The sequence below is a fragment of the Dermacentor andersoni genome, chromosome 5 (assembly GCF_023375885.2).
Source record: "Dermacentor andersoni chromosome 5, qqDerAnde1_hic_scaffold, whole genome shotgun sequence".
Classification (NCBI taxonomy): domain Eukaryota; kingdom Metazoa; phylum Arthropoda; class Arachnida; order Ixodida; family Ixodidae; genus Dermacentor; species Dermacentor andersoni.
Window position 1 is genome coordinate 12,708,358 of NC_092818.1, and position 144,179 is coordinate 12,852,536.

At 47.2% G+C, this 144,179-nt stretch overlaps 1 protein-coding gene across 1 annotated transcript; it reads right to left on the bottom strand.

Moving 5' to 3' along the window:
• Positions 1–1,101: 1,101 nt before the first annotated feature.
• On the bottom strand, positions 1,102–120,129 carry LOC126530122 (nicotinamide N-methyltransferase-like). Its single transcript, XM_050177560.2, has 4 exons — positions 120,050–120,129; positions 107,442–107,580; positions 42,917–43,124; positions 1,102–3,639 (listed from the first exon to the last, which is right to left on the bottom strand). The coding sequence occupies exons 2-4, from the start codon at positions 107,569–107,571 to the stop codon at positions 3,180–3,182; spliced, it is 798 nt and encodes a 265-aa protein (XP_050033517.2). The 5' UTR covers positions 107,572–107,580; positions 120,050–120,129; the 3' UTR covers positions 1,102–3,179.
• Positions 120,130–144,179: the final 24,050 nt, after the last annotated feature.

The following is a 144,179-nucleotide window of genomic DNA, read 5'->3' on the forward strand; positions in this document are numbered from 1 at the left end:
GATGAGCAAAACGAGAGCAAGGTGAAAGCAGGAGCCAACGTTTCGACAAGGGGACTTGTCTTCTTCAAGGCCTTGTTCTCGTTTTGCTCAACTCCATAAACTGACACTTAGCTCTCAATGGGCGCAAGACTTACAGGCGACTCGGAGATAGAGCTCGAAAGTGCATGAGGAGAAGTTGGCCTGTAATTAACAAACGTTCACGCTGGAACCGATGAGCGCATGACACAAGCACCACGTTCCGAGAAACCGTGTGAACTGAGCGTGTGTGAGCGCGGAGAACACCAACCTTCAGGCATTCGAAGCCTGCAAAGAAGGGCGAAGAGATCTAATAATCATACCTTGGTGGTTATCCAATGAAACGCGGCATTAAATCATGTGAACGACTACGCGCAAACCAGCCCTAAGCGTGCAAGTAACAGGCATTGGCGATTCGACTGGGTAAAGGCAGTCACTGCTCTACTCTACGGTAGGGTTTGCAGCCGATGCAGTACTCTGCTTTCTCGACATGTTCGGAGAGCGTAGGACACGATTGATTCGGATACGCGTTGCGGTAGTTGGTAAGCGCAGTTGTTCCGGTGCTGCCTACCGCTTTGTGACGTTTCCTCCCATATGCTTGTGCAGTTTGGATTGTTATTTACAACTTAATTTATCATGTTCATTGGAAGTTTGATCTGAGTGTGCCAGCTTCATTTGCTGTCTGAGATGTCTTTTCGGAAGAGCGTGCGTTAAGGCCAGCCGTGGAAGAGAGTCAACATTCCGTTGTATGGTCACGTAGTAACGTAGTACGTTTTGGATTGTGTGTGTTGGTCTCACAATTGTCCGGCATGGGACATACAATCAAATACATCCTTTGGAAATCTATGGGATTAAAGTTTCGGGATTACTTTGGATGCCGTAACTTCAACCCTGTGGATGTCAGAAAAATATTTTAAATATGTAGTCTCAAAATTAATGTCCTCACGCTATTCACTGGACGTCCTGAGTGGGACTTGGACGTTGGGATCTCATAGGGATGTTGAGACGTTGGTTGGGAACACGCCGCCATCACTACAACCTTGTCCATTCCTGTTTATCTATTCGTTGACACACAACACACATGAATGGCTCAAAAACAAGGTTTTATTACATCTGCATTCATGACGTTTATTTATATTGATAACACCATCCAAGGTAATCAACAGGTGTGATTAGCGAGGACTAGTAAGAACGCGACAAGTAAGAAAAACAGTAGCAAATTAAGGTAAGAAATAAAAGAGACAAACTATAGGAAAAGTACGAACTAGTGTGCGCCGATCGAAAATACGACTTGGAATGAAATATGCGCCGTTGGAATTTCCAGTAAAGATGTTGCTAGTGAAAAAAAAACTTCGGATACTTAGTGTGCCTAATACGAACAACCTGAGAGGGGCACCTTCAGCAACATTCGTGATCGCTGCGCTACAGGTTTATTGGATCTCGACGAGTAATGCAACTGTTCCGCCTCACGTTGGTCTCCAGGAAATATTGCCACTATTGAACGCGATAAAACCAAGCCTGTCGAGTGATAGCTCGGTTTCGCTTGCTTTGGGAAAGGGCGAGACCATTCGTTTGCAGAGATTCAACTTTTTGTAGCAGCAACTACTGCATATACAATCACACCACAAGACAACAAACAGACGTTGCTCGGCACTCTTGGCGCGAACGCGCAGTGAACTTGGACGCAGCCAGCGCTTCTGGCGATGGCGGCACGAAAGACTGACCTTGAGCCACTGTTCGTTTTCATTCCATACGCATTAGGCAGTCGAAGTCCCAGTTTGACCTTGGCTGAGCTTGAAGGTCGTATTTACGGAACAAAGCGTTTTCAGGGTATGTACCTGGAGTAGTAGAGCTATCGCTCTTAAAAACAATGACATTTCGCAGGGTCTTTTCCGCGCGTGGTTAAGAAAGGTCCGCCACTCGTGAAACTCGCGGCATACAGATAAGACTGGAGCTGGGCGTACTTATTGACTAGTTGCAGGAAAAGTCACAGCACTACGCATAGACCATCGCGCACCTTGGTTTTACACCTGGAAAGGTCAGTGCGTCGAAATTTTTATGAGCATCAGTCACAGAATGGCGTTCTGGGAAAAAAGTCAGTTCTAGTCACATACGAACAGCACCAGAGGGGAGTGAACCCGGTCGCCTGGTGGTACCACGAGAAAGGCGAGCGAGCGTAGCGTCGGACGGGAGCAATGACACGAAATGATCACTAGTGCGTCATGAAAGCACCAATTGTGTGATAGTGTCCGTGAAGCTTAGCAAACGTGAAATAGCCGCCGAGGCTATGTAATAACACGCATGTAAGATAGCGCAATGAGTAGAGAACAAATGCTCCTTTCAGATATCTGGTAACCAATTCCTGGATGATTACGTAGCTCTACGTTTTAACAGGCAATTACTCGCAGAGTTTTCTGGGTTTTCTTTCAAAGTGTCTTGTCTATGCTTGACCACCACATGGGACAAACTCCGAGTAGAGCGGCGTGCCATCGATGAGGCGGCTAGGATGTGGTCCCTCAGGTCTTACGTACTCCGAGGAACTTCCGTCCCAAACAGCAATGCATATTGCGTTATAATAATATATGTGACGAAGTGGCCTGCATCATTATCACTGGGTACGAGGCGTATTCTTCCCATTGCTCTTTCTGTAGGTATCGCAGTATAAGCGAAGCGCAATTAAGAATTTCACATTTGCTTTTCATAACGTAAACACTGTGGCCGCCTAGCATGTGCGCTTCGTCGCGAAAATTTATGAAATTTACTCATGACATTAATCACAATGTTTTTTGTCCGTTATAACAGCAAAGCTACATATGTCGGACACGTTCCCACGTACCATTCATCCTCTATACACCTAGGTCAACCAGATCGGTGCCTAGTGATTGATACCTGCGGCTACCTCGCGATCATGTACACAGGCATAAGTCAAGTTTTTGTGTTCTCGGAGCAACTTTTCACAGGCAACATCGCGATGCGTGAAATAAATTTTACTCAATATTTTTGCGCTGTATGCGCGCACACATTCTCTAATGCTAAACGTGCAAAGCGTTCTTGTACACGCGAACGAAGTCATCCGGTATGGTATCTCAACGCCATTATTCTAGAGTCCAACTAACCCAAGCAATGCAAAAATGTTCAAGTACCCGGTCGCCATTTTCAATGCCTCACGCCGATTCACAAGTTTCACGGCGCTGCTTGCGCCCGACGATCACGTAAGTCCCTTCGTAGCTGATGTAGGATTCCATGCACGGTAGGCTTTCTTGGCTGCTCCAGTGTTCCACTGTAAGTCCCGCCTTGGTGAAAGAGCTCTTTATTGAGCCTTCGCTGGAGTTTAGAGAAGAGAACGGCTTTCTGCAGATGGTGAAGGTGGAGTTTCCTGTTACTCCGCAGCCTATGAGGATGCCACGAGGCTTTATCAGTTCCGTCAGGTTAGCTACGGCACGCTCGTGGGCGGCCTGGTCGACAGAACCGCTGTCCAAGCAGAGGCAAGCGATAACAGCATCGAACTGTGCTTTCTCGCCGCGACCAAGCAATACGCCAGGCTTAGCGATGTTGCACAGCCTCACCTCGCAGATTGCATTGCGCGTCCTTGCAATAATGGCAGCGGCGGCACACTCTGCGTCCCTGTAATAAGAAACATAGCTGCCATGTAGGAACAGTAAAATGGTGTCGGGCTGACTAATGTTTTCTTGGCGCATTTAAACAACAAGAAATTGGCGAATCCCACGCTTGTATGCGAATCAGTGTTAACCGAAGCCTTGGGTGATGTATGCGCAATTGGTAAAGTGGGTGGTATGCAAACGGCAGCTAATGACCGAAATGCTTGCAGAGAGTGAGGTAATCTTATGTTATTTGAGGCAATTAACATGTGCGTCACGCTAGGCCAATAATTATAATAACTCCTTTTTAAAAACAATTAGGGAATGGAACCAAAGTCCCTAAAGACGTGGTAAAGATACCTGATAACAATGTCTTTATTCATCGTTGTAACTTGTGCTATGTGTATTGTAACTTTTTATCGCCTTACCATTTTCATATTGCATTAAATGCATAGTAATATCCTATTGTTATATTTTGCTTTCTGTTTTCACATTCCTTTCAAGCAATATGTTTAAACTATGGGCGCTATACCGTAAAACTATTCCAAACTTTTCTGTTCCAATTCTGCAATCAGCCCTCCGCCATTGGTCAAAAACTTTAGTGGACCACCCCCACTTCCCCTGTCTGTCACGCGACGTCACGAAAACCGCCCCATCTGATATGACGTGTACAGACTGATTATGCATTATATGACCGAACAGAAGAAAAATAGTTACTTCTGATTCGACGCATTTTCGCCATTAGCCCTCGGCTATTGGTCAAGAGTTTTCGGGCTGCACCCACTTCACCTGCCTGTCACGCGACGCCACAAAATCGCAAAAGCTCACGGCGTCGAAGTGAGGTGTACGCGTTAAAGATGCAGTAATATGCCGAACAAAACTGAATTTTCTTCTGAATAGCCGCAGGCTGCCCCGTTCGGAATGGGATAAAAGATGACTGCCGCCGATCGCTCAGGCACTGGCTACTCGCACCTGCCGGAGAGCATGGGTTTATTTGTGTGTAATAAAACTTTTTGCGTGGCCGTGTAACGTTTTCGAGCACTTTCGGCACGTTTACGACCTCGTTCTGCCAACTCTTCTTTGCTAAGGATCCGCTTTAGCGTGATTAAGCTTCCGTTGCATGCCGCCGCGATTGTCGACGAGCCACCGTAAGCTAAGTAAGAAAAAGCGGACCAGTCACAGACGCCGGTACCACCCTCTTCATCCGATTATCGATTTTCAGTGCAGTGGCTCGGCCCCATCGAATCCCTCTCCAATTGAGCGTGCTCCTCGCCTCTTGTGAGTCAATTAGATAAGATAAGCCGTTCAGTGTAGGCAATGTTATTCGTTTTTCAAGCAAACAAAAGTGACCTCCCAGGAACGAGGAGAGCGTTTGATTGGTCTGTTGAGACAACCCTGCTGGTGACAGCCCGATGATTGCGTCGGCGGTTACACAAATTAGACGTCAGGAGATTGAAATAAAAACATTGGAATGATTTTACGTTACAGGGCCCTATGTCGACTTCGTATAATCACTCCCCTTCCACCTCCCCGTGCAGTAATGCCATTACGGCGTTGCAGGAAGTTTGTAATAAATAAAAATCTAATGTTTTGTGAAACGTAACGTGGTAAGGAAAAGGAAAGGTGATGGCGCAAATGTTTAGATGCAGTCGCAGGTCCTTATTGAAAGGCGACAGAAAAAAATAGTCGCAGTTTCATCCGAAAGGCGAAGCATCAATTGCGATAGCAAAGTAGCAGACAGCCATACAAAGTAAGGATAGTAATTCTATCTGCCGTATCAACTCGTGAACATTCACTTGCTAACTAAATTAACAAGTACGGTGTCAGCGCGCACAGCAAGCGTGAACGCATCGCACCCGACGACCGCGGACACTCGCTGTCAAAACGCTGGTGTGAGGAAACGCGGCAGCAGCAGCGAGCGAAGTGATCTCCGCGCTGTGCATGGCTTCAGCACAAAGGGAGCGCCGAGAACACAGTGCATACAAAGCTACAAGCCGCCGACGCACCAAGATTCTGCCTCCAACGCAGACCGCTCTCGCGATACGGCCGCGCGCAGCCGCCACAAGCGCAGTTGCAGCCGGAGTAGTGACGAATGCATAATTGTGAAGGTGTCACGACAGCACACGAACGAATAGCGAGGAAGGAGTGACGAAACAATGTAATGACATTTGAATGACAATGACAGACTGATGACGGCGGCGGAACGAAGACGATCGAACCAAGACTACGGAAGGGCCACATCTGCGGACCACATAGTGATGGCACGCCACCGACGGCCCGCCGTCCACTGCATCATTAGGAAGGCTTCACGACTGCACGACGACGGCTCCATGATTACGAAGGCTTAACGATGGCATGTGAAGAAGGAATAACGACGAAAGAGAATCAGCAACGTTATGACAAAAATTTAATTGCTGCGATGTAATGACGATGATGGAATGACAATGGTGAAATGATGTTAAGGGACCACGACGGGACTGACTAGGACAGTGTGAAGACGAAGTCGCCACGGAGGCCTGAGGACCACGGCGTGGCCGCAACGGAATTATGGCGACTGACTGGCGAAGATAGAGTGCATAATGACATAACTGTCGACAACGGCGTGATGACGATTCTACCACGAATGCTTGAGCACCACGGTATGGCCACAAGGAAATGGCAACAGCAGCATGACGGTGACGGCATGCTTACTAATGCGTTACGTTGGGTTGACGACTGCACCGCAACGTTAAGGCAACGGAATAATAAACGTACGACAAGGACGAATGTGACATGTTATCAACTAAAGGCAACAAATCAATTACGACACAGTTGTGACGACAGACTGTATCAGCTCTCTGGTCTGCACTAAACACAGACCGCGAAGGAATCACATTGACGACAAAAATGGTGTTTTGTTGGCGATCATGCTTGCGTATATAATTTGCCGCCCCTGGTGTCTTCCACCATGTCCAACGTTAGCCTGCACTATACCCGAGAGGGCAATCGTGCAAGACAGCAACCAGCAGGCTCAGTGATGGCATCAGTGCTCGACGCAAAGCCAGTGCCACATAACCAATGTCCCAATTTGCTGTATAATTTGCAAGATACCAGCAGCCAGCCCCCAAAAAGCGTGAAAAAGAGCTAAAGAAAGCATCACGTTTGTATTTTTTCTTGATATAAATTTTATTGCATGTTTGCATCATGTAGTTGTCAAGCTCATCTTTATTCGCGCTGATGATAGAAAAGATTAAGAAAATGTGTCATACTTTTTTTCGCTGCTGTGAAGGTTATCACCAAGTGTTAGCCGGCCGCGTCTTGAACGCTGAGAACCTTCGAGAACAAGTTAACTTACCATCATAAAATTTCTAGCAGTGATCTCTAAACCATTGAGGTTGTCTAAAAAATCTGTCTAGTTTACTTCTGCATAGACCAGGCCTCGCCCCTGTATTCTAAACGAACAATCCGACCAAAACAAAAACAAATCTCAGCCTTCGCTGGATATATTCCACGATAGGCGTACTAGAAATCGTTCAGAAAGCCCATAATACGTTTATTTTTTTCTGTTCTCATGCGACATTTAATACTATTAAATCAAAGAGGTATCGTGTTGTGATCAATAAAAGATATAAATCTTGATAATCGCAGGATAAAATCGCCACCCGCGCACTCGGCATGGTGAAACTAAGTCATGCGGTTCGACTTTCGACGCAAGAACGACTGCAGCGCCGGCGCATCCAGTGGTGAGCCTCACGCCCAATATGTCCAGCATATGAAAGCGGTTCACAGCAAGACAGACTTCAAGTAATTATGAGTGGACGAACAAGGAAACCTTGGTTTCACGGCGATTCCTTGTTCTGTCCAAAAGAAGTCTCCTTGTCGAAACGTTAGCTTTAGAAATATTAATTGCTCTGCAACTGTTCATGTCTTTGTATATGGAAGGCCTAGCAAGTTCCTGTGCTTTTTGAAATCTTTGCGCTGCACGACAGTTTAACTCGGTTGAATTTTGTTGCTCTTAATAATGTCTCTAGAGGAATGACGAAAGAAGCTGACCTGCCTAGGTTGCGCAGTACCTCTTCGCGATAATAGGTTGTGACCATATTGCAAGCAGATCCCAATAAAAGCGGAAGACGTTTGCAATGGGACGAATATGGGCCGACGAAGGGCCTACGAAGGCGCTTCTATGCACACGTATGCGAAACGGGGTCCGCTATCTTCTGTTGTTTCGCCAGGTTCCCTTGGTCCTAGGAAGGAACCGATTGCATCCTCACGTTCAACAAGTCAAGCGGCATCGACGGACACCGCTCCCACCTCGGTACGTCGAATTTTGACCGCTTTCTCGCCTGAAAACCGCCGTTAGGCATAGCTCCTGTCTGAAGTGGTCGGGGCCGGACCGGCCCACGACGCCACGCCAACATGGAAGTCGTCGTGGAGGGGACGCCCATCACCCCCGAAGACCTCACAGATAAAGGATGGCGCACGCTGCAGCGCGACAAACGTACCCAATGCCAGTCAGCGATAAGTTCGCCCCGCGAGAAGGCGAGCACGGCCGGAGTCGTTGTTAGGCCTAACCCGGCGTGACGTCCCAAGCATCCGAGTGAGCCCCCTATCCCTCCGCACTACTTCGAAGTGGTGTTGCGAATCAGCGGTGGTTTTAATGTGTCCGGACAACGCCCATCAGCCGTCATGGAGGCATTGTGTGTTTCCACGGGACTGTGAAAGCAAGCTTGCGGCAAGGACATGGTACGTTTGGACGCCGTCGGCAACTTCGTTGTCGTGGGTACCGAGGATGGGGACCGAGCCGACAGTTACGCGACGCTATCGACGCTAAAGGTGGGAAGTCAAACCTATCCGATTAATGCTTACTTCCCAACTGAAGATCAAGGGAAAGGCATTATTCGCCAAATTCCTCCGCACCACACCCAACAGCAAATTCAGGAGAATTTGTCCGAGAGCGGCATGAATACCGACATAGTGGGGTTCCGCCGTCTAGGCGAGTCCGAAACCGTCCCGCTGGTCTTCAGGAGACAGGAAGTTCCTCATTACGTCATGTACGGCGGGGCATGGCACCGATGCAATTTATTCCGGCGCAGACTACAAGCCTGCTTGGTTTGCTACCAGACCGGCCATCGAGAAGACGTCTCTCCGAATCGAGACACGACCAATAAGTGTACAGAATGCGGAGCACCCGACACGACCGACGGGCACGAGTGCACGCCACATTGCCTATTGTGCGGCAAGAGCAACATCACGGGAAGCCGGGAGTGCCGGAAGAACTTTGAGACCCCTTTCAACATCCGCCAGCGCCGACGCCAGCGCCGCGATCGGCAGGCTCGAGAGCGGGAAGAGCAGCTTCAATCACCGCAGCCACGGGGCGACGACCACCGCAGCCGGTCTAGGGAGAGGCGCTCGTCGTCAGTCTCCTTCGCGGACGGGGAGTCGACCGGTGACGGCGGCGCCACGGCCGGAAGACGTCGGTCAACCAGCCGGGGTCAGAGCCGGAGCCGGGGTCAGAGCCGGAGCCGAGGTCGGAGCAGGAGCCGAGGTCGGAGCAGGAGCCGAGGTCGGAGCAGGAGCCGAGGTCGGAGCAGGAGCCGAAGTCGGAGCAGGAGCCGCTGCGGCCGGTCGAGATCGCGGAGCGCCCCGAGGCAGCAGCCGGGGGGCCAAGCCAACCGTGGAGGCTGGGGCCAACAGCAGCATCAGCAACGAAACCAACAAGGAGCCCAATCACAGGTGACGTCCCAAAGAAACTGGGCCAGCATAGTGGCAGGGAGGGGGAGCGAGGTGCATACCGAAATAGTTACACTTGACACAGTTAAGACTCTACAGCAAACCACCCAAAACATGCAGACAAAGATCGCACAACAGAATACAAAGATCCGCGCCTACGAGAGGGGTTGCTTCCCACAACCAATGGACAGGGACCTACACCCTAGCACGGCAACCAGCGCCCTATCAGTTCCCTCACCGACTTCGGTGCCTATTGGCATACCAACAACTACCGAAAGCAAAGAGTCCGATATGGACTCCCAGGGTCCGCCGAACAAACGAAAAGCCAGCCTCATTCACAGGACGCCCACTACAGCCCCAATTGAGGACGCAGACCTAATGAAACGCGTAGAGCAACACGTTGAACGCGCGGTCAAGGCGGCCATGGACGCCATCCTCCCTGCGATTTTTGAACGCTTCCAGCAGTTAGAGAACCGCATGACGGCACTCGAACAGAACCACAACACGCTAGCCGCACTGGTCGCACAAATCGCGCAATACATCCCAAAATTAGCGCCCGTCCAGCCGGAGCAGACTCTCCCTCACCCCACGGTCGTTCCTCAGGTGGCACCCGTCAGCGCAGCGGCGGTCCTCCGCCCTTCCCGCCTGGACCTGGCCGTCCACACACTCCCCAACAATCAACATGGCTGTAACAACCAATAGCACCTATCACGTTTGGCAGTGGAACTGCCGCGGATTCAAAAAGAAGGCCAACCTTCATCAGCATGTTAATAACACGGCACAGCAAGAATCCTACAAACCTGATATCATAGCGCTACAAGTCAACATGGAAGCCGGCATCTCCTTTTACCGGGCTTTCCGTTGCCGTAACAACTCCAAGAAAGTCACTACGTTGGTTCGCCGAGAACAGGTGACGGCGATCCACGACATTGAAACTTCTCCCCCCTCGAGCATCACCCACGTTTTCGTGGAGATCATCCCGACGCGCACGTCAGATCCCAGCTTATTCATCCTCAACGTATACGTCGCCCCGCATGCAGACCCGAAGCTCGATGCGCTTTTTCGCTCGGCCCTCAGTCAGCCGCGACTGCCCCCTGCTCATCGTTGGGGACTTCAACGCCGGTCATACTCTGTGGGGATACCTGGGCGACACCCGCAAGGGTAGACATCTAGCAGAAGATGCGCAAGAGTTGGGCCTCACGCTAATCAACGATACTACCACCCGCACCAGAATCGGCAGCCGAGGTCAGGTAGACACTAACCCGGACCTGACGTTCGTCGTCCACTCGCAAGACTACGCCTGGACGAACACCGGCGAAACTCTGGGAAGCGACCACTGCAACCTTCACACGGAAATCTATGCACGCGGCAAGCGTCGGCGGAAGCATCGATTCTCGGTTACTAACTGGGACAAATTCCGCGAGTCCAGAAGAATGCGAGCCAGTGAGGGATCCATCGCCAATATCTCATCCTGGACGAGCCAACTCCTGGCCGACGTGGAAGAGCATACGGAACATCTTGACCCGGAAGACGCCCCGGAAACCTCCAACGTCGACAGCAGGCTGCTCCACATGTGGCAGGCAAGATCGAGCATGCTCCGGCGTTGGCAACAGCAGAGGAAAGATAACCAAGCCCTAAAAGAAAGAATCACTAGACTCGACGCAGAGATCTCCGATCACGCGAGCGAGGTCACTCGGCAGCAATGGTACCAAATATGTGATCGCATGAGGGGACGCCTCAGCTCAGCCCGGACGTGGCACCTCCTACGCCACCTCCTGGACCCGGACACCACCAGGGCCGAAGGCAGAAGAAACATGGCCAAGTTAATCCACAGGCATGCTCAGGACCCGGGGGCGTTCCTGGCCGAGATGCGAGACAAGTACATCGGCCCGCAACTCAAGACACCGTTACCTGCAGCCTACCAGGGCCGGCCGAACGCGCACATAGACGAAGACATTACGTTCGCTGAGGTGTCGGAAGCCGCCTACAAGCTGCGGACGAACTCCGCGCCGGGTTCGGACCGCGTTACCAACAAGATCCTACGCAACCTGGACGAGGCCGCAATGGAGCAGCTCACCGAGTTCATTACCGAATGCTGGAAGACGGGTGCCATCCCGGAAGAGTGGAAGACGTCAACGATCGTCTTTATACCAAAACCAGGCAAACCACTCAATGCGGACAACCTCAGGCCGATTTCACTCACATCATGCGTCGGCAAACTGATGGGGCACGTGGTCCTAGACAGTCTCAATGAACACGTAGAAGATTGGGACGAGTTCCTCCACTCTGTTTGGTTTCAGGCCACACCTGTCCTCCCAAGATGTGCTCCTTCAGTTAAAAAGGCAGGTGATGCAACCCGAAAGTCCGGCGGACGCTCGCCGATTCCTGTGCCTCCTGGGCCTCGACCTGAAGAAGGCCTTCGACAATGTCGCCCACGCAGCGGTGCTCGAGGGCCTGACCCAACTGGGTGTCGGAAACCGAGCATACCAATACGTCCGAAACTTTCTCACCGACCGGAAGTGCCGGATCAAAGTCGGCGAACATGAAACTCAACACATAGAGCTGGGGAGCCGAGGCACGCCGCAGGGATCAGTCATCTCCCCTTTTCTCTTTAACGCGGCGATGCGCGGGCTCCCGGAACTGCTGTGCTCTATCCCTGGGCTTCACCACAGCCTCTACGCTGACGACGTGATGTTATGGGCAGCGGGGGATGATCCACAAACTCTTCAAGAGATCATGCAACGTGGTATCGACGTCGTACAAGCTTATGCGGAGTCGAGGGGCCTGACGTGCTCACCGGAAAAATCCGAATACCTCCTGATCAAGCCCGGCAGAAGTAGATGTCTCAGGGGATTACCACGGAGAAGGTGCTTCCTTGAACTTAAGGTCGGCGAACGTACCATCCCGGAGCGCCCCAGTATCAAAATATTGGGGCTAGACTTTCAGAACACGCTGCGCTGCGGGCTCATGTTAAAGAAACTCCAGAGGGCGACCAACTACACACTACAGCTCATTCGCCGGGTGGCTAATCGGCACCACGGCGTGGGCGAGGGCGATCTGCTTCGGCTTGTGCAGGCATACATAACCAGCAGAACCGTGTACTCGACACCATATGTCAAACTCGCAGCCACGGACTTAGCCAAATTAAACACCATGATCCGACGAAGCACAAAGGCAGCCTTGGGCCTTCCGGACCACGCGGCCACCGCAAGGCTAGAGGCCTTAGGCATGCATAACACGATCGAGGAGCTCTTAGACGCTCACCACACAGCCCAAGTCCGTCGTCTCTCGCTAACCCCGGCTGGCCGCACAGTCCTCCGGAAGCTTAGTCTCGCGGCTATCCCCGAGGGGACAGAGTACATTACGATTCCGCGGAAGGTCAGGGGGCATATTTATGCCCCACCTCTACCCCGCAACATGGACCCCGAGTTCCATCAGGGCCGCCGGCAGGCCCGTAGTGAAGCCATTTGGCGACGCTACGGCTCGCAAGATGGAGTGCTCTACACAGACGCAGCCAGACACCCTCGGGGCGACCTCATGACCGCGGTGGTAGCGGATCACAACGGAGGACTGATAGAACATACAACAATCACGGTTGGCCGAGTGGTGGAAGCGGAGGAAACCGCGATTGACATGGCCATGCATGCGGAAGCGAATACCGTCATCAGCGACAGCAAGCAGGCCATCGGCAATTTCGTCCGTGGTAGAATTTGCAAACAGGCGTACCATGTCCTCACACGACGCCCCCTAAGCGGCTTGAAAACCCTCGTGTGGACCCCCGCTCACGCGGCTGTGCCCGGCAACGCGTCGGCTCACAGTTTGGCTCGAGATCGCGCGCGCCGAGCCTCGTCCGCGGATGCGGACGGCGTGAATGAGGAGGAGAGACACGAGGAACCCTGCGAGACTTATTATGAAATAGCTCATCGGTATCGTTTGAGGCGTCGCGCGCTGCCACCAGCGGCCAAGCAACTCGACAAAACGCAAGCGGTCGCGTTTCGGCGACTTCAGACAAATACATACCCACACCCAAAATACATTTAAAAAATCTCAGGGGGCAGGGAAAGTGACAAATGTAGGCTCTGTTCAGAAACAGGAACACTCACACACATAATGTGGGAATGCACCTCGCTCCCGTTCTCTCATCCCCCCGTCAGCAGCGAGACTGACTGGACAGCCTGGCTCAGTTCCGGGGACGTCGACCGACAACTTGAACTGATGGACTGGGCGGAAAAGGCCAAGCAGGCCCAGGGCCTTACTTGAGCCCTAACCCTCAGCCACGTCCCTCTTTACCCTTCCCCCTTTCAATAAAGTTTATCACCACCACCGCCTTTGTCCATACCGAACCACCCAAAGGAAACCTTTAGAAGACTTAAAGACAAAAAATTCAGCTGTTTGCATATTTGAAATGTTGCGGCGTTGACAGTCGCGGCACGTTGTCACACAGTGGAACACACACTGAACGATGGAACGTGAGATACAAATTCCCGAAGAGGGTGTCAGATTCATACTACAAGGTAGTCAATCAGTGAACGCAGCTGTAAGGTTGGAATTCGGCTGTTAGGCTAGACCATCGACTGCCAGAGCAACAGGAAAATAGCGTTTTTTGAAGTTTGGTGCTGCCAGTGCCGACCGGAGTGCGAGAAAAGACAGACCGCGCAGTTATGTTTTTCCCATCTTATGCACGATTGAAACATCGAATCATTTGAATTGAAGGCTCCATCGAGTCCATCCAGAGGACCCTTTGCATTCTTCAGCTAAGAGGAATAGTGGTCATTCACCGCACAGAAGGTTTGGCCGTCTAGGTAATGTCAAAACTTCCTGATCGCCCACACGGTGGCCAAACACACTCACAGTAATTTCTCTACGCAAATAATAGATTACGAGTGGCATACGCAAAAATCCGTCCGACACCTAATTGCAGCTGAACAAAAACAGCACCATTTGCAATGTTACCCGCATCAATGTCTAGATGTCTATCGGTATACGAGTCAAAGTGTGCCAGAATTGGTCTAGCCTGGAGACGAGCTTGGAGTTCGCGTAAGGCGTCTTGCTGTTCTTGTCCCTCAAGCAAAGAAAACGCCGTCCTTCGTGAGCCGATTGAGGAATTCAGCGAGATGTGGATAATGCTCAATGAAGTAGCGACAGTCGGCACAAAGTCCCAGAAAGCGGTGGACCCCACGTTTATTCGTAGCGTCGGGAAATAGCAAGAAGCAGTAGTTTTCACAGGGTCAGGTAGCATTCTAGCTTACTGACTGCGTGTCCGATAAATTTGGGCTGACCGAAGACAGTTTTATTGGACAAACCTGTGCCCACCAAAACACGCTATATTCGAAGCACAATGACAGCGGCGAACACAGTCGGCGAACGTCGAAATCTGATTGTGCGGGTGAAGCGCATTTGCTTCTATGCATGTGTGACCGAAGGATCCCGAGTAATTGCTGGTGCCCGCGTGTCTCCCAGAAACCACTACAGAATTCGCATCGCGCATACAATAAGATTACACAAGGTGAGGTGACAACAAGCAACGGATAGAACCATCGAACAGATTTAAAATAGTAAATTGCTGCATGCCGAAACCGCGATCTGATTATGAAGGAGGCCGTAGTGGTGGACTCCAAAATTCGGACCACTGGGGGCTCTTGAACGTGCATCTGAATCTAGGTACATGGGCGTATTCGCATTTCACCCCCATCGAAATACGGCAACCGTGGATATCATTCGAGAAACTTCCGATACATGCAGGCGTGTTCTGCGCTGAGCGATACCGTTTACCATTTGTTATCCGGTGAAAGGCTGTCTTCGGAAAAAGATAAACAACTACGCATGTGAAATTCCCTCTCTTTAAAAACATCCCGATGCTACAAAGATAACAGGGCAGGAAAAGAAAAAAGTTAGTAAAGGAAAAGTAACGAAGCAACAAAGGAACAAAGTTCCAATGTTCGTTATCGCTGGTAGAAGGGCTTAGCACACAGTATGGGTTATTCAGGTCACGAGCGGGGCTGTTGTGATTGCGAAATGCCGTCTAGCACGACCTCATAGTCCAGTGGGCCATTGGGTCGGATGATCTTGTTGAGTCCGAAATAGCGGCGTAAAAGCTTTTCACTAAGCCACCACCGGCGCACTGGGGTCGAAACACAAACACGATCGCCGGGCTGGCGTTCCACGTATCGTCGTCGGCGATCGCAGTGCCGGCTGTTGGTCCGCTGCTGATTCTTGGTGCTCAGGCGGGCGAGCTATAGGGCTTCTTCGGCGCTGGAGGTACTCTTCGTTGGTGACGTGCGGCAGCATGGCGTTGAGAGTCGTTGTCTGGTTCCTTCTGTAATCCAGCTTGAATGGTGTGATCTGCGTTGTTTCTTGCACGGCCGTGTCATAAGCGAAGCTTGCGTGTGAAGGATGGCGTCCCACGCCTTGTGTTGGACGTTGACGTACATTGCGAACATGTCGGTGAAGTCTTGTTTGCGCTCCCCGTAAGACCATGTTTAAGCGGATCGTAGGCAGTTGTCCTTCTGTGGCTTGCCTGGCTGTGCTGCAGAATCGCTTGCCTGAGCTCCGCTGTAAAAGCAGTTCCTCGGTCGGCGGAAAAGAATTTCCGGGTCAGCACGTCGTAGCAGTATATTCTCGATGAAGAATTTGGCCACTTCTGTGGCACTACCGTTATCCAGGGCTTTAGTTTCTGCGCAGCGGGTGAAGTAGTCGGTAACCACGACGATCCACTTATTTCCGGATGTAGACGTCGCAAATGGTCCGAATAAGTCCATCCCAATTTGTTGGAACGGTCGTCAAGGAGATTCGATTGGCTGGAGCAGTCCTGCTGGCCTTGATGGTGGTGTCTTGCGTCGGCATGTGTTGACGTAATGGGCGACGTGGCTGGTTAAGCGCGGCCAATAGTACTTCTCTTGTATCCTTGCAAGCGTACGGGAAAATCCGAGGTTCTCGGCTGCCTGATCATCATGCATTTCCATGCATGATGATGCAGTGGATCTTTTGCCGCAGTGCCACCGGCACAACGAGAAGGTAGTTTGCGCGGACTGGGGAGAAGTTTTTTTACGAGAATGTCGTTTTGCGGGGAAAACGAAGACAACCCTCGGCAATTTTTTTAAATAAATTAAAGGAGCAATTGTATTTCACTTATGTTTTCAGTTTACTTGATTACGGTTGTAGCTGTTGAGATCCGTACACGGCTGACCTCACGGAACAACTTAATAGAGTGCAGAATAGAGCATCTAGGTTTGTTCTTAATAACTATAGTAGAAAATTATATAGTATGATGGAAAGTAAAATTAAATTATCATGGCAAGCATTACGAGAGCGGCAAAAATATCTCAGGTGGGAATTTTTTCACTCTGTTGGTTTAAAAACAGGGATTGAGAGAGATATATAATAAGTCGCCTACTTGTACGTCGTTGAGACGCGACCATGCACTCAAAGTCCGCGAGTTTCCTTTGAGGGGTGACGTCTTTAGGCATTCTTTTTTTCTTCGATCAATAAAAGAATGAAATGCTATTTCGCCTGACATTGTTAATATCGAAAACAATGATTCGTTTCATCGCGCTTTATGTATGTGATCACTCGTTTCTTCCTTTAAAGTGTAATCCCCCTGCTGCATTGCACGCACGGGCGATGTAGGTATGTAATAAATAAATAAATAAATAAATAAATAAATAAATAAATAAATAAATAATAAAATAAATAAATAAATAAGTGCCCTAGAGAAAACGTCCCTGTTTCTTTCCAAATATTGAACGAGAATTTTTACTTCCGGGCCTGCTCGTCGTCGCTCAGCGAAGTCTCTCGCACCTGTAGTACCTAGGAAGGCGTCATCTTCGTCGTCTTACGGTTACGGGTCAGTGAGGGCGCGTGATACGCAGTCAACACCACAGTGCTTGCGTCCGGATTTCTAGACGACGATGATGTCAAATTCCTGGAGTCTGATACTCCAACGTGTGAGGTGTCCTGAATGTTCCTTTAAGTTTCCCAGCCAACACAAGGTATGGCGGTCGCTTAGGACTTTGAAGGGCCTGCCGTAAAGGTAAGGACGAAATTTGATGGTAGCCCAAATGATGACAAGGCTTTCTTTTTCCGTCGTTGAATAATGGGCTTCTGGTTTCGACAGCGACCAACTAGCGTAAGCAATGACTCTTTGAAATCCGTATTTCCTCTGGACTAGGTAACTTGCGTCTGTGTGCATTTCGCTGTCGGCGTCTTCATCGAAATGGACGAGTACTGACGGTGACTGCAGGTGTCGTTTAAAGTCTTCGAATGCTTCGATTTCCGGCATTTCCCACTTAAAGTCGACGTCTAACTTCGCGAGAAAGATTATTGGCTCGGCGAAGCGCGAGAACTTTTTGACTGAGCGCCTGTAATAGGCACACAAGCAAAGAAATATGCGGACTCCTTTGTTGTCGGTGGGCTGTGGAAATTTAGCGATGGCAGATATCTTCTGTGGATCCGGTGGCCTCCGTATTTGCTGATGACGTGGCCTTAGAACAGAAGCTCATCGTAAGCCAAGCGGCATTTTTCCGTCCTCATGGTGAGTCGTCTTCATGGTGGCTTGATAGCCTCTAGTATTGTTCCAAGCCGCCTAAGGTTATTGTCGAAATTTTCGATGAAGACGTCATCCAACTAAATGAAACTTATCTGCCGCTTCGACGCTGCTACCACCGTGTGCATCACGCCCTGGAACCTTGCAGGCGCCGAACGCATTACGAATGGCATGACTTTGAACTCAGAGGCCGACTGGCTTGATGAAGGTGGTGTTCTGGTGCCCTCTCTCGTCGACTTCTATTTGCCAGTAACCAGACTTGAGATCCACTGACGAGAAATACTTAGCGTTGAAGAGCCGATCCAATGCATCGTCGATCCGTGGGAGAGGGTATACGTCCTTCGTGATCTTGATCAGTCGACGATCATCGACGCAGAAACACAGGGTTCCGTCCTTCTCCTTTACCAAGACTACAGGAGATGCCCACGGGCTTTTCGATGGCTGCATGACGTCGTCGCGTAGCATTTCGTCGACTTGTTGCCTTATAGCGTTACGTTCTGTAGTCGAAACTCGATAAGGGCTGTGGCGGAGTGGTCGACTGCACTCTTCGGTCAATATGCGATGCTTTGCAATTGGTGATCGTCGAATCCTTGATGACGCCGTAAAGCACTCGTATCATCGGAGGAAACTTCTGAGCTGTTGCTGATTATTTAGGAAGAGGCTCGAATTTATGTCGAAGTCTGGCTCGGAAGTCTGGTTTGCGCGAGCGGCTTTAACTTAAGTACTGTCCATACATGTATCTACATCTCTCTCCCTTCTTTCTCTTTCCCTTCACCCTTCCCCCAGCGTAGGGTAGCCAACCAGACTCTTGACTGGTTAACATTCCTGCCTTCCTATATTCCTCTCTTTCGGCTCGGAAGCTGTGGTCGTCGGGGTGGATGCGGCAGAATCCGAGATGATAAATGCATTGCTGGTTTACACAATTTCTTCGAGGTGTGCGATCGTTGTGCCCTTGTTGACGTGCTTGAACTCCTTGCTGAAGTTGGTCAGCATTAATTTGGCTTTTCCTCCGTGCAGTAGATCGATCCCTCTTGCGACGCAAATTTCACGGACGCGACAGTAGCCGTTGGTAGCGATCGATGATGCCTTCTAGGCCTGCGGGTATTTCGGTGCCCACGGAAATGAAAATGCTGGAACGAAACCGGGTGCTCACTTGATCTTCGAGCGCACGCAACGCGTGGTGACTGGAAGTCCTCTCCGGCGGTATCGCTTGGTCTGTGGACAGCGTTATTGATTTCGACTTCAGGTCGATGATTTGGCCGTGTTGGTTCAGGAAGTCCCTGCAGAGAATGACGCCTCGTGAACACCATTGGAGGATAACGGAGTTGGCAAGGTAGGTCCCGTTTTGAAACGTAATTTTCGTCGTGCAGATTCAAGTCGGCGTTATCAGGTGTCCTCCAGCTGTCAGGATTTGAGTGCATACCCATGCAGTCTTTACTTTCTTCAACGGCAAGGGGCCCACTCATCACAGACTAGTCGGCTTCTGTGTGTACTAGTGTGGTGACTGCGTGGCCATCGAGAAGCACGCCGAGGTGGTTTTGTGTTGTGTTGCAGCTAGGTCTCGGCGTCGGATCACGGCTGCATCGCATTGTTCTGTAGCTGATAAGTCTCGTCGTCAGGTCTTCTTTAGTCGGCGGATTCTTGGCATAGAGGCTTCGTCGGGAGGGCAGCTTGTCCTTCCTACGTCGTCGAGATATATTTTGTAGTGTCATCTTTGTCGGCGGAGGATCTTCAGTATTTCGACGTACAGCAACCGCACCTCCATCGGTTGCTTCCTTTAGTTTTCTAGTTATGCGCTTTTCGACCGGCCAAAGGCTTGTCCTGTGTATGGTCGGCGCTGGGGCGACAGGTAGCGTCCTGGTGACGGCGAGCGCTAACAACGTCGGGGTTGGCCCTGTGTCGCGGCAATGTAGTCGGTGATATCACGAGGCTGTCTGCCAAGCTGTGGAGGCGGCGCGTTAAAAGCGAATCCTCGCAGACCCAGGTCGTGGTATGGGCACCAGCGGTAGATGTGGCCTCACCCGCAGTGGTAGGAGAGCGGGCGATGGTCTGGAGCACGCCATATAGCTGTCTTAAGTAGCTGCACTGGACCACAGAGCTGCTCCGTTACCGGGCCCTGACGCGGGCGCGTAGGTGGAGCGTGACGGTGGGCTACGCAGCATAACTCATCGCTTTAGGCTGAGGCAGCTGCGATTCGGAGACTCCAAGTGATTGCTGAATCTCCCCTCGGACGACGTCAGCAATGGATGCTACTTGAGGCTGAGTGGAAGGGAACATCTTGTGCAGCTCTTCGCGTACGACAATTCTAGTGGTGTTTTGGAGCTTGACGGAGCCTAGTGCTTGAATCTTGCCCTTCGGCGAAAGCATTTGATGGTTGCATTGGTGGGTGCGCATTTACAGCGTCTTCTTAATCATCGTCGCTCTGTCAAAAACTCAGCTACGCTCTCCGGAGAGTTACCGATAAGTCCGATGAAAAGTTCTTGTTTAACGCCCCGCATGAGGAAGCAAACTTTTTCTCTTCGGAGATTCGCGGGCCGGCGTATCGGAAAAGACGGGTCATCTCTTCCTTGAAGATGGCGATGTCATTGAGCATTGGCGTCGCGTTTTCCGCACAGCTCGCGCTCACTCTTTGCGCATGACGCTCGAGAAAGTTTGCAGGGAGTCGCAGCAAAATAGCTCTCACGCTGTTAACGTGGTTTCACGATTCTCGAACCACATCCTGGCGGCGTCTTCCAATGAAAAGAAGACATGGGGTAGCTTGTCGTCGCTATTCCAGTTGTTAAACGTAACGACCCTTTCATACTTTTACCTCCTGTTTTCCGACTCTTGAAACGTTGATCCGCGGAAGGTCGGTGGCTCCCTGGGCTGTTGCAGCACGATGGACAAAGCTGGGGTGCCATTCTGGTTGTTGACTTGGTGTCAAATATTGGAGTATGTTACTTGCACTCTCCGAAACGAACGGGATGGGGCGACAACTAAAAAACCACGCGTGTATTTATGGATGATTCGACTTCTGACAGGGGATAAGGTCCACACCTGATCGACCGTGGACCAGGGGCATGAGACAAGATTCGGCGAAAAAACAAACACAAAATTTAATAAAATAAAATCACGCCAGCGACATGATTAAAAAAGAGAATAAGCAAACTGCGAGCAGATGGTGCCAAGCTTCGCGGAAGGCGTGCGGGTCATGCAGAACACACTGACACGACAGAAAGCCCACCACGTGTGAATTTCTAACACACGCGAATTAATAAAAAAATTCGTGGCGCAAATAAAAAATACACGCGACAATAAACGCGGTAAGCACTACTAACAGAGCATACAAAAATGAACACACGATGAATAATTAAATAAAAGATGAAACGCGATTAAAAAGAAGAGTCAGGCGGAAAGTTCTGAGAGCAGGTTGGAACACGAGGCTCATCTGTGGCGTGTTCGCCGAGACCCCGATCTCAAGAAGTATGGGGCTGCTGCTACCTCACTACCGAAGATCTTGACATACTTGCACCGTCTGTCGATCTACCCGCAATGACTACGGCCTGGGTGTTTCAGCCTGCCGACCAAATCTTCAGCTGTATCTCGGTGCACGACCACGCCGCTTCGTCTCCCAAACCACTCTCCCCGCTTGCCGCGGCTAGCTCGTCCCTCGTCATGCTGTGGTGACCCACGTGATCAACCGGTCCGGCGAGGTCATGAACAATGCGGAGCTTTCCTTCCTATGGCCGTGTAAGCGGCGCTGTGGATTCGGAGGCAATGGTGGCTATGTCGATATGGGCGCGGGCACGTACTTCGTGACACTTGGTTACAATCTTTCCAGTTGTCAGAGAAACGCGGTCTACGAGAGGGGTGGGGTGTTTTGGATGGGAGACCTTCGTAGTTGACAGGACTTCGGCGATGCAAAACTATGCAGCGTCCAAAAAATCAGCCCAATAATTTTTCTGAGCGGCCTCGTTGACGTATAGGGGTCTAGATATGCGAGATCTCCCGGTTTTTATGTTACGTCTCGGTAGCGTATGTTGTATCGATAAGCATCTTGACTTTGCAGAAATAGAATTCGTTGCCGTGCAACGTGCCGTGCTTCTTCGGCACGCTGATCAAAAGTGCCTTTATCTGGCGGGGTCATTTCAGACGAAGTTGGTAGGAGCGCCACGTCAACAATAGTGGTGACGTCGCGTCCGTAGACCAGACGAAAAGGAGGAAACCCGGTGGTTTCTTGTAGCGCAGTGTTATATGCAAATGTCACATACGGGAGCAGTTCGTCCAAATTTTTATGATCCGTGGTGACACAGATGGAAAGCATATCTGCAACTGTTTTGTTAAAACGCTCAGTTAACTCGTTGGTCTGCGGGTGATACGCAGTTGCTGTACGGTGAGTTGTTCCACTCAGCTGCAGAATATCTCGGACCAACTGCGTGGTGAAGGTCGTACAAGGGTCTGTGATGACAGTGGGAGCACCATGTCGAAGGACGACACTTTTGACAAAGAAATTGGCTACATCTGAATCAGAAGTTCGCTGAACGACTTGGGTTTCGCAGTATCGAGTGAGGTAATCGGTCGCGCAACAACTCAGCAGTTATGCGCCGAAGACTTGGGAAACGGGTGAAGTAAATCCGTCCACACTTGCTCAAAAGGTAAACAAGGAGGTTGTGCAGGCCGAAGAAGGCCGACTGGTTTCATTGGTGGGACTTTGGGACGTTGGTAATCTTGACAACTTCTGACGTACTGCTTCACGGGTTTGGCGAGTAAACGCACAAGCAGGCGCTAGCCTTTGTAACGCAGTTACGAAGTCCTGAAATGTTTCCCCGGGTTGTTGCTTTCTGTCCCTGAAGATAATACGATGCACCAGTGGATTGGTGCTTTCTTCATAATGTCGGTCGAAGAGGCGAAGAATGTCTTCGAAAGTTGCAGTTGTCAGGTCTGTTTGCGACGCCAGGTCGTAGTAGAGACGCTGTCCCTCGAAGCATAAGTTATTGAGTACAGTGGCTTTCATCCTCTCGTCTTGTAGTGCCTAGCGTGCGGTCGCCTGGAGAGACATGCAGAAAGAACGCTTCCTCGTTAGCCACGGTACCCAAGGAATACCGGGTGATGCAAGAAAGGCGGCACGGGGTGCGAGCGCCATGCTGGGCACCGAAAACAAAAGCGGGGGAGTTGAGGTTGACGGAGAAGCAGACGTAGTTGCGGCGTTTTGCCGCAATGCAGGGAGCAGGAATAGGACGGTAAAGGCAAGTAGTAAGCAGTAGAACGGTTTACCTCGTCGCCAGTTTGTAGCAGTTTCGATGGGGCGGCCGGCTGCGGGGCCTACAGCATGAGGCTGAACGGCTTGGGCGCGAAGCGCCGCAATGAAGAGCCGGACTGCTCGACTCGGGGACCAGACAAAGAATAACTTTATTATAGCGATGAGAAACGCAGCAGGTATACTAACAGCGCCTGGCGCTGACTGGCGCCCTGACGTAACGATTCCAAACCGAAACTAGAAGCCGACACTGGATATCCCATCAAGCTGGAAAGCGGTTTCGGTAGGGTGAAAGTTCCGTTTGTATAGGGCGTCGCTGCGCAGGCAGAAAGAGGACAAGTAACGCGCGAATTGCCGCGGAGGTTGCTGGGGTCTTCCTTCAAGATATTCAACCGAGAGGTTGCAGCTTGGAATCTTGGCGTGGATGTTGAGCTAGATTTATTAAAGACGGAAGGGTACAAAGAAAACCACAGCCGTCGCGAGTTTTAGTGGTGCGCGTTCGACAGGGGCGCGGGAGAGACAATCGACATTTGTGCGTTTCTGACCAGACTTGTAGACGATTGCTATATCAAATTCTTGCCACCGAAGGCTCCAGCTTGCGAGAGGGCCTGAAGGATCCTTGAGATTCGCCAGCCAGTAGAGGGAGTCGTGGTCGCTGACGGCGCGGAAGGGGCGCACGTAGAAATATGGCCGGAACTTCTGGATAGCGCCCGCGAACGCCAGACATTCTTTTTGAGCTGCTCCGTAGTTTTTCTCAGCAGCAGACAACGTGCGGCTGGCATAGGCAATAATGCGTTCAAGATCAGCTTGAAACTGTACGAGTCGCGCTCCGGGACCAACGTCACTAGCATCAATATGCACTTTTGTGTTGCCCTCTGTGTCAAATTGACCAAGGATCAGTGGTATCTGTAGACGTCGCTGAAGGTTGTGGAAAGCGTCGGATTGTGCCTGGCCTCCAACAAATGTGACGGCGTTCTTGATGAGTCGTTGCAAAAGTTCGGCAATCGCAGAAAAATTGGGCACAAAACGGCCGTAAGCCCTAAAAGTCGGCGCACATCGTGCTTTGTCTTCGGTGTCGGGAACAGAGCAACTGCTGTGGCTTTGTCATAGTCAGGGCGAACACCGGTGCTACTGACAATATGACCCAGAAATTTACGCTGCTCGTATGCAAAGTGACATTGTTCGGGCTTCAGCGACAGGCCGGTGGTAAGGATGGCCTGAAGAACCACCTCAAACGTGGTGGAAAGAACAACTAGACAACAAGTCCAAGTAGACTAGACACGAGTGCCACTTAAGGGCAGATAAAGCTATGTCCATCATGCGTTAAAATGTGGCCGGAGCGGAACACAATCCAAAAGGGAGGACCTTAAATTCAGAGAGACCGTCGGGTGTCATAAACGCAGTTTTTTCCTGGTCCCGCTAGTCAACTTCAACCTGCCTGTACCCACTACGCAGATCCATTGAAGAGAAGTACGGGTATGTCGCAAGCGACCCAAACGGTCGTCATTCCGAGGAAGGAGATACACATCTTTTTTTCGCGATTGTGCTCAGTTTGCGATAATCGACACAGAATCGCAGCGAACCGTCTTTCTTCTTAACTAGTACAACAGGTGAAGCCCAAGGACTTGTCAATGGTTGAATTACGTCATCTTCTCGCATTTAACTTTATGGCGAATAGCTTCCTGTTCTCTCTGCGACACGCGGTAAGCGTGTTGGAGAACAGGTTGGGCGGTCAGGTCAGTAATGATTCTGTGTTTGGTTAAAGGAATCTGCTTGACCTTCGACGTGGTGGCGAAACAGTCGCTAAGTCATGATAGTAGACTGAGGAGCCTCTCCTTTTCGGGTTATTTCAGCTGTGGATCGACGTCGATGTGGCTGGTCAAGTCCACAGCGCTATGTTCCTGAATCGAGATTGTCGTTACCGATGCACAGGTGTTGGACTCGTCCACTGTTTCAAAGTAGGGCATGGTGGTATCCCTCACAAAGTAATTGTTTTCGCCACTGAAGTTAGTAACTACGATCGTGGTTTGCGTGTTTTGGAGCTGTACGAGACATCGTTCTACGCTGACTCTTCGATCCAGCAAAATGGTGAGGTTACCTTCCGCGATGCCTATTCCTAGTTGGTCGTGTGGGCACTCAACGAGGACGAACATGCTACTTCGAGGCGGTAACGTCACGCAGTCATCGACCACGCGTAAAGCCGCGCGATGATGTTCACCCTCCACACTCGAATCCGACGAAACATAGTCACGAACAAGTCACGCAGAAAAATGACGGCCCCACATTCATGCCCAATATAACAAGTCGAGAACACTGTGGCAGCACAAGGAAAGATGCTATGAAGGTCGAAGTACAAATTGCAAGTCTGGTGGTGCATCGTCCAATGGGTGGCACGAGGTGCTCCTCCAGCCGTGATCAGACGTGGGCCGTCCGTCAGCACCTTGCGTCGACGAGTGGCCAGTGTGGCACTCATAACTGATTCCTGAACTCCCGTATCGACAAGTGCAGTCACCGGATAACAGTCGACGGAAACAGTAATACCAGCGGAAGTTCTTTTGGCGGTTTCGAACGAAAGCGTCAGCGGCATGTTGCGAGGAGGTGGTGTCGACGGAGGAAATTTGACGGTTCGCGTGAATTTGGCCTCACCCCCGGAGGTCGCAGCTTTCATTTTTTCCGGCGCGAATCAATGGCGGGTCGAGCGCAGTTCGGTGACTTGTGCCGACCAGGTGATGGCGACCGTGACTGTCTTCGATGCGAGACAGGAGGAAGACGGTTGCTTTTCATGTATTCCTCGATCTCGTGCGGGCGTTCGCCATAGCGCGGGCTACGGATCACCGGCTGGTATCCCCGCTGGCCAATCCGTCGGTACTGGCAGTCGCGGTACAAGTGTCCGGCCTCCCCACAGTGGTAGCACACCGGACTTGTCGGGAACGCGCCATACCGTTGACTTGTGCGTACCAGGATGTGTGCACAACTCTGCTGCTTGTAGACTCGTGCGCTGGATTGGACTTGGGAAGCGTCGAGGAATCCCAGCAGGCAGCTGCTCGACGGCGTAGAAACCCGAAGAGCATCCGCGTACGCAGTGGCGTACCATCTATTTCTCCAGAGGGGGGGGGGGCAAACCGCAAACGATCTGACCTCTCTCTCGCTCTCTCTCTACACACACACACACACACATTATATATATATATATATATATATATATATATATATATATATATATATATATATATATATATATATATATATATATATATATAGCGCATGCTCGAAATGCTTCGGTCCGGACTCGGCAGTGGCGACGACCCCGGTGTGCATCGCCTTACGCCTGCTATTTCCTTTGGTGCAGGTTAGTTAGGCTTTCTCTTTTTTTTACTTTCTTTTTCGTCGCTGCTGCCACGTGTGTGCCTTGCCTTGCTTGTGTGACGATGTTAAAAGAGTTTGCGAAAGTGAAAGACGAAATCCCTCAGAAACTAAAAGATGAATTAAGATGGAATTGCAATCTTCATGCGAAGCGTACGAGAGAGACCTGCGCAATGAAATTCGTGATCTGAAAAATGACCAGCGAAACATCACACAGAGAATAGAATTCGCGCGTAGAAAAATAGACGACTTAAAGAAGAAATTTCAACCTGAAGTAGCAAAAGACACTCAGCTTTTGAAAGAGGACCAGGCAATCAGTGCAAAGTACGTTTCCTTGGAAAGAAAGAATGGCGAACTTGAGAATCAGATAATTCATCTTGAACAGTATTCTAGGAATGCCAATCTTGGAATCCAGGGAGTCGTTAAGACAGAAAATGAAAGTGTTGTTGCCATACTGTCCACTATCGGAGATGCTATTGAAGAACCAATCAGTGCGTGCGATATCGAGACTTGCCATCGCGTCCCCACGCGTAATCCGGATAAAACTAACATTATCGTGCAATTCAAGTCCAGGTCAAAGCGCGACATGACATTAAAGAAAGCGAAAAAAGCCCGACTTACTAAAGACAGCCTATGACTTGGCAGCTCAAGTCCTATCTATGTAAATGAGCATCTTTGTCCTACACTAAAGAGACTTCTCAGTATGGCTATCAGGCGTAAGAAGGACTGCCAGTGGAAATCCGTGTGGACCTATAATGGGAGGATTTTTGCGAGGCAGTCAGACACTTCTGGCCCCATATTCATAACTTGTGAAGATGACTTCAATAAGATAACATCAATGTAATTAACCCCACTCTCTCTGCGTACAGTTTAAGCTTTCAAAATGCGCTACCACGATGTTGCGTTGCCCCATGAAATTCTTCCAGGTTCTATGTACGGTTCTGTTTTGTATATCAACACATGCTCTGCTCTCGCTAAACATGACCAGATTGCCCATTTCCTAGACGAATTCTCTTTTCAGTATAATATTTTAATGCTTACTGAAACATGGTATTACGACTGGTGTGCAATGCTCCATCTTAATGGATACAAAAACTTTTTTATCAATCGTAGTAGTCGTAGGGGCGGTGGTGTCGCTATTTATGCTGAAGCTTCTGAAGAATATGAAGTAATATCAGATTATACATGCATTACAAACGATTACGAGGTACTAACACTGAAACGATACACTGGCGTCATTACAGTCATTTATCGCCCATCAAATGGGGAATCTTGGGCACTTTATTAGGTTTTTTGAAAACTTCTTGCAATTTGTTCTTACAAATAGTCTAAAACTCGTTTGTGGTGGAGACTTTAATATAAATACCGTTGAAGCAAGCACCTGCGCTAAAGATTTCCACAACACCATTTCTTCCACAGGCTCTGTGAATATAATCACTACACCGACATGCATCACTGTACTAACTTCATCGACCCTTGATTTGTTTATTACCAACGCGGAATCTATAGTCCTTGATGCAGGAACCATAGCCTCTGACATAAGTGACCACTGCCCAATCTTCATGATTTTCTTCACCCCCAAAGTTCATAAGAATAGTCGAAGGGGCGCAATTACAGTGTAGCATGTATCAGACGATGCTTTACTTTTATTGAAGCGTGACATCAGTGCTCAGAATCGGTCTTTTATATTCGGAATAAAAGACGTGAATGATGCATATTCTAAGTTCATTGAAATGTTTCAGCGACTATACGCTATACATTTTCCTTTTACAGGGTTCAAACCACCAAAAGAATAAGAAAACCTTGGGTCACTCCTGCCCACAGGAAAGCTATCAATAAGAAAAATTAATTATTCCACACATTTTTACGTACAAGAGCACCATCTGACTTAAAAGATTGTAAAACTTTAAGAACTAAACTGAACGCTAGCTTAGATCGGCAAAGTTACGATATTATCAGCGGTTGTTTTCTGATATAAAGAAACAGCAACCTGACGCCGCATGGGAAGTGCTAAATAGGGTTCTCACTGGCGAAAGCAAAACAGAAACGCCCTCAAAGTTAACGCACAATAACCGTGACATAGTGGGTCAGGCGCTTGTTGATCATTTTAACCAAGCGTTTCTAGAACATGCTCTTCCGGACAGTAAACTACAGGTTATCAGACCGTCAAGCAATTGCCCTGCTGAGAGTTTTGCTCTGCATGATATAAGTGAAGCTGAAGTATATCAAACATTTCTAGCTCTAAAGAACAGTAAGGCTTTAGATATAGACAACCTACAAATAAAGCCTATAAAATATGTTATCGAATGCATTACGCCTGCGCTCGCTCACATATTCAATCTCGCTATCCAATCAGGTCAAATTCCTGACGCACTGAAACCATCCAAGGTGACAATCATTTATTTACAAGGGGTCAATAAAAATGAGAAAAAGGTATAGGCCAATATCTGTGATACCAATTTTTTCTAAAGGCTTAGAAAAAATATTGTTTTCTCGACTGACTAACTTCTTTAACAAAATAAATCTTTCCGACGCGCAGCTTGGTTTTAGAAAAGGACGCTCTACTGAAACAGCTTTATTAACTCTTAAAGAAAGTGTCCTACAAAGCATTGAAAATAAACATATAACTCTCGGTCTTTTCGTAGATTACAGTAGGGCATTCGATTCACTTAACCATAACATACTTATACTAAAACTCTCGGACTACGGGGTTCGTGGTAAGCAGCTTGAACTAGTCCGTTCGTACTTAGCCAACAGGACTCGGTGTGTGTACATTGACAATTACCATTAATCTTCCCTCCATATAAAATGTGGTGTACCTCAAGGCAGTATTTTAGGTCCTCTTTTGTTTAACGCATACATAAACGATATTGTCCGTATTGACAAAAGCTCAAAATTTATCATATATGCCGATGATAGCACTATACTACTCTGTAGAACTGATGAAGCCGATCTAGCGTTCAGATTTAATCACGTCCTTGAGAAGCTCGTATTCTGGTCAAATTCTAACTGCCAGAAAATTAACCCAGCTAAAACTAAGGTACTTTTCTTCCGTGCAAAAATAAAGTAATTAATTTAGAACAAGATATATACTGCGACGGCCACAGGATCGAAATCGTTAATGAATATAAAATTCTCGGAGGAACATTTAGCTCAAATCTCACATGAGATTCCCATGTTGACAACTTATGTAAAAACTATCAATGACCACAGGTGCTCTATCGCTTTGCCGTGCAATTCTCCCAGAAGAAGCAAAAAAAAAACACTTATTCTGCATTGTTCGCTTCCCATATTAATTACTGTAGTCTCGTATGGTTGACCACTACACAAAGGAATATTACGAGGATTTGTTTATTACAAAAGAAAGTTGTTCGCAATATCGCAAATATTGATTATATAGCTTCCACAGAATATTATTTTAGGTTGTACGACATTATGAAAATATAACATATGTATGAATATTGTGTTTTGCGTTCATTCTATGTGTCTTCACCCACTTTTAGAACCTTTGTTAGGACAATAGCACTGTTCAGCAAAATACCACTGTTCGTACACGTTGTCTTGACTTTTGGATTATACCATGTTTCCACACTTTTTACAAACTGCAGTCTTTGAAATATAATCTTCCGTTAATCCTCAATAAATACAAACATATAGTGAAGCCCACACTAGCATTACTTCATCAGCTCTTATCTTAAAAAAAAAAAAATCTACCTACCACTATTGTCGTAAAGCTACGTACAATAATAATTCTTTTTTTTAAAGAAGCTAAATCCTCCTCTGTCTGCTTGTATTTCACATTGTAGTGTTTTTAGAATGTTATATGTTGTCCTGATGTATTATATGTGTTTGTGTGTATGCATATGTAAATTCATATGTGTGTGTGTGTTTGTGTGTATGCATATGTAAATTCATGTGTGTGTGTGTGTGTGTGTTTGTGTGTATGCATATGTAAATTCATATGCGTGTGCGCGTGCGCGTGTGTGTGTGTTGTTTAACGGTTCAACGGGCACGTCGAGGTCATGCCCTGCCTTGAATATGGCGTCCGGACCTCTGTCAAGCTGCAGACCGCAGCTTTTAGCCCTGTCAACCACGAAAACTTGTTTTTGCAAATAAAGAATTTGAATTTGAGTTATATTCAACAAACATAGGCCTCTTTTCAATGAGACATTGTGAACCACGGGGGCCCGAAAAATTATTTCAATTTGAGTTTATTTCTTACAATGACATTAAACCTAAAAATAATGCAGGGTGTTAAGTAAATGAGTGCCTCACACAGGTCCCGGATACCGCCCAGTAGCAGCAGTATTATTCGTTCTGCTTGCTGCACTATACTGTTTATACAAAGGGTTATAATAATAATAATAATAATAATAATAATAATAATAATAATAATAATAATAATAATAATAATAATATTAATAATAATAATAATATTATTAATGTTTATTGCCACACAATATACAAAACAACACAAGCAGGCCGGTCTAAGCCTTAGTTGGCTTGTAGGACCATGCCAATGAATATGATAGACAAGGCAAAAAATACACATAAATTGATGAGACCTGGAAAAATAAAACGAAAGGCAAAAATTGAAAACAACAAGATAACATTTGGTTATCTACATATAACAAAAGTTGAAGAGGTAAATATTGCGATGCAAAAAAAAAGAAAATGTACAAGAGGTTAATTTTACTGTAGCTGCATTAAGAAGTGTTTGAGCGTGCTTTTTGATGTGGCGTTAAAAATTTCTTCTGGCAATTTGTTAAATATGTCAGGCACATAAGCACAGCGTCTGGCCGCGCCATACCTTGTGGATGAACGCGGAACTACATAACGGACATGTTTTCTAAGCTCCCTTGCGGCGGCACTTTTTTGTTTGAAAGCGGAATTCCAGAAATGTTTAACGACAACTGTTTCTATAAGTAAAGAATGGAAGTTCGGTAGACCAAGCTCACGGAAGATATTTGCAGATGTTACTATTGGAGAATTGTATGCAACATTTTTAAGAATGTTTTTTATAATCCGGTCTACCCTGCATCTCCAACGATCAGAACAAAAGCCAAAGACTGTAATGCCATACCTCAACACACTAACCTAGTGCCTGTGCTATAATCTTTTTTACAGACAAGGGTGCAATACTTTTGATATCAAATAACAGCCAGGCTACTGACCTCAGTTTAGAACAAATAAGTGATAAATGATGTTGCCAAGATAAATTACTATCGAAAAAGATTCCAAAATATTTCACACAATCCACGTATAGAATAGGCGCACATTTACAATGAACACAATCTGACTCCTGCAAGTAGAGAGGCATGTTAATAACAGTAGTCCTAAGTGGGGAGCGAAAACAAAGAAGTTTTGTTTTTTGGCCATTTACAAGAATTCCGTTATTAGAGAACCAAAGCATTGCCTTGTAAACGTCATTTTGCAACATTTCAGTGGACGTTTTATAAGAAAGGTGTTTCGCTAATAATACAATGTCGTCAGCATACTGGAATACTGAACATTTCGAAATTGCCAAAGGGAAGTCGTTAACGAAGATATTAAACAACAATGACGACAAAATGGACCCCTGAAGAACTCCAGCTTTTACCGACAGCTTAGAACTAAATACGCCCTTATCATCGGTAGAGACCACCTGAAATCTCTTGCTCAAGTAATTTTCGAGAACTTTGTAAGAAGGCCCACGAAATCCCCCAAAATACAGTTTAATTAACAAGATTTGATGATTCAGGGTGTCAAACGCTTTCGCTACATCTAAGAATAGCGCACATGTGAAAAGATTCTGACCGAATGCCGAGAACAGTTCATCTGAAAATTCCTCAAGCAGTGCCACAGTACCACGCCCTGAAACAAAGCCAAACTGTCTATTGGTCAGGATAGAAAATTTGTTAAGAAAAGAAGACATAGTGTGGAAAAGAAATTTTTCTATGACCTGAGCAATGATCCGCAATATTGAAATTGGCCGATAGTTTTCAATACAATCTTTCTTCCCTGACTTGTGTAGTGGTACAACAACTGCAGTTTTTAAGCATTCTGGAATTTCGTCGCCTTCCAAAAAACCATTCAGTATAAGCAGGATAATATCTGACAGCGCATTGAAATTCCTTCTGATGGTGTGTAAAGAAATTCCATCATATCCAGTGGGCTTATTAGGACGGAAACTGAAAATAATTTCTTCCAGATCACCCTTCAAAATTCTCGGAAGAAAAGCCGACGCAGATACGGAATGCCTTAACGGCGGAGTGCTTGTACATGGAGAGACGGCCCTTTGGGACGCTTTAACAAAGTGCCTGTTGAAAGCATCAGCCACTGCTGTGGGAGGTTGTTGAAAAGCACCAAAACTAGACCGGTTATTGGAACTCACTCCTCTGAGATTATTTACCAAAGACCAAGTTTTGCTTACATTATTTGAAGATTGTTGGAATTTATAAAACAAGTAACGGCGTTTGGCGGCACGCAGAAGAGCAACAACTCTATTTCTTGCCGACTTGTATTCTAATCGCAGTCTTTGGTTTCTGGGATTTCTTTTGCAGCGTTTCCGCAAGTTGTCTCGATACGAAATGGAAGCAAGAATAGGAAGCAATAATAATTATAATAATAATAATAATAATAATAATAATAATAATAATAATAATAATAATAATAATAATAACGATAACGATAACGATAACGATGATAATAATAATAATAATAATAATAATATTATTATTATTAATATTATTATTTATGGAAACATGCAAGTACACAAAGGAAACAGGGTGGGAACAAGCTGACAACTGCCATCGAGAGGGGCACAACGCACAGCGGACATAAAAAAATGCACATTTGCTACAAACAATTTTAATAGGTAAATAGGTAAAAGAATTGTAAATAGTGTTTAAGTGTACAGCATAAATGTATAGAAAGTTTAGGTAATATTATTCACCAAGAACGATAAACATATCTTACTTGCAATATTCACAAGAATAAAAGACAGGAGATGTTCGCGAGCTTGAAGAATTACAACCCGATTTCTAGCGAAGCTGTTTCTTTCGAACAGTTGCAATAAAAGTCCGAGTTCCTTGTAATTATATCGCACGCTTTAAATTGTAGCCCGTATATGTATATGACTATTTCATTGAAAAACTTGCCCGTATGTAATATGATTTGGAGCAGTTCTTGTTGGAAATATTTAAAACGCCAGTAATTCATCAAACACACATGTTACTTTGCCTCAACATTTGCCATGGTGTCGTCCCTCCCTGCCCACCCCCTTCTCGTTCCACTAGTTCTGATATCGGTCGAGTTCGCTGTTCTCGCAGGAGAACGTATAAATATTTTGTTCCAAAACACATTCATAAAGCTCCGGATCAGTTGCACGCGTAATTTACTGCAAATATTATGATTATTCCCCTTTATTTGAACTTTATTAAATAATTCCCATTAGGGGCGGGCCTTGATTTTCGGCAAATATAAAGGAAATGTCGTGTTCAGTTCACCGAAGACATCGCTAAAACCAAGTGGGAACGTGTTGTGACTCTTGAAAAAAGGGAAAGAATGAGGAGGGCTCAGTAATTATTTGCAACGCTTCTAACTGGACATGGAACGTAAAAATGTCGCACATTGCAGTTACCATATTCCTCCTCCCCTTTCCGAAAAATTGAAACCTGTTGTAACCTATGACTATGTCGAGACATTGGAAAGCATAGCTCGTAGTGGCCATATCACACGCTCGAACACGTGAATAAGAAATTTTTTAGAACAGCTATGTTTGGTCGAACAGCATTTAACTTCGCACGAAGAGTTTCCACAGTGTAACACTAATCTTCGCTAAATTTGGTCTTGGCGGCTTTTATAGTTGTGCCAGGGCAGCGGGCTCAATTCTTCCTCGCTCGTTAGACACGCCCATAACACTACAGAGTGCTTGCATACGTAATTAATAGAAAAAGCCCCAATTGCCCATCTATTTTTAACTTCACCTCCACATCACCCATTAACTTGCCCTTGCTGTCACCAGACATAACGAAACTGCCTCGTTTAGTTCTGTAAGAAAACCAGGCGAAACTAATTTATTGCTACGGAACAGCCGCCACGGTGTGGCTGCACTGAGCAGGAAGAAGAAGACGACGTGGGCCGGCTTGATATAGCGTCGCCATTTTGGCCTTCCGTTAGCTTCCCTGTAAATAAACTGTATATATCATTGGGCTTGAGCTACACGTAACATTAATTTGGTGGAGGTGGACGTTCCCCGTACTCGTCATGGAGCTTCGCAGCGGACGCAACGGCGACAGTGCAACTTCGGGTCCTGCTGGCGGCACTGCATCTACATAACCGTCTCCGCCTGCAGCCCCAACCTACGTCGCCGTTTCTCCCCCTCGGGATCCTGGTGTTTTCAACGGAGTCGGCAGTCCTGATGTTGACGACTGGCTCCGCTTATACGATCGTGTCAGCACCAGTCACGGGTGGGATCCGACTATTATGCTTGCGAACGTACTTTTCTACCTCGACGGAGCTCCACTTGCATGGTTCCAGACTCACGAAGAGGAGATCTCGAGCTGGGATCTCTTCAAAGAGAAGCTCCGCAGCATTTTTGGCAATCCGTTCGGTGGCCAAGTCAATGCCAAGAAAGCCCTTGCCACACGTGTACAGACGTCGACCAAGTCCTACGCGTCGTACATTCTCGACGTCTTGGCCCTTTGTGCCAAGGCTGACCCGACCATGTCTGAGGACGATAAGGTTAATCACGTCGTCAAAGGCATTGCTGACGACGCCTTCAATTTACTGGTGTTTACGAACGTCACCAGCATCGATACGATACTCAAGAAGTGCCACCGTATCGAGCATGCTAAAAGCCGCCGGGTATCCCAGCACATCACGCGACTTCCCAACACAGCTGCTACGTCATCCTGTGAAGACCTCTTCCGCCAGCCGTCGCGATGTGACAACTTGACCCGCATCATTCGTCGTGAGGTCGAAGCGGCACAACCGGTGGCCCCTTCATTCCCGTTACCTGATCATTCTCCGGTGACAATCTGTTTGATCCAGGCCATCGTCCGTCAAGAGTTCTCCAACGTCAGCCTGCAATCCATTCGTCTCGTAAGCTCGGAACCTCTTTCTGCACGCACGTCCCCACCGCGCTCTTCTTACTCTTATGGACATCGCCACCCCTCCGAATGGCGAACCGTGGACGACAAGCCGATCTGTTTTAACTGCCGACGCATTGGACATGTCGCTCGCCACTGCCGCAGCCGCTTGACTTCTCCGACGCGCTATTCTCCCGATTATCACTCTCGCCCCTCTAGCGCATCCTTTTCCTTCGCCCCTTGTATGCCCGCTCCATCATCTGACCCTGCGACATCTTTGACACGGCGCCGCTACTCCCGCTCGCCTTCTCCCTGCCGTCGTCAATCTCGTTTGCTCGCGTCCCGCCGTGCTCCTTCTCCGAACTATTTGCCGCACCCCAGACCGGAAAACTAGACAGCGCAGCTTCTTGAGGTGAAGCTGCAATGACGACATTGACACGAAATCCTCGCTTCACCTTACCCATGAACAAGAATCTTTTGGACGTTCTCGTCGACAATGTTCCTGAGTGCGCGTTGATCGACAACGGGGTGCATGTGTCCATTATGAGTGCTGCTCTTCGCCGTCGGCTCAAGAAAGTTCTGACGCCCGCCCCGAACCGAGTTGTACAAGTCGCCGACAGAGGGACTGTCGCTATTGTTGGCATGTGCTCTGCTCGACTCACCATTGCTGAGAGACACACCGTCGTTCTCTTCACCGTCATCGAGTATTGCCCTCACGAACTCATTCTCGGCCTGGATTTCCTTGCCAATCATTCTGCTCTCATTGACTGTTCGGGCGGCTCACTTCGCCTTGACTTGCCTCTTCTTGCCGACCTGTCGACCCGCCTCCAAGCCGTTTCAACTGCATTAATTTTATTCGCCTACCGCCTCAATCTGTGACACACGTCGACTTGTTGTCCTCACCAGCTGTACCTGACGGTAAATACGTGGTCGCACCAATTCCGGCAGTTATACTTACACGTGGTGTTACCGTGCCGCACGCTGTGCTGAAAATTACTGGAAACCGCACCTGCCTTCCCCTTGTCGATTTCGCGCTAACCGCGCAAGTTCTTGCTCAGGGGATTTCATTGGCTATAATTAGCGCTTTGCAGGATGATGAGGTCGAGGCATTCACAGGGGAAGATCGTCACAGCTCAGCCCATACCGTGGCGTCATCGCACGGTACTGCCGTCGACATTGAGAAGATGGTTTCCTCTGACCTTACACCTGCTCAAGCTGAAGCTCTTTGCTGCGTTCTTCAAGGCTATCGCGACATTTTTGACTTTGACTATCGACCCTTAGGTCAAACGTCCGTCGTGAGCCATCGCATAAACACTGGCGATGCGAACCCTGTTCACCGACGTCCATATCGTGTTTCTGCGTCCGAACGAGCCGTTTGCCAACAGGAAGTCAAAAAGATGCTTGCAAAGGACATTATCGAGCCTTCGTGTAGTCCCTGGGCCTTTCCCGTCGTACTTGTCAAAAAGAAGGATGGAACGTGGCGTTTTTCTGTAGATTATCGCCACGTGAACAAAACCACTAAAAAGGACGTGTACCCTTTTCCACGTATTGATTACGCCCTGGACTGCCTGCACGGTGCCACCTATCTTTCTTCTATTGACTTACGGTCCGGCTACTGGCAGATATCCGTCGACGACGTGGACCGAGAGAAGACTGCATTTGTTACCCTTGACGGCCTTTATCAGTTCAAGGTGACGCCTTTTGGTCTCTGTAACGCGCCCGCCACCTTCGAACGAATGATGGACTCTTTACTTCAGGGGTTCAAGTGGTCCACCTGTTTGTGCTATCTGGACGACGTCATCGTTTATTCGCCCACATTTGACACGCATCTAGACCGTCTTTCAGCGACTCTTGACGTGTTCTGCCGCGCCGGTCTCCAGTTGAATTCATCAAAACGTCACTACGCTCGCCCCCAAATCACGGTCCTTGGACACCTCGTGGACGCCAGAGGCGTGAGACCTGATCCGGACAAAATTCGCGCCGTTACGAACTTTCCTGTTCAGAAGTCTACCAAGGACGTTCGTAGTTTCGTAGGGCTGTGCGCTTATTTCCGACGCTTTGTGAAGGATTTTGCGACCATCGCACGTCCCCTTACCGACCTGTTGAAGAAAGACGCCCCATTTTCTTGGGGACCTGACCATGCCGCATCTTTTTCGCAGCTCACTACTCTCCTTACCACGCCTCCAATTCTGGCCCACTTTGACCCGTCTGCCTCAACAGAAGTTCGAACTGATGCGAGTGGTCACGGCATAGGAGCAGTGTTAGCATAACGCCAGCGCGGACATGATCGCGTTATAGCCTATGCCAGCCGGCTTCTATCACCCACCGAGCGCAATTATTCAATCACAGAGCGCGAGTGCCTCGCTCTTGAGTGGGCTGTTGCGAAGTTTCGTCCATACTTGTACGGGCGCCTCTTCTGTGTCATCACTGATCACCACGCGCTCTGCTGGCTGTCCTCGCTTAAGGACTCCAGGGGACGACTCGCTCGCTGGGCGTTACGCCTGCAAGAATATACCTTCTCCGTGGTATATAAGACGGGACGCTTGCACCAGGATGCCGGTGCACAAAAAAGTAAGCACGAAAAAGTAAGCAAAAAAAAAAGATGAGGGCTCAATAATTATTTGTAACGCTTCGAAATAAGCCAGAAAGGTTAAAACTAGGCGATACATTGCACTTAAAATGCTGCCTTTTTCTTCAAAGTATAAAATATCTGAAACGTAGAGTTCTTTTGGCACATTGCGAAACCTAGCTAATAGCAGCAGCGTGTTACTTTCGAAGACTTGCTTTCAATTTCTTTTAACGCTGTACTTGATGAACACGTATTTATCATCGCACATAAACTTGGCGTATTGTTCCACTTATGTGCGCAACATTTTACCTCGGTTGTAGTTGTAACTATGCCAGTGCAGCCGTCTATGTTTTTCACCGCTCGCAAAACAGATTAATAACGCTATGAACCACTTGCATACCTATTCATCTGGAAAATACGCATTTAAACCACCCATTTAGAACAATGCCTGCACATTGGCCGCACCATTCCCCTAATTTACCCCTGATATAAAGAAGGTGCCTTGTTTAGCTCACCGATAACACAGGCGAAATAAACTACGAAATTCGTATGATACACGAGAACACATGGAGAAAAGAGGGTTTAGTAGTTATCATCAACACTTGAATTTAAAGCAGGAAAGTCAAAGTTTCGCAACGCATTGCGTGTTAAGATTATCTCTATTTTAATGGAGTTTCAATCGTCGATCTCTTGTGCGGTTGTTTTAGGACTCTGGGAAACATTTCGATTACCGGCAGTATAAAACTTTGAAGGGAGTAACTTTCTACAACGGCTGTAATGAACCTACACAGAATAAACATACAGGGTCTATGCTGAAAGTAGTAGGACTGGTTTTTTTCCTGAGTGAACGGGCGGACGAGAGGCAGTGTGTGTGCGCAGAATCGGTGGAGGGGGGTATTAGGAATGCTGGGAAAAATCGGCAGTCGGCTCTCGGCCGTTGAAAAGAGCAGGTCGCCTGTACTGGGAACCCCTGTCGAAACGCCTCGTCACGGAGAATCATGGAGCGCTTACTGGATCAGCGATACGCGATCAAAGTTTGTGTAAGGCTTAGTAAAATGGGCAAAGACACTCTAAACATGATTAAGGAGGCCTACGGTGATGCTGCCATGGGTAGATCAGGTGTTTTTGAGTGGCACAAGCTGTTCCGAGAAGGTAAGGAAAGAGTGGAAGACGACGACCGCTCCGGACGCCCTTCGACCAGGAAGGCCAACGAAAATGTGTCGCGAGTGAAAAATTTACTGAACAATGGTCACAGGATGAGTATGCGAATTATTGCTGAAGACTTGGGCGTTCTTCAAATCCATGTTCTTGAGATCGTGATAGAAAACTTAGCCACGAGGAAAGCGTGCGTGAAGCTCATGCCACGAGTCGTTGTCAGAGGAGCAAAAGGCCAACCGGAAAGCAAGCTGCCAGGATTTTCTTCATCATGTGAACGAGGAGCCCGACTTTTTCGACAATGTAGTGACAAGACGTGGGTGTTTGATTAGGAACCGGAGAGCAAGCGGCAGCGCTCAGAATGACCCACCCCTTCTTCCCCAAGCCCCAAAGAAAGCACGAATGAGCAAATGCAAGCAAAAGTCCCTGCTCATTTGCTTTTTTGATCGACATGAAGTTATTCACAAAGAGTTTGTACCACCCTGACAAACACTTAATGCAGTTTTTTACGTGAAAGTCCTCAAAAGACTGCTAAAATGCATTGGTCGTGTCCGCCCAGCAATTGCCAATTGGCGGCTGCACCGTGACAACGCGCCGAGCCACACAGCGTTCCGCGTAGGGCAGTGTCTTGCCCAGCACAAAGTGGCAACGCTGCCTCAGCCCCCCTACAGCCTCGACTTGGCCCCACCAGGCTTTTTTCTATTCCCGGGAATAAAATTGACGTTCAAGGGGAAGCATCGCGGATCGGTAGAGGCGCTTCAACAGGCCACGACGAGGGAGCTGAACAGCATTCCAGTCCAGGCGTTTCTGGAGGCGTACGAAAACTGGAAAACTCGTTGGCAGCAGTGTGTAGATGCGGAAGGGTGCTAGTTTGAAAAATTCTAATCGTTTGTACTATTATCATGAATGATTTCTTTTTTAAGGTCAGTCCTACTGCTTTCACAACAGACCCTGTATATCGCTCGTCACTCAGAACATTGATTCGTACTTCAAAGAAATATAAACACCGTACACCACATATTTTACCGAGGACACCAGGATAAAGCAACTAAATGCCGGGTATGACGCATAAAAATTGCGAGAAAGCGACCATTTATTAAATGTTGTCAGAGCATATAAGCAACCAGCACAGTGCAAATTTTCGGAACACGTCGCGAAAAAGTGGTCCTCTTCAAGATAGAAACTATCTGCTATTCTTTCTCCTTTCGGCAAAAAAGTAATAGCGCAGCTCTTATTTTTAAACAGCCTGAAAATGAAATTGTCCGGCAGAAGTGACACATGCCTTTAGAAGAAATTCAATTCAGTGTTCTATTGGTATTGAAATGGCTCTGCGCGTTCTGCCGAGGTCATCTTCAAGAGCATACCTACGATATCTCATGATTACACAATGACATTCAACAGTTAAACCTGTAACAAATTTAATATTTTGATGGTAACAAGACACTCAGACTCTAGCGCTCAGTAGGCAATCTCTGGACAGAAATTAAATAGATCCAACGTTTGATAATTGAACGATTTCATGACATGAAGCACACCAGTCGTTGGGCTCGGCTGATTATAATAATTTTTCGGAACTTCCTCCCCACCCGAAGGTTAAAGATAGCAAGCTGATTGTGTTTCCGAATACGGAAATGGTCCCCGAAAAACTGGGCATGATGCAAGTTGCGCAAGCCGATGTTAGAGCGAGAATTGCCCAGCGCCAGGCGTCCCACGCAACGATAGCGTGTATGGCGAATACCACGCGTCCTCCACTACCGGGCGTCGCGAGAAAACACGAAAGACAATCCTCGCTATCAAAGCAGGGGATGTGTTGTAAAGAAAAGCCCTACTTACGTTGTCACTCTATTAAGAAAGAATTTAACTTCAGGTGTAGTTGTTTTTTACTTTCCAGCGTGCAGTCGAAAGCGCCCGCTATCAAAAGTGGGAGACGGGGGGGGGGGGGGGCAAATGACATACTTTGCCCCCCTCCCCGCTTCTGGCAGTGGGGGGCAAGTGCCCCCTTGCCCCCCCCCCCCCTCTAGATACGCCTATGCGGGTACGAGAACGAGGGGAGTTCGGCACGTGTTGGTGGCGGGAGATGAACCGTCTTCCTGATTTCCTCCCGAATGACGTCCGTAAGAGCCGCGGCACTCGGAGGTGCCGGAGGGGATGCATAACACTTCTGGAGTTCTTCTCGAACAATCTGCCGTATTAGTTTGGTAAGGGATTCCCTGTCATCATTTGCAGGTACAAGAGAGCATGCAGCAGTCATGGTGGTCTGGCGTTCATACTGCGATAGCCCCTGCCGAAACAGGCGTTCCATGACTGTTGCCTCATGGACGAACTGAGGCACTGTTGAAGGGGGACTGCGCACGAGGCCAGCGAATAGCTGTTTTTTTACGCCTCGCAGTAACACATGCGCCTCCTTATCTTCGGGCCATAGTGGGTCGACCCGACAAAACAATCGCGTCATGTCGATGGTTTCGGCGCTGGTTTCGTTCGGCTTTTGAAACCTCGAAGACAGTGCCTGTTCGGCTCTTTTTTTCGTTGCGCGGGTGCTGAAGGCGCCGCGAAGCAGTCGGTAAAACTGCTGCCAGCTGGTAAATGAAGCTTCGTGGTTCTCGCACCACCCTCTGGCCGCGTCTAAAAGGGAAAAGTAGACGTTCTTCAACTTACGGCGATCGTCCTAGTCATTAAAGGCGGCGACCCGGTCGACATGGTCTAACCCGTCTTCAACGCCCTCAAAGGCGTCGCCGTGGAAAAGCTTAAGCGTGCCAGGCGCGTTGACAATGCATGACAACAGCATGTGGGATCCCCTCGGTTCGGCTTGCGGTTCTTGTTGAGATCTTCCTTGCAGAGCTTGCCAGGGGACTGTATTGCGGTGGAAGACGTTGGAGGCGACGGCTGCTTCGATGGATCTCCGCCGTCCACGAGGTACTGGCGTCGGTAGCTTCTGGTTCAGGACCACTAGGTATAGGGCGTATGCGTACCCAGCACTTCCACTAGCTTGTCGCGAGAGGAAAAGGCAAGCAGTCAGTTCCAAGCGAACGCTCGTTTACTGTTCGTTTCTGCAGCAGCTACTAGTCACACGTCTTCATCCTCGGCTTCCAGCGTTACTAGCGCGTGCCATTATATATATATATATATATATATATATATATATATATATATTGTTACGTGTAGAAAGACACAGACAAAAGAGGCTATTTACAGACTATTTACACTAGAATGGAGCCAGAGCGCCAGGCCGACATTCACTCGCGCCAAGGGCACAGACCCACTTCGTCGTCGTTCTCACGGCGGCTCGTCTCTCGGGTATTTACCGATCATATCGTAATAATATATATATATATGTATGTGACACACGCCATCTGCGCACTAGAGAAAACGCTATGTATGCAAATGTTTCTACGCATGTCAAGTAGGAAATAATTGTCACATAAGAGATACAGCGAACTGTGTCTTACCAAACTAGGGCGAACTACCTTTTTAAACCTTGCTGTCAGGTGGAATATACCTGAGAAGATTGCAACCATTTACTTCTTTGCTCTGCACCTGCCCCGTGGGTTCTGTTATGCGAGCAAGCACGCTGGCTGTTTCCGCGGAATGTTTTTCAGTGGTACGGTTGCTCAATAGAAATGTGCGTGGGAGTTAGGGAGACTGGGTACAATTACTTACGCGTGCCCTTCTATAACGGCCAAACGCTGGGCGAACAGCGTCCAGTCCTTGGCGTCCGGCGCAGCGTCCACCCATTTGCGGACTTCGAGGATGTTGGCAGGCACCAGGTCAGCCATGACGATGTGCTCGAACGCCACCGAGGCTGCCATTGCCGTGTACATACAGGGGCCGCAGCCGACTTCCAGCAGTATGCCTCCTTTGACGAGCTCTATAAACAACCGAACGAAACATAGTAAGCAATACTGGTGAGAACTGCAAAAGATTGCCAGCCCTAGACTACTGCACAATGTTTTCCTTCCGGCCAGCCAATAGATCGAGCCCTACCATGTCATTCGCTGTCCCGCCCAAGCTCATCACGGTGTTTTCAAACCCAGCCCACACCCACTCTCGGCCCAAATCTTTAGGACCCGTTCCCGGCCCGCATGTGTTCGGGTCGTTAATCTCTCAGCAGAAAGAAAGCACGGTCCAGTTCCCGATTATGGTGACGATACTAGCCTTACAAAAATTATTTCCCAGAGACAGATTTAACTGCAACGTTTTCAACTGGAAGGAAGGAAGGAAAATGTGGAGAAGGAAAGGGAGGTTAACCAGTTTAGCTTAACTGGTTTGCTATCCTACACATGGGAGCGGGATCGGAGGTAAAAGATGGGGAAGGGAGAGAGAGAGCACATAGCCCAGCACACACATCGTCAGTTAGAGTCCATCACTCTTGCGTGGTACGTGATATCATTGTCACAGCCGCTTGTCCAATCCCGTCTCTTTCAAAAACCCAAGTAGTCCCTACGTCGCCTTCAGCTGCGATGTCGTCTGTCGGCGGCATGGGAAAATCGTTTCGAGGGACAATGGTCTAGTGTCAAGGTGCGTTAGAACGGATGCCAGGGACTGTCGCTGAACATTATATTCAGGACAGTCGCACAGAATGTCTTCCAGCGTCTCCTCGCAAAGACAGGCATTGCAGAGAGCGTTGTCGGCCATTCCAATGCGAAATGAGTTAGATTTCGTGAAATCCACCCCTAGCCATAAGCGATAAAGCAGAGTGGCCTCTCTTCGGCGGAGTCCAGTTGGCATACAAATATGCATTAAAGAGGGCTGGTGGTATTGATGGTCGCTCCGGTTGGTCTGGCTGTTTGGTGCGCACCATAGAGAGCGTGATCTCCTGTGCAAGCACTCAAAGTCTGCTAGCTGTGTCGGACCGTGAAAGTGGTATGGCCTCTTCTTCTGTGTCTTGAAGAGCTGCCCGAGCGGCATTATCGGCGTCTTCGTTTCCTATGACGCCGCAGTGACTTGGCAGCCACTGAAATGTCACGTGGTGTCCTTTCTCCTGTGATGTATGGAGTAGGCATCTAATATTGAATACGAGCTGTTCGAATGGCCCGCGACGCGGAGCTGATAGCACAGATTGTAGGGCTGCCTTTCAGTCGCTGAAGAGGTGGCTCCCGATTGGCAAAACAAAGTGCAGCGCGAAGAGCAGCTAGTTCCGCAGATGTCGATGTTGTTGGAGGGTAAGTCCTAAAGCTGGTGGTAATAGCTCTTGCTGGAGCAACCACAGCACCGGACGAACACTGGATGTTTGTGAAGCCATCAGTATAAATATGTACACTGTCCGCGTACCTCTCGTGCAGAAGTAGAGACAGTTGTTTGAGCACAGGCGACGACAGCTCAGACTTTTTCCCGATTCCTGGTAAACTGAGATGGACGCTGGGGCTGAGTCGATGTTGTTGGAGGGTAAGTCCTAAAGCTGGTGGTAATAGCTCTTGCTGGAGCAACCACAGCACCGGACGAACACTGGATGTTTGTGGAGCCATCAGTATAAATATGTACACTGTCCGTGTACCTCTCGTGCAGAAGAAGTAGAGACAGTTGTTTGAGCACAGGCGACGACAGCTCAGACTTTTTGCCGATTCCTGGTAAACTGAGATGGACGCTGGGGCTGAGAAAACACCAAGTGGGTATCGATGGTTTAGATGCAGCGCTGAAGCCCGAGGGAAGTTTGTCGTTGTACTTAACGATAGTTTTAGAGAACGACGCTTGGTGACTGCTTGAAGGTAGTGTTGCAAGGTGGTGATAGGGGGCACGTGCAAAATGTCTTATGTGCGTTCTCAGGGCTTTCACCGTAATGTGAGTTCGCATTGGATGGTCCCGAGCAATCGCAATAGTAGCCTCTGTTGACGTGCATCTGGGCAAACCAAGGCAAACTCTGAGTGCTTGAGCTTGTGCTGCCTGCAGAACACGAATATTTGTCTTGCAGGTGTTCTTTAGTAAAGGTAGACTATATCTTAAAAACCGAGAAAGAGAGCTGTCTGGACTTTCAGCATTTAGTCTACTCACATCCCCCACGTCTTTCCTGTCAAGTATTTAACTGGGAAGTTGCTGTCAGGCGCCGTTTCATGTACGCCACGTGCGGGCTCAAACAGAGGTCTTGGTCAATAATTACGCCAAGAAATCTGTGGGTTCTGACATAGGAAATGATCCGCCCATTGATTGAGATAACATAAAGCTTCATCGGTTTGCGAGTAAATGCCACTAGTGCGCATTTTTCTGGTGATATGCTGAGATTTTGTTTACACAAGTAGCTCGCTGTCAAAGTTACCGCTCTTTGAAGCCGTGCACGTATCTGAGGACGTGTGACTGCAGAAGTCCAGACACAGATGTCGTCAGCGTATATTGAAATTTTGATGGTATTTGGCAAGTATTCACCAAGTCCAACAAGAGCGAGGTTGAATGGCGTCAGGCTGAGAGCACCGCCTTGAGGAACGCCCCTGCTGGTATAGCGTCGCGTAGTTGGGCCATCGTCAGTTAACACATAGAATGATCTTGCAGACAGGTAACTTGCAATCCACAAAAAGACTCGACCACCTAGGCCAACCGTCGCAAGAGCGTCGAGAATGGCCTCATGTAATACGTTATCGTATGCCCCTTTCACATCTAAGAATGAAGCTGCAGATAACCGCTTACGGGACCTTTCGTGCTGGACATATGAAACAAGATGAAGTACATTGTCGATGGAAGAGCGATCACGCCGGAAACCAGCTATGGAATTCGGATAAATCTTGTGGTGTTCACGGTACCATTCCAGGCGGCCAAGGATCATCCGTTCCGTTATCTTTCCTACACAGCTGGCCAGCGCTATTGGGCGGTAAGAGGTGAGCTCTAGTGGGGATTTGACCTGCTTCAAGAGTGGCACCAGGCGGCTTACTTTCCATTCATCAGGAACATTTCCTTCCTGCCATGAGGAGTTGTAAAGACTCAACAATTCTATGCGTGCGGATTCTCCGAGATAGCACAAGGCTCAGCATGATATACCATCTGGACCCGGAGATGTTGAGCGCCTGCAGAGAGCTACTGCCACCTCGAGTTCCTCCATTGTAAAACGAAGGTCCATGCGGCAATCACAGGAATGGGGGACGCCAACTCGGTCTGGAGGATCTGGACGAGTCGCTTGGTCTGCGATCCGCGCACAAAAGTCTGCGACATTGATGCGTTGCCGCCCTGGGAAAAGCGCGAACGTCTTAAATGGAAAACGCCGTTCCGGAAGGCAACGCAGACCTTGCACCGTTTTCCAAATGTGAGACAGTGGCTTGCGGGCGTCGAGTGTCTGGCAAAACGTTGCCCAACGTTCCGACGCTAATCTATCCATACGACGCTGAATCTTCTTTTGCATCCTGCTGGCTGCCCTAAGGTCATGGATTGATTGTGTACGCCGATATTGACGTTCCGCCCGGCGACGAAGTGCTCGAAGTCGCTCTAATTCTATCTCGTAGTCATTTCGCGTGGAAGAGATCGTCATCATGCGAGTGGCGTTTTTCATCGTATATTTAGTTGTTTGCTCTAACCCATAGGGTAGGCCCTCGCGGCAGGCATCTTCCATATCAGATTTGAAGTTGGCCCTTTGAATACCATTCGGACGATTTTCAACTGAAGTTGTTAAAAAGTGAACAGTGTAATAGAACAGAAACGACACTCGTTCACTGGGTCGGCTGTTCCTTTCGTCTTTCTCGCATTCCCAGCGCCAGAGCTCCGTTGCCACTCTTCATCACGACACTCGGCCACGGTGCGACTGATGTACCCGTGAAAGATGAACACATGGCGCCACTTTAGATTTATCGACGAACGCAGTACTTAATACACCACACATGCACGGTAAAATTATTCCGCTTCCTTTGCTTTTGTGCGAGTCAGAAGCCGAAGGCCGTCCACGCCAAGTGTTCTAGAAAGCCCAAGCGTGTGGCAATAAAAAGTCCCTCGTATTTTTGCGCACAATTTGTTCGAAGACGACCATGTACTTCGTTGCACCCACACGTCATTGCGGATATTTTGTTGTGGTGCCAGACAGCGGCGGAGGTCGTAGTGCCGTTCTTTGCGACTGTTGGGCATGCATCCTCTGGCGCGCCTCTGTTCAAACGTCGTGGAGAAGGGTCTGTTGTGTAATGGGGCGTCCACTCTTACAGGCGTGTCCAAGCCGAATGTAGCACCCAGTTTTGGTAATTGGCCGCACACAATCTCGTACGAAGATGCTCCTGCAGCGCTCTGCAACGCCGTGTTAACTGTGTATGCAGCCGCTTGAAGATGCTCATCCCAATTGGCTTCACCTGACGTATTGCTTTTACAATACGGTGGGAATCGACCTTCGATGATCTGGTCGACCTCTCCGTCAGACCTTTCGGTTGTCGGTGTTAGGCTGACGCCAAGCGATGCTCAACTGCCGCTTATTGTAGATAAGAACGGATCTCGCGGCTGTGGAAAGTGGTCGACCTGTCGGAGATGAGATTCTTAGGGAGGCCGTGTCTCGACTCGAAGCGGCGGCAAGCGAAGGCACGGCATCGAGTCATATGAGCTTGTACAAGTAGTCCACAACGACTATAATTTAGGTTACGCGCTACCGTTGTTGGTAGAGGCACGATGTGATCTATCCCAACAGTGCGAAATATTGCCTCATGGGGCGTGATGGGCGTATGGAATCCAGGTGGACACCTGAGACGCCATTTGTGCTGTGGGCACACCTCACATCTGGCGACATACGAACGCACATTGCTGTCCATTGTTGGCGACTAAAAGCTTTCTTGTGCACTACGCAATGTAGCAAACAGGACGTGCTTCTGGTCAACCTCCCTGCCTTTCTTGTCTTGGAATGCATCATGTAACCGCGCAAACAACAAATGACAAAGAAGGAAACACGCAGGACAGGCGCGGATCCTTCTTTGTCCTTTGTTGTTTGCGCGGTTACATGATGCATTCCAATATCGACCACCAACTATCCCGCCGATCCCTGTTAAATATGTTACTTTCTTGTCTTCTATTTCTGTCTCTCTCTCTCTCTGTCTCTCTCTCTCTCTCTCTCTACGCAATATAGCTCGATAGCTCTCATGGCCTCCTTCCTGTGTGTCGTGGATGGCACGCAAAATACTTGAGCGCAAGGAGCTAGGAATGAATTATTTAATTAGTTTATGCATTCATTTATTGAAAATACTTCTAGGACCCCGTACATAGAGTTTTAAATGAGGGATGGGCAGACTTGATATTTACAAAGAGAGACTCAACGGCGGCTTTGAACTGAACAGGGTTGACATGAAGTTACACTAGAATTATAGCGCGGGAAGGACGAATGACAAAGACTTGACAGGACAAGCGCTAACTTTGAACACAGCATTTATAGCGGAAGAGGAACACATATACGAACTGATTCTGCTAAAGGAAAGGACATATAAGCTTAACAAAAACGCCACATGCCGTCATGCCATGAATTCAAGCTCTGTAGTTGATAATACCACAGACGCCTTCCTGACGCATAGATTGCCTGCCCGTGCAATCTCAGATGCGTCCTTGATTTCCCTTGTCAGGTCTTTGCGGTGCCGGTACAAAATGACCATCTTATCGAGCAAGGGATAGCAAGGTGGTTGTGCGACACACTTTTTGCAGTGGGCCGCCAGATGACCGTCTGTTGAAATATTGCCCACTTTGTTACTGTGCTCTTGGAGGCGCACATTCGAACATCTGCCCGTTTGGCCAATGTAGTACCTTCCACACGAAAGTGGAATTTTGTACACAACCCCCTTCCTGCAAGGCACGTAAGCAACTGTATTTAATTGTGCATTCAGGCTTCCGCGTTCGACTAGGGCAGCTCTCTTTGCAGGCACTCAACAGCTTTCCTTGCCCCGTGAAAACCACTTTTATGCCAGATCGTTACCTTCTTTAGATTGTGAGACACCTTATGCAAGTACGGTATCATGGCTACTTTTCCTCCCTTCCTTTTTCTTCCATTTTTCCTTTTCTCTTCTGCTCTCTGCTCGTCATTCATGCGTGATGTAATTTTCTTTCTGCGATGCAAACTTTCAGCGACGGAGAAAATTATATGTTTGGGGTAACCCGCCACCTCCAAATTCTCTACCTGCTTTTGTACACTTTCTTAGACGGCATGTTCACATGACTTTCAGAGCGCGTTTGTCAAGAAGGAAAGAACAATTGTTCCCTTTACCAGCTTTGAGTTAGCAGAGCTGAACGGCACAGGAGGCCTGTTAGCTCTGGGCTCATACACCCAGCAAGTTGGGTGTATGAGCAACACACATACACCCAGCAAGGTGGGTGTATGAGCCCAGAGCTAACAGCCTCCTGACTGGGACATACTTCGGATACACAGAAACAAAACTAATGCCTTATTAGGGAATACAAAGCGAAACTATCCCTACAATTTCTTCGATATCGGGAGAAAACAGAAATCGGAACTAATGTGGGGGAAAATTAATGAGCTACTGTATTCGAGTACCAAAAAATGCAGAGGTTGGTGAAATAAAGCTGAATTAGCGGAATAATTTAATCACTACTTCATAAATTTACTCGCTAGATCTCATTCTCCGGCGGCAGTAAATGGGATCTCAATAACTCCTACGAGCATATTTATGAATCCCACAACTGACAGTGAAATAAATAACGTGTACAAATCTTAAGAACAGCGTAACATGTGATATAGACAACATTAAAATCAGGCCAGTAAAGTACGTTTTTGACATCATACCGACACAGCTCACGCATATTTATAATCTAGCTCTCTCGACAGGTGTTTTTAAAGAAAATGCAAATAGCGAAAGTTCAAGGGCGGAGAAAAATACAACTTATCAAATCACAGGCCGATATTCATACTGCCCGTGTTCTCCAAAGGCTTAGAAAAAAATAATGTACGCTAGGATAATTGGGTTTGGTTTGGTGATAATTGGGATAATTGGTTGAAGGAATATCGAAGAAAACATGAGGCCCTTGGCCCACAGAGAACCATATGCATAGTGGCAGGTATCCTACACCGGCGAGACAAGACTTTTCGGAGAGGTTGTGCTCAAGCGAACGCGTTGCAATCCGTCGAGTCCCCACACTGATGCCGGCGAGCGACCATTGTTTCTTTTGATCGTCTGCTAGCCAGAGAGAGTCCAGAATGCTGCCAGGCAAAAATCCACTCGAGCAGACGAAAATCTACTTGGTCGGGGCAACACGAGAAAAACGCATGCGCTCTGGCTGCCTCTGGCAGTCCGCAGGTAGCAAGAACAAGAAAATTGAAGAGGGTCAATGTGTCCTCGCGAATAAAAGCCAAAGTAGAAGAATAAATAAGAACGTTGTTACGTTTACTTGCTTTAGCGTCTTGACATGAATGCTTTGGCGCAGGTGAAAAAAAAATGTTGATATTCTTTTCTGTGACATGACGGTGCAAATGAACCACCAGAACGCTTCGTCTCATCGCACCTCGCTGCATGCTTTGTCAACATTTTCTGATAGTGTGTTGATTTGGGTTGTCTAGTTGTATGGTCCGATGTACGACTTGAGAAATGTTAATGCACCTTTGGCGTCAAATGTTCATAACATTATACCCACAAAGATCCGGAACTGAAAATCTAAATCACGACCTTGGAAATGTCAACGCATCTTTCCCATCAAAAGTTTCAGAATTTTATGCCCATAAAGTTTCGGAATTGAAATCCATGCGCTCTGTAGATTAGGCGCCTCAGCGTGATGTCGCCGGGAGCCCGCTCCCCATCAAAACGCCCTTGAAACATTGTGCTCGGATGGAGCTTCTTGCGTTGTGTGACTCCCTGTGCATGGGCGTTGCCGCGATATCTAGCCCGAGCTTGCACTGAAAAGTATTTTCGAGCGTGAAAAAGATATTCTAGACAAATTCAGAATGATTTCCGGCGCCTGGGGTTGTTTTGGTCGGCGGTGCATGACGGCACGACAAAATTGCTGGGGAGTCGGCTGAAGCCCCATAAGCACCCCCCCCCCCCCTGGCTACGCCCTTGTAACCCAGTGATAAACACCTGGGCCACGCATTTCAACTTCGCTGCTAAACCATCTGTATGGAGTGCTTGGGAGGTGATTTTTGATTTCTATGAGGCGTTTGCGGCCAGCCGTCTGTTAGGTGCGAAATCCTGGCTAACATTACTGCCAGGAACTTTGTGTTTTCTGCTAGCGAGAAGAATTCTTTCGTTGCATTTAAAATGAGCCATTTTAACTAGGATTGGTCTGTTTTTGTTCAGACCAGAATGTGGCGTTCGTCTTTCTTATGGGCCAGTGGCGATGTTACAACGTACCTCCGCGTAAAACAAATTTGGCATTACGCCTCGTATCTGTAAAGGAATTCATAAGGGACATGAAATTCTTGTCGACGCCTTGCGCATTTCAAACATCTTGCTGGTAGAACATGATCCTGCCTTCTTGGTTCCGTGGTAAGCCTTCCTTAGGTTTGGCGATAGAGCGTCCACAACCTCATTTGTGCTCCATTACGGTGACGGATGTCGTAAGCGTAGTATTTTAGCCGGAGGATCCATCGTTGCGGCTTGTTTGGGTTATTGTTTTTGCCACATCCACGTAATAGCACAATAATCGGTTGCAATTAGGAATTGTCGGCCAAGAAACTAGTGACGACATTTCTCGTCTACACTCCAAATGACAGCATGACACTAGTTCCTTCCAGTGGTAATTCTTCGCGTGCGAGAGTATACGGCTGGCATAAGCGACGACATGCTCATGCCCGCCTGGGTCACACTGAGTCAAGACTGCCCCCTACGTCAATCTGACTCGCATCGGTGGGCACTTATTTCGCCCAATCTTCATTAAAGTGGCACAATAAAGGACTATGTGTCAACTGGTATTTGAGGGTTCGAAAGGCAGTGGCCTGCAATGGTTCCCATTGGAATTTAGCTCTGTTTTTTAGCAAGTCTCTAAGTGGAGCAGCAGTTGGCGTAAAGGTGGGGACAGACCTGCGCAAATACGACGCTATTCCGCGAAATACCCTCAGCTGTTTAATACAGGTTGGCACGGGAGAATTAATTGTGGCCTCTATTCGTTCAGGAATAGACTGTACGTCATCCTGAGATACCTTGTAACCGAGATAAGATATTGTAGTCATCCCAAAGTCGCATTATTCGCGGTTTAGTCGGTATACGGCGTCCTGTAACCTCTTGAGTATTTTGTCCAGATTTTGCAGATGTTATTCCGTTGCACCGACAATCTCCCTGTTGTCAAGGTACACAGCAGTGGCCTGGTCTAACAGCGAACCCAGTACTGCGATCATGGCGCGCTAGAGCGTGCTTGTGGCTGTTCGCAGTCTGAAAGGCATTCAATTAAACTTGTACAAGCCAGAAGGTATACTGACACGTGTACTTGCTTATCTTTACCGGGTGACCACGTTTTACCACTTAACAAATTTTATCGCAGAGCGCAGGACGCGCCTGCACGTATCGGGATATTCTAGAAAGTTCCCGATGGTTCTCTCCGCGGTCTATTGTCACCGAACCTTGAATGATCTGATTTCATCGCGCGACGCGAACGGTGTAGAACTTTCTTAAAGACACGCCGATCCCTGTGATTACTCTGGAACCTTCGGTGACTGATGTTTACAAGTCGACACGCTTGACTCGCTGGTCTGATTTCGACGATCGCCGACTGTGTTCGCCGCTAGCCTTGTGCTTTAAGTGTAGCCTGTTTTTGTGGCCACATTTTTACCCCCAATAAAAGTTAGTTTCGTCTTTCACAGTATTGGTACTGTGTTCTTTACTATCACTACCACTTGACATCTGGTGGAAGTGCAAGTGCGTCCATGTACCGAACGCCCCCGCAAAGCCGCGATCCAAGCCCGAAACCCGAAGAGCGCACCAGTGTGGCCCCGGGCCATCGAGCAAGCCGCAGATTACAAAACTTGCCCCCGGAGCATGGTCTTCTACCCAAGCCGACCAGAAAGAACATCCCCAAGTCAACAACAATGGCAGCTTCAGCGTACCCCATCGTGATTCAGCAAGCTAGGGAGCCCCCTACCTTCCGTGGAGCTTCGGCGTACGATCCAGAAACCTGGCTCGAGAGCTTTGAAAGGATTTCAGCCCTCAACAACCGGACCTCTAAGGATAAGTTGCGCCATGTATACTTCTCCTTGGAAGATGCCATGAGGACATGGTTCGAGAATTCGAGAAATGGTGGGGGTTCTTGAGCTTAGTGCACTCTGCAAGGATGTGTGCTAGAGTGCCTTCTGATCGTCTACAAAACGGGCATGAAGTGTGATGCTCTGTTGGGAACATCTTGTGCAAGAGCACGGGATGCGCTAGCGACCCCGCTTGCGTGAATCGCACGATCGTTTGCTGCATTCGGCAGAGTTGCGGATGCGGGCGGGGAAGCCTACATCTGCCGCTTCTGTACATTTGGGTGATGTCTTTGTAACTTGTCACGTGGTGCGGTAGCTCTGGCTCATCCTCAGCCCAAATTGACAGTTCTCGGGCATAGTGGTCGGCGAGTGCGTTGCCTTCCACTTGCGAGTGAGCCGGGACCCACACGAGCTCAACGGCCGATCGCGGTGATTTGCGTTTGGGGAGGATCGCTAGTGCCGCGGGAGAGATGGTATCCTTGCGGTAGCTTGCGTAGGCGGTCTTGGAGTGTGACCAGGGTCCTCACCCACGGTTGTACGAGTGCGAGGGCCACGGCCACTTCTGCTTCGGCTGTATTCGTCGTTCGTATCGACGCGCCTGTGACCAGTTTATCGATGGTGGTGACGACCGCCGTTGCTCTGAGGCCGTGCTTAGGAAGCGAGGCGTCCGCGTAGAGAACCTTGGGGTCCCCTTCCAGCTGTCTAGCCAGTGCCGTGGCCCGCGCAGGGCGTCTCTCGTCGATCCTCCTCGGCTACATGTTCCGGGGGAGGGGCTTGATCTTAATAATGTCTCTCCACGTTGTGGGGAGCGGCTCCGTTGTCGAATGCTGCTCAATTTGCCATCTTATCTTGCGTAGGACGGCCCGGCCGTGCTCTGTCCGGCTCAACCTTACTCTCTGGTGGGACAGGTGTGCTTCCACCAGCTCTTCCACCGTGTTGTGGGCACCCATGTCTAGCAGCTTCTGTGTTGACGAGTAGACTGGGATGCCAAGGGCGAGCTTGACTGCTTTCCTTATCGTCGTGTTCAGCGTCTCGCGGTTCACCTTCGTAAGCTGGAGGTACGGGGCGGAGTACGTTACGCGTGACATGACGAATGCCTGCACCAGGCGTAGTGCGTCTTCTTTGATCCCGCTGTTCCGGTTGGTGATGTTTGCGTCGCGAACAGACGCAAAGAAGTGTGCGTCTTTCACCATCGACAAGCAACAACCAAAGAACCTTTATTATCAGAAAGCAGCGGCTTTTATAGACCGCATCACGAGTGCCCCAGCGGCGCTGTAACTGCTGACGCTGCCCAAGCTGTCGAGCTATCTTATCGCACATCTTCCTCTCTTTTTTTCATGAAGCCACTTTTGTTACGAAGCTTGAAATCGTTCTGGAGGAATCACACACCTTCCACTTCGTGTGTGATTGGGACAGGGATCGTTACACTGTCGCGCGCTACTTCTTTCTTCATCGCCTATTTCTGGTGATTCCGCTGTCAGTTGCGTTGTTCCTCGGCTGTCTTCTGAACTAGTCGGAGGCAGCGGGACGAGATGAGTGCGATTTCTGCGTAGAGAAGTTTCCCCGGAGTCGACCCAGTACGACCTGGGCTCGTCGGTGCTTCCTCGAACAACTCCTTCTCTTTGGAGGTCGACGATCCATACGTCTGTTCCTTCGGACAGTTCGGGCAGATCGCGCACTCCATGGCGTCGGTCGTAGTCCCTCTTCTGGCGCTGACGCTGCGACCTCTCGAAAGCTGCCAGTTCTTCGAAGTCTGGTGTCCGGGGCTGGAGGCTTTCGCTGGACGTCGGCAGGGCTGTGCGCAGTCGTCTCCCCATGAGCAGCTCGGCTGGGCTGTATCCGTTCTTCAGTGGGCTTGCTCTGTAGGCCAGAAGAGTTTTATAAGCGTCAGCAGTTTTCTTTAAGGAGCCCTTGATAATTTTCACGGCAGACTCTGCCATTCCGTTGCTCTGATGATAATGAGGGCTAGATGTCACGTGCTGAAAGTTGTAGTCTGATGCAAACTTTGAAAATTCAGCGCCAAAGGCTCTTGAGAATTGTGGCCCATTATCAGAAACAACTACTTCCGGAATCCAGTGTCTGGCGAAAATGGATTTGCAGTGGTTTATTACTGCTGCGGAAGTCAGGTTATTCAGCGCTACGAGCTCCGGGTATCGTGAAAAATAATCCGTGATGATCAGCCACCATTTTCCCTCAAGAAAGAATAAATCCATTGCAATGCGCTGCCATGGCCTATCTGGAAACTTAGTCTGTTGCAGAGGCATCTTTCGGTTGGTGCTCTGCTTGAGGCAGCTGTGGCAGTTCTTAACAAGTCGTTCAATGTCCGCGTCGATACTTGGCCACCAAACTGAGCTCTTAGAACGTGCCCGGCACTTCTCAATGCCGAAGTGTCCGAAGTCCTTTTTCAATTTGGGCGTATCGCCGCTCGGTGGTTGTAAGAGTTCTGGAAGCATAAGAGATCACTTTGAATTGACCGTCTTTCTGCCTTTGGCGCAGGACAGCTCCAAGACCGTATGATGAGGCGTCTGCTGTGACCACTGTTTCCATGTTTGAATCATAGATTCCCAGAACAGGGTCCGATGAAAGAAAAATCTTCCACTTCTTGAAGGCGGCTTCCTGCGCGGGACCCCACACAAAATCCTGTCTTGAGCTCATCATGGACGAAAGAGGCTGAAGGACTTCCGCCATGCGGGGCACAAAGCGGGCCAGATAATTTGCCATGCCCATCACGCGCCGTAACTCTGTCTTGGACGTCGGGTGTGGCATTTCTGTCACCGCGTCAAGCTTTTGCTTATCGGGACGCACTGCGTTGTTCCCGATTGTATGTCCCAAAAATGAAATCTGCGTGACACTGAATTCGCACTTATCTCTGTTCAAGGTAATGCCCGCTGTGCGGAGGCGGTCCATCACTGCCCGAAGCCGCTCGTCATGCTGCGCCTGCGTAGCACCCCAAATAAGCACATCGTCCATGTGGCAGACGACTCCCTCCTGTCCTGAAAGAACCTGTCCCATTCGTCTTTGAAAATGTTCGGGGGCCGACGAAATTCCGAACAGAAGTCGGTTGAAATAAAATCGTCCGAACGGCGTGATAAAAGTTGTGTATTCTTTGCTCCCTTCACTCAGCGGTATCTGCCAGAAACCCGAGTTCGCGTCGAGTTTCGAAAACGTGCTGGCTCCCCGTAGCATTCCGATGGTGTACTCGACGGCCGGGATGGGATGCCATTCTCGTTGAACGTATCTGTTAAGTTCCGTGAAGTCAACACAGATTCGAACAGCACCCGAGGGTTTAAGAACGACAACCATAGGTGCGCACCATGTAGTAGGCTCGGTGACAGGAGAAATGACGCCTAGTGCTTGCATCCGCTCGAGCTCTTGTCTTGTTTTTTCGAACAAAGGCCTCTTTCGACTCTACGTGGGGACGACAGCGCGAAAGGCTTTGCTTCCGGATTCAACTTGAGGTCGTACTCTTCTTTGAAGGTCCCCAGTCCCTGGAACACTTGTGGAAAATCAGATACGGGGTCCAGTTTCTTCACTACGTTGATTTGTGGTATTACGCAGAGCCTTTCTATCGCTGGTTTCCCGAGAAGAGGGGTTCGGAGGCCTTGAAGTACGTACACGTCCTCGCGGCTGCTCGTTCCTGCAAATGTCATATTCATGGCAGCCATACCAGATATGGCAAGGGATTTACCATCAGGCCCCTGAAGCCGACGCTTTGCTGGTTGAAGTTTTATGGCGGGAAAGATGCGAGTGAAGAGCTCCGCCGGAATGACCGTTTCGTCCGCTCCAGTATCTATTTTAAATACCACATTCGAGGATTCAACAAGAATGGGAACCTCCCACCTGTAAGCGGATGAATGGGACGCGACTCCGAGGAAGCCTGGTTCCTCGGTCCGGTTTTCGACGTTCCTGACAGCTCTGGTTGATCGGCAAACCGCTTCGAAGTGTCCTTTTTTGTCGCACTTTCTGCAGACTGCATCTTTCGCTGGACAGGACGCTCGACTGTGCCTGCTTCTTCCGCACCAGCCGCATGGTTTGGGAACGTTGTTTCCACTTTCAGGCGGAAGCGCGTTTTTCCCAACTTGTCGCGTACCGCTCTGGGATTGTATTCGGTGAACTTCTTGTTCTCGCACGCGGTGAATATCTGCCTGCTGTTGGTTGACGGTCTCGTGCTGTCGTGCCACCAACAACGCTTTCTGTAGTTTTAGGTCCGGATCGAGTTGCAAAGCTCTCGAGATCTTACGGTCTTGGAGACCCACCACGAGACGATCTCGAATTAAATCCTCCCGCAGCTCCCCGTAGTCACACGTGGAAGCCAGCGCGTGCAGTGCAGTGGCAAAATCCTCGACGGATTCGCCGTCTTGTTGCGTTCGGGTGTTAAACTTCACCCTTTCATAAATGATGTTCCGTCGAGGAACAAAGTAGGCCTCGTACTCTTGCAGTACGACCTCAAACTTCTGGTCGCCGGGCTCAAGCTTGAACGTTTTGAAGATATCCTCGGCTTGAGGTCCCATTAGATACACCAATGCATCTACTTGACTCTTTTCTGGCTTCCCGTCTAGTCCAGATGCAGTTCGGAAGCGAAGAAATCGCTGTTTCCAGGGAGGCCAGTCGTTGGGCGTTGCGAAGCTGAAGGGCTCGGGTGGAGCAATTTGAAACAAAGCCATCTTACTTGGTCTTTCCTTGTAAGGCACTCGTTGGCGTGTCCGGCGTCTGGCACTGTTTAGTGGGCCCGCGGCGTCGTCGTTTCAGGGCTAGTCTGACGTCCGAGAGCCGTGGTGCCTCAGATCGGCGGGCGCCACTTCTGACACCATGTTTGCGTCGCGAACAGACGCAAAGAAGTGTGCGTCTTTCACCATCGACAAGCAACAACCAAAGAACCTTTATTATCAGAAAGCAGCGGCTTTTATAGACCGCATCACGAGTGCCCCAGCGGCGCTGTAACTGCTGACGCTGCCCAAGCTGTCGAGCTATCTTATCGCACAGGTGACTCTCCGGGTCATGCTCAGGACCTGCTCTGATGTGGTCTTGTTTTGTTAACGGCTGCGTGCGCCTTGCCGTCGCTGCGCAACAGCAGGCCCAGCATCCGGATCTGCTGCGTTGGCTTGATCTCTGTGTCGTCGATCGTGATAATTATGTTCAGCGGTGGCTCCTTCTTTAGTCTTCCGGGCTGTACCATGAGCAGGTCCGATTTCTGGGGAGCGCAGCTGAGGCCGCAGGTCGTGGGATACTCGTGGATGGTGGTTGCCGTTCTGTGCAGAGCTTCCTCCGCCCAGGCATCGGACCCCGCGCGGTTCGTCCACACCGTCATATCGTCGGCATAGAACGCGTGGTCCACGCCTTCGATCTGATGGAGTAGTTCGGGCAGGGGCAGGAGGGCCAGTTTGAAAAGAAGAGGCGACAGGATTGACACCTGTGGGGTACCCCTGTCTCCGAGCTCCACAGGCTCAGACCGTTCCTTTCCTATCCGGATAGTCGCCATTCTATTGGTTAGGAAATCTTTAATACAGCCGTAGGTCTTGCGGCCCCACCGCGTCTTGCGCAGGTTCTCGAGCACGCTGGCGTGGGACACGGTGTCGAAGGCCCCCTTGAGGTCCAAAGCCAGTACACCCCGGGGCGCGTGTCTCGTTGCTCTCTTAATCACTAGTTCGTGCAACTGGATCAGGATGTCTTGGGTGGTCAGGTGCTGGCGCAATTCATACATGTTTGCCGGCATCTGACTCGTCTCGTCCAGGTGCTCTTGAAGTCTTCTGAGAACCACGCGTTCCATGACCTTGCCCACACAGTACGTGAGCGAGATCGGGCGCATGTTCTCGATCGTCAGAGGTTTGTCGGTTTCGGCCTCTTTCCATTCTGCGGGCAACTTCGAGCTTTCCCACGTTCTATTGATGTGACCCAGGAGCCCGTGTGCCACCGCATCGCTCATGTTGTTGAGCAGCTTGTATGTAATGGCGTCCGTTCCGGGTGCGCTCATCTCATTAACAGCCATATACGAAAGTAATAACTCGGTGATGGTGAACGGTTCATGCAATGCCGGATTTTCCGGTCCCCCGTACTCCTCCGGTATCGGAAATCGCCCTCTCTCCGTCTTGAGGTATATCGCCTTGAGGTCTTCAATGAGCCAAATAACAACGGATGGCAACGGCCTTTGGCCGTTGCCATCGTAAGTGTTTAGAATATTGGTGAGGTTGCGGTTGGTTGCGGTCTTGCTGCTCAACGGGTCGATCCGGTGTCTCAGCAGGCACCAGGTCTTGCGCGCCGACAGCTTTCCCTGCAGCCCGTCGCACGTACTCATCCAGTTGTCTCAGCACAGCTTGGTTGCGTATTCAGCGATGCGTTTGACAAGCTTCCTGTTTCGACGTTGACGCTTCCACCTTCGCGTGAGCGAGTGCCGCGCCGCCTTCATTTGTGCTAGCTTGGCGTCGACGAAGGGCATCTGCATCGTTGTCACTACTTGAGTAAATCTGTCAAGCGCGATCTTTTGTTCTCGCACCCATTCTGCGTACGTCTGATGTTTGCCCTCCTCCGCGTTTTCTCCGGAGGTCTCGTTTTCTTCGTCCGTGTGCTTGTGCATTCGGTCCCAGTCGGCAATCCGGGCTTTGCCAAGGGCAGCCCGGAACCTTGGTCCCTTGATGATTATACTTATGATGCTGTAGTCGGAGCCCAGGTCTACGTCTTCGTTCCACCAGGCCACTTCTAGGGAGCCCGCCATCCACGACAGGTCCGCTGGGGTGTCCCTGTTAACGCTGTTTCCCTTTCGGGTGACGACGCCTGGTTCATTAAGGAGCGCCATTTCTTGGTTCCCCATTGCCTTTTCTAGAGCAGCGCCTCGTTTAGAGTGGTATTTGTAACCCCATGTAGTATGAGGAGCGTTGAAGTCGCCTAGGACAAGGAGTGGCCTGTTCCCCGCCATCCTCTTCGCCTGGCTCACTGTTGTTTCAAAGTCGTACTGCCTTTGTGACGGCCTGCAGTATGCGCTCATCACAAACAGGCTTCTGGCACAGCCAATCGTACCTGTGTGAACCTCGACCAGCGTGTGTTCGCAGCCCTTTTGCGCCGTGAGGTGCTGGGTGGCTGCTATGTTGGTGCGCACAAGTAACGCCGTCCCGCCTTCCGTCGGATCCGTGTAGGTCCCGTATCCCGGGAGTCTGGGTCTGCCGTATGTCTCTTGCAACACCATCATATCCGGTTTCTAGTCGAGCCCATCCATGTGAAGTTGTAACTCGGCTTCCTTGGTGCGGATGCCCCTGCAGTTCCACTGATGAATGATCATTGTTTCCCACCCGCGGATTTGCTTTTTACTGTTCGGCGTCTGCGTCATCTTCCTTTGACGCGACCGCGCCTGTACGCGATCGATTCCTTGACTTTATTGGCGCGTTTTTTCTTTGGTGCTCCGAACTTATTTTTACGGTTATCGGCGCTGTCTTCACCACCAGTCGTTCGTTCTCGGCTGCCATTATCTTTATTTCACCCTCGAAGGCCTCTAGACTGGCATTCATATTGCCGAGCTTCTCGGTGATTTGATTGAAGGCTGTGAGTATCGCTGCCAGTTTGCCCCCTTGCGGCGGTTGCTGTTGTTGATGTGATGTCTGCGGTGCCGCTGCTGCCGTCTCGCAGTCAATGGTGGCTTCAGCGTCCATCGCTTCTTGAACATTCAATGATTGTTGCATTGGCTGCGCCTCTCCTCTTCGCTCGTGGCCGGCCGAGGGGGGGGGGGGGGGGAGGGTTCATCCGCGGCACCTTGCGTTTCTCGTTGGCGTCCTCGGGAGCCGTGCTCGTTTCTAGCTAGCGCATCTATTTTACTCAGGAGTGCTCTGATCTGCACGTTCTGTTCCTGAATCTGGGCGTTTGCCTTTCGATTAGTCTTTTGTTCTGTACATTCGCCGCACTCTTGACATGTTGCGACGTTTTGGTTAGAGGAGGGAGGTGTGGTAGGGTCGAGGGGTGGGAACTCTGTCGTTCTCTAGAGCGACGGAAGGCCTGTCGGTCCAGCCCACCTTTTTCTCGGCGAGTATCCCTCGTTGGTTGGACTCTGCCCGGGTTCTCAATCTGGTCTTGGACGCCGAACGGGATCCTCGGCGTCTTCCGCTCGAGCTTCGACTGCCTCCTTTCCCCATCGTCTCCCAGCAGCGGCCGTTCTTGGAGCCAGCCGATGGAGTCTGGTCGGCCCCGTTCGGGCCGCCCCGGGAACGGGATCTGGATGGTCGGCGGCTTTGGTGGCGGCCCTTGCGCTGACTTTATCGCTGACTACCTCGCCGCTACTCAGTGGAGCTCTCGACGACCGTCCCGTTCGCCATCACCAGGCCGCTACCTGTCACCGCAGCGCCGTCCATACACCTGCCCAGCCGGGGGCTGGTCTGCGAGCCCTTATCCGGAAAACTAAAAGCACCAACCGATGGAGGTGCGGTTGCTATTTGTCGCAGTGACGAAGATCCTCCGCTGCCGGCGAACACGACGAAGAGACTATCTCGACGACACAACGACACGCCGCCGTCCCGACGAAATCTAGAAGCAAAGAATACGCCAACGAAAGACGCCCTGATGACGCCACGTACCAGCCACATGTCAGCGCGACGCAGCCGTGATCCGACACCAAGACAGAACTGTAACGCAAGACAAAGAACCACCGACCTCAACGTGGTTCTCGACGGCCACGCAGTCACCGCTTTAGTGGACACAGGAGACGATTACCCCGTCATGAGTGGACCCATTGCCGCCTAGTTAAAGAAAGAAAACTGCATGGGAAGGCCCTCAAAATCGGACCACTGGAAGACACCTCATTACGCCGACTGGAATCTGCACAGCAAGAATTACCGTTCATGACCGGACTTACCGTGCCACCTCCTTCATTATCCTCGAACAGTGTTCACGAGATGTCATTCTTGGCTTGGACATCCTGAACCAGCATGCCGCAGTCATCGACCTGAAGTCGAAGCCAATAACGTTATCCGAAGATCAAGCGATACCGTTGGACAGCGCTCGTAGTCACCATGCCTTGAGTGTGCTAGACGATCACGTGAGCATTCCGCCTCGTTCCAGCATTGTTATTTCCTTAGGCACCGAAACATTCGCATGCGTAAAAGGCGTCAGTGATGGTGATCACCGCCTACTGCTCGACCGTGAAATTTGCGTCGAAAGAGGGATCGGATCGCTCGACTCCACGGAGAGAAATCGGAAGTGATGCTAACCAACATCAGCCAGGAGTTCAAGCACATCAACAAAGGCACGACAATCGCGTATATCGAGGAAATTGCGGAAACGAACAATGCGTTTGCCCTCTTGGATTCTGCCGCATCTACCTTGACGACCATAGTTCCCTAACCAGACTTTGACATAAATCCAAGTCTCCCCGTGATTAAGCAACAGCAGCTCAGAAGTCTGCTCCGACGACACAAAGGCTGCTTTTCGACGTCATCGAGGATTCGACAAACACCAGTCGCCAAGCATCGCATAATCACCGAGGAGTGCGCTCGACCACTCCGCCAGAGCCTTTACCGAGTTTCGCCGGGAGAACGTGAAGCTATAAGGGAACAAGTCGACGAAATGCTGCGCGACCACATCATCCAGCCGTCGAAAAGCCCGTGGCCATCCCCTGTTGTCCTGGTGAAGAAAAAGGACGGAACCCTACGTTTCTGCGTCGATTACCGTCGTCTGAACAAGATCATGAAGAAGGACGTATACACCCTCCCACGGATAGACGACTCATTGGATCGGCTCTGCAACATTAAATACTCCTCGTCAATGGACCTCAAGTCTGGCTAGAGGCAAATAGAAGTCGACGAAAGAGATCGCGAAAAGACCGCCTTCATCACCCCAGACGGCCTCTACGAGTTCAAGGTTATGCCATTTGGACTGCGCTCGGCGCCTGCAACGTTCCAACGCGTGATGGACACGGTTTTAGCAGGATTGAAGTGGCAGACCTGTCTCGTTTACTTGGATGACGTCGTTGTCTTCGCCGGAAATTTCTACGATCACCTTAGGTGGGTTGCAACAGTACTAGTGGCCATCAAGTCATCAGGGCTCACTCTGAAGCCAGAAAGTGCCGCTTCGCTTACGATGAGCTTCTGTTCCTAGCCCACGTCATCAGCAAGTCTGGAGTCCGCCCCAACCCGCAGAAGACAGCTGTCATTGCAAACTTCCCCAGCCCATCGACAAGAAGGCAGTGCGTAGATTTCTTGACATGTGTGCCGACTACAGGCGATTTGTCAAGGACTTTTCACGCATCACTGAGCCGCTGACAAAGCTAACTAAATGTGACGTCGAGTTCAAGTGGGAAACGCCGCAGGCCAACACATTTCAAGAACTCAAACGACGCATGCAGTCGCCGCCCGTACTTGCGCACTTCGACAAGCACGCCGATACCAAAATACACAATGACGCCCGAAGCCTAGGCCTCGGTGCCGTCCTATTCCAGAGAAAAGATGGACATGAACACGTGATAGCTTACGGTAGCCGGTCGTTGTTAAAAGCGGAAGGCAATTATTCTACAACCGAAAAGGAATGCCTCGCCATCGTTTGGGCTAAAGCGAAATTTCGCTCTTACCTCTATGGCAGGCCATTCAAAGCGGTCGGCGACCATCACGCGTTGTTTTGGCTAGCTAACTTGAAGGACCCTTCAGGACAGCTGGCACGGTGGAGCCTCAGACAACAAGAACACGACATCACTGTAACATACAAGTCCGGACGAAAACACTCAGATGCCGATTGCCTATCACGCGCCCCTATTGACCCGCCGCCGCGAGATGGCGAGGATGACGACGCCTTCCTTGGAATAATAAGCGCGGAAAACTTCGCCGATCAACAACGAGGGGACCCGGAGCTAAAAGCCCTAGTCGAGTATTTGGAAGGGCACACCGACGTTGTCCCGAGGGCATTTAAGCGTGGATTATCTTCGTTCACGCTTCAAAAGAAACTACTCGTGAAGAACAACTTCTCACCAGTCCGCGCCAACTGCCTTCTTGTTGTTCCGTCGGCGCTGCGTCCAGAAGTACTGCACGCCTTACACGACGCTCCAACCGTTGGGCACCTCGGATTCTCCTGGACGCTGTCGAGGATACAGGAAAGGTATTACTGGCCGCGTCTGACCACCGACGTCGCCCGTTACGTCAAGATATGCCGAGACTGTCCACGACGCAAGACACCACCGACAAGTCCAGCAGGGTTACTACAGCCGATCGAACCTCCTCGTCGACCATTCGAGCAGATTGGGATGGATGTGTTGGGGCCGTTTCCGACGTCAACATCCGGGATTAAGTGGATCGTTGTGGCGACGGACTACCTCACCCGCTTCGCTGAAACTAAAGCTCTACCAAAAGGCAGCGCAATCGAAGTGGCGAAATTTTTCGTCGAGAACATCCTGCTGCGACATGGCGCCCCAGAAGTCCTCATCACCGATACAGGAACGGCTTTTACAGCAGAGCTCACCCAAGCCATTCTGCAATATAGCCAGACAAGCCACAGGAGGACAACTGCCTACCATCCGCAAACGAATGGTCTCACGGAGCGCCTGAACAAGACCCTCGCCGACATGCTAGCAATGTACGTCGGCGTTGAGCACAAGACGTGGGACGTGGTCCTGCCGTATGTAACCTTCGCTTACAACACGGCGGTGCAAAAAACAACACACATTACCCCATTTAAGCTGGTTTACGGCAGGAACCCGATGACGACGCTCGACGCCATGCTGCCGCACGTCACTGACGAGGAAAATCTTGACGTCGCTAGCTATCTCCAGCGCGCCGAAGAAGCCCGACAGCTCGCCCACCTGCGGATCAAGAACCAGCAGACGACCGACAGCCGACACTACAACCTCCGACGACGCTTCGTCGAGTACCAGCCCGGCGAACGTATTTGGGTATGGACCCCGATACGCCGACAAGGACTCAGTGAGAAACTACTCCGACGCTATTTCGGACCCTACAAGGTCATCCGCCGTATTGGCGCTCTGGACTATGAGGTCGTGCCAGACGGCATTTCGCATGCAAAGCGGCGCCGCGCACGATCTGAAGTGGTCCACGTGGTCCGCCTCAAACCCTTTTACGGACGCTGACGAATTTCCTAATTTTTGTTGTTTTCTTTCCTATGAGTGCTTTTGTTTTTTACTTTCGTTTGTTTGCAGCATCGGGTAGATGGTCTTTAAGAGGGGGGTAACGACACGTGTACTTAGCTTTATCGGGCGACCACGTTTCGCCACCTAACAAATGTTATCGCACAGCGCAGGACGCGCCTGCATGTAAAAGAAGTTTCTGGAATGTTATCGATGGTTCCGTCCACTGTCTTTCACCGCAACTTGTGTAATCTGATTGCATATATGCGCGACGCGAATAGTGTAGAACTTTGTGGAAGACACGCGGGTCCCAGTGCTTAATCTGGAACATTCGACGACTGATCTATAAAGCCGACGCGCTTGACCCGCTGATCAGATTTTCGACGATCGCTGACCGTGTTCGCCGCTATCCTTGTGCTATTAGTGTAGCCTCTTTTTGTGGGCACAGGTTCGCCCAATAAAAGTTAGTTTTGTCTTTCACAGTATTGCTACTGTGTTCTTCAACGTCACCACCACGTGACAATATTTTGCATACTGTATCACTCTAGAATAAAAGCTTTATAATAGGGTCATCATCATCATCATCAGCCTAGTTACGCCCACTGCAGTGCAAAGGCCTCTCCCATACTTCTCCAACTACCCCGGTCATGTACTAATTGTGGCCATGTTGTCCCTGCAAACGTCTTAATGTCATCCGCCCACCTAACTTTCTGCCGCCCCCTACTACGCTTCCTTTCCCTTGGAATCCAGTCCGTAACCCTTAATGACCATCGGTTATCTTCCCCCCTCATTACATGTGCGGCCCATGCCCATTTCTTTTTCTTGATTTCAACTAAGATGTCATTTACCCGCGTTTGTTCCCTCACCCTATCTGCTCTTTTCTTATCCCTTAACGTTACATCTATCATTCTTCTTTCCATGGCTCGTTGCGTCGTCCTCAATTTCAGCAGAACCCTTTTCGTAAGCCTCCAGGTTTCTGCCCCGTAGGTGAGTACTGATAAGACACAGCTGTTATACACTTTCCTCTTGAGGGATAGTGGCAACCTGCTGTTCATGATTTGAGAATGCCTGCCAAACGCACCCCAGCCCATCTTATTCTTCTGGTTATTTCAGTCTCATGATCCGGATCCGTGGTCACTACCTGCCCTAAGTAGATGTATTCCCTTACCACTTCCAGTGCCTCGCTGCCTATCGTAAACTGCTGTTCTCTTCCGAGACTGTTAAACATTACTTTAGTTTTCTGTAGATTAATTTTCGGACCCACCCTTCTGCTTTGCCTCTCCAGGTCAGTGAGCATGCATTGCAATTGGTCTCCTGAGTTACTAAGCAAGGCAATATCATCAGCGAATCGCAAGTTGCTAAGGTATTCTCCATCAACTTTTATCCCCAATTCTTCCCACTCCAGGTCTCTGAATACCTCCTGTAAACATGCTGTGAATAGCATTGGAGATATCGTATCTCCCTGTCTGACGCCTTTCTTTATTGGGATTTTGTTGCTTTCTTTGTGGAGGATTACGGTGGCTGTGGAACCGCTATAGATAGCTTCCAGTATCTTTACATATGGCTCATCTAGACCCTGATTCCCTAGTGCCTTCATGACTGCTGAGGTTTCGACTGAATCAAATGCTTTTTCGTAATCAATGAAGGCTATATATAAGGGTTGGTTATATTCAGCACATTTCTCTATCACCTGATTGATAGTGTGAATATGGTCTATTGTTGAGTAGCCTTTACGGAATCCTGCCTGGTCCTTTGGTTGACAGAAGTCTAAGGTATTCCTGATTCTATTTGCGATTACCTTAGTAAATACTTTGTAGGCAATGGACAGTAAGCTGATCGGTCTATAATTTTCTTTCTTATGGATTAGGATTATGTTAGCGTTCTTCCAAGATTCCGGTACGTTCGAGGTCATGAGGCATTGTGTATATAGGGCGGCCAACCTTTCTAGGACAGTGTTCCCACCATCCTTCAACAAATCTGCTGTTACCTGATCCTCCCCAGCTGCCTTCCCCCGTTGCATAGCTCCCAAGGCGTTCTTTACCTCTTCCGGTGTTACTTGTGGGATTTCAAGTTCCTCTAGACTATTCTCTCTCACCTTATCGTCGTGGGTGTTACTGGTACTGTATAAATCTCTATAAAACTCTTCAGCCACTTGGACTATCTCATCCATATTAGTAACGATATTGCCGGCTTTGTCTCTTAACGCACACATCTGATTCTTGCCTATTCCTAGTTTCTTCTTTACTGCTTTTAGGCTTCCTCCGTTCCTGAGAGCCTGTTCAATTCTATCCATATTATAGTTCCTTATGTCCGCTGTCTTACGCTTGTTGATTAACTTAGAAAGTTCTGTCAGTTCTATTCTAGCTGTAGGGTTAGAGGCTTTCATACATTGGCGTTTCTTGATCAGATCTTTCGTCTCCTGCGATAGCTTACTGGTTTCCTGTTTAACGGCGTTACCACCGACTTCTATTGCGCACTCCTTAATGATGCCTATAAGATTGTCGTTCATTGCTTCAACACAGGGGCGTAGCCAGGGGGGGGGGGGGGCTTATGGGGCTTCAGCCCCCCCCGAAATTTTTTCGTGCTGTCCATGCATCGCCGACAAAAGTAACTGCCGGTGCCGGAAATCATTCTGAATTTTGTCTAGAGCGTCTTTTTCACGCCCGAAAAGCCATTTCACCGGGGAAATTGCGAACTTGGGCTGAATTTCGCGGTAACACCCATGCACCGGGAGTCACATAACGCAAGCAGCCCCATCCGAGCGCAAAGTTTCAAGGATGTTTTCATGGCGAACGGGCTCGCCGCGGCATCTCGCGGAATCTACACTCTGTCATGGAATTTACGGAGCGCGTGGATATCAATTCCGAAACTTTATGTGTATAAAGTTCTCATAAACTTTTGATGTGAAAGGTGCATTGACATTTCCAAACGTGTGCTTTAGATTTTCAATCGCGGAACTTTGTAAGTTTAATGCTCCCATAAATATTTGACGCCAAAGGTGCATTGACTTTTCCAAAGTCGCACATCGGGCCATGCAACGAGACAAGCCAAATCAACACGCTATCAGACAAGTTGACAGAGCCCGCAGCGAGGCCAGATGAGACGAAGCGTTCTGGTGGTTCATTCGTGCCGTCATGTCGCATAAAAAAATATCAACATTTTTTTTCATCTGCGCCAAAGCATCCAGTGATGACACTAAAGCCAGCCAAGGTAACTACGTTCTTATTTATTTTTTCTACTTTGACTTTTAATCACGAGGACACATTCAGCCTCTTGAATTTTTTTGTTCTCGCTCCCCTACCCGCACGCTGCCAGAGCCAGCCAGAGCGCATGCGTTTTTCTCGCGTTGACCCGACCACCGCGCGGCGCACTTCGGTGGGCGTTCGGTTTTCTCTGGCCGAGTGCATTTTCGCCCGGCAGAGCTTTGGACGCTATCTAGCTAGCCGACGAGAAAAAGAAACAATGGTCGCTAGCCACCATCACTGTGGGGACTCGACGGATTGCAGCGCGTTCGCTTGAGCGCAACCTCTCCAGAAAGTCTTGTCTCGCCGGTATTGGCGGCGAGGAGTTACGGAGTCGCCACCTATCGGAAGCGCCTCGCTGGCGTAGTATGAGGGATCACGTGGTGCGCTCCTCATAGGTTTTGCTGTCAGCGCTTACTGAAAACACCACGCGCGAGCTCTCCCGGACATTTCTGTAAGTACTTTCGAAACGAGAGAAGTTTCCTACTGTCTAAATAATAATCTTGGGCAAACTGAAAGCACACAATCGTTTACAGACGCCATCTCTTTACCGAATACGTACAGTGAACGCCACTGTGCGCGGTCGCTGCGATGGAGTCTCCCGAACCGGCTTCTTGCGTGAAAGGTAGGTAAACGCTGAGATCAAACTATGTGAAATATGTTCTTATAGTATTTGTATAACTAAATGGAGTGTAATAGGACGAAGCCTCAATGCAGCGATCGCGTAGATTCGCAGCGACCAACTGCGCGTCTGCATGCTTGTCCGCGCCCTGTTTCGCTTTCTCCGCGCGCGCGTTCTCGCACCGTGCCATGAGCTTCAGGCCGCAGAATATGAGCATTTGACAGTATACAAGCAACCATCGTTGCGTGGGCGCTATCAGAGCTGTTCAAAAATAATTTCATTGTAGAGACTTCGATGCCTACGGGGACTGTGATGTGCCGTCGCGACGAATCAATCTTTTTTTTTTTCTTCTAAATTCTTTGACCTTTCAATATTATTTCTCGAGTTGCGTCGCACTGTATGTTTATCGGTGTTCTCAGCGTGCAATTTCCCGCTGCTCTTTTCTTGTAATCCAGTGAATTAATTCATAACACAAACATGACCATATGCCATGGTTTTTTAAAATGTGCTTCTTACCGCTGCCTTTCCATTCCACTGAACTTGCCAGTATCTATAGCATCGACAACTTCATAGACCAAACCTTCATGACATTAGTCGGGCAGCGGACTCGGGCGAGCGTCTCAGTGCGCGTTTTCAGAACATCGCAGACCGGGCGCCGTAGCAGAAATCCTCGCGTCTGTGCTTGCTACATACCCGAGTTGTAGCCGATGATTGTTTGCCGGTTTTATGTTTCGCGAGCCAAGCTTCACGCAGCTTCTTGTCCTGCGGCTAAGTGTGAATAAGGCTGACACCGGCCTCCGTTACGTGCGTCCGGCCCTGCGGCACCGAGCAGTAGCCTACCATGTTGCGCGCCTTCAAGGGCAGCCACTACCTATTGCAGTGCTTTCAAGCGTTGTGAAGGAGACACTCGAAGCGGGAAAATTTCGCCACTAAAGGAGGACCGCAGCGTACGAGAGAATTTAAACTCGTTTTCAGCTCGCTTCGGCGCGCCCGAAGCAGCCGACGCGGCCGCTATGTCCACGTGATCCCTCCTAGCACGTCACGCCGACGGTGGCGCCAGCATTTCCAGTGGTGGAGCTCGAGGCCAATAGGATACCGAGCAGTATGCGCATGGTTCTTGGAGGACCAAGCGTCTCGTGTTTTCTTCAATATTCCTTTAATACCCATATTAGTTGCCCAAAGTAGGCATTCGATTGTGACCAACATACCTTGCGTTTTTTTTTGTTCATTGCGGTGCCCCCGCTCCACAAAAGGAAAAAAAAGCGTTGTGGTAGTGCAGCGAATTGTCGCATGGTGAAAGTGGTATTTTGTTACTTCTTTTGTGGAAAGTAGTGGGCCATGGGACGCTTCAGCTGCCGGATACTCTTATTATATTATTGCGACAGCAATTATATGGACGCTCTATGCGCATTCCTGCCGTCGCCGTCGTCCTCATATTCCGCATGAAGTCCAAGTGCGATAACATCGTGACCCCGCGCCGCATGCTGTATGTGCGAGTGAAAGCGTGGGGGGGGTGGGGGGGCCGACGATAGTGGCTCAGTCTTGTGTGCGCAAGGGAGAAAAGTGAGGAGCAAGCACGCCGCCTTCCGTCGCGCGCGATACATCGGGGGGAGTGGATGGAATGGGGGCCGGATCTAGGATTCTGTGAATCTGTGATTGCGCAACATGTTTATTTGCCTTGTTTGACGCATTATATACCGTTACTTTTTCTTAGATACGTAGATTTATTGGAGACTTACTTATACGTATGTTTAAGTGTCTTGTTGCGAGATTTTGTGTATACGTGCAGTGAACTTCGTTTCCAGTGGCACTTTTTTGCCCTTTATCAAGCTGTATCTTCGCATTTGTATATCCCGTTGTATATTCGCAATTCTAATGTACGAAGGCGAGTCAAATTAAAGTGAGCCTACCCACCCCGCGCAATTATGGTTCTGTTCATTATCTGCAAGGCCTGCGCGTAGCACACAGGCATCTCTCATTAACAACAGTGACCCGCAGGTGTGAGGATAAATGTTCTTTAGTGCTCTCATACACTAGGTTGAACATGGTTGCGTGCCATAATGGACTCTCCAGAAGTTGAGCAGCGTGGTGCCGTCAGGTTTTTGACAGCTGAAGGTGTTTACCAAAAAGAAATTAGTCGCCGTATGGCTGCCGTGTACATGGAACATTGCATTTCATTGGCCACTGTGAAGCGTTGGAACAAACGGTTCAAAGAAGACGTGAAAGTTGCAAAAGCGATCCCAGACCGGACCAAAGCCATCGTGCACCCCCTAATAATATTGCAAAGGTTGATGAGCTGATGAGACAAGAACGGAGGATAAGCATCGATAAACTGGCAGAGTGTGTGAACATCAGTCACGGTTTGGTTCACGCCATAATTCATGAACATCTCGGTTATCGGCTCTTGTGTGCGCAATGGAGGCGCAAGATTTTGAACCACGGCCAGAATAAGGAGAAGATCGGCGCTGCCTTTACTCATCTGCTCCGGTATCACAATAAAGGTGACGATTTCTTGTCTGCAATTGTGATCGGAGACGAACCATCATGTCACTACTACGAGCCTGAAACACGACGGCAAAGCTTACAATGGAAACATTCAAATTCACCTCCCCCAACGAAAGCAAAGGCAGTCATTTCCGCCAGAAAGGTGCTGTTGACTTTTATTTTTCGATCGTCAGGGGCCATTACTGATAGAATTAGCTAAATCTTGAGAGACTATCAATTGATTCCGATATTGTGAAACGCCGGATCGGCTGCGTGTCGCAATCAAGAACAAACTACGTGGAAAATTGACGAATGGGGTCATCTTGTTCCACGACAATGCCCGTTCCCACGTCGCTGATGAGGTTAATACAAAACTGGCAAAGTTCAAGCGGGAAACGCTGCAACATCCGCCACACAGCTCAGACCTGTCGCCTTTACATTTTTCATATCAGCGGCATGCACTGCTTTGCTGGCTTCGAACTGATGTAGTTCTAAAGTTCGTGTTATATATGCTTTACTTATTAAATAGACAAAATACATGGAAGCATTGACATCAGTTATGTTGGGCACAATGTTTGGCACATACGAGCTTATTCTTTTAGGAAAAAATACATAGTTTACTTGTATTGACAGTGCTTAGCGTTCAACAATTCGTTTGCAGTATCTTTGGCAATGGCAATGCAGTTATTATTCGTGTATTTGATCCCTAGGCAAATTGTTTAAGAGGAAGGTTTAGGTCGGGCCCAACTCCGACGCGGGCTATACGGATACATGTAAAACGCAGAAACGATTTTCTGAGATAACTCCTGAATAGCTTTTAATGAAATTTGTTGCATTAGGGAGAGTAAGTTAAATTCTAGTGTCTGTTGGAAGTGGAATTTCGATTTAGGGCCTGAACTCTGTTTAAAATATTTTTAAAAATTCCAAAGTTCAAAAAAAAAAAAAATAGGAGCACGAAGTTTACAAATTAATAACTCTGCAACAAGAACAGATATCGCGGTTCTGTAAACGGCATCCATTACACCATTCAAAGAGGACAAATTCTATATGTCAATTTCTATCTTATGTGGATTGGTTATGTTATGTACAAGGATTCTGCAAAAGCCGTATTTCCATAACACTTAATTTTTTGAGTCTCATGTGTAACATATCAATTTTGTCCGCTGTAGATGTACTATTATGTGCAATTCACAGCATTGTGATATCAATTGTCATTGCTGATTTATAGAGTTGTAAACTTAATTGCTTCGTTTTCTGAAAATTTTCGAATTTTGCCACTTTTCAATAAAATATTGACGACCTAAATAGAAAATTCGAAACACAGTCACTAGAATTTAGGTTTTTTTTTTTAAATGCAACAAACCTCGTCAAATTAGGTGCAGTGGTTGCTGAGAAAAACGAATTCTCCTGCTACATGTATTTGGATAGGAGCATCCGACCTAATGTTTCCTCTTAAGGAGGAAGCCCACCTGCAACGTGAGGCCCCCCCCCGAACGAAATTTCTGGCTACGCCACTGCTTCAACACTATGGTCCTCTTCCTGGGTTAAAGCCGAATACCTGTTCTGTAGCTTGATCCGGAATTCCTCTAGTTTCCCTCTTACCGCTAACTCATTGATTGGTTTCTTATGTACCAGTTTCTTCCGTTCCCTAATCAAGTCAAGGCTAATTCGAGTTCTTACCATCCTATGGTCCCTGCAGCGCACCTTGCTGTGCACGTCTACATGTTGTATGATGCCAGGGTTCGCGCAGAGTATAAAGTCGATTTCATTTCTGGTCTCACCATTCGGGCTCCTCCACGTCCACTTTCGGCTAACCCGCTTGCGGAAGAAGGTATTCATTATCCGCATATTACTCTGTTCTGCAAACTCTACTAATAACTCTCCTCTGCTATTCCTAGAGCCTATGCCATATTCCCCCACTGACTTGTCTCTGGCCTGCTTCTTGCCTACCCTGGCATTGAAATCGCCCATCAGTATACTGTATTTTGTTTTGACTTTACCCATCGCCGATTCCACGTCTTCATAGAAGCTTTCGACTTCCTGGTCATCATGACTAGATGTAGGGGCGTAGACCTGTACATCCTTCATTTTGTACCTCTTATTAAGTTTCACAACAAGACATGCCACCCTCTCGTTAATTCTATAGAATTCCTGTATGTTACCAGCTATGTTCTTATTAATGAGGAATCCGACTCCTAGTTCTCGTCTCTCCGCTAAGCCCCGGTAGCACAGGACGTGCCCGCTTCTTAACACTGTACATGCTTCTTTTGCCCTCCTAACTTCACTGAGCCCTATTATATCCCATTTACTGCCCTCTAATTCCTCCAATAGCACTGCTAGACTCGCCTCACTAGATAACGTTCTAGCGTTAAACGTTGCCAGGTTCATATTCCAATGGCGGCCTGTCCGGAGCCAGGGTATATAAACATTAAGTTAGTCCATTAAGCGTAACTCATCTGTATTAACTGTACTAGTTTGTTCCATAGCTACATTTATGTTTAATTCACGTTCCCACACGCAAAGTCTCAATCGCACAGGCACACGTATTGATTGTGCTTTTTCTAACCTGCTTCATTCACGAGAGGCGGAAGTTTTGGACATAGACATCAGACACCATTACCATCATTACTCCCTGCCCTTACGTTTCAGTTCCAGTGTACTATCAGCGTGAAATGAAACGTTAACAGCAGAGCGCGTGGCCCAAGCATAAGTGAAGGTATAGTGCGCGCCGTCCAGTCATCGCTATTGACAGGCACGCACATCCGGTTTAGCCTCACCGCGTGATCCCTACAAAGCAAGATATTTTCGCTTCCGTTCTGTTTTTTACATTTAAAAGGGAGAAAATACCGATAAATCTGAACAGAACCTAGAATATTGCAGTTTACGGCGAATAGTTTACGGCACAGGGGCGGAATCTTATAATGGTTCGAAAAACGAAGCGTTCACTTCGCGGCTTACGTCAATAAATGTGCCACTCCGAAGCCGGAGGTGGAAGAAGGGGAGGACGCAACCAACAGAAGAGAGGGTGGTGCTATACCTGTGAAGTGTACGCCACCATATGACGAGCAAATCGAGGAACTGCAGAATGTTTCTGTTTGTTAAATAAATATAAAATATAAATAAATATTATATGGCAAGCTCTAAAGTATAAACGAGTGGTGCCGGGCGTTTACGCAATGCAGAAGTAAGTTATTAATGTCATTCTTTTTCATTCTTAGCCGACAGGTGGTATCGCAAGCGTAAATGAGTTGGCAGAGCGCAGCAGGCTAGGTCGTCTGCTACCAAGAGCTTGCACGATACACACAACAGGAATGCACTGCCAGCACTTTCTAAGTAGCGAGCGCAACAAAACCGTGAACTGGTTCTTAGGGCCACATTTACTAGCCGACTATATCAATTTTCCTTCTTTCGCCCTTCGTTATTGGCTCGCACATGACCTGCTCTTCGCCGCGCTGCCGCTATCCCGGCGATCTGCCCCACAGCGCGTCGAGTGCTGGAAACAATGGAACTTGAAATAGAATAATGCAATATACGGGTCCTGCATTGCCTGAACAAAGTAAAATCGAAGAGCATGGTGCTTACGGTGCGCGCTGTACCGTGAAATTGAGGAACTAAGACCGGCACTCCCGAACTAGAGAAAAAAGGGCAGCCTAATACATCTCCACAATATCTTCCCGTCCTTACTGTATAGTTTTATCAGCCAAACGAAGGGAGCGCTGGACCAGCCTAAGTTGAACCCTTCTGATTGCCGAATGGCGGCCTGCGAGCTATTCACAGTGGTGATAGCACTGGGAATTCGATCTCACCATGCAAACGTGACCTTGGCATTGAAGTGGAGGTCATTGGAAAGCTGACCCAGCCCTTCTACCGGCCAACACAGTAATTTCGAGAGCAACTTCGTGGACAGTGTTGGCAGCAGAGATCCAGGCCATTCCGATGAATGCTTCGCTTCCGACCGAACTGTGAGAGCTGCAGGCCGGTGGTGACCAACCGCAGCGCGCAATTGCTTCCTCTGGGTGAGATGACCATTGGTACACTTGCACCCGCGTCTCCTCCAGTTGATAGCGTAGCCTGCAAAAGGTCTACTTAGAAAGCCGGCAGGGGCGGTGCAAATCATTATCTGTCATTTCTTCGAAGGTGTATCGCACTTCCAGCCGTATTCAGCACCGAAAGAGTAACGCCAAGCAGACAACAAAGGCAAGTAATAGCCTCCGAAGCAACCAACGCAGGCGCGCGCTACGCCCGCGTGTCTCCGGGGCCGCGCTACCGGCGCGCGCGGCCAGGTTCTTCGCTAGTCAACAGCCAAGCCACAGCAACGGAACCCAAAGTGGACTACCCTTTCGCCTGTTCCGCTATTAGCCAAAGACCGGTTCGCTTTGAAAATGATCGAGAGATGCGTGACGTGATCATAATTTGCGGTGCCGACCCGCTTTCTCTCACGGCCTCTGACGGAAGCAAAATTTCGGCCAATCAGATGTCGCCACGTGAACCGTTCCCCTTCCGAAGCGTTGTAAGATTCGGCCCCAACTCACCGAAACCATAAGTGCTACTGGCGCAATCAGTGATGCGCATGGTGCAGTTCGCACCGTCATCATTAGACAGATTCGCTCATGTGGTTTGCCGCTTGGGCACCACATTCCTTCTTTCAATCGGCAAACTTTTGCAGCGCGGTATCGCTGGCACCGGCGAGGGTGGCCGACGTGGGCGTGCCGAGCACGTTTGGCCATTTGACTCCCAAACGAGCGCAGTACAGACAAATCATATATGCGCGTCTGTAAATGGTTGATGACTGGAAGGCATGCACTACACCTGTAAACGTTTCATTTGATGCTGATAGTACGACCTTGCCCACCTTCACATACTAAAGATATTTTGGACAAAGACTGCTTCGTACCTGCTGTTGCTAATACAATTTGATCTAAAATTAAACCCTCAAACGCCCCACAGAAAGCCTTTTCAACATTATTGCACTAATTATATCACACTTACAAAAGTTCACCTCCAGAAAGAAATGTAAAAGAACTGTGGCATTTCTTCGCAATCCATGGATCTCACAGCGGTTATCAGTATTGCGCAAAGGGATAAATTATATAGGAAAACTAAATGGCAACCGTTTAGCATAAACATAAGCACCCGATTTAATAGCTTCTGTAACAGTCAACTGTAAACTAAAATCATTTAAACGATTGCATTTCGAGGAAAGAATTCCACAGGTAACTAATAAAACTAAAAAATCTGAAGGACGAAAAATGCTTCGCCTTTAAGTGTGGAACGCGATAGATCTCAACGATCCCTGACTGCTTGTCAAGATTCTCGGCAATGGCAGCTTTCTTGAGGTTGCGCGAAGGCGAGCGCGATGGTGTTGCAAGGAACCGAGCTGGCTGCGCCGCCCGGAAAAGGGGCTTGTGTTTGAAATTCCGCCTAACAGAATGATGTTTCCTGGTATATTCAAATTAAACTCTTACGCTATCATGTCTTTGGGTTGTATTTAGGTTTTACTTTACTATTTTTATGACGTACTTTCACGAGTTCAATTAGTGCAGTAACGGATCTGCGCCAAGCGGAGTGCCTGCGCGGTTGTGGTTCGGAATGATTTTTCCGCAAGTTCAAAACCGGCAGCAGTGGGCGACCCTGCTGCTCAGCTCAGACCAGCGAGACCAGATCTGAGCCGTCCAGCTAGCCGAAGCAGAGGCTGAAACCCAGGGGATCTCGGCCGTCTGCAAGGCGGAGGGAGGCAGCACCCGCCCTCGTGATTGCTGGCAATAATAAAAGTCGACTCTCTCGGCAATTCAAGTCCGACATCGGACTTCATGCTACACGGGGCCTTTAACGCTTTAGCGTTAAAAGAGGCATATTGTAAACTCCTTTTACAGCGAAGCTGTCTATGGCTAGGATCTCGCGGATAGCGTGCACGCGTAGAACAACAATTTTTCATCATCGTCATCATCATCAGTTTGGATAAGCCCACTGCAGGGCAAAGGCCTCTCCATACTTCTCCAACTACCCCAGTCATGTACTAATTGTGGCCATGTCATCCCTGCAAACTTCTTAATCTCATCCACCCACCTAAAATTCTGCCGCCCCCTGCTACGCTTCCCATCCCTTGGAATCCAGTCCGTCACCGTTAATGACCATCGGTTATCTTCCCTCGTCATTACATGTCCTGCCCATTTCTTTTTCTTGATTTCAACTAAGATGTCATTAACTCGCGTTTGTTCCCTCACCCAATCTGCTCTTTTCTTATCCCTTAACGTTACACCCATCATTCTTCTTTCCATAGCTCGTTGCGTCGTCCTCAATTTAAGTAGAACCCTCTTCGTAAGCCTCCAGGTTTCTGCACCGTAGGTGAGTACTCGTAAGATACAGCTGTTATACACTTTTCTCTTGAGGGATAATGGTAACTTGCTGTTCATGCAGTACTTGGCCACAACCTCCTTCATGAACAATTTTTCCTAAGGGCGCAAATCCCGAAGATAGTGAAATACCGGGCCGACAGGCCTTAAGCACTCTCCATACGTGGGCCAATCCCAAAAGTAGTGCAATGCCAGGCCTACCTGTTCAATAACGGGCCGACTACCGTTAAAGGCGAAGCACGCGTTAAGCACTCCCCATACGTGGGCCAATCCCGAAGATAGTGCGACACCAGGCCCACCCGCGGCGGACGTGAAGCAGGCGTTAAGCACTCCGCATACGTGGGGCGATCCCGAAGATAGTTCAATACCGGGGCCTACTCGCGGCAAAGCTGAAGCAGGCGTTAAGCACTGCCCATACGTGCGCCGATCCCGAAGATAGCGCAATTCCGGGTCGACCCACGGCGGAGGTGCAGTTCGCCATTAAGAAGCCCATACACTCTTAGTCATCTCCTGCATAGCGTCCGTCCTCCGTATAAGCGGTACGTTCTCGGGACATCCCAGACCACCGCATATACATTCTTTCAAGCGAGATCATGTGTGACAAAACGCGGCCAACCGGATGCGCAAGTCTGTAAGCGGCCAATGAGCAAACGCGGCGCTTATATGAAGCCCTGCAAAATTTGTTGCCCAAAAAGCGCCCAAAATCATCGAGAAAGCGTTACAAAACGAAATATGCAAGGTGTGATGAGGGAGAAGCTGCGAGGGAGAAAGAAAAGCGAAAGGCAAAGGAAGAGAGCGAATGGACTAAGAAAGAACGCCAAAAAATAAGCGCGCAGGAAGAGACACACGAAGAGCCGAGAAAGACACAGGATAGCGCCTGTCCTGTGTCTTTTTCGGCTGTTCGATAGTGCCTTCCGGTGCGCATATTTTTCGTCAATCTGCAATGCACCATCCAGCGCGGCTGCAGGTGTTAAACTAAGAAAGAAGTCGTCACCTTTGTGCGTAGCTTTGATTTATGACGACGAGGAAAGACTGCGCCGGCCGGGTAGAAACAAGAACATCGCGTGAGCCGGCGGGTGAGGTGATTGTTTTTGGTGGCAATTGTCGTCATTTCGTTGTACCAGCGACGTTATGCGACTGTTTGCGTTGTGAAGGCGTCCGGCGGCGTCAATGAACGCTCTAGGCGATCTTCAATTCCGCCGATATTGCCGGAAATTGTAAGAAGCCAGTGCAACTTCGACAACTCGTTCGAGTTCAACCGCAGGCCGACAATCAGCAGCGGTCAGCCTCCATGTGCGCTGGATCGTCGGGGCCTGGAGTGTGTGCTGTACAGCTGGGAACCAGTGCTGATAACGATAGGTTGATTTTTGCTTACTATACTACTAAATGCTTAATTTCTGCCATTGCATTATTATGAGCCAGCCGATAGCTGATCTGAGGGATTAAACTTCTGTTCGTGTAGTGCTAATGCGGCCAGGCGAATTGAAGTTTTGGCGTGTGAACTACCTAGAACTGCAGGCGTAGTTCCGTTTCGGTCTATTCAAATTGCATTATTGCTAGCGATATTTTTTGCTTGCGTAGGCAGGTGTCCTTTCGTTGAAATTTCATGCGCGGATTTTCCCAAGTGCTTGCTTTTCATGGCGCCGCTAGTAATCGCGTATAGCCTTGCAACCATGAAACCTTGTTCTTGTTTTTTATCGCCTTCGTGGACTTTGCGAAATGGATTTATTGCATTTCGTAGCTTAAGTTTGTCTAACGATGGCTTTATTTTCTGGTGTGTTACGCACTTTCATCGGTGTAATGTGTGGATTTGCGTGGGTTTCTGACTTTCCTGTTCAATGCGTCGAGTTCACTGGAATTCAAAGCCCAATGCAGCTCGAAGCTTGTTTGACGCGAAAATAATAATTTAATTCCTACGACGCAGCAGCAGAGAAAAAGTATCGGTTTGCGCTAGAACCAGAATTTGCCACAAAATCTCTTGGAGAGGAGCCGTACACTCGTTACGTTAGAAGGGGCAAAGTTCTATGCCACTGGCAAAATTTCAAATGGCGCAATATCTCACGTCGAGCTAGCAGTTTGAAGTTTCACTGCAAACCGAAAAATCTGAATTTCTGTACTTTCGTCATTTCAGCATGTCAGAAACCAGCGTTGCATTGCTAAAAGCTATGAAAGAACAAAAAAATATCACGAAGTTGATTATATCTAGTGATTGCCATATAGCGTTGATTTTCGACTATGGATACCCACCAGCCCCAAAATAGGCCTTAAGACTTTTCTTATGTGCTTTTGTTTCTCGGATTATCAAATTTCTGCAATTTCTTGTTATTCTCACCTAACTGAATTTTTTTCTCTACAGGATGAAAGCGGGAGAAGTTGAAGATAATAACAACTCCACCAAAGAAAGCAGAACCCCCGTTTCTCAAGTGCAACTATACAGTGGACTACAGCAACGGTAAGCGAGAAACTGGCCCACAACGGTAGTTCATTTCACTGCTAAAATATCATGTGCTTATGATGAAGCACACAAAGAGATACCTAATACAGCAGAATACAGCAGAAAAGTGTGGTTAGGTGCAGAAAGAGACAAGTGTTCGCAATATTGCTCACATGTGGATGGCATAGGAAGCACTTGCATGCGCTGTATTATCACTAAGCATATTTACGAGCCCTCTTCCTCATTTCTGCTGATTTCACAAGAGTGGGAAGTCACTGAGTAAGTTTAGGCGAGTATAAACGAACGCAAGCGCAGCTGAATGTTAGTAAGTGTAAGGGACACAAATGAGTACGTCTGAGTGCCAGCTGGCAATGTGGGCTAAATTGTTATTACCTGCATGTGCGAAGAAATATGAGTGTGAAATAAACCATAAGCCCAAGCACGTTGAGTTGATATTGAAGACGACAAGTATATGTGAAATGTATTCGTGCAGAACGTGGAGAACACAACTGAGCGTATTTTGCTTGCTTTAGTTTCTTATTCAGAGCATTAGGTGTGTTCGTCTAGTGCCAGAGCTTGAATACTTTGTTTACACTATGCATGCACTTACTGTAATCAGACTGAGTAGGAATAGACTTTGGTGCTAATAATGCCAGTGAAATTTCAAATACAGCGCTGTAACTTGAAAGGTTGGACACATTCGCATGTTCGCAATTTCTTATGAGTTATGCACATGTGAGGTATGTGATACAGAATGCTCTGCTTTCTGTGGTAAATCATCCACACTTAGTTTTATAATGTTAGGATGGAAAACTGGGTACTTTGGTTAGGCATGATCTGATGTAAAAGGTGCAAAGATGACGAACATAAGGATAAATACACACCGGGCACATTATTTACTTCCAACAATGTTCACTCAGGAAGAAACGCCGCTATCTTATACAAGGAGCACTATCACACTTTATCTGTGCACATTTGCGTTCAGGTAAATCAGTATATATATTTTTTTAAGTGAATATAAAAGAAAGAGACGTAGTCACCTTATAATGGTGACAGCTACTCTTTTCGCATAGCAGAAACAGCAATATAGCAGTTCTTTTTTTGAAATAGTGAGATTGATACAATACTCATGCACCTATCACCTGCCTCAATGATCATTTTGGCCTCAATTACTAATTCATACCCTTTGTCACGGCTCCTGGCAGGTGTGAAAGGTTGGCTTACATTTGCAATCTCTAGGATGAATTGCCAAGTGGCCCTCTCTCCCATTTCTAACATTCTTTTGATGTTGCCTCGGCCTATCATTCGCGCACTGCTCGGTTTGTCCCACGTACGTTCTACCACATGACACAGTAATTTCATAAATGACTCCTGCCTGGCATGGTGAGCAAAACGAGAACAAGGTGAAAGCAGGAGCCAACGTTTCGATAAGTGGACTAGTCTTCTTCAAGGCGATATATGCTTTCCTCGCCACAGTATATATAGGTGAGGTTCTTCTAAAGGGGAGATAGCGTAAGGCGGGTGGGTGCGGCAACGAGCGAAGGTGTGTTAGCGTGTCGAATCGAGAATAAAGGAGCGCTGTGCACAAGGCTAGGGACCAGGCCGTCTGTTAATTACGTGCCAACGTCCGTGTGTCAGCGGACGTGTCAACGGCGTGCACAAAGTAATAAAAGCATGTTGTCGCCGCTGTGCAAGACCAGCAGGCACCTTCAAAGTTTTAAAAGAATGTTGTTACCCTAGGTGCAAAACCTGCACGCCCCTTCAAAGTAATAAAATCATGTCGCCCCAGGTGCAAAACCTGCGGGCACCTTCAAAGTGACATTAAAATTAAAAGCACCGCAAATAGATATACACATGAAGTCAAATCTAGCTTCACTTGTGCAAGTTCGGATGTGATATATGTGCTTGAATGTTCCTTCTGTAAGAAACAATATATCGATGAAACAGGACAATCAATGAACCTCAGATTAAACGGACATCGCGCAGACGCAGCTAAAAAGCATTCCAAAACCGTCGCCAAGCATCTCAACCAACGAGGTCTTAATTTTGATGTACTTAAACTCTACATCTTACAGTACAATTTTCGTTCTGAATGAGAAAGAAAATACAGAGAATCGTACCTTGTCCATAAGTTCAAGACATAGCAACCAATAGGCATAACCGTTTCAAAGGGACATTTAGAACCTACTTCCAATTCTAAATTTCAAGCTATAGGGAACAACTCTTCGTTTGGTTTCTTAGCGATTTTTTTTTCTTGTTTTCGATCTTCTTCTTGCTTCTTTCTTTTCTTTTATGTCCTTTCCGCTTTCCCGCCTTTATTTATTTATTTATACCATTTGAACATTCTCTTTTTCTTTCTTTTTTTCTTATGATCACCAGTTTCTGCCGCTCTTTCTATTTATTATATCTTTCAGGGACACGATAGTCTACGTACACCAGTGAAACAGGTAATAGAGGGCTGCTGTACAAGCCGTTGACACGCCGGCTGACACACGGGCGTTGACACGTGATTGACAGACGGCCGGGTCCCTAGCCTTGTGCACAGCGCTACTTTATTCTCAATTCGACACGCTAACACACCTTCGCTCGTTGCCGCATCCACCCGCCTTACCCTATCTCCCCTTTAGAAGAACCTCACCTATATATACTGTGGCGAGGAAAGCATATATCGCCTTGAAGAAGACTAGTCCACTTGTCTAAACGTTGGCTCCTGCTTTCTTCTTGTTCTCGTTTTGATCATCGTCTTGAATTTCCATCTTCCCCGTGCTTTTCCTGCCTGACCTGTATGACACGATGTTTTCATTTTAATGATTTGTGACATAGGTCAGTGCCTTAGGAAAAAAGGGTTGGTCATTCTGCAGTTCCTGGAAAGCTTGCACAGGGCAGAGAACACCACCTTTACATTAGCTCGCTCGGCAATTTTCTTCAAATTATGCGACATGCGGTGTATGTAATGTATGAGGGGTACCTTATTTTTCACGAGGTGGCTCCTGGGCCACTTGGTGAGTTCAGAACTTGAGGATTTTTTCTTCTACGGAAGATGGCACATGCTGTGGGTAGCCGGCATCCATTAATCGTTCAATCTGCTGAAGAAAACTCTCCGCAGCTTGATGTGGGCAGGACTTGAAAACATTCAGCTGGCACATGTTAGCCATTTTGCGTTTTACTAGATTGATTAGACTCGCTTGGTGAGATTGTCCTTCATCATCTTCGCGCCTTTCGCATCTGATCAGTATATATAATGCTGACACATGCTGTTGGAGGAAGGAGAAAGAAAGTTAGGAAGATGGGCAGGTTAGCCAGTGTATACTACTCAGTGCTGGGGAAATGGTATAAAGGAAATGAAAGGAAACAGGACAACCGAGATTTAAAATAAAAAAGTGAAAGAATGTGTGCACATCGATGCGATACAGCGAACTCTAGCAACAGCCCCTTTTCAAGTAGCAGGACAACGCAAGAGTGTTGAGCACAGTCTCGACGCTGGTTTTCTCCCCCAACAAGGTGCAAATAAGTACAGTCGAGTTTGGATTTCTATTCACACAAGAAGGAGGGCAGTCAATAAGAGCTCTAGGATCGTTGTCTCACAGCCTCATAAGTTTACAGCTAACAGAGACCCGTTTAGTACAAGATCGCTACTATAATGGCTTTGAAGAACTATTAAACAAAGTATAGCCATAATAGGGCCAAGGTGAAACAGTTTCTGGAATTGTCTAACATTGAGTGGAATTTCTTTTTCCTTCCTGGTACAACGATTGACTAGAGGCCCAGGAGTCATCAGGACAAATAATTTTGAACATGTACGAAGGATATCTGAGGATATCTGACGTGGTTGTGATGACGAAGCAATTATGTTAACATAAAATACTTATTTGAAAAGGTTTCGTTTTTCTCTTATTGGCAATGTATATACAAAGAACTTCACTTGCATCTCCCTGCATTCATCCAAACACTGCGACATGTATAGGGAGTATGCTCCACTGGACAAAAAAAATGTGTTGCTTGACTCCCACAAGCGTTCTTCAATTCAATAACGTACATTTTCTTGCAGCACTTTCATTCTTTCTTTTTTTCATGCTAGTCATGGATAGCTACCTTTTCGTTACCTGCGAGCACTTCACTGTCGAAGTTCCTCATTAGATAACTTATCTATAAAATATGTGACCTTACACTAAGTTTGGAGCGTATGTGTGTTCTGTTCCTGATAGTGTACGTGGCTGCTATTTTACATAATTTTCGTTCTAAACACACCTTCTTTAAGGAACGAGAAAGGAATCAACTGAGAGGCCTAACTTTCGTCGGTAACAACCGCAGGAAGTTCATGCAAGTTCGTGCATTACGCTTGTTTCACATTTTAAAACGAGCAGGCGCAAATGCGGCCTATGTGCTCTCGTATTTCCTGTCGCAGTTTGTCTTTTTACTTTGGCTGCAAGAGCTTGGTATTGTTAAGAATGGCCAGCTGCAGTGCAAGTTTTGCCAACCAGTTGCGACTGTGGAAGCAACATCTCGGGAGCATCGCCGCCAACCTCTAGCTACGGCGTGGCGAAGTCGACTTTGTGTCGATATCAATACGCGCATCCTCCGCTCTCCGTCAGTTCAGCTAGGAGCCGTTGTGACGGAATGAGTTCGGCGGGCCAACTATTGTTACCGAACTCCCCAACGCGGACCTGATCTGCTACGGGTGCGCGAGTTGCCGCGGGAACGCCGTTTTGCGCTCCTTCCCACGCCCCGACCGAGACGCAAGACAACGCGCTACCCGGAACGGCTCCGAGTTCTATGAAATTCGTGTGGTGTCGGTTTCGGACCGTAAACACGTGTGTGTGTAAACTGTCCTGCGGAGAGGCGGATAGTTTGCGATGACTAAACGAACGTTCGCATCACCTTGTATCGCGGGAGGACCGAGTGTTTAAAAACTGCTGTTGTGCGGATGCGCGAGACACTTCTCTTAAGCAGTCATGTTGGACTGACACTCTCTCTCCAGCAGTCATGTTAGACTGATGTACTTTCTCAAACAGTCATGTTAGACTGATATAAATGCTGTAAATAAACCCATATTCCTCGTTCTCGATGAGAGGCAGTGCTTCCCTTCATCAACGTCCTCAGCGTGGATAAGTTGGACGACGGCATGCGCCAGCTACCTTCGAATTCATGCCGGACTCCAATCTTGACAACGGATCACGAGCCATGTGATTGAGCCCCCAATCCTGACAGTATACAATTCCTCATTCTGTGTTAAAGGGCCCTGAACCACCCCTCGGGTTTGGTGACAATATATTCCGCGGGTAGCATACGCTGTTGTGAACGTCTCAGCGAAGTTCTGCTGTCGTACGCGGTCCGTGGAACTCGCAAGCGGAACGCGAATCACCCTTTTCTCAAACGCTCCCGTTTAAAAAACCCCATGATCCTCGCTCTTTTCTGTGTGATTTTTTTATGGCATAAAGCACCCTCCAATACGCGGCTGCTATTGGTCGCGGCGCTCGGCTACACCGCGGCCGCCGCGAAGTGCCGCCACTAGTCCAGTGGCTAAGCGCACTGCGACTCTCTGAGGACAGCCGCGTTTGGCTTACGTTTAGCGCGGCATAGGCACCAAATGGGAAATTTGAACTGCGCGCCACAGTGACGTTCCTGCCGTGCCTTCTCAGTGCAAGGCATTGGAGGAGGAAGGGGACCACAGCTGAGGCCGTATTTGATTACCGATAGCTCTGCTTCTGCTGAAGGCATTGAAGTACTTTTTGCGGCAAAGTGGTTCTGAAATAGCCTATCTTCACTTCAAATGTCTTTCTCCACTTCGATAAAAAGTGGTTCAGGGCCCCTTTAAGCTACAGTGAAACTATGCTGCGCACGTTGTTTACTGTAAATAAGTAAGTATCCTTTGAAAAATATGTTCGGTGTCAAATTCTGCATGAATGTACACCATGCTTTCAGGTTGCGTACACAGATGAAGTGGACATCCCGCTAAAACATACTTCAGGTGGTAAGAGAAAAGCAGACTTTTAATAACTGTGTATATGGGTGCCGTTGACATAACAAATATAACGAAGGCAGAGGCACTCAACTATTGTACACAATACCTAAATCCTGATTCAATCGTACCTTCGACATCATTGCGTATGCAAACGTGCAGTCCATCTCGCTTGCAAGCACTGCCTGGCACACCTTACTTTGCATGACGCACAGCACAATAGCGTCATGCCCGCTTAATAAAGCGCGCCCACTTCTTAATAAAGTTGGCATTTAAAAAAAAATTATATATACATACATATACATACATATATACATACATATACATACATATATACATACATATACATATATACATACATATACATATATACATACATATATACATACATACATACATACATACATACATACATATACATACATACATACATACATACATACATATATATATATATATATATATATATATATATATATATGCATATATGTATATATAGAAACTAAAGGTAGTTTCTGCACGAAGACGGCTCTTGCGCACGGAGAATTGCTTGCATTCCAGACAGAGAGCAGAAAATGCTCGTTGCGGTGCTGCGAATCATACAAATGTAGCACAAGACAATTGGCAAATCGCGATTATTCTAGGTTCATTCTGCGTCGGAGCCATCGAATTGGAAGGCTAGGAATGGAGGCGTTATCAGCTTCGATACGCAGGCAAAATCGCGCCGCGTTATTTCCAAACAGCGGAATCGTTATTTTGATGACAGTTGCCGCGGTAACCTGGTGGCTCTAGCGCTTCGGCCGCGCCTGTCGCATTCCGACGGAAATGCAGAAACGCTTGTGTCCTCTTTGGTTGCGCGTTAATTAACCCCGGTGGTCACAATTAAACCGGAGCTCTCCATTAGTGTGCCCCTCGTAATCTGCAGCAGCCTCGGTATGCTAAGTCCCACGATGTATATTCTTTAACCATACCCTGCTTTATTTTCTCCCTTCCTTCTTTTAACATCGACGGCACTGAAGGTATGGCCACGGTAGCTGCATTGACATGCACCTGGTTGGTAAATTGGTGAAAACAAGCTAGCGTGTGCAAAGCGGTGAAGCTTCCGATATTTGCAATACAGTTACGTTAGGCTCACGAACGGACATGGTGACGCGCCTTGCTGCTTCAAAATAAACACTGAATCGATAAGTACAACGGAGCGCCATAAAAGGCACGGTTCGGGAACATCTTTTTCTCGTACTCACAAAAGCTATATCTGTCAGTCATAGGACGGGGCGTCCTTGTTGCGGCCAGCGGAAGTGAACAGAAATATTCGTCGGTTCAACAAACTCACAGACGTGCCGGCAAAATCGCCGCCCGCTTGTTCGACGTCTCAGAATAATGTAAGCGTATTGCCGGTATAACGTCGAGGCAGCGCAACATTGAAGCAAGTGCAGTTACCTATATTTGCATGTGTGCATGTTGGCGGCGGATCATATTTGGCTGAACCTTGTGAATGAGGTGGAAAGTTTCTCAAACAAAGCCAAGTTCCCGGTTAAACAGCGAGTGCATGCAGCCAACAATCCGCAGCCTAGCGAATAAAGACAAAACATTGAAGAACAAACATTCTCGTGGCGAAGCAGTTTATTTTCGCGCAGCTCCCGTGCTCGAGCATCTTACCACATTTAGCCTTTCCGCCGCACATGACAGCTGTTGAAAGCGTATACTGCTACTTATTTAAGTACATCTTTACCGCAGTGGTTGCTCAGTGGCTATGGTGTTGGGCTGCTGAGCACGAGGTCGCGAGATCGAATCCCGGCCACGGCGGCCGCATTTCGATGGGGGCGAAATGCGAAAACACCCGTTTACTTAGATTTAAGTGCACGTTAAAGAACCCCAGGTGGTCGAAATTTCCGGAGTCCTCCACTACGGCGTGCCTCATAATCAGAAAGTAGTTTTGGCACGTAAAACCCCAGAATTTTTTTTAACTATCACCAACCACATAAGCATCTGTAAGAGTTACGCGAAATATGTGTACCACATACTATCACCGACGGTGACCAATGGACATAAAACATCAGCTTCGGAAGCGCAAACGTATGTACAAATAGCTATGCGAATCCTCTGTGTCAGCGCAGCGATGTTGTCTGGGGAAAGAAGAAGAAGACGGCGTTCCGAACGGTCGCTTTTTTCATGTTCTCCGCTTCAAAGGATTTATCGGCCCTGCTGCTCAGGCTTTAGCCAGCAGCAATGACTACCCTGTTGTGCTACCTCGTCTTCCTACCGGTAAGCTAGTTGTGGACGCAGTTTTCCTGCATGCTGACTTAAGTGGTCCACCGTACAGAGCCCAAGACTTCAGAGACGCCCTTCGGAACGTTATTGACCTGAGGGAAATAAGTTCCATCGGTCAATTTCAGATGTCGCACGTGTGGATGGGGACGTGCAAATCAGGGATGACAAAATCAAAGCTAGTCACATGCGGGGAATTATCAGTAAAAGGTAGACGCTGCGGCGTTATTCATCCTGAGCCCACGGAAGTTAAAATGAAACTTTTGTGGCTGCCTGAGCGTTTGGAAGACGACTACATTCGACATGCGCTACAGGCTTAGGGGAAAATCAAGCCTATATCACAGAAAGCTGGAGAGTATCGGAGACTGAACAAATGCGTACGCGAAATCGCGACGTGGTGTTGACTCTTGCCGATGGAGTCAGCGTTGGGGACGTTCCACATCTACTACCTGTTTGTGGAGTGCAGAGCCTTGTATTAATTCCAGGCCGGCCCCCGCTTTGTCTGCGCTGCAGCAAGGTGGGGCACATTCGTCGCAACTGCAGAACCCCACGTTGTGAAGCCTGCGGGCGCTTTGGCCACACAGCTGAATAATGTGTCGTAACATACGCCGATAAGTTACGAAACAGAACAAGGCCTCCGGATGAAAGCTTGCAAGAACACATAATGGATGTTACGGAGGTTCTCGACGCGATTGGAGACGTTCCCTCTTCCGCGGAGACCAGCTGTGCCAGTAAAGCAGCTCTACCTGTTTAAGAGAATGGCATCGCAGAACTGCCCGTGAAAAAGTAAAGTAGCGAAGAGAAAGATGACCAACCGAAGCAACAACCCAAAGAAGCACCCGCTACCACAGAGCCAGTTGCTGCCCAGCAAGCGAATGAGGGAGCCGGAGATGACTCATCTGATACACCCACGCATCTCGATACGTGGGCTATGCTGGCAGAGGATAGACGAAGTAACGCGGATACTTCAATTCCGAAGCGACGTGCGACTAACAGATCGCAATCAAGGACGGACAGCGAGAAGACCAGTACCACAAGCAATGCACGTCGCTGCAAAACATCGAAACACTCAGGAAAGTGCCGACGATCACGGTCCAGAAGGCCTGGTGGGGGTTCGGAGGGAGCCTCACCGTTGCCCTCTAGCACCGATCACATAGATCATTAGGTCCAAATAGTTGGTGGTCACCATGACCCTGTCCCAGCAACTTCTGTTCGCAACTTTGAACGTACGAGGCCTTAGGTCGTTGTAGAAACAGGCGTAGCTTCGCCGGCTTTTGTCTAGGAAGCGCCTCGACTTCGTCGCCGTGCAGGAGACGAAGATTGAGAGTGATGACGAGACAGAAAGGGGTTTGCGACCTTTTCTGTCTGAGTATAATGTTTGCGTTTCACACGCTCTTGGTTTATCCGCGAGCTGTTTCCTGTTTCTGAAAAAGAGCCTACTTTGTTCAGCATTTAATTACCATGTCGACACTGAAGGTCGATATATATGTTGTGATTTTGTGTTGCAGGGTGTGCCATGGCGAATAGTCAACGTCTATGCATATAATGACGCTGCAAAACGAATTCTTTTATTTGATACTGTGTCTAGTTTATTGGACTGTGATCGTTGCATTGTTTTAATGGGAGATTTCAATTGTGTATGTGATCCGAGTGATCGAAGCGGCATTAACACTCAGCGGGACAGGAGTGGTGAAGTTTTGTCTTATGCAGATGATCTAGCGTTCTTCTGCACGGATAAGCCCAGTGTTGAAAAGGTAGTATCGACAATAGAAGAATTTGGCAGCGTATCAGGAGCACGAATGAACTTCTCAAAAAGTATAGGCTTATGATTTGGCTCATGGTGCTATACACCAGAACAGTTTGCAGGCGTTAAGTGGACTGATCTCCCACCAAAATATCTTGGCGTGCCGCTAGACGCATATAAATTAAGCGCGCACTATTGGAAAGAACGGGTTTCGGCCCTACAAAGTTACGCCCAGACATTCGTCCCACAACGACATTTTTGGGAAAGCCGAAGCCTGCAATAAGTTCTTGGCAACAAAAATTTACTATGTATTGCAAGTTATTAATTGTGCTAGACTATACATCCAACGCTTTCACCGTATATTTGCAACCTTCGTATCGTCTTCAACTTTTGAGCCCATGAGGCGAGACAATATTTTTAGGCCTGTTAGCGAAGGTGGGCTGGGCTTAGTACATCTTTATGTGCGGCAAATAGTGTCTCGTTTCTTCTTCTTTCGTGATACTTCGCATGCTATAATTCGGTCATACATGCAAGTCGCTTTTGTTAATGCGTTACCCGATTTAGTTGTTTCTTCAAATTTTTCTTCGCGTTTATGCTTGTGGGGAGTTCATGCAAGAAGTTTACTTGGCGGTTCGTTTCCTGACAGTTCGGTTTTCCACTGAATACTTGTACTCTATCGCGCAAAACGTTGTACAAAGATTTACTGTCCATGCTATTTCCGCCTCCATCTTACCGATCACTATACATTAAATGGCCAGGCCACGATATACTAAAGCGAGTTCGAAAAATCTATTTATCCCCTTGCTGCAAAACATTTTTTTATAAACTTCATAGTGAAACCATACCGGTAAAAACATGGCTACAAAAAAGGGTATCTGTCTCTTCTGTTAACTGTCGCCTTTGTAATGTACCAGAGACAACTGAACATTGTTTTGTTAGCTGCACCGACGCCATCCTATTCTGGGATGTCCTCCAACGGACTTTAAAGAAAGAGTTTGAGATTAACGCTGATACTGTGCGATACCTGCTGCCAACCTCTGATAATAGTGCACCTTTCGATACGTTTTTTCTCATGGGAATGCACAGTTTGTGGAAATGCGAATGATGGACCGAAACGCTGAAACGGGGGTACCTACAAGGGTACATTTTATCCATATGACCCTACACCTAAAACATGTTTATGATGGACTTGGTATACAACCGGACTGGTACCCTATTTTGGTGAGGTGCTTATCCTTACCACCCTTCTAAAGTGAAACCAACGTTTCTACTCACAGTATGAACGCTGCCTTTTCTGTGTGTGACTTTTATTGTGCTCTATTCTCTGGCTATGCAGAACTCGTGAATGTCGGGTTGCCTGCTACTATAATAAATACCATGAGAGAAAAAAAAAAGCGATGTGGTCTGGTGGTTACAGTGTTCGGTTGTCATGTGGTGTACCCGGGTTCGATTCCTAGTGTATCCATGTTTGTGTAATGCGTGTTATGATGTTTGTGTGATGCTTGTTAACCATTTCCTATAATGTGGTTCTAAGCAATATGTACGAAATCTCCGGCAAAACGCCTCTGGCTGGTGCCTGTCCATAAAAATTTTCATGGAAAATTTGCGGACAGCGAGCAACGCTGCGACATATGCTGTGGGAATGTGCCGGCAACCACGGTAATGGGACCACATCCGTTCGCGACGCGTCCGTAATCGCGGCCGTTACCACAGTACGGGAAGCCTCGAGCTCGCTTCTCCCCGACGCCGCCCCAGCTGCGGGGCCCGCCGGGGACCTTCTCCATCGGCGTCGCCACCGCTGGGAGGCGGCTCTGAAAAGTTCAGAGTTGGCAGACCAGCTCTGGGCCGTCCGGCAAGCCAAAGATGCCGCCCGAGTCCAAGGACTTGGAGCCGCCACCTGAGGCCACCACAACGAAACTGCCGGCCATTCATTAATAAAGTTTCTTCTCTCTCTCTCTCTGGAAAATGCCCGTTGGGCCACATAACATTTCAGCCGCTTAGTTAGCCGGACAGATTTGACCTGAAATACGGCATAAACTTTTGGCATTATGCGAAACATTTTCCAAGGGCCGCCTTCTCTGCAACGAATAGGGCCGTTTAAATACGGGCCGCATTTGCAGTAGGCTGCTTGTAGTGAGCATTTATAAGTGCCAAAATTTTGATCTACTTTCCGCGTTATATGCTTTGTTTTAAGTCGGTGTTGACTAAGAGTGACATACGCAGCTTCACTGGTCATCCTTCTTACAGATTGAAAGGGCACTATTTTTTATTTTCGATATTGTAATCGAGACTTGAGCCTCAGCTAAAGCCTGTTACGACAGTCCCTGCCACACGGATGTGCTTTTTATAATTTCGTTAAAATTTGCGTAACTAAGAATACGCTGCGCTGTCCTTTATTACGGTCCCATGCAGCTGATACGCGCTATGACAGCATTGCAGTATTCCCGTTTAGCACACAGAAAGGTCGTGTTGTAATAAATACATGCGCTTTTTGAATGCAGTACTAGGCACTGAAAAATTTTAATTTAACGAGCCCAGTGGTGCATACTTTTTTTTTCTTTCCGTGAGGCAGTAATACCTCCGGGTCCAGTAATAGCTCCGGGTCTCGCGGAAAGCGCAGCACCTGGCGTCCATCGGGTGTACAAAGAAACGTAAGAGCCGGTCATTTCCGTTTGTCTAAACTCACAGGTGCAACGCTGTTTGAGGCATTCGTGCAATTGTTGCCACAATATCCCCATCCGCCCCCGAAGAAAGCGCCGCGAATTTCCGTTGCCGTCGCCGTGTGCAAAATGCGACCGGGCCGCACGGGGCTGTTCTAGGGTGTACTAGAATGGGCGATTGGGTCCAGCAGACACATTGGCAAGCGCCGAGGGCAAGCGCCGAGGTATGGTCAAAGAGCGCCATGCAAGTGTTAGTGATTTCGCAGTGGAGTGATCGGTTCTATGAAGTTGATGTGATATGGCTGTAAAGGGGCCTAAAATATAGTCACTGTAAAGTGCGTAAAATGTACGTGTAATAAAATTATGGCGATGACAAATGACGTGTACTATGAGCATTAGGATGCATTTCAAAATAATAATAATAATAATAATAATCATCAGCCTGGTTACGCCCACTGCAGGGCAAAGGCCTCTCCCATACTTCTCCAACTGCCCCGGTCATGTACTAATTGTGGCCATGTTGACCCGCCAAACTTCCTAATCTCATCTGCCCACCTAACATTCTGTCGCCCCCTGCTACGCTTCCCTTCCCTCGGAATCCAGTCCGTAACCCTTAATGAACATCGGTTATCTTGCCTCCTCATTACGTGTCCTGCCCATGCCCATTTCTTTTTCTTGATTTCAACTAAGATGTCATTAACGCGCGTTTGTTCCCTCACCCAATCTGCTCTTTTCTTATCCCTTAATGTTACACCTATCACCAAAATAATAATACGATATAAAAAATGCATAAGTTTCTAAAATTTACTAGAGCACTATTGCCTCATTAGAGCCTGGAGGCATGTGCTATATAAAACAACTATCACAGCGGCATCCTCTGGAAAGAGGAAGCGCTACGAATTTATTGGACTCATAACATGTAGGACAATTTCATTAAAAAAATGAGGACTACTTTGGTGTTGAAAAATGGTTCTTTACCAAGAAACATAGCTGGGTGAAGGGGTACGCAATAACGATATGCAAGAGGAAAATGTTTCTTTCGGACTCTGCTTTGCGACACTCCAAGAGGACGTGGAGGACGGTCAGCCTCTCACAACATCGACCACAGGTTGGCGGTTCAGTTCCAGTAAGCAGAAAATTGTGAGTACCAAATGTGTGCCCTATTCTGAGGCGGCAGAATAGGACATCTGTTCGCCGTGATTTTGTTGGGAAGGGCCAAAAACCTAACTGTGGCTTTATAACCTGCAGTTTATTGTTTATTTCTGCGTTCCACATGCGTTGCCAGTGTTCTCTCAGTTTCTTGCGCAAGGGAGGCTTCAGATCGGTGACAGGTACAGCAGCTGTAGGAAAAGTGCTTAGTGATGTCAGTGATGTGGCCATTTTATCAGCCAGTACATTACCCTCGATACCTCTATGGCCAGGTACCCAGCATATTACTACATGTTTATGTGATAGGTAAGTATTGCATAAGAGGGAGTAAAGTTCAATGAAAACAGGATTTTTAAGCTTTTGTAATGAAATTAACGCTTTTACGAGACTTAGCGAGTCTGTGTATACAATCGCTCTGTCGAGTTTTAATTTCTCTATATGTTTTACTGCAGCCAGCACTGCATAGGCTTCTGCAGTGAAGATACTTATTTGCGGGTTCAATAAGTCAGATTTAGAAAGAGGGACCAACAGCAGCATAAGATACACCAGCATGTGATTTTGACGCGTCTGTGTAGAATTCAGAGCAGCTGTACTTCGATTTAAGTTCACGGAAATGCATAGCGATTGCGAGGTCAGCTGCATGCTTTGTGACCTCTACAAAAGATACGTTACTGTCTATCACCTGCCACTCCCAAGGCGTTAATAGCTTAGCTGGAGGCATTAGGCGAATTTCGAGAACAGGGACATCCATTTCCCTGCTAAGTTCTCTTGAACGCAGTGAGAAAGGAAGTCTCATAGAGGTTTATTATGAAAAAGTTTCACACGTCAAGTCGTTAACAGTTTGGAAACACGGATGTTTGTTATTGGAGCGCACATTGTGAAAATAGGTAAAGCTGATGTACGTTCTCTGAAAATGTAATGACCACTCGTCTGACTCTGCATATGGACTTTCCACCGTGCTTGTTCTAAATGCGCCAGTGGCCAGGCGGATACCCAGATGATGAACAGGGTCTAACATCTTTAGCGCACTCGGTGCAGCAGAGTGATATACTACGGCACCGTAATATAATCGTGATCTAACTACGCTCCTGTAAAGATTCAACAGGCACCTCCGGTCGCTACCCCATGCAGTGTGGGATAGAACTTTAAGTAAGTTCTTGGTTTTTAGACATTTTTCTTTAAGACATTTTATGTGTGAAATGAAAGTGAACCTGGAGTCGAGAATAACACCTAGAAATTTGTGCTATTTGTTGAAGGGAATTTGTTGTCCACCCAGTTCTACACAGGGATCAGGTACCAGGCCTATCTTTCTTGTGAAGAGAACACAAGAACTTTTGTGCGGGTTGATTTTAAATCCATTTTGGTCTGCCCACTTGGACACCTTGTTTAGGCCCTGCTGTACCAGTCTTTCACATACTGTAGGGTTGCAGGATTTAAAACCTATTTGTATATCGTCTACGTAGACTGAACAAAAAATGGCTGGTGGCAGTGAAAAACGAAGTGTGTTCATCTTGACGATAAAGAGAGTGCCACTGAGCAGTCCTCCCTGGGGTACACCAGTTTCTTGTATAAAAGGTCGCGATAATACGTTGCTGATTTTCACGCGGAAGATACGATTTGACAAATAGCTTTCAATTGTGTTCAGCATGTTTCCACGGATGCCCATTCTCGACAAGTCTCGCAAGATCCCGTAACGCCATGCTTTGTCATACGCCTTCTCCATGTCGAAAACTATTGATAGGAAAAACTGTTTATGAACAAATGTATCACGGATATTTCCTTCAATGCGCAAAAGATGATCGGTTGTCGATCGTCCTTCTCTGAAGCCACACTGATTGGGATCGAGCATATTGGTGAGTTCAAGGAAATGTATGAGTCTGCGATTAACCATTTTTTTCGAAAAGCTTACAGAGACAATTTGTAAGAGCTATCGGACGGTAACTTGCCGCCAAGGAAGGGTATTTACCCTGCTTAAGAACAGGAACCACAATCGCTTTTTTCCATGTGGATGGGAGGTATCCCGCAGCCCAAATAGTGTTGAAAAGTGTGAGTAGTGTAACTTGTGTCAATATGTAGGTTTCTGATCATGTCATACATGACTGTCAGGTCCAGGTGCAGTGCTTTTGCATGAGTTCAATGCAGCTCTCAACTCGGCAATACTGAAATGCCGGTTATAGAGTTCATTCTGTCTCAATTTTCTTATTATTGGCTTACATTCTTCTGTTTGTTTATATTTGAGAAACGATTGTGAATAATTCGTTGAACTTGACACGTTCTCAAAATGCTCTCCAACTGAATCTGCCTGGTCTTGCATCGTATCGAGTAGTGTAACTTGTGTCAGTATGTAGGTTTCTGATCATGTCATACATGACTGTCAGGTCCTGGTGCAGTGCTTTTGCATGTGTTCAATGCAGCTCTCAATTCGGCAATACTGAAATGCCGGTTATAGGGTTCATTCTGTCTCAATTTTCTTATTATTGGCTTACATTCTTCTGTTTGTTTATATTTGAGAAACGATTGTGAATAATTCGTTGAACTTGACACGTTCTCAAAATGCTCCCCAACTGAATCTGCCTGGTCTTGCATCGTATCGCCTTGTGTGTTTACCAAAGGGAAGGAATATGTTTGTCGCCCTCTAATCCTCTTAACACTGTTCCAGACTTTGGCCTCATCTGTACACGAGTTTATACTCTCTAAAAACTTCTGCCAACTTTCTCTTCTGGCCTGTCGGCGGGTTCTCCTGCCTTGGAACTTTACTTTGTTAAAGTTAACAAGATTCTCCACAGTGGGAGAGGCCCCCACGCTTTGCTCTGCTTTTATACGAGCGATCCTACAATCGTCGTTCCACCACGGGACACGCCGTTTGCACGCCAAGCCATTTACTTCTGATATGCATTTAGATGCGGCATCTATTATGAAAGCTGTAAAAAATTACACTGCAGCATCAATTCCTAACGAAGACATGTCAGCCCATGAGATACTAGTAAGAGTTCGAAATTTCTCCCAATCAGCTGTCTTAATCTTTCCCCTAGGAGCTTGTGGTGCATATTCGTTTTCTTTAGGTGATCTTAGCAGTATGGGGAAGTGGTCGCTCCCGTAAGGATTGTTGATAACTTCCCATTCGAGTTCAGGCAGTATACACGGGGAAACTAGGCTAAGATCAATTGAAGAACAGGTTCTGTTTGCAAGGCAGTAATATATGGGTTCCTTCTTATTCAGCAGACACGCACCGGAAGAAAAAAGGAACTGTTCAACGAGACGACCTCGCGCATCGATACGAGAGTCTCCCCACAAGCTCCTGTGTGCATTGAAATCGCCAAAAACAACATAAGGTTCTGGCAACTGATCTATAAAGGACTGAAATTCATATTTATTTAATTGGTAATGCGGGGGTATGTAAAGCGAGCAAATGGTGATGAGTTTGAACAACTCGAACCGCTACTGCTTCGATGGACGTTTGTAGCTGCAAAAGTTGACACGCTATGCTTTTATGAATAACAATGGCAACGCCGCCCGATGATGCGACAGCATCATCACGATCTTTGCGAAACATAACATACTGTAGGAGAAAGTTTGTGTGTTTCGTTTTTAAGTGTGTTTCCTGTAAACACAGCACTTTTGGATTGTGTTTGTGGATAAGTTCTTGCACATCGTCAAGGTTTCTTAGAAGACCTCTGACATTCCATTGAACAATTTGTGTATCCATATTTAAAGTAAATTAGTGCTGCGTGTACGGAAACGGAAGTGATGCCTTAGATTACAGAGCTCTTTCGAGGCCCTGTAATGGGTTTCGCCCTTCCTGAAGCGTGCGAGGGAGCCTCGCCGCTCCTTAGGCACTTGGCGCGCCTTGAGGATAGGTGTAGTGTCCATTGCCTCTTGTGAGGCGCCGGCCACATGCTCTTGCGAGCGAGAAGTTTTCCGAGTGAGTCCTGCCTCGCAAGGCAAGACCCTTGCGCCCACCAGCCCGGAGGTCGATGGGGCTCCCTGAGGGATTTGGCTGCGCCGGCTGTTGCCAGCGCTGGAAGGGGCCGGGGAGGTTGGGGCAGCTTCGGCGGCGCCCACCTTCGGGGTCGATGGCCCGTCTGCTGGGTTGGCGTAGCAGCGCTAGCTGCAGCCACCGGGAGGGCGGATAGCGTCACTGCCGCCTCACTGGGTGTGGGTCGGACAGCCGCCGGAGGCCGTTGTGGGGCTGCCCCCTGACGCGCCACTTCGGCAAAGCTTTTCTTTCGCAGGTATGCTACCCGCCTGCGTGCGTCTTTGAACGATAAAGTCTCTTTTACTTTGATCGTTACAATTTCTTTTTCTTCCTTCCAGGAGGGGCACGGCCACGAGTACGCGGCGTGATCCCCGTCACAGCTTACACAGTGGAGAGCGTTCTCACAAACTTCAGAGGTGTGTTCGTGGGCACTGCATTTTGCACAAGTTTGGCGGCCTCGGCAGCTCTGCCAACTGTGGCCGAAGCGATGGCATTTGAAACATCGGAGTGGATTGGGCACGTACGGCCTAACACGGAGCTTGATGTACCCGGCCTCGATTGACTCGGGCTGGACACTTGAACCAAAGGTGATTATTAGGTGCTTGCTTTGGATCTCTTTACCATCTCGCCTCATCTTGGTTCTTCTGACATTGATAACATTTTGCTTACTGAAGCTCTCCAGGAGTTCCGCTTCAGTAAGCTCAAGCAAATCATCATCCGACACAACACCACGGGTGGTGTTCATCGTACGGTGCGGGGTTACTGTTATGTGGGTCTCCCCAAATGACACTAGTTTCGGTAGTTTCTCATATTGTTTCAGATCGCGGAGCTACAAGAGGAGGTCACCGCTTGCCATCCTCGACACCTTGCAACCTGGACCAAAAACATCAGTCAAGGACTTTGAGACAAGCAATGGTGAAATGGTTCGCACTGCTTTGTTCGGCTTTTCTGAATGAATAACGTGGAAGCGGGGAAAATTCTGGATTTGGTGTCCCAAAAACTTGAAGACATCTTCGGTGCGCCCTCGTTTCTGAGGGCGATCAACAACGGAAGGGAAAGAAGTTTCCATGAAACAATGTATACATTCGGCAACAGCGCCGACCGCCCACCAAAGAGCCCAACGAGGGGACGCAGCAGAGCTTGCATACAAGTGTGCACGACGCCAGTCGTACGCCGTCACTTTAACCGAATATGGTGTACCCAAGGTTGGATAGCCACACAGGGTTAACCCTTGCCGCCAGGAGAAAGGAAGTAAATAGAAGAGAAAATGAGACAGGAAAGGTCAAAAAGTGAGAGATAAAGACGAAGATTCGAGGAGGGAGAGACAGGAAAAGGCGACTGCCGATGCCATCCAGGTGGGTCAGTCTGGAGGTGCCATCTATGTGAAGCCGAGGCTGAAGAGGTGTGTTGCCTCCGACGGGAGGCCTTAACGGTCCAAACACCCAGCATCGGCTCAACCCCTAGGATCCCCCTTTCCCCAGACACGGCTAAGCCGCGCACGGCTACACGCGGGAGTGTCCAACCCTCATGTGCTCGGGTACGTGGTGTCGCAACACACCAAACGCCTGCTGACGCAGACCTTCAGAATAGGCGGAATAGGAATAGACGCCTGCTGGCTCACTTTCAGAAAATAGGTAAAGCTGGTGTATGTTCTCTGAAACTGGAGTGACCACTCATCTGACTCTGCGTATAGACTTTCGACAGGGCTTCTTCTAAATGCGCCAGTGGCCAGGTAGATAGCAAGATGGTGGACGGGGTCTAACATCTTTAGCGCACCCGGGGCGGCAGAGTGATAAACCACTGCACCATAGTCCAGTCGTGATCGAACTAGGATGCTGTAAAGATTCAGTAAACACTTCCTGTCGCTACCCCATGTTGTGTGGGATAGTATTTTAGGTAAGTTCATTGTTTTTAGGCATTCTTCTTTAAGACATTTTATGTGTGAAATGAATGTAAGCCTGGAGTCAAGGATAACTCCTAGAAATTTCTGCCCTTTGTTGACAGGAATTTGTTCTCCGCCTAATTCTACACAAGGATCTGGGACCAGGCCTCTCTTGTGAAGAAAACACAAGAACTTTTGTGGGGGTTGATTTTAAATCCATTTTGGTCTGCCCACTTGGGCACCTTGTTTAGGCCCTGCTGTACCTGTCTTTCGCACACTGTGAGGTTGCCGGATTTGAAGCCTATTTGTGTATCGTCTATGTAGATGGAATAAAAAATGGCTGGTGGCAGTGAAGCACGAAGTGTGTTCACCTTAACGATAAAGAGAGTGCAACTGAGTACGCCTCCCTGGGGTACATCAGTTTCCTGTGTTAATGTACGTGATAGTGCATTACCTATTTTCACCCGAAATGTACGGTTTTGTAGGTAGCTTTCGATAATGTTTAATATATTGCCGCGGATTCCCAGCTCCGACGGCTCGCGAAATATTCCGTACCGCCAAGTTGTATCGTACGCCTTTTCCATGCCAAGAAATACGGATAGTAAGGATTGTTTATGTACGAAAGCATCGCGAATGTTTGATTCGATGCGCACGAGATGGTTGGTTGCAGATCGTCCTTCCCTGAAGCCTCGCTGAAGTGGTTCAGGCATTTTTCTGGACTCTAGGAAATGTACGAGACGGCGATTGATCATTTTTTCAAAAAGCTTACAAAGGCAGCTCGTAAGCGCTATAGGACGGTAGCTGGTCACCAGTGATGTATCTTTACCGTGCTTCAAAACAGGGATCACAATAGCTTCTTTCCATTTAGATGGGAGGTACCCGGCAGCCCATATAGTTTTTTGAAGTGCGAGTAGCGTTATTTGAGAATCGTTGTGGAGATGTTTAAGCATGTCGTACATGATCCTGTCAGGTCCAGGTGCAGAGCTCTGACATGCAGCCAAAGCAGCTGTGAACTCGGCAATGTTAAAGGCAGGTTATATAATTCCTTCTGTCTGCATTTGCGGTTGGTGGCCTCCCGTTCTGCTATCTGTTTGTGCTTTAGGAATGCCTTAGAATAATGATTTGAGCGGGAAATCCGCTCAATATGTTCCCCGAGAGCGTCAGCTTTATCTTCTAAGTTATTGCCTTCATCGTTTACTAGGGCCAACGGATGAATTTCTTCTCCCTTTAGTCTTCTGAGCCCGTCCCACACATTAGGCTCTTGAGTATATGAATTTATAGCTGAAAGGAACATCTTTCAGCTTGCCCTCATTGCCTGTCGTCGCATTCTTCTCTGAGATTCAAGCCGGTTAAGATTTTACAAAATTTTCGGCCGTAGGGCATTTACGTAGTCTGCCCCAAGCTTTACTTTGCCTCCTCCGGGCCTCTCTACAATGGTCATTCCACCAGGGGACCCGTCTTTTCAATGAAGGGCCGCTTGTTTGAGGGATGAGTTTTTCCGATGCATCAATGATAAGAGCGGTAAAATATGATACGGCATGATCTATGCTAAAATCACTTATAAAATCTAGTAATATGTAGGTGGATTCTTTAAAGTATTCCCAATTGGCTTCGGTTCGTTTCCAGTGAGGAACAGGCGGAGGGGAGTCATGTTGCATTACTAGGTTTAGAGTTAATGGGAAGTGATCACTTCCAAAGGGATTTTTAATTACATACTACTCTAAATCAGGGAAAATAGAACCAGAACCAATAGACAGGTCTACTGACGAGTATGAATTATGCTGTAAATTATAGTAGGTCGGTTCTTTCTTATTAAAGAAGCAAGCACTGGAGTTTAAAAGCAAATTTTCAATAAGTCGACCTCTCGCGTCGCATCGTGAGTCTCCCCACATCGGGTTATGGCCGTTAAAATCTCCCACGAGTATATAAGGCTCGGGAAGCTGATCAATAAGGTTATAAAAGTCTGCTTTTTCGAGACGCTGGTTTGGCGGTATATAAAAGGAACACAGTTACTAAATTATGAAAGAGAATAGCCCGAACTGACACTTCCTCAAGGGGTGTGTTAAGAGCAACGGGTCCGCAAGCGACAGATTTGAGGGCTACAATTGGTATACCACCAGAGGCGTTAGCCTCGTCGTGGTCATACCGAAAGATAGAGTAATTACGAAGGAAATTAGTTTTTGTAGGTTTTAGATGTGTCTCTTGAACACAGAGCAACTTTGGATTATGTTTGTGTAACAGTTCTTTAATGTCGTCGAGGTTACGTAAAATTCGTCGTAGATTCCGCTGTAGTATTTGTGTTTCCATTATGATAAATGTTTTGGGTGCTGTGTGTTTAAGAGATAAGGATTAGCTGCCCGTGACGGGAATATTGTCTTTTTTGCAGCGGTCGCAAGATGCTCGCCGCTCCTGAGGCGCTGGTGGCGCCGTCTGGCTCGTCGTTGTGTCCATCGCCTCTTGCAAGGCGCTAGACACGCGCTCTTCCGAGCGCTTTGCTTGGCGTGAAGGTCTCGGCACGTTGGACGAGGCCTTGGAGGCCACCTGTCCGGAGGTAGCTGGCCCCGTCTGCTGGGTTGGCGTAGCAGCGCTAGCTGCACCCGCCCGGGGCGCGGGGGGGGGCTTAAGTGTTTCCCCCAGAGCAAAAATAACAGAAAAAGAAAAGGGGGAGGCCCGCACCACCATTCGGTATAACGGGCGGATGGCGTCACTGCCGCCTCACTGGGTGTGGGTCGGACAGCCGCCGGAGGCCGTTGTGGCACTGCCCCCTGACGCGCCACTTCGGCAAAGCTGCTCTTTGGCAGGCATGACACCCGCCTACGTGCCTCCTTGAACGATATATTTTCTTTCACTTTGATCGTGACAATTCCTATTTCTTTTTTTCAAGACGGGCATGACCGCGAGTACGCGGCGTGCTCTCCATCACAGTTTGCACAATGCAAAGAGTTCTCGCAAGCTTCAGACGTGTGTTCATGGGCACTGCATTTCACACATGTTTGGCTGCCTCGGCAGCTCTGCGAGCTGTGGCCAAAACGTTGGCATTTGAAACATCTTTTGGCACATATGGTCTAACACACATGATTTGGCACATATGGTCTAACACGGAGCTTGATGTACCCGTTTTCTACAGACTCGGGCAGAATACTTGAGCCGAATTAGGTGTTTGGTCGCAATTTCTTTACCATCCCACCTCAGCCTAATTCTCTTGACATTGACAAGATTCTGCTCACTGAAGCCCTCCAGGAGCTCAGCCTCTGTCAGCTGGAGCATATCGTCATCCGAGACAACGCCGCGGGTGGTGTTCAGAGTACGGTGTGGAATTACTGTCACGGGAACATCCCCAAAGGACACTAGACTGGACAATTTTTCATATTGTTTCTGATCATGCACTTCTAAGAGGAGATCACCACTTGCCATTCTTGATGCCTTGTAGCCTGGACCAAGGACATCAGTTAAGGACTTGGACACTAGAAAAGGGGAGATATTTTGTACTTGCTTATTTGATTTTTCTGAGTGAATGACCTGGTATCGTGTGAAGTTTGGCCTTCGACGTCCAAAGAACTGGAAAACATCTTCGGTGCGCCCTCTTTTCTGAGGGCAATCTAGAAGGGGAGGAAAGGAACTAGCCGTAGACAAATTTAATTTTCGTCAACAGCGCCAGCCACCCACTGTGGAGCCCTACAAGGGGACGCTACAGGGACCGTAAAAACAAGTCCTGCAAACGCCGGCTGTACGTTATCACTATAACCGAATATGAGATAACTTAGTTTGGCTATTATCACAAGGTTAACCCTTGCTGCCTGGAAAAATTGGAAGTAAGCGGAAGCTAGGAGAAGACAAGAAAGATGAAAAGTGAGAGAAAGACGAAGGATGGAGGGAGACGGGAAATGACAACTACCGATTTCTCCCGGGTTAGTCAGTCCGTGGGTGCCTTCTACGTGAAGCAGAGGCCAAAGAGGTGTGTTGCCTCCGCTGGGGGGCCCTAAAGGTCCGAACACAAGGCATCGGCTCAACCCCCAGGATCCCCCTTTCCCCGGACACGGCTAAGCCGCACACGGCTACACGCGGGAGGGTCAAACCCTCGTGTGCTCGGGTACGTGGTGTCGCAACGCACCAAACGCCTGCTGACGCAGACGCCCCTGCGGGGATCACGTGAGCCAGGTCGTGGATGACGCGTGGGCGCGATTCACTGCAGGCGCTGCCGACAGACATCTGAGACGACACGCGCTACTCTGGCGCGATCTTGTAGCTGCCGTCGCCGCACTTTTCCTGCGCTTTTCCCCTCACCAATTCGCCATACTCTGCTCCACTGCTACCCACCTTGCATTATCCGCTGCGCTCGTTCGCTTGCTTAAGGCTAATCCACACGACGGACCAAGTCCGCGGGCCGCTCGGTCACGTGATGCGACGTCACGGCCCGGCGCGGTCTGGTCCGGCGCAGAGCACATCCACACGGCGGACCGCCATAGCAGAGGGCAGAGCAGACCAACCAGCTACACTCTCGGCCAGAGTGTTATCATTGTTATCATTCCGGCGCGAGTCCCACAAAGCCGCGAACTGCTCAACGAGGTATACAAAATGAAAAAACCTCCTCGTCACTCCAAGAGGACACGGTGTTTAAAAAAATATATCTGCTGCACGCACGTGTAGGCGGAACGGCGGACATGAAACGACTGGCTTGACTGGCTTTTGCTGAGCCGAAAACTAGATTGGATTTGTAGTAAAATATTTTTGCGCGCACAATTGACAAGGACCACTCTTGTTGCACATGCTCAGCGCTGATAGCTGTGGTATATATGTTCTGTATCCGAAAATAAAATAGTTGTGAGTAAGCGCTCGTGTGTCCCCCTTCACTGTGTCCTTGTCAATTGTGCGCGCAAAAATATTTTACTATGAATTCATACCAACTCGCCCAACTATCAGTTCTGCTGCTAGATTGGATTTGGCTGAAGACACTCTGTTGCCGGACAAGATTCGTTGGCTACGCCAAAATCGCTGTGGTTTGCATGCGGTCCGCCGCCAAAACGGAAGCGGGAAAAGCCTCGGCGATTTGTTCGACTACGAGGGCCGCGGTCATGCGCGGGCCAACGGCGGTACGCACGAACTGGTGACGTCCTATCACGTGATGCGCAGACCGCGGTCCAAAAGAGCAATTTGGTCCGTCGTGTGGATCGGCCTTTACGAGGGACAACGCCGACGCTTGCCGCATGAACGGGTGCCACAGAGCGGCACTCTTGGGCGTTCGCAAGAACCTCGCAGCTGTTGCCAGTGTACACCACGGCATATGTTTTAGCATTCTGAATTAAGCGCCATCGGCACAGAATGTGTACGAGCGATCCGCCACTGGTCCCCGACAACTTGTGAACATGCGTTGAAAGATGCTTTCACAGACAGCTTTTCAAAATAACGTTTTCGGTATGCTGACTGGCACGAAGCACAATAAGTGCACAAAACACACGGGTAAGAGCCCCAGGAAAAACTGATTACGCGCCAAATCGCTTTAAACCTGAGTTTGGTCGGAATGTCTCCGCGCATACGAACAGCTGAAATGCAACAGATTATTCGTGTACGTAAAGCTTCATATTCTAATGGCGTGCCACTGTCTTATCAGTGTGTCACGATTGTGGGTTTCGTGCATTTAGCAGAAGCAGGTCACGACTCACGGGCTTCGCTGTACATAACAGGGAGGCAAAAAGAGCGTGCCCCAACGCGGACGCACCGAGTGCGCTAAGTGCATCCAGCTGGGTGTAGGTACCGGCCCGGAATTTTGTGGCCACATGTGTCGCACTTGTTTGTTGTGCTATGTAACGTGTTGTGCTATAATTGGGTAACAGGGTAGGAGAGAGGTCTGACTCCAGTCAGACGAGACACGACATTCTGGGCAAGTGGCTGAAAGTGAAACAAACGACGGTGCGCCTTCTCTCGTGATTCCTATAATGTCTTACCGGTGGCCTCGCACTACTTTCTAAAGTGGGATGAAACGATTAAAATAAATGGGCGGCTGAAGCGCAAAGGTATCTGTAGCTTAAAAGCGCGAACACAGAATGGAGGAAGGGGTCAATAAAGTTGGCAACCAAGTACAGAGTAATTGCAAGTGTAAATACACAACCAGGCGTCATCAGAAAGAAAGCAACGCACAAACAGCAAATCGGATGCAAAAAACGGAATCAAAAAGGACCATGGAGATTTACAAGAACGGGAAGAAAGAAGTTATATAGGGAAGTATACGCGATAGCACCAAGGGCAGTGCGTTGTTATTTGAGACTCGAGGTGGGTGCCCAAGGACAAAAACATACCGGAGAAAATATTCGCAACAAGATGCGCTATGTGTATGCTGCAGTGAAAATCTTGAGGCGAATCAGCACATCCTAATGGAATGCGAAGGAATTCACCCAGTGAGACCCGTAGGCAACGTACACCTTCTAGATGCGCTTGGAATTAAAGTGGGCGGAAGCATCAACATGTCAGCAGTCGAGATGAGCAAGCCACATTTGAGCATTTGTGGAAAAAAAAAACGGGAATAAATTGATACGACCAGATCTATTACAGGCATAGGTAGCGACAGAAGGCATAAGACAGAAATACTCAGGAAGAGAAAATATTGAAGTGATGTATACAAAAATGCTGGAATAAAAACATGTATAGCATACCTGAAAACATCAAGCAGGCTGGGTGACTGACACAGTCCGTTTCAAGGGGGATACCAATAAATCATAATCATCAGTCGCCTGGTGACCACAAACAACGGAGGGGTATAAAAAGAAACTTTCCCGATAATGGTTAAGAAAATTCGATGCAGTGAAATTCTTGTTTGTAAAACTATAAGATACGCAAAGTGCTTGGTGGCGCAACCCACCGCTACGTTTCAAAGGGACGCTCATAGCACTCATCCTTACATCAATTAATCCAATCATCCCTTAATGCACTTGAGAGACTCTGCACAAGGAGTGCGCGGATTTAGGCAGGTATTTCGGTGGACCGGAAGGATCGCGGGTTATCAGAAGCACTTGAAATGCATACAAGTACTTAAATTAGGGCGAGCTTATGAAAAATCGTACTTATAGCGCGATAAACGAGGACACAAGAAGAAAAACCAGACAGAACGAGCAGCACGGTAACGCGTGTAAGCGTGCAACTTTTGAAGCCTTGGGTGGATGCTATTTCTGGAGCACATAATTTTGCTTGTGGTGGAAACTGATGCAACTTCCAGGACTGGGCCATATAGGCCAGAGGTGACTTATCAATTGCGACGGAAGGTTTATGGCGTGGCTCAGCTGTGCTGTCACGAAAGCAAGCACAACCTCACACATCAAAACACTTACCTGAGGTGAAAATTGAGTGCATTTCCTGAAGAATAGGGTTCAGCAAAGGTAACATTTTCACGCTATGGGCTGGATAATTCTCCGGAGAAAATTCATCAAGTATTTTAGCGACGAGTTGTTCTTGATCCATTGTCGGGTTCTGAAAAACAAAAACAAAAGTAAGGTGAATAAAAACTATATATAAGAAACATCATATTGTATGTTTACGCAGCAGACATATATAGAGGTACGTGTGTACTTCTATAGGTGCCACTAGGTTTTGTTATTTAACTTTAATAGCGTGTCGAGCAGTTAAACGCAAGAAGGCTTTGAAAAAAAGGTTAGTTTCACCCGAAAGGCGAAGTGTCGACTGCGATAACAAACTATTAGCTCGCCAAGTAAAGATAGTAGTTTTATCTGTTGTAGAAACTTCTGAACATTCTCTTGCTAATTTAACAAGTATGGGGTCACGCGTGCACGGCAAACATGAAAACATCTCACTCGATAACCGTTTACACACTCTGTCAAAACGTTGGCCTGAGAAAGATCGGCAGCAGCAGCGAGCGAATCACTCCGTGCCGCCTCTCGCTTCAACGCGAACTATGCGGCGAGCCTCGGCGCGGCTGGACTGTGTTACCGTGCTTGGACTTTCTATGGAACATCATGGCGACGGCAACGGCGCAAAAGGGCTTCCAGTGGGCATATAATTGCTACCGCAATAATAACAAAGACTTAGTAAATAAAAGATTCCACGTTTTTTCCTAGTGGACTATATTTGGTTAGACACCCGGTAGGGAACGAAAACTGTTTGCTTTAATGAAATTGTGGAATTTCTTGCCTTACAGTAATAATATTGCACACTCTTTGTAACAATTTAACCGCCAGTTTCATAAACAGATAGGTAACCAATACCACGCTTTCATCTTAATCCTGTAAAGCCCACACAGTCTTGCGTAAAGAAAGAACTGGAACAAGATGTTAATCTTTATTTTTAGCTGTGGAAAGTATACTCGTATCAAATTCAAATTTGTGTATATGATACTTTTGGCATTACAGCGCTATATATGTATTTTGTGGGATATCTTAGCTATGGTGTTTTGTTTCAATAAATGTTATTTTTATATATTACCATCGACACCTCAAGTGCTCCTACATTTATTGTGTAGGAGTATTGATATTCCTTGTAGTTTAATATACGAGGGCCCGCCATTCTTTCAATCAGGGTCCTATATCTGCCTGTTATCTGCACACATTTGTTTATATGTAACTGCAGTGAATTAATGTTTACCGTGAACCTCATATATTCATTTAGAATACAAAGGTCAAATACGATACGCTTTACCCAGATACTTAGATTAGCGGATGGCATGGCTCTTGTTATCAGGTGTCAGGTTCGATCGTGGCAGCGGCAGTTGGACGGGGGCGAAATGAAAAAGTGTGTGGGTGCTTAGATACGCGTTCAAGAGCCTCAGGTGATGGCAAAAAGCGCGGAGTCCCCCGCTAACGTGGGCCCCAAAACTTGATCGTACTTTTCGCACGTACAACACCAGAATTTCAAGTTCAGCGATACGTTTTCCCGAAGAGGCGCAAATGCAAAACCTACGAGAGGTCTTTTACTATATTGGACAAAAGAAACTTGCAGTACGAAGAGATTCGAATTATTGTTATAAAACTCGTATTGACGCACGTACGTACATCGTTTATATTTCTTGGGCAACCAGTTTTTACCGCCTAAGCATGGTTCAAAGGTTATCACTCGGCGCAGGACATGTAACTTTCCTGAATGTTGTGACCGCTTCAATAGTGATATAATCTTGCCTAGTCAGAGTGCGTACGCGAATCGAATAGTAATGTACATCGTGGAACTCGTCCGAGCACCAGCCATGACATTGGAACGCACAAAGTGCCATGTAGCCGACACATTTGACCTGCAGTTGAAATTTCGACGACCGGGCTCATCGCTTTTTATGGGGGCCAGAAATAATCAGAAGAATAAGAATGGGCTGGGGTGCGTTTGGCAGGCATTCTCAGATCATGAACAGCAGCTCGCCATTATCCCTCAAGAGAGAAGTGCATAACAGCTGTGTCTTACCAATCCTCACGTATGGGGCAGAAACCTGTAGGCTTACGAAAAGGGTTCTACTTATATTGAGGACGACGTAACGGGCTATGGAAAGAAGAATTATGGGTGTAACCTTAAGGGATAAGAAAAGAACAGATTGGGTGAGGAAACAAACGCGAGTTAATGACATCATAGTTAAAAACAAGAAAAAGAAATGGGCATGAGCAGGACATGTTATGAGGAGGGAGGATAAGCGATGGTCATTAAGAGGTACGGACTGGATTCCAAGAGAAGGGAAGCGTAGCAGGGGGCGGCAGAAAGTTAGGTGGGCGGATGAGATTAATAAGTTTGCAGGGACAACATGGCCACAATTAGTAAATGAGCGGGGTAGTTGGATAAGTATGGGAGAGGCCTTTGCCCTGCAGTGGGCGTAAACAGGCTGATGATGATGATAATGAGTTCGCCCTATAAGACTCAGGAACGTGACACGCAATTTAGACGCAGCCTTGTTCTGCACTCTTCGCAACACATGACAATGTTATTAAAAAAGATACACTTCAAATAAAAAACACATGTAGGAACATAATTTACACCACAGGTGATGTAAAAAAGCTAATATCTAGTATTCAATGGGTCTTTAGATTTTTTTTTCACACGAAGATGGCACAGTACGGGTAGTTTGTTTGCCGTACTTGGTAGCAACGTTTGTCAGAAGAGTGGTTTTTTTAAAGCAAACATTGTATATCAACTAGGTAATCGGTGACTTGGAAATACATAAAGGGAGAGTCGAACGCGGAGGATCTTGAACTCCAGGATTACCGTACTAATTTCATACATGCACAAAACTGGCAGTACGCAGAATAGTAGGATGACTCAAATAAACCAACCTCACGCCTTAATGCTATTTTATAAATAGCAGCTTGGATAATGAAACACTGATGTAAAAGTTACATTTTATTGTTTGCATTTAGATAATTACTCTGTAAGTCATATGGGCTTATTAAGTGCTTCACCAGACAGTAATACAAGAATAATGGTGTATATGAACAAATGAGTGATAAAGTGATATAACTAGTTACCAGAAATTCCTGCCATCATCTTGTCATTAAATATTTCCACCACAATAGAAAACCTCAGGATGTCATCGTCTGATGGCCCTGACAAAGTTACCTAAAAACTTCTACAACACAAATCATTTCTGCTTCTTTCTTAGTCTTACTGTTTTCCCAGTCATTAACCACAAGTAGGCCAGCCATTGAATGGAAAGTTGGCAAAATCATACCGGTCTGCAAATCAGGTAATAGAGATTCGCAACTAAACTATCGCCCAATTTCCATAACAAGCGTCCCTTGCCAAGACATGGAAAAAATAATTTTCTCTCACAGTGCGGACTTTCTCGACTGAAACGATTTCTTTCATTAATCAAAGCATGGTTCCTGCAAATACCTGTCTTGTCAAACTCATTTGGCCATGTTTCTTCATGATTCGCTTTCAAACGTCGCTGCTAACCCACAGGCCGATGCAATTTTCCTAGATTTCGCAAAAGCCTGTGACGAAGTAGTTCATCAACGGCAGCTTTTAAAACTTTATTCGTCCTAAGTTTAGAGATTGGTACAATAATTTCTGAATAATTGCTTGTAGTTTGTGCAAATCAATGACAATGCTTCTAATCCGCTTCCCGCGACATCAGACGCTCCACAGAGTTCTGTGGTAGGACTACTGTCATTAATAAATATATGGGCGAATTAGAACTTACGTTCTCTAGTCATATCCGCCTACTTGCTGACAAATGTGTTGCCTACCATATCATAACTAATATCGGTCACCATATCTCGCGTCAGAACGACGTGCACAATATTGAAAATCGGTATGATGACTAGCTAATTCAACTGAATTATTCTATATGCAAAGTTATGTAAATAACAAACCGTCTCAATTTCCTCATTTTCCCTTATGGAATAGACAACAAGCCTACTGAATAAGTTAAATTCTTGAAATACTTGGGCATCAATATTTTTCACGACCTTCACTACTGTTTGCATGTGGATAACGTTATAACATCTGCTAACCTCGTTTTTTGAAAGCTGACTTACAAAATGCTCCTTCTCACTTAAAACTACTGCAACACAAATTGTTCATCAGACGTAAACTCAAATACGCTGCTGTCATGTAGTGCCGGCACAAGATTTGCCTCACTAACGCTCTTGCAGTCGTACAGAATCTCCCTACTAGGCTCATTAATTCTGCATACTCTTAAGCATCAGCTCATCATGTTTAAAAGCAGACTCCTGCTTGCCAACTTTTTCGTATCACCATCGCATCACCAGCCTATCATTTCACAGTACTCTCGCCCTCACACCGTAATTTCACCACCGGCACGGATACCACGTCGCACAGGTGTCGCCCGCGCAAAAGTGCACGCTGTAACATTTTCTTATTTTTTCCCTCCTGTAGTTGCATACCAGAACCGCCTTCCTTACGAAATAGCTGCCATCACCAGTTAATCTACATTCACGGAAGAAGTGCCAGCGATTTAACGAATATTGTTTTAACTATTGTTGTAATCGCACCCATGATGCAACGCTCCCGTGTGCGGTAACTACTGAAAGGAGGAATGCTGAACAAAATTTATTTTAAAATGGAAAATTGAGTCAGTTGGAGTTGGTTCATGGTTACGGGCAGCCTCATAGACGAGACAAGAAATGAAATCGCACAGGGCGGGCGCCGAACTTCAACTATGCTTTATTCATGGATAACGTTTCTTTTAATACGAACAATAAATGCGTGAGCTCAGCTATCACAAAACAAGCAGACAGTAGAAAAAAAAAGGAAATCAAACCACGAGAATACCTCACGCTTCAATATAATTAATAGAAACTTATATGTCAATATCGCCTAAATATCATGACAGACTAGCTCAAATTAAAATTTTAAAACTCTTTTAAACTAATTTTTACGGTACTCGTTGTATTCAGCGAATTGGAAAGCTTACCCGTCAGTGTGTCTAATCATGAAGTGCTAACGCGGGAAACGACGTGGAACATTTTTATCAGAATTTTCGGATCTGCAGTGACGATGTAGTCGTTCACTGGAAGCATGTTGAAAACGGTGATAGGTGAGCGCGATAGTGATTACATGCCGGTATTGTTAAATTGTTAAATTATTTCGCCAGTAATAGCTACGTGTTTATGTGATTTCCTGTCCAACTGTTTTGGTGTTTAACCAGTCAAGGCGAAAGAAATCTGATCGGAAACGAAATGACGCATTTACGCGTGATACGGAGTTCAGCGGGTTGCCGTAGCCACGCGTGCGTTTCCGATTTCCGAGGAATAGAATAATGCATGCGTGCCTAATAATATACAAACTGAAATTTTAAGCAATAATTATCATGTACAAATGCAGTCAAATTAGGCAGAGTAATCTCATAGAATACATCCGAAATACCAAGATTTTACCGCGAAGTCTCGCCACTTACTGGGTTTTAAGACTTTCTTGGCCAATTCAAAAATATAGCGGAAACGTACTTCGCTAATCGTGAAACTGCGACTTCTGTAAGTTACATGGTCATAATTACCGATATACACCGCAGTATAACTTTCTACGGCACGTTTCTAAGGCAACACCGCATTCACTAGAGGCGATTTTGTCCCGTTTTGAAGGAATGAACTCGTGGCTGAGTAGTAGCGTCTCCGTCTCACTCCGGAGATCCTGGTTTGATTCCCACCAGCCCACCTTGCAAGTTGTTTTTTTATTTATGAAGTGCCTTCTGGGATTTATCGCTCACGGCCAACGCCGCTGTCGCCGACACCGACGCCGACGACACCGGCTTTTCTGCGACCCGAGCTCCTTAACGCTGTCGCGTTAAAATTATAATTCCTACTAAAATAGGGAACAGCGTTCTGGATTGTATCACTATAAATTGTGCGAACTCCGCCATCATCATCGGAGCGGAACTCATGCGTCCGGGCCATGCGCAGCGAACCTAGCACGGCGAGCGGCGATCAGGAAGCTGGGTTTTGAGCTGTTGGTCTGCGCTGCGGACGGTAAAGGTTGTCCTTTGCATGCATCCCGCATTCTGTGTCGTCTGAGAGCCTCAGCTGGCCACAGGCCCTGAGCCCTCATTTCGCTCCACACTTTAAGCGCCAATGCTGGAACGGCGCGGTCCCTCAGCCCATGCCCCAGACGTGGCAGGCCGCGCCCAAGAGCGTCCAGCCGAACCTCGAACCACCCACCGCTCCCGCTCACGAGCTGGCTGCGATGCCGGAGTTCCGAAGATACCGGTGGCTCCGATGATGATGATGATGGCGGCAGCACTGCGCCGCCATGCGGCCGGTGTCCCCATGCTGCTCCCTGTGGATGGCGGATTTACGTCGAGAGAGGGCCTTCTAACGGCACTTGAGGGTCCGGTGTAGCCAGTGCCTCTGCACCCGGCGGATGCTCCTGCTGCGCATCTAGGACCACGAGTCGTCGCGAAGAAGGTGGGGGTGCAGGGACCGGAGTAAAGTAATAGCGGCCTCCACTGGGCCGGGAACAGGCGGCTGAAGGCCAGGATTGTGAAGAGCAGCTGCGGCATGCCGGGCCCGGTGGAGAGATCCTGCGTGATGAACGCGTCGGGAGATCTGCACGCGGCATATGGGCCAGAGGATGGGGGGTTGCTCTGGCATCCGTAACGCGGGGCACCGCCTGCGTTCCGCGACAGAACATGATCGTGGCAAAGGCGGGCGGCGCCCGTTCGACAGCCAGTAGTGACGCCTGCCTGGCCTGGTGCGTGCAAATCTCCTCTGTGCGAGCTGCAGCTGTGGCGTTCGCTGAGCAGCTTTTCCGCCACCTACTCCTGTGACACCGTCGTCCGGCCTGGCGTAGGACGGGGGGGGGGGGGGGGGCCTCGTGGCCTCCTGTGCGCGTCTCTAGCTCTAGACACTGCCATCTGAGAATGACGCTACCGGTGTGAGTGACGTCAACACGATTGCGTCATCGTCAGTTCCGTGAGCGGTTGCGTCCCTTGAAGGTACAGCATGCGGACTTCCACAAAGGCGGCTCGGGAGGACGTGGTGAGCGTTGTCCGGTGTTCGTGTCAAATCACGGTCAGATGGCCTAAGTTCGAGACCAGTTGCCAACGGTAGCGCCGGCGGCACCGTTGGAGCGACGATCATCATCATGTGCAATCTTCCCTTCCTGTTAACTGCGTGGGGCGACGACGTGTGGTCTCTATGCGGTGGAAAGGCATCGAGAGGGCGGCTGCTACTTCCGGCCAGCTGCTGCGTGCACTCATCACAACGAGGTCGAGGAGGAAGGCCGGACCAAGTGTGCCTCCGCGAAGGGTTGAGGGCCTTCTGGTTCCTGCAAGATCTCGCCAACTCGTAGGCTCCACCACTTGATCTGCCGAATATTCGCGAAGCGTACCTCCGGGAAACCACCCTGATTTAGGGCCTTCGGGTTCCTGGAAGACCTTGGTCACTCGGACGTGGCCTTCTACACCGATCTTAGTTCGGTGCATTCGGTGCAAGGTTTGTCCACCACCGGGGACGCGGTGCCGTCGCTGCAAGTCACCGTGGGCCAGTACTGTCATCGCCTTCGAAACGGGCGGGACAGTGTGGGAACTCCGTGATCGTCATCATCGGAGCCACCCGGATTATAGAAACTCCGGCATCGGAGCCAGCAGTCGAAGCAGAGGATAAAGTGACCCGTGAGCGCGAGCGGTGATTCGAGGTTCGGCTGGGCACCCTTGGGCTTAGCCGGCCAGGACTGAGGCCTGCTGGTGTGGACTTAGGGGCCGCCCCGATCTCATAAAATCTAGGTCATGTCATCTCCACCAACGCCTCACAACACACACTGGGCAGTTCTCAGTACCTTCACGAAACATCGCGAATACCTATAGTCATTTTCCAACAAAGGGCATTTACCCTTACTTGGCGATGCCCTCCAAGACCTGCGGTTTCACACTAGTTTTCACTGATGCTGATGCGCTTTTTACGCACGAAAATGAGAGGGCGCGTGGGCTTGTTGAGGCTTACCTCGTAAAGAAAAGACGGATCGCTTACGTCAGTCAAAATTGGTATCAGTACATAAAGCGAAGCAACCTTGTTGGAAACGTCGCATGCGCGATGTTTTTGGCGAGAAGTGATTTTTAACAAGTGTGTCACGACTTCATGTACCTGATGTTGACACCGGTTTCATTATATTTTTAAATCTGGGTTATCCTGGTTTGTTTGTTTGCTTTTTTGTTGTCTTGTCCTGTGTTGGCTGGGGGCAGATATGTTATGTTGGCATGTAAACAAGCGTTTTCCACAAATAAAATATAGCTGAAGTTAAGTGCCCGTGCTGCGTAGTTTCTTTCGTTGTTCTTCGTCGTTAGGGCTTCCCACAACCACCATGAGATTTACCGCATTCACTAGAATATAGATCGACTGTCCTTTCCGGAAATGCTAGCCAAAATATGGTGTTTATACCTATATTTGTGACCCAAGAATCTCTACGTATATTCGTGAACACTTCGTCGCGCCCGCCGGGAGGCCATTCGGGAGATTATCCTGACTGGCTTTCAGAAATGCTGCATATTCAGTGCACGTCATTCGGGGTGCCGAGGCACGCCTGCCTACCTTCTGACGAGGACAACGTCTCTGGTAGTTCCTACGATGATTCAGCTGGTAGAATTGACTATCGACTTACTAGCCATGCTTACGATTACTAAACATGTGTCCTGCTCAAAGTGCTTCGCTTTCTTTAAGACAAACGTATACCTATATCCGAATTATATATTTTCATTTATTGGCGAGTTAAATCTATAAGGATCGACATACGTTCGTGTTCAATCTATCTTCGAGTAAATACGGTAATCGGAACTCATGCTTAAAAATTGCTGAGTGCCTGTAGCAATATGGATGCAGAAGTTTAGACAAGACTCTGAAACGACTTCCATGAATATCACTTGGTGGACTCATTTAATTTTGCCGTACTTATCAGTAATGGTGACTTTTATGTTACAAATCTTTCAGGAAGCGGAAGAGCTACAAATCAAAACGTGGAATTGCAGAATTTATAGCTAGTATTTCTATAGCAGGCGTATGGGTGTATCTTTCCGATGATCCTATAATCAATCGTCCTATCGTTGGCATAAAGAAAACACTTGCTATAGATACTTCCTACGTGACGTTACGGGTGCAGGTTCTCACCGTATGTTTTACTTGAACATGGCGGCGACGATGATGTCATTTCGCCGTATTATCATGGCCACATTGTTTGCTTTTTTCATGGTGGCTCAGCGGACTGTCACTTATCGATTATCACTTCATGTCAGACGCGACTGTCGTGCTATCAAACTTCTTGCTTACGCAGCCTCTCGAAGTGCTAATTCCTCGAGATGGTGGCCACGGTGATAACAATGCAACCATACATTAGGTAAATAACTGGGAAATATATTTCTGTACGTAATAAATAAATTGGGTGGTTCCAAGTGCTAAAGACACGATTAAGTTGAGTGGCACGCCGTAGTGGGGAGGAGAAGGGGGGGGCCTTGCTAATTTGCACCATCCTGAATTTTCGTAAGGGACACCTACATCTAAGCACACAATCGTTTTTAAATTGCGCCCCCATCGATATGCGGCAACCGTGCCTGTGATCGAATCTACCATCTGACGCTCAGCAACGCCATATTTACTGAGGTAGCGATGGGAATGTCCTTACGGGAAGTCTGAAAAAGTTATGCCTGAGTGTTCTCACGAAGGATCAGCATGAAAATCGGACTCTGAGTGCGAAATTACATTGCATTTCTGCAATAACCTCAAATAAGCACTTTAATAAAAATTTCGAATGACTTGCTCAGAAATTGCGATGTCATGCGGTGTTTAGGTTAGCTTAACTCGCCCAATTGTGTACAATGTTTAGATTGCTTCTCACAGCGAGCACTTCAGCTGTACAAAATGCTGGGGTCGTCCTTGCAATTGTGACACGATAGGAAGCAAGTTGACTTCAAAAAATTAGGAAAATTGCAGAAAGCAATATTCATTTTTGAAGTATGTGGAACACCTTTGCTATTAATAACGATGTTTTCTGCAGCAGTTGTAATGCTTCCTTGAAGAGACTGGTTGATCAATTTCGTTTACCGTTGCGACACGAGCCAATTTGCGTTCAGAATAAATATTTTTGAGTGTTTCAATGCATTAAACTCGAAATACTGTAACTGTTTAGAATACGTCTCGTAGTGTGTCTTAAGCCATGTTTTGAATTTTTTTTATGCGAATTATTTTTTCTCAGTGGATGCAGAAAGCTCAGTCGGTCACACACGGGAGAACTGAAGCCAAACGCTTTGTCCACGAAGTCTCGGCGGACTCGCGCATCGGCACCACTGTGTCAGCTTTCCTAGCGTGGTGCCTCCGTCCTTGTGCCGCGTCGATCGCTGAGCGACCGGGGGCATGGCTCTCCGCTCGAGAACCCGCAGCTTACGACAGCCTATTCGACACGCGCCTCGTTGGTTTTCGCCGATCTCGCTCACGTCTGCGGTCCCGAAGTTGGGCCTCGTGAGCGGCTTGTTCTTCGGCAGTACGCGCTACATGCGGCCTCCCCATACGAGAGCGCGCAATATACAAACTGCGTATTCGCTTCTTTGCGCAGGCGCGGAAATACAGCAGATGGCGTGTTAGCAACCACCTGTCACACCAATTGATCAATGCGCGCCACATTTATTAGCGCTCCCTCGACTCAGCTATAGCGAGCAGCTAGCTGTCAGGAGCGGGGGTAGCTGTCAAAACCATATTGCGTTCACGATTGGCAACATCTCTAACGTTACCAATCACCACAAGACCTGTCTGTCGGCCAGCGCACAACTGACTCCGAAATATCTGTCCAGAAAGTCCCCCTCAAATTTAGCATACGCCCTTGTGCTCGTCCAACTTACTAGCGTGGTATCTGTCGCTTCGTCGCATTCACCGCTTCGAGGCACCCATCTTGTTGAGCCCGCCGCTTACGGGCAGTCTCTCGGGAACGATGTTCGATGCTACTCGCCACCAGTTTCTCAACCTTTCAATAGGTACGCCAGGTGTGAGCACATGCCTTTCTGGTTTGCTTTGCCTTCTCGTAGAGGGCGCGGAAATTTTGAGGCACAGACATTGAACAATCTATGAGAGTGCACGCATACAGCTCTGCTGTAAAAAGAACTTTGGGATGCACAAATTTGCATTGTTCATCGATTCGAGAAGCGTAATAAAGCTTCAGAACCTAACCCTACAATGTTTTTGGTGAAATCCGCAGACCTACAATACCGTCACCTAAGCGTTCATACCACCTAAAATGAAAGGTTCTTTAAATTCTAACTGTGTGGTATTCATCCTTCGATCTGTTAACTTTTTGTAAGAAAGAGGCGATGATATGACCATAGCAACACCTATGGGGTGGGGAGGGGACGCTGTGAAGACGTTGTCAATATTACACGTACTCGACTGCCGTTTTCCGTTTATGTATGAGTAATATGGTGTTTGGCGCTGTACAGCAAGACATCGATATGACTGAAATGTTTTGGTCATTGGGCGTTTACATAAATGGCAGAAGCGTTCACATGAGGCTCCTTGGCAAGCTAAGTCTTGTTGCAAAGTAATTCATAATTCAACTTCTCTGTTTCAAAATTAAAATAACTCCAAATTTTTACGTTCCATAACCGTGATCGGAGTATGAGGCACGCCGTAGTGGGGAACTCCGGATTAATTTTGACCATCTTTGGCTATGCAACATGCACAAGGAAATGTTCAGTTGCTGCGAAATATATACTGCTCACTTTCGCAGGAAATGCCAAAGACCTCACTGTTTTCGTTTTCCCTAGATTTAATTTTGCAGTTGTCCATCGACACGTAAATTTGCGCATTTTGACTTTTCTGTACCAGTGTTGCAAGAAGCAATCTCTCATTCGATGCAGCAGATACCAACGAGTGTTTAGTGACAATGACAACGGTGCCAGAAAAGCCCTGCTTTTCTGCCATGATACGTGCCTTACGGGCATTGTGAAGAAATGTTTGTCTAGCGTGAGAGCAGAGCGAATGATCACATTTTTTTAGCCAGACGCGTAGCAATGCTGAGCACCACGTTTCTACGGTGATGCCAAAAGCTCGTCGTCCTCCACTTCTGCTGTCTAGTTGCGCAGGAATTCCACTCTTGTCACCACTCTTTAAAATGATTAAGTATCAGTGTCGACCTTGAGTCCAAGGGATACCTATTATACGATAAAAAATGTTGATAACGTTGTTTTCCATAACGAGCTAGTAGCTTATTTTCCCTTTTAAATATTATTTGAAGTGGCAAGGGTGGCACGTGTTGATTATGGCTCTTCTAAAGAATCGTTGATGAATGGCGGCACAACTTTCAGGCTTCGGAGCTATTGCTCTGGGGCTTTTAATTCTACTGAATTTAATAACGCTAGTTTTTTTCCTAATTAGTGAAAGCTTCAAGTATTCCCTTCGTTTGCTGATTGAAAAGTGGTTGGCAAGTCCTCAAATTTCCTTGCTACTAACACAGCCGTGGGAGCCGTGCTGCACAGGCAATCTGACGAATTAGCGAGGAGGGAAAAAAAGCCACACAGTACCTGTAGTAAGTAGGAACAAGGCAGCCTGCAGCCTCAGATCACCAGTGTTAAAATGGTGCGTAGGTCTGCGAAGGCGGTTTACTTGAAAAGACCCACCGAAAGGAGTCGCTTTAGCTGGGGCACGTGGCGCTAGCGTGTGCATGATAACGCACTTCACGCATGTGTCGTGGGTAGATAAGGTCCGCTTCGAATGAACTCAGCGAAGATTCGTACATGGCGATAACTGACGAGGCGCCCCCAAGAATTCACGAATCTGCCGTATGTAGGAGTTGTATTTGTTTGCCGCTAGAAATAAGCTAGCCTGCAGCCTGCCAGCTACAGCCAAAATAACCACGCTTTGGTTGTGAAATTTTTTGGATCTGTGTTCTAGCAATTTTCGATAACACATGCGAGGCTATATATATTTCCCGCTTTTATTTCACATAATGTTTCGAGTTGGAAGGGCACGTTTCGCATCAGCCACATTCTTCTGTCAACAAGCTGCGCAGACATCTGCGCAGACCCTCCGTGTCAGCAATGCTAATAAAAGTAGCCTGAGTGCCGTTCTCTGGAGAAATGCTTATTGCAGAGCCCACCGGATTGAAATTGTATTCGAATGCCGAAATTGTAATGAAGTAGTGTAAATCCACTTAGGATTGAAGCAAGGATGCCCCATGTCTCCATTGTTGTTCACGCTTTGTGTAAAATGCACAGAAAGACAGCTAGAAAACGGGCAATTAGGATTTTATTTATGATACCCGCGTGCAACAAAGGGTCCCTGCACTGATGCCTGCGGATGACATAGTGCTACTGGCAGACGATGCAAGAGATTCACAGGCACTGGCCGACATGTGTGGCAACGCAACGACAAACGTAGGCCTGAAATTTAGCACAGACAAATGGGTAATTACGGTCAATAATGAATAGACGAGTAACTACTTGGTGTCGATTCAACAGCAAGTCAAGCAACAGTCAAGCAATATAAATATTTCTGCATATACAAAAACGAAAGAAGAACCCACTCAAGCACCCACCAAGACAATCTGAAAATAAAATGGAAGCGAATGCAGAAATAATGAAAGATAGGGCAATTTGGGGCCACCACAAGTATGAGGTGGTGCGTGGAATCTTGAAATGTGTCATGGTGCCACAGCTGACGTCCGCAAATACCGCCCCGTGCCTAAAATCGGATATAATGCCGGAATTGAAAGAACCAAAGATTGCTCGGCCGGTTGGCTTTAGGAGCCCTAGCAAAATCACAAATGAGGCACTGCAAGGGGATATGCGTTGGGCCTCGTTTGAAGTCAGAGAAGCGCCGAACAAACTTAGTTTTGAAGAAAGAACGAGGAACATGGAACAAAATGAATGGGCGGCTAAAGTGCGCGACTATCTACACCTAAAAAGCGCGAAGACAGGATGGAGAAAAAGGTCAAGGAACTTGTCAAACAAGTACAGGCTAATTGACAGTGTAGGTAGACAACCCGGGCGTAACCAGAAAGAAAGTGAAAGAAACAAAGACAGCGAGCTGGATGCAAAGAATGGAACCGAAAAATACCATGAGGATTGACACGAATGAGAAAAAAAATTCGAAAGGAAACTTTGTACGAGAACACGAAGGGAAGTGTCTCGCTATTTCGACGAGGTCGACCTGGTTGCCTAAGGACAAAACAGCCCAGTGCCTTCCCACTCTGTGAAGGAGGATGACCAGCAAAGCTGTGTATGTGGGCATTTAATGGCGAACTGCACCTCCCACGCGGGTCGGCCCGGCACCGCACTATCTCCGGGATCGGCCCACGTATGGTGAGTTTCTTTTTTTTTTGCTTACCACGCCAACGACAGGAAAATTTTCTTGGACGGCAGAGGTATACAGCTTCGCGCTAAAACATACCGGATCAAATATTAGCAATTGGGTGAGGGGTGTGTATGCTGCAGCAAAACTCCGGAGACCACTCAGCACATCCTAATGGAATGCGATGCGATTCCCCAGCGAGAGCAGTACGTAACGTACAGCTTGCAGAAGCGCTTGGATTTAATAAACACAGATGTTTTGACAGGTCAGCAGCCGAGATAAGCAAAATACGTTTAGAGAATTGGTCAAAAAAAAAAAGCAGGGAAGAGACTGATATGACCGGGTAGATTCCAGGTATTATTATTATTATTATTAGCACTACGCCATTAGGGTATTCCGTATCTGCGTCGGCTTTTCTTCCAAAAATTTTGAAGAGTGATCTGGAAGAAATTATTTTCAGTTTCCGTCCTAACAAGCCCACTGGATATAATGGAATTTCTTTACACACCATCAGAAGCAATTTCAATGCGCTGTCAGATATTATCCTGCATATACTGAATGGTTTTTTGGAAGGCGACAAAATTCCAGAATGCTTAAAAACTGCTGTTATTGTACCACTACACAAGTCAGCGAAGAAAGATAATATTGAAAACTATCGGCCAATTTCTATATTGCCGATTATTGCTCAGGTCATAGAAAAATTTCTTTTCCACACTATGTCTTCTTTTCTTAACAAATTTTCTATCCTGACCAATCGACAGTTTGGATTTGTTTCAGGGCGTGGTAGTGTGGCACTGCTTGAGGAATTTTCAGATGAACTGTTCTCGGCATTTGATCAGAATCTTTTCACATGTGCACTATCTTTAGATGTAGCGAAAGCGTTTGACACCCTGAATTATCAAATCTTGTTAAGTAAACTGCATTTTTGGGGATTTCGTGGGCCTTTTTACAAAGTTGTCGAAAATTACTTGAGCAACAGATTTCAGGTGGTCTCTACCGATGATAAGGGCATATTTAGTTCTAAGCTGTCGGTAAAAGCTGGAGTTCCTCAGGGTTCCATTTTGTCGCCTTTGTTGTTTAATATCTTTGTTAACGACTTCCCTTTGGCAATTTCGAAATGTTCAGTATTCCAGTATGCTGACGACACTGTATTATTAGCGAAATACCTTTCTTATAAAACATCCACTGAAATGTTGCAAAATGACGTGTGCAAGGCAATGCTTTGGTTCTCTAATAATGGAATTGTTGTAAATGCCCAAAAAACAAAACTGGTTTGTTTTCGCTCCCCACTTAAGACTACTGTTATTAACATGCGTCTCTACTTGCATGAGTCAGACTGTGTTCATTGTAAATGTGCACCTATTCCATACGTGGATTGTGTAAAATATCTCGGAATCTATTTCGATAGTAATTTATCGTGGCAACATCACTTATCACTTATTTGTTCTAAACTGAGGTGAGTAGCCTGGCTGTTATTTGATATCAAAAGTATTGTCTGTAAAAAAGATTATAGCACAGGCACTAGGTTACAGTGTGTTGAGGTATGGCATTACAGTCTTTGGCTTTTGTTCAGATCGTTGGAGATGCAGGGTCGACCGGATTATAAGAAAACATTCTTGAAAAAGTTGCGTACAATTCCCCAATAGTAACATCTGCAAACGTCTTCCGTGAACTAGGGCTACCAAACTTCCATTCATTACTTATAGAAACAGTTGTCGTTAAACATTTCTGGAATTCCGCTTTCAAACAAAAACGTGCCGCCGCAAGGGAGCTTAGAAAACATGTCCGTTATGTAGTTCCGCGTTCAGCCACAAGGTATGGCGCGGCCAGACGCTGTGCTTATGTGCCTGGCATATTTACCAAATTACCAGAAGAAATCTTTAACGCGACATCAAAAATCACGCTCATATACTTCTTAAAGCAGCTACAGTAAAATTGCCCTCTTGTACATTTTTTTTTGCATCGCAATATTTACCTCTTCAACTTTTCTTATATGTAGATAACCAAATGCTATCTTGTTCTTTTCAATTTTTTGCCTTTCATTTTTTTTATTTTTTTATTCATCTCTCATCAATTTATGTATATTTTTTTGCTTTGTCTATTACACTCATAGGCACGGTCCTACAAGCCAACTGAGGCTTAGACCGGCCTGCTTGTGTTATTTTGTATATTTTGTGGCAATAAACATCATTATTATTATTGTTATTATTATTATTATTATTATTAATATTATTATTATTATTATTATTACTATTATTATTTGTTTTGAACACATATACACAGTTAACAGGAAAGGGAAAGCGAGGAGCTGGCTGGCAACCCAACCAGCTATAGCACCGGTACAATTCAGATAAGAGAAGATAAAAGAGATGTATACCAGGATGCTAGAAGGAAAAGCATTGATAGCATACCTGAGTAACTCATGCAGGCTAGGTGACGATTTCTCCCAGCCCCGTTTCAAATGGGATGCCAATAAATAAACGGCATCGCGGCGCAAGCGCGCACAACGTACTTCAAGCATGTGACACGGGTAGATAAGATCCGCTTCGAATGCATTCACCGAAGCTTCAAACATGTAGATAACTGACGATGCGGCCTACCGAATTTACTGATCTGCCGTAAGTCGGACTGGTATTTGCTCGCCACTCGAAATAAAATACCAGGGGTTAATCTCCGCATGGCTGCCTTTGGCTGTTTTTAAGTAGACGCTCTTTCGACGCTAGCGCCAAGCTCCTCTTCAGTTACGGCCCTAGCAGGAGGGCGATGTTTGGCAAAATGACGACGCACACGGTTGTTTACGTTGTCATGGCAACAGGCACAGTAGCTGTGCGGCGCCTCCTCACCCTAGCGCTCTTTGCTTTTTCTTTTTGGTTTCATTATGAGGACCCGCTTCGCTCCCTCTCCACCCTTCCCCATGCCCCGCGCACCTTTGGTGTTGCTTTCTTTTTGCCTGTCCGCGGCGCGTATTTCTTTTTTTTTTCTATCGCGCGCGCGCGATACCCTAGACATTGCTTCTGAACAGGTGCGTGGTGCGCCGTGGGTTCGTTATGCGCGAGCACGCACGCAGTCTTGTCCATACTATGAGTATGCCAGCATATGCCAGAACATATATAAGTTCTACTTCAAACACAACAGATCTTTGGCCTCATTTGATCGACTTCCGTTTGCGAAAACAAATATTTTCGCATTACTTGGTTTGATACTTGCTCAGAAAATGAACAAAAGTGAAAAATGCATAACGTGTACATGACTACTAAACAACACCAAAGTTCACAGACAGTGAAATAAAAAAAAAATAAATCTCAAGAGAACTCGAAGGCCGTTTCCTGTACACGCATATAAAATATATTTATGTAATGCTCTAAAGTGCAGGAGAGCATCTGATATGCGCACTGAGAGCTTATGATATACTCAATATTGCAAAAAACTGGACGACACATGTGACATCGTCATGAAAACTAAATAAAGGGAAAATTCATTGGTAATGCCAATAACAATGACATGCAACAACCTAAAAAATAGAATAAAATGCTAACATTGTTTTATTGACAGCCATACCAAGAAAAAAAAATGTGTGACATCTTCACTACTACTGAACAAAATGAAAAAAAAAAACATGCTAGCAGAAAAATAACATTGTACTAAAAACGGAAATACACATTATCACATTACTCCCTTTCGCATCGCGTGTCAGGCGTAATCAATGGATGGCTAAGAAAGCCGAATTAAAAACCGGTAATTCTGGCGTGTCTTTCCTTGACAATCTGACGCCACATAAGAAGAAAGTTCTCGGGCTAATGAAAGCAAAAGCTGAAGAGTATCATTATCAGTTCGCGTGGTACAAAAATGGCAAGTTTTCTTGCGCGCAATGTGTCTGGTGATCGAGCACTACGCATCGACAGTGAAAGTGACCTTGATAAGATTCGCTGAATGGCTTCTTTTCTTTTATCCCTTTGCATTATTTTAATTGCTAGTGTTACTGCTGTAGCTATCTTACATGAAGCCATATATAATGATGCTAAATCTTTAAATCTCTTGTGCTGTGCCCCTCTTTTAAGAAGCTGGACAGAATGTCGATTTTCAATTTAAGCATACGCAGTCTTAGAAACAACCTGACGTTGTTATGATTGGGGGCTCAATCCCATCGCTCGTGATCCGTTGTCAAGATTGGAGTCCGTCATGACTTAGAAGGTAGCTGGCCCATGCCGTCATCGAACTTATCCACGCTGAGGACGTTGATGAAGGGAAGGACTGCTTTTCATCGAGAACGAGGAATACGGGTTTATTTGCAGTATTTACATGCAGTTCATCATTCTAGCATGAGTGCGAGAGAAAGTACGTCAGTCTAACACGACTGCTTGAGAGAGTGTCTCAGTCCAACATGACTGGTTAAGAAAAGTGTGTCCAGCATCCGCACAACAGCGGCTTATAAACACTCGGTCCCCCCTTGATTCCAAGGGGACGGAAACGTTCGTCCAGTCATTGTAAACACGCCGCCTCTCCCCGGGACGGCTTACACACACACACGCACACACACACACACGCACGCACGCACACACACACACACACACGCACGCACGCACGCACGCACGCACGCACACACACACACACACACACACACACACACAGGTGCACGGTCCGGAGCCGACGTCAAAGGGGCTTCGTAGAACTCGGAGCTGGACCGGGTAGCGCGGCCGGCTAGCCATTGTTCTGCGTCTTGGTCGGCGCGTGGGAAGGGGCCTTCGTCGACGTTCCCGCGGCAACTCCCCCACTCATAGCAGAACAGGGCGGCGTTGGTGGGTTCGGTAACAACAGTTGGCCCACCGAACGCATTCAGTCACAATGGCGACTTAGTGACGCCGTGGCTAGAGGTTTGCGGCGGCACTCCAGGAAGCGTTCACGCCCGTTGTCGCAACTGGCTGGCAACACTTGGACCTCAGCTGGGCCGTTTCTAACAGCGCCTCCATGGCCCGGAAAATCTAGACTGTCCAGCGCTGATAACCGCTGGGCAGGAAGAGAACGGCTGGTGGCCAGGGGGTGATGTCTTGGCTCGCAGTAACCACTTGTGTAATGATGTCACCGCCCGAAAACATCCAACAAGGACAGGCAACTGCAAAATGAACCCCACAACGCGGCTCTGCGCCGAGATGGCGTACCTTGGCTCTAACTTTAGACCCACTAGGCTTCAAAAAAAAAGAGCATAAGTGCAGAAACAAAAAATGCTGCATTTCGCTATGCCAATTTTTGAAGCAATTTCGTGCGGACAAATCCACCAATCATGGAGGGAATCCTGCTAAATGAGAGGAGATCTTCTTGGCTTAACAAAATTAACAATAACAACCCTAAAATTTAGGCGTGACCCTCAAACGCAGAATTTAAATTAGCCTGCTCAAACCATCCGTATTGCTATGCAACTTTCCCTTCTTATATCTAACGGAGAAGTTGTACTCTTGGAGAGTGAGGCTCCATCGGAGCAAGCGGCCATTTTTGTGTGACATTTGATTGAGCCACGTCAGAGGACAGTGGTCGGTCTTGAAGATAAACTTCGCTCTGTACAAGTAACACGACAACTTCTGGGTGGCCCAAACTAAACAAGCGCATTCCTTCTCTGAAGCGCTGTAGGCTTCCTCTCTTACATTTAGTTTACGGCTGGCATAGAGGATAGCATGCTCCTCGTTATCGTCGCCGACCTAAGTACCACGCCCATACCTCTGTCGCTTGCGTCGCATTGAACTATGAATTCCTTTGTGTAGTCTGGCGCGCGAAGCACAGGACGAGAAACCAATAGCGTTTTCAAACTTTGGAAAGCGTTCTCTTTTTCCGTTCTCCTGCAAGTCTTTTAGGACAATATCCATTAACTTAGAGAAGCTAAATGGCGCGTTCCTCAGCCCGAAGCTGAGTGCGAGAGGGCGAAAAGTGCCTACAGGTGAGATGAATGCGGCATAGCGGCTGGCACTTTCTGATAGGGGAACTTGCCGGTACCCCCACACGATATCTATAGTTGATATGTATTTAGCAGCGCTAACTCTTTCAATTCGTTCCTCAATGTTGGGTATCGGGTACAGCTGACCCCTAGTGATGGCATTTAACTTCCTGTAGTCAACACATGGACGAGGGCCCTTGTTAGGTGTTTCTACGAGTAGTAGCGGTGGCGTGTAGTCACTCTGAGCGAGCTCAATAACTCCCAATTTTAGCATGCGCTGTATCGCTGCCTCCATAATCTCTCTCTGTCTTGGAGACACCCCGTAAGGCTCTGATCTTACTCGTTCGGTTGATGTCAGCTCTATTTCATGCGTTATTAGTTCGGTTCTACCCGGCCGATCGCTGAATCTGTGGAGATGTTCCCCTAACACCTCTTTTAGCTCATCTAGCTGCTCGGGTCTTAGAGCGTGCCAGCTTACCGAATGTTTTACTACTTCTTCTGGGCCGATTTCAGAGTTGGAGGTCGCCCTATATTCCTTAAACTTGGTACTTGTGCAATCCTGCTCTTTGATGGTATAGTTAACGACTTTGCCCCGCTCTATATACGGCTTCATCAAATTGCAGTGATATATCCTCACCTCTTTCCGTCGACCGGGCATTTTCAGAGCATAGTTAGTATCTGAAAGTTTGTGCAACACTTTAACGGGCCCGTCCCAGTGAACTTCAAGCTTGTTCTTTCTTGAACGTTTGAGGATCATTACCTGGTCTCCGGCGTTAAACGTAATAAGCCTTGCATGCTCGTCGTAATAGAATTTTGCGTTCTTTTGAGCTACTCCCATGTTCTTTCCGACTAGTTCTTGGGTGGCGCTTAGCCGTTCCAGCAAATTTAGCACGTAGGACTCTCTCCTCTTTCTTCCCACATCTCTCTTAACATTCTCCGTGGAGAACGGAGTGTCCTCCCATACACTAGTTCTGCTGGCGAGAACGCTCTCGCTCATGTGGAACTGTTCGCAAAGCAAACAAAGTTGCCGGCAGACAGTTCTCCCAGCAAACAAGATGGTACTCAAGCAAGATGGTGGAATGTTAAATATGTGCTCTGAGCCGTTTAGTATGTATAGCTGTGTAGGCTGAGATTAGGTCTCTCTGCTGATTGCAATTGTAACAATTCAACTGTCAACAATCGCGAGTGTATTTTACACACAGTAGATTCAAGAAAATGCTACCTCGAGACCATGACTATATCACCAATTTAACCAGTTCAGAGCTAAACTTACATTTCAAAATGCTAAAGGTCTCGTTAACGGCCATGCGCCTAAGAGGGATTTATTTAGAATTATTTGTCCAGCATGCCATACATGTACCCACCTGTTGTGTTGACTAGGACAAGGACCATTGATTTATATTTGCAGAGGCTTTGTAACAGTGAGGGCTGTCCTTAGGAATTCAGTAGCCACACAATACACGATTTGTGGTGCAACCAAAAATATATCTGAGCTGTGCTCCACAAAGGCAATGAGAAAATCGCTTTTGTGATAGTGCATTTCGCATGGATGTAAGTGTAAGTCAGTGTGCTTTTTTCTTTTTTTCTCACTTGCCGTCTAACATGGAGAATAACATGAAGAGTTCTTTGCCGTCTAACATGGAGAATAGTTTTCCAAGCCTGGGGCTGGGGCTTATCTAGATGTAATTAAATTTTCTCTCGAAAGAGAGAGAAGAGCAAGATGTTGAAGATTTCACAGCCACTGACAGTCCACAGTACAATCTAAAAAAAGTTTACGCCCTTTGGGGCTTGTCTTGTCCTACAGCGATAATCGCCATATCTGCATTACTTGCATATTTCCTTTCTTGAAAACTCGGCGCTCGATACTTCACTGTCGAGAGTGCTGTGTCAAGCTGATTACGCACAAGCCGTTCGTCACTAGGATGTACCGGCCTCGCAGCATTAAAAAAAGGAAATGCGGGCATGACAAATGATGATTATTGTTTGGGGACAAAATACAACCCAAAGGGGGTAAACTTTTTTAGAGTGTAGTCATAGCTTACATAAATCCACATGTGGGCAAGGTCTTGAATGCATCTCATAATGGTCGACAAATTTGCTTTAATTAGCTTCACCACAACATAGACATTTTATGGGCTCAATTGTACAAAATGCAGTGCAGGGAAGCATATGTTCTAATATATATGTGTATACACACACACACAGACCTACACGTGGGCAAAGGTCTTGTATGTGTTTTTTAATGGTTGTTGAGAGATTTGCTTTATCTTCACCACAATACAGACAAGTTATGTGGTGAGTTATACAAACTGCATTGCTGTGAAGCATACTGAGATTGCAAGGGGGCTCAGTTCAACTATCACGGGGACTATAATAAGAGTCCCTAATTACACACGAGCGTACACGTCGCCTGCGGTCACAGTATGAGCACTGAACCATCTAATATGTGTACCGACATGCATTCAGAGGTGTTTCTGGTGTGGTGTTTTAAGCCGTTGTTTTGCCTTCAGGATTCCTCTCTGTTCGCGCCCTCTTTATACACAACCACTCGCGAACAACAATAAAACCAACTCATAAACCCAGCTATTCGCTGCAATGCATAATTGTTGTCTGCAAATGGGCTTTACAGCAGCATTAAGTATTATGCAGTGAAGCGCTGTCGGAAAAAAATTTCAACTCCGGTAAACACATTGCGCTTCATCATGTTTTCGCAATGTTCAGTGTCTCGCAGGTAGCCAGTATATATATATATATATATATATATATATATATATATATATATATATATATATATATGCAAATGAAGTTGTTACGATATGTTCTCAGCAGTTGCAGTGGCAGCGATGAACTTTTACACCAAAATCTATCGGCTTCATCGCATAAAGCTTGTGCTGCAGTGAAAATGTATTCGACGTGTACTATACATATCCGACTGCACTGGTACAATAAACCATCCGCAAAATTAAGCCAATAGCTGTTTAGCTTGAGTTTCGTCGTTTTAGTGTCTTCGTGCGAGTGAGATGTTTCCAACTTTCTAGTTTTTTGTCCGTGAGGTTCATTATTACGTTGTACTGCAAAGAAGCTGCATGTCAGAAGTACATATTCTTTACTCGTGGCGCAGCGACTAACAAATTAGTGGTTCTCGCCATGAACTAGTGTCCATATTCACAATGGTCACAATGATCTGACAACTAGTCCCTGCAAATCAGTACTCATTCCGCTCATACTACGTGTCTTTTGGTGTGCGCTACCAATAAGTGATTCGGTCATTCTGTCTGCTGTTTTCAGTCGTCCATTAAAGCTGTATGTGCTAGTATTTAGAAACATGGACAATGTGCAATGATTTTCTCATTTTTATGTTTTATATTTACATTTTTTTTATTTTTTCCCTTCCTGTTTCCAATGTAATACAAGGCGTTGTGCAGGTTAACGATGGAGGACTTGTAAAAGATAGCGCTGTTTTTTGAACACTCTAAACATGCATGGTTTTGAATCTGGCTTCGATTATATGTGTAAAAGGCAGGAACTGCTTTTCACAAAGGCAGCCCTGTTAGAATAACTCATTCTTATGTGAGAATAAACCAAAGTTATTGTTGAAATGTTCTTTCCCATACTCACTTGAATGACTGAGATGCCCTTGTACTTAACTAGAGATGGCCAGTTGGTCAGCACACTTAGGCAATGGCCTGGCCAACTAAGGTACCACTTTGCCAGAAATTAATGGCGGCTTTAAATTACACCTTATTGTGCAAGGTTTTGTGTCAAGCAAGTAGAGCACCACACAAGAAATTAAATGACTGACAGTCACTGAACAAGAGAATCTTCTGCCTGGAGTCAATGTTTGGACAAAGGGACTTGCCTTATTAACAACTGATTTCCACATAGCTCATCGCTCGCAAGGGTCGAGGAGGATAAGCAGGTGCGTAAGAGTAAAATGAAGGCTATCGAAAGGGGAAGTGGAAAGCTTTGAAGGCAAGGATTAGTTTACGATAGTGAAAGGGGTGTGCTAAGGGTTCTCCCAAGTGGGGTGACGAAATCAACTCACAGAACTTCAAGCGAACCATTACATACAAGTAGGCGTCAACCTACTGTGGCAGCCTTTTAGGGAAACCTTCTAATTAAAGTAAGGCTTGCAATGTCAACTCTGTGGACAGCTGAAAGTATCTCATAATCATTTCACGTAATGTCCTGGCCATGGCCAAATATAATCTGGAGCTCCTACTGTTCCACTTGCTCTTTGTATTTACTATGATATAGTGTTACCTGAAAACACATCTTTCTTGATGGACGGCTTTTAAACTTGCAAAGCCTTTGATCACTTTAACATACTCGGGCTTCTTAAGCACGATGTCAATTTTATGAGCTTTTTGTCAATGGGTAACTGCTCTAAGACATGTGGTGTACAAAATTTATTTATCTTCCGATGCTTACTTGTTCAACATCTCCCAATATTGCACATCATTTAATATTTAAGACAACAGCAGTTATAGTGTACTAAGCAGGGCTGTATTGACTGATGGAACTACCCACATGAAAATATTTCACTTTTAGTACTCTTAAGAGTTCAGCATTTCAATTGTTGAAACATTCAAATGTGGTCAAATACACTGGGTTACAATTATTGGATTGTGTCTGCATTAGAAAGAAAAGAATGTAACTGCTGCCATGTCATGTATGGAACACCTGGCTTATAAATTAAATCATGAACCCAAACCCTAGCAGGAACATGGATTTTGTTTTTTATACAACAATGATTTTTTGTAGGATCATTTCTGATCACTAACTCAGCCACGCTAGCACCTATGAGTGGTATATATGACGGCTAAATTAATATTTGGTACGTTATATTTTAGGCTTGTTTTTTTAACTAGTATATGCACTTGAATTGACTTGACTTATGGTTGTGCAGCTTTGATAAGGTTCGCTTCTTTATATATTGGATACGCGTTTAACGGGTTCACAGCAACTCCATTTTCATTAATCACTCTGTTGTGGCTACCTAAACGTACCAACAACCATCATCTTGCACTCATTTCTCTCCTTCCAAGTTGAAAAAGAGACACAAAAGAAAGAACCATGGTCACTAATAAAAATGTTTTGCCTTTAGTGTACATATATGACTAAACCTGTATTCCATACATACTAATACAACTAGGAAGACATTACAGCATGGAGCCCCTCTGGTTGCTTGAAAGTTCCGAGATTCGTGCAGCTCTAACTAATATCAATATAAGTGACCTTTCCTCTGTATACGTTCCAAGTAGTACTTAATGAACTGGATTGTGGAAATAGACGTAATGCTGATGCTATTAAGCTCATTTGCCAAAGACATTGCTACCTGATTTGTGTGAAGCCTGTCTGCAGCTCCTTTTTATAAATTTAGGTGTATAAAAAAGGGTAATATTATAAACCTGATGATAAAGTAGTCATTGTAGAGAGAATCTGGTTCATATTTTAATGTTTGGAACAGGAGCCAGAAATACCACCGATGTCACCTGCCATTGTTAATGATGTGTGGCAGGTCCTACATACATTATTCTTAATCTGCTACTGAGCCCCCCTCCCCCCCCCCCCCTTTGCTTTAAATCATTGTCCAAACAGAAAGAGCATGTAGGTGGCTGTGTTAAGACTTGTTCTTCATTATTGCCTTTCACTGAAAGCCATGACCCAAGCTCTTTGTCTAAGCAATGCAATTTTGTGTCATCAAGCTTAATATTAAGAAGAACTGGTCTGCCAAAGGCATTTTCATAGTAGCCTAATAATTTAGCTGCAGTTTCTTTGCAAAAGCTACCCAACATTTTTCACCGCATGCCTTGCATTCTTAGACTTTTGTCCTTGCTGTCTGGTTTTGGAATCGCTGACATACATCATTTCAGGCGTGCTTTCTAGCAAGATTGGTAGACTTAGCTTTCCATCAATTGCACAAGCAATACTTGCCAGGTGTGCAGCTTGTGTTCCCCTACTTGATTCTGAAATGAAATACTTGTACACATTGTGGTATGTTTAACATTTTCCGTGCCTTCGACGAGCTAGGCTCGTCCGTGGCTTTTTGCTGAAAACGGCCAAAGACAAGCTCAGCTCATAAACAGTCCTTCGCATTCTCTAGCAATGCCATGGACAAGCCAAGATGTGTCTCAATGCTTAGTCAGGCTTTTGATCGAAGGCAATGCATAATCCATGGGACAGCACAAGAAGCACATTTATTCTTTCTGAGCAGGTAAAACACGTTGCCAACTCAGGTTTTAAATATACGTTAGCCACTTCTCGTCAGAATGAAATGAATTGTGGGGTTTTACATGTCAAAATCATGATATGATTACGAGGCACACTGAAGTGGGGGATTCCGCATTAATTATGACCATCTGGGTTTCCTTAATGTGCGCCAAATGCACAATACATGGGTGTCTATGCATTTCACCCCTATAGGGGTAGCAGTGCGACATGGAAGGGGATAAAGAAGCGTTTGATAGTACATACTGCACGAGTGTGCTTAACTGAGCTGGTTAGTGCACGTTTATAATTGAATTTAACAGTGCTGAAGATGGGTGGAGAGAAGACAACAGACAGCATTAGAGGGGTGAAACCTCAAAACGCCGTAAATAATTTAATATAGTAGCTTCTTTACAGCCAATTTTGTTTGCCAGGAGGATACTATGCCCTGATGTCACGATGCAGTATATGGTCATGTGGGAGCAGGACATTGCGATGTTACGACACTCGCTCTAGCTCATTCATTCGTCCGCTATGCTGCTACATTGGTCTTCACAATTAGCAGCGCACAAGTCGACTGAGCTAGCCGGAGGCCTCAAGAGAGTGTCAAAACGTCGCAATGTCCTTCTTCCACGTGACCACATACTGTGTTGTGATGTCACTACAGTATCCTCCTAGAAAACAAAACCGAAACCGACTCTGGGAAAGCTGTTATACTAAACCACGCCACTCCAAGGCTTCTTATTATATTGTTAGAGCTCGAAAGCCTTAATTTAACGAGAAAAAAAAGGAATAATTGAAGATATCATGTCAGTACCTCTTCAAATGGAACTTTGCAGACGATGTTCGGCCTAAAGTGTACCGGGTGCTTTGAATAAGCATTTATGGTCAGAGGATGTGTTGTAAATGCCAAAGAAAAGTCGAAGGGGGATAGCCCCCGGGCATAGCTTTGTTGGTGAAGTATTTATTTGAAAAACCTGAAGGAGCTAAGTAACATTTTCTTGGTGCAAATATTGGCTTGCACAGCTGTAACTGGCACAAGAATTGTTGAAGCTTGAAGCAGCATCGACTCTGTCATGGGCACTCAAGCAGTGGGCAATCCTTCTCTGGACAAAGACCTAGAGTGAGGGGGCAGGGTAGAACTGAAAAATATTGCCGTCCAGCATGAATGCAAGGACATTTTATTTATTTATTTACGTAATACTGCAGGCCTCATGTGGTCCAAGCAGGAAGGGCAGATAACAAGGCATATTTACAAACGCCATAAAGTTATTACATAGACAAAAGGTTTGACACATGACACCAATGAGCAAAACAAGTCAAAGGAAATAATACATTGCACATCAATCTGCACATCACAATTAATTGCTAAGATTTCTTTCAAAACTGTCACTTGAGACAATCTGTTCAGGCAGTGCATTCCAATCGTTTATTGTGCGCGGAAAGTATGAGTACTTAAATAAGTTTGTTTTCGCAAAATATGGTGTTAGGGCATGAGTATGTTGGTGACGGGTTTTTCATGTAGTTGAAGGTGTAACATAAGGTGAAGAAGAAATTCCAAACTCTCCCTGGATGAGTGAATAAAGAAACGTTAATCGAGCAATTTTCCGTCTTATATGAAGAGGTTTCATTTCGTTGGAGGCCATTAAAGCAGATGGGGAATCAGTTCTCTTGAATTTATTGTAAATAAAGCGCACAGCCCGTCTTTGCACGTTTTCTATTTTTGCTATATCTTTTTTGGTGTACGGCTCCCACACTATAGCCGCATACTCAAGTTTGGGCCGAGTAAGAGAGTTATAGGCTAATAGCTTAACGTGACTGGGTGCTCCTTTGAGCTTGTGTTTCAAAAATACAAGTTTTTTTAACGCAGATGAACAGATGTAATCAACATGGTCGCTCCAGTTAAGCTGTGAATTTATTAAAACACCTAAATATTTGTATTTTTCGGCTTCCGAGATAGTAGTGCCGTAAGCATAGTAACTAAAGTGGATAGGACGTTACTTTCTTGTCATGCGCAAAAGCACAGTCTTATCAGAATTGAAGACCATTCCTGATCTGTCACACCAGGCCACAATTTCGCGGAAAGCATCATACAGTAATATTTGGTCAGCCACAGAACTTATTGGGGTGTACAGCATGCAGTCATCGGCGAATAAACCAATTTTAACATTTCTATCAATGGAACACACAATGTCGTTTATATAAACCAAAAATAACAGTGGACCTAGGACACTTCCTTGAGGCATGCCAGATGTCACTGGAAGTAACGTGGAAGAGATGCCACCGATATCCACAAACTGTGTTTGATTTTGTAGGTAGGAAGCAATCCAGTTTACTAAGGTCAAGGGCACGCCTATTAATTTCAGTTTTTCAAGAAGTTTATTATGGGGAACTTTATCAAACGCTTTGTTGAAGTTTAAAAAAAATTATGTCCAGTTGTCCAGATTTATCTAATACGGAACTAAAGTTATGGATAGCAGTAACCAACTGCGTGACAGTTGAAAAACCTTTCCTGAAGCCGTGTTGAAATGGAGACAAGCATCCTTTAGAGTTTAATATTTCAAGTATGTGGTTAGCGATAATGTGTTCGATTAGTTTGCAGCAGGTACTCGTCAAAGAAATCGGACGGTAATTGCTTAAACATGCGCGGTCCCCTTTTTTGTGCACAGGCACAACTCTGGCTGTTTGCCAATCGGGGGGCAATGAAAAAGACGATAAGGATAAACAGAAAATTTTTGTTAATTTGTTAAGAAATGAGCTAATGATTCAGCATAACGGCGTAAGAAGGCGTTTGGTATGTCATCTGGACCATGCGAACTTTTGGTATCTAACCGGAGTAGGGATTCAACAACACCTTCGTAGGGTACAGTGATTGATACTTCAGGTGGAAGGTCAAACACATGTTTATTGGCACTTTCTTCAGAAAATACAGAATGAAAGTAGGCATTGAAATGCGTAGCAATTGATTGAGAACACGTAATCACGTTGTTATGCATAGTGATTTGATTTATTTGCTTGTGGCAAGTTCGAAGGTGATCCCAAAATTTATGGGGATCATTTCGCATAAATTGTGGAAGACTGTCTGTAAGTAATGTTTTTTTGCTGATTTAATGCTAGAAGAAAGCTCTTGTGCTAAAATATCTAACTGACTAGAACTGGCGTTCTTAGCTTTCTTCAGCCGTATAAGCCTTCGTTTTAGGTGAATAATGTGCTTTCTTTAAGCGCTTCTTCTTATCGGGTATGAAGCTATTGATACAATATTTACAGTGTTCCTTGAACGTGTTCCATAACTGTGTGACACTGGTTCCCTCAAAGCTTTCATAAGCCAATTCCAAGTAATCAAGGGTGGATTCATCCAGTGCTTTTGAAAGATCTTTTACGCTCATATGCTTTGCTTTTTCTATACGTCCATGGACTACAGGTAAAGATACGATTACTAGCTTGTGATCAGATATCCCATCATGAACAGATACTGTGTAATCACAAAAAGAGCGTTTTATGAATATTAAATCTAAGATTGACTCAGTAGAACCATGTATTCTAGTTGGTTCAGTGACTATTTGCTGAAGGTTGTGGTACAACATTATATCATAGATAGCGTCAGCATTTTCAGAACATCCAGGGTTTTCGTTAGATCAGTGTTGAAAACCAGGAAGCGCAGCCGAAATAGAGAACGTCTTCTTTATTCGACGCTTGCCAAAAACAACTAAAAAAATGCAGGCACGCTCGGCTCCACGCTCGTTTCTCACTTCGTCTTCTTCTCTTCTTTTTCGGAGCATAATTTTCAACAGCTCCCGGCCGAACAATTAGCGTGTGCTTGTTTCTTTTCAAGACGGACCTTGTCCAGCAGATTCTAGGTGGTACCGCATCTGTGCCGGTCTCCGCAACGTGTTGCAACTAGAAGTGCGCACTTTGCATGAGCGAACTTTGCCGTCGGCAAAGCCGTCATCACCATGAGCACTTTTCCGTGCTCATGGTAGAACCCTTGCTGGCAGGTGTCTTCCTAATGGGCGTAGGTGCCGCAGTGGAAGCCATCGCAGCCACCATTGCTGACGTGCTGCTGGTGCATGCGTCGGGTGCATGTGATTGGCCTGCCCTGGCCCCGGCCCAGACAGCAGTCCTAGCCCTCCAGGGGTGTAAGGTGGTGGCTGCTGGGGTGAAGGTAATTCCTTTTGATGGCCTGGCGAGCTGTTGCGGGCGGCCATGGCTTCAGGCTGTCGTGGAAGTGGCATTCGCTGCGCCCGGACAACGAGGGTCAGCGGGTGGTCGTTGGGTTTTAGCCTTTCCACAGTACTGCTGTGCCTCCCTGACAGTGATGACCCAGATGGAGCCTTTTCTGTTGAAGACGGGCGCCCGGCAGACCCGCTCGAGTGTCGCGGAGCGGAAGACGATGACGTTGAAGACGACGATGATGACGACAATGACAAGGAGCTGTGCCCCGACGACTTCCCTCCACCCGCCGGGTGGAGCACAGACGTGTCAGCAGTGTGGTCACCCCGGCCAAAGGTGTCAACGCTCCCATGCCACTGCTCCAAGTGATTTCGTAGAGCCCGTGGTTTTGTGACTTGGTTACATATTTCACACACAACTAAATACAAATCATACCACGCTAGACAACATCTGAAAAGTTCCGTATCCTCTTTTCTTAATTTCATGGCATTGCTTTCTCTTTTCGCTGTCTCTGTCTCTGTATCGGTTTCTTTGTTTTCTGGACTCCTGAAGAAGATAGTTTCGGTCCAAGAATTCCATGACTGTCCTTCAGTAGCCGACAAACTAGTAGTGGCCGCCAGTCTGTGAAGATCTTTCAATAGTTTGGCAGTAGAAGGGTATTTGTCTTCTACTAGTTGGAAGCGGTGTCGCAGAGTTGCAGCAAGGGGAAAGGGACTGCTGCAGGCACCAAAAGGAACCCTTGTGATGCGCAGTTCTTCAATATTGGAAGATCCTTCTTCAAACCAGAAGTAACGAAACGCGTCTCGGTCTTGTTCAGCCAGTGATATTTGAAGAAACGCTTTTTCGATATCAGCGGAAATTATAATCTTGAAGCTGTGAAACTTCAGCCGTAAGTCGATGATGTTGAGGTTCAAATTCGGCCTTGTCCACAAGACGTCGTTGAGTGAAGGTGACTCCGCAGCATGAGAAGAGGCGTCGGATACCACCCGTACTTCAGTCGTAGTTCTATCGCGTCGCACTACTGCTCGGTGTGACATATAGTACGTGATATGTTCACTCGTACTGCCCATTGTGACCTTCTCAGCGTAGTCTTTGTTATAGTAGCTCCTAATGGCAGTGTCATATTCCTTCTGAAACTCTGGTTCTCGATGTAGCGTTCTCTGCAAGGACTCCAACCTCTTTAACGTGATATCCCGGTTATTTTTAGGCTGGGAACAATTGCTGCGCCACGGCAGTTCAACTTCATCGCGACCATTGTTTCTTATAGTTGTTTCCACGAAGTTCTTCAGGACGTGTTTGTCATCTTTCGAAAGTCTGTCTTCGTTAGTCAGTCCCAGATGTTCTATTTCCAAGGAAGACCTCAGTTGCTGGGAAACATTGGCTCCGTTAGGCATATGTTGAAGTTCCTTACGGTTTCCGGCTTGTAGAACTTAGGTGGACTTCTGGTATCTCCATGAAGTGTCCATCCTATGATAGTTTCGATGGCGGTCAAGGAGTCGTCCAGTCGATGAGTTCTTCCGCTGAAAAGCTGTCAGTAATAGTCGGCACCTATAAGGATGCTTATTCCAGGCTCAGGCGAGACCTGAACTGCGTTGACGTCAGCCAAACGTAAGTTCTTGCTTTTCAACTTTGCAAGTACATTTGTATCTGTCAATGCTGACAAGTCATTGCATATTTCGGGAACTTCTATCGCCTCTACTTCTAGTGAGTTTGAGTCGTACTGGCTATGCAGCGTGGCTCGTACTCTTCGATAATATTTCCGAGGTGCTGAAACGTTTCCAAATCCCGAGATTGTGAGCTGCTCTTCGGCTAACACAGTGGCTTTCAGCTTCCTAGACAATTCTTCCGTGATGAAGCTGCGTTGACTGCCACCATCAATCAACATTCTTACAAAGCATTTGCTACCAGTGCCCAGAGCCCAAACTTGGGCGGTCTGCAGAAGAACTGTGCACTTTGGCGAATCTGTTGACGAGCTGGAAACAGTTGTCTGCGCTTCCGTATTCTTCTGCTTCCATTTCGGGTCGCACATTGTGGTGATATGTCGCCCCTTGCATTTCGCACAGCTTAGTCTCTTCCAGTTACGGCATTCCTTAGCTTTGTGAAATTGTGTAGCGCAGCGGAAACAGCATCCTAATTTCCGTAGTTTCTGCTTTTTCTCGTTTAATGTCAGTTCCGTTGGGCAGACATCCACCGAGTGATCTTTGTCTCCGCATAATATACAACTCTCTGTAGTCACTTTCGCGGTTAGCATAGATGCAGAACCTTGGAAATGCTCATTAGATTGTCGTTTAGCTGTTGAGGCTTGTTCTCTCTTGTCAGAAGTCATCAGTATAGTATGTTCCGGGCTTCTTACTTCAAGACCCAAGAAGTCTAGAAGAACAGACATTTCATTTAGCCTGTCACTAGTAACCCCTGTATTTGTTGAAGACAAGATGCGCTCATTACACCGGAGTACCATTTCTTGCGGAAGATTTTGTATTATCGCAGTTTTCAGAAGAACTCCATATTCTTCTTCTTCAACGCCAAGGTTCTGGAGAGATCTCACGCGCGTCTGCACTTCTTCGTGCAACCTTTGAAGCCCTTCGAAATCTTCGCAAGAACGAACTTTACGTCGGTTTAGAAGGTGACGCATGTGGTCGTTAACAATCAGTGACTTCTGACCGAATCTTTCTTTGAGAAGTTCTATAGCTGTGCTATAGCTCTCGTTAGTTGTCGACAGGCCACTGATGACACCTTCCGCTTTACCCATCAAGTAGGTCCGAAGATATTTCAATTTGTCTACGTCGGTGATATATCGGTTCTGGTGAACAGTAGACTCAAATTGATCCCAAAATTCTGGCCATTTAATGGGGTCACCATGAAACTTCGGCACATCGAGCTTCGGTAGCTTAACATGTGCGCGTGCTTGATGAAAGTCATCGTGAGATGCGTGCGCAGCCGTTGTTTGCTGAGCGGATAAAATGCGTTCAGCGCGGGATTTCGCGAGGACGATAGATTCTTGATACTGTCCGACGCTTTGAAGCTCATCCTCAAGGTTATCATCCATAACATGCTCTTCTACTTGGTTATCAAGGTCCGTAAGCATAGTTTCCTTTATCTTCAATAGGTTAAGATGGTCGGTCAGCTCACCATATGGCGTTGGTTCCGTCTGCATAAGAGTTGTCATGTCGTTGATGATCCTGGTGACCGCCGCTCGCACGGTAGCACGCTTCCGTCGTAGTCTTTCCATGTCGTCACGTCGGGAATGGTAGGCCTCGTGATGACGTGGATCGTTCTTCGATTCTGTCGCAGCGTCGTAGCGTTGATCGCGTTGGTCGGTCGTCCTCTTCAGGTAGCTCGCTTCATCGTCAGGGGTCTTCAACTGTAGATCTGATATCCTGGTCACGGCACCATATGTTGAAAACCAGGAAGCGGAGCCGAAATAGAGAACGTCTTCTTTATTCGACGCTTGCCAAAAACAACTAAAAAAATGCAGGCACGCTCGGCTCCACGCTCGTTTCTCACTTCGTCTTCTTCTCTTCTTTTTCGGAGCATAATTTTCAACAATCAGTTTATGGTTGGCAGATTGAAATCCCCTGCAAGTATCAATTTTTTATTTTTGTAGTTGAACAAAAATCCTGCAGCTTATGCAGATAGTCCAGATCTGAATTAGGGGGCCTAAACAGTGCACATAAGGTGAAAGTGTAGCCAAGATACGTGATTTTCAGAGCAAGGCTTTCATGGTTTTCTGGTGAATTTAGAACTGTAGCGGAAGCATTCGGTTTTAGTAAAATGGCTACGCCACCTCCTCGTGACCCCCTATCATGCCTAAATACGTGTATGGTGGAGGAAAGATGCAATCATTAGTGATATCACAGTGAAGCCAAGTCTCGGTTATAACAACTATATCAGGGCTGTGAGTAAACAGAGCGATTTCAAGGGCAGTTGCCTTGTTCACTATGCTTTGGGCATTTATGTTTAGTATAACAAGGTCACGAAGAGCTGGGTTATCTAAGGTGGTCTGTCAATAAGAGTTACTAGAAGAGAGGAGAAAGGCTAATCCCTTGTTCAGTTGAATCGTTCCAAGCGTACGTGCTGTTGCCGATTTTGAGCTTGTCATGAACGAGATAAGCCTTCTTTCCATCCTTCCTTTCGGTTTTGCAAGATTCCCAGAGCAATTTTCGTTTTCTTAGTGTCTCCTTAGAATAATCATTTTGAATGGAAAAAGCCAAACCTTTAAGTTTACTAACATTTGCATACAGGGCCTTTTTTTCATTAAAATCTTGGAAGAATGCGATTACAGGTCGGTTTGAGTTGTTATTTGCTTTTTCTATTCTATGTATACGGGCAATGGATGACGTTGAAACACCAAGGTGTTTTTGAAAGACCTCAGAAATCACCTCATTTTCAAGTTCCTCTTCAGTTTCAGAGGTATCTTCGATTATATCATGTATAATCAAATTCGAGCGACGACTGCGATCCTCCAGGTCAGAGAGCTTTTGATGTTGCTTGGAAAATGACTGCTTTATCCAATTCATATGCTGTTCGATTGGAGCAAGTGGTTTAATACCGGCCTTGAAGTCGCCAAACAGATGTTCTATGCGATCTAATCTAGTTGCTAAGGAGCTGAGAGATATATCTAGCTTACTTTAGAAAGCTTTCAGTGCCGAAATTTCCTGCTGTATGATGGTTTGGGATTTCATGATTTTATCGAACATTTCCTGAACAAGAGAGCCAGGGTTGCTTTCTACATCACCGCATAAGAGCAGTTTGCACACAATTAAGCATTCATATGCAATGCACATCAAACGCCGTGGGCACGGCAGGACCAGCAACATACGGTTATCGCTTCTGCATGAGGAGTAGCAACCAACCTTGTGAGCAAATCGGGATGGCCGATTTGCTCACAAGGAACAAATTTTATTCCATCTATTTCAGGCTTTCAGGTTGAGTTTGCACGATTATGCAATTTTGGAGCTGTTTATAATGTTTTATGTATCGTACAGTGGGTCAGTGTTATATTGTCTTCAAAAGAAAATCCTTTTTTTAACAGAAAGTATTATTTTCACTCTTTTCTTGGATTTGGGTGCTTGAATTATTTCCCGCAATTTTTCTGGATTCGAGTGCGTGACTCTGTCTGTCCAAGCTGCCAAGTGCCTTCGCTTCATCCTTGTGCTCTTCTTGATGCCTTCAGTGTGATGCCTGTCTGTTTGATCACACACGGAAGTGCAAAAACTCTCCTTTGACTTATCGTTCTGGTTCTGATCCTAACTGCCACACCTTATATCAAAGAATCCTAGTCTCGTTTTTCTGCAAGCTTCATTCCCCCCCCCCCCCCCCCCCGCTTTGTTTTGCGTTTTTGTCTTTAGGACAAATGTTTGACATTTCTTTAGCAGTGGTGCCAGATGGATTATCAGTCCCAGTTAAAAGAAAGCTGTCGCCGTCTTCAGGGCAGACACAGCACCCATTGACCGACACAGCATAGCAGACCTGCTGACAGAGAACAGAATGGCTTTTGTGGCACAAATTCAGATTCGCCTCTGAGTTTCTGTGCTTTTGGAGCTATGACTGTTACTTCTGCAACGCATCTATTTGCTGTGAGAATATCGCTACTCAAGTAGTGTTAAATTCTTGCAGCATTCTTTAGGCCGAGTTACTTAGCTTCATCAATGGGCATCCTCTAGTCATGTGAACAAACCCAGCTCTATCTATGGCCTGCTTATTAAAATCCCTGTTGGCATAGCGGATGTGTAACGTGCTTTCTTGTCTAATTTGGTCAATCAGACCTCGAGCTTCACTTACTGCAGCAGATGTCCAGTTCAATGTATTCACAAGCCTCTACGTCACTCTTGTTGAAAGTTGAACTTAACAACTATTGGTGACATAGATGCAAGTATTCTATCACTTTTCTTTGATGTCTGTGTGCAACAATATTCCCATACTTCTCAGCCACTCAATGTCCCATAATTCAGTCTTTTAGGCCCCTAGGGCACTCGTGAGTGCACAGACAAGGATGCTACATAATTCAAATCAAATCAAATCAAGTCATATGTTATTCTCCAGCAAGTATCTGGATGGTC

Excerpts from the sequence above, each read along its gene's own strand:
- LOC126530122 (XM_050177560.2), bottom strand. The coding sequence starts at position 107,571 with ATGGATCAAGAACAACTCGTCGCTAAAATACTTGATGAATTTTCTCCG. Across the intron at positions 43,125-107,441 it reads GCACTCAATTTTCACCTCAG|AGCTCGTCAAAGGAGGCATA; the intron begins GTAAGTGTTTTG and ends GGTTGTTTATAG. Across the intron at positions 3,640-42,916 it reads GCCGTTATAGAAGGGCACGC|GGACGCAGAGTGTGCCGCCG; the intron begins GTAAGTAATTGT and ends TTCTTATTACAG.